The sequence below is a fragment of the Ixodes scapularis genome, unplaced genomic scaffold, assembly GCF_016920785.2.
Source record: "Ixodes scapularis isolate PalLabHiFi unplaced genomic scaffold, ASM1692078v2 PGA_scaffold1__304_contigs__length_218370807, whole genome shotgun sequence".
NCBI lineage: Eukaryota > Metazoa > Arthropoda > Arachnida > Ixodida > Ixodidae > Ixodes > Ixodes scapularis.
The window spans coordinates 76,893,005-77,036,764 of NW_024609846.1; the positions used below are offsets into that span (position 1 = coordinate 76,893,005).

General features: G+C 46.1%; 4 protein-coding genes and 2 non-coding genes across 8 annotated transcripts; 2 read left to right on the top strand and 4 right to left on the bottom strand.

The window, feature by feature from the left end:
* The first annotated feature begins 1,345 nt into the window (after nucleotides 1–1,345).
* On the top strand, nucleotides 1,346–9,378 carry LOC8030836. The gene is made up of 3 exons (XM_029988123.4): nucleotides 1,346–1,640; nucleotides 4,860–5,064; nucleotides 8,127–9,378. The coding sequence occupies exons 1-3, from the start codon at nucleotides 1,488–1,490 to the stop codon at nucleotides 8,348–8,350; spliced, it is 582 nt and encodes a 193-aa protein (XP_029843983.2). The 5' UTR covers nucleotides 1,346–1,487; the 3' UTR covers nucleotides 8,351–9,378.
* Nucleotides 7,091–21,831, bottom strand: LOC8030837 (UPF0488 protein CG14286). Of its 3 annotated transcripts, XM_002403063.4 has the most exons (6): nucleotides 21,627–21,831; nucleotides 21,493–21,564; nucleotides 21,302–21,392; nucleotides 21,037–21,171; nucleotides 14,299–14,451; nucleotides 7,091–8,318 (listed from the first exon to the last, which is right to left on the bottom strand). In XM_002403063.4, exons 1-5 carry the CDS (start codon nucleotides 21,675–21,677, stop codon nucleotides 14,300–14,302), a joined length of 501 nt encoding a protein of 166 aa, XP_002403107.3. In that variant the 5' UTR covers nucleotides 21,678–21,831; the 3' UTR covers nucleotides 7,091–8,318; nucleotide 14,299. The 3 variants fall into 3 exon arrangements, with proteins under 3 accessions (XP_002403107.3, XP_029843984.2, XP_029843985.2); XM_029988124.3 differs by lacking the exon at nucleotides 7,091–8,318 and having other exon boundaries at nucleotides 14,240–14,451; XM_029988125.4 differs by lacking the exon at nucleotides 7,091–8,318 and having other exon boundaries at nucleotides 14,240–14,451; nucleotides 21,648–21,830.
* Nucleotides 21,832–25,124: 3,293 nt separating this feature from the next.
* Trnaq-cug lies at nucleotides 25,125–25,196 on the bottom strand. Its single transcript has one exon. It is a non-coding gene; the product is annotated as a tRNA-Gln (tRNA).
* Nucleotides 25,197–25,200: 4 nt separating this feature from the next.
* Nucleotides 25,201–25,272, bottom strand: Trnae-uuc. Its single transcript has one exon. It is a non-coding gene; the product is annotated as a tRNA-Glu (tRNA).
* Nucleotides 25,273–26,081: 809 nt separating this feature from the next.
* Nucleotides 26,082–120,463, top strand: LOC8033338 (D-glucuronyl C5-epimerase B). Its single transcript, XM_029988122.4, has 6 exons — nucleotides 26,082–26,235; nucleotides 67,793–67,948; nucleotides 101,610–101,822; nucleotides 103,043–103,313; nucleotides 106,701–106,940; nucleotides 118,117–120,463. The coding sequence occupies exons 3-6, from the start codon at nucleotides 101,628–101,630 to the stop codon at nucleotides 119,163–119,165; spliced, it is 1,755 nt and encodes a 584-aa protein (XP_029843982.2). The 5' UTR covers nucleotides 26,082–26,235; nucleotides 67,793–67,948; nucleotides 101,610–101,627; the 3' UTR covers nucleotides 119,166–120,463.
* Nucleotides 120,464–128,486: 8,023 nt separating this feature from the next.
* Nucleotides 128,487–131,856, bottom strand: LOC8033335 (E3 ubiquitin-protein ligase LRSAM1). The gene has a single exon (XM_029988121.3). It carries the CDS (start codon nucleotides 131,734–131,736, stop codon nucleotides 129,598–129,600), a length of 2,139 nt encoding a protein of 712 aa, XP_029843981.2. The 5' UTR covers nucleotides 131,737–131,856; the 3' UTR covers nucleotides 128,487–129,597.
* Between the last annotated feature and the right edge of the window lie 11,904 nt (nucleotides 131,857–143,760).

Sequence of the window (143,760 nt, forward strand, 5' to 3'; positions counted from 1 at the left end):
TCTTTCGCAAAGAATGCGGCACCACATGCAAAAATGCGAGAAAAATAATTATGAATGTACCTCTTTCGAAGTTCGACGAACTTCGAACTTTTACCCTAAAAATCGAAGTTCGTCGAACTTTGGACTTTTCAGGAATCGGAAGTTCGACAATTTTCGAATTCTTTAGATTAATAAGTTCGAAAAATCGAAGATTATCGAATTTCTTAGCGCAGGAAGTTCGAAAGTTCGAAAATCTTCGAACTTTTTAGTGCAAGAAATTTGAAAGGTCGAAAATCATCGATTTTCTTAGTTTATCAAGGTCGAAAGTTCGACAAACATCGAATTTAGCAGCGTAATAAGTTCGAATTTCGAAAAACGTCTAACTTCTTATGGCGAATTCGCGTGGTCAATCGTCGGCAACTTATTTTGCCGGAAAACCGGCAATAGTGTTCGCGTGGTCAGTTTCCGGCCGGCGCGCACCATTCGGGTGGAGGTTCTCCGGCAAGCACCGGCAACTTTCCGGCGCTTTTTCCGCCCGAGCTCCGAACGGCCGGGCGAGTGGGCGCCAGACTGTATCCGGTGTCGTCACTTCCGAAATGAGAGAGAAGGTCAGTGAGAAAAAATATGAACGAAAGAAGGAAACTGATCTTAAGTAACTTTAGCAGCCGCTACGAAAGTCAATCCAAGTCGTTGGGACATGAGTGACGGCGGTGACAGGCTCTCGCTAGCGGTGTCGCGCGGGCAAGAGGTGAAATAAACTGCCACCGTCTGGCGTTTCGTGTTCGGGTGGTGAGGGTCACGTGGTGTGCCGCCGGCGCGTTTCTGGTTGCCGGTTCCGCCGGCTCGTTCTCGCCGGCGACTGACCACCCGAATTCGTCATTATTTTAACAAGTTCGAAAACTCGACTTCCGTCGAATTTGTCGATGTGGAAAGGGTGAAAAGGTCGAAAATCGAAATCTTTCGAACCTTTTGAACCGCTTGAATCGATCATCGAAACTTCGATTCGAAAAAAGTTCGCGGCATCCCTAGTTGGGACATGATCAACAACAGCGCGAACACGTTTGCTCCATTTGAAACACGCGGGAAAAAAGAGGCCTAGAGAGGTTGTTTGACACCTTGCGCCCTCCCTGGGTGCTTGTGATAACTATGCGATTACACTCTCAACGGACTTTCAGTTTTCGGATTCCACGTTTCTGTTTTCCCCACTTACTAGCATAAACTGCCCATTACTCTTGCGAAGGGTTCATATGACTCGATAAATAATCGTTTTCGGGAAATGTATTTTCCTCTTGAAATAACTTTTATTTTTCGAATCAGATCACTTCAAACCGCTACCGCAAGTGGCGCGTGTCAGCGCCGTTGCCGTGATTTTGTTTTTATTTTATTTTTACTCCACCACTCGGTCGGTTAGCCAGCTGCTGGCGGTTGATTCAAGTCCGTGTTCGATTTGAAAACTGCACACTCGTAAAGTGTTTTTTCCTTCGAACTAACCGGAGTTACCGAACAGCATGGGGCAGTTTGTGAGCAAAACTTGGAACGACGTCCACGAAGGCGCCGAACAAAGCACCCCGCTACCGGCTCGCAGGCAGTCCGGTGTGTTGACTCTGTCGTCGTTGGACCCTCGCTCGCCAACCACCGAAATTCAAAGGACACCGATACAGGTAGTAGAAACGTGCTGCCATTTCAGTGCACGGCCTACATCTTAATGACTGTAGCGTATCGTTTGTTGTTCTGCTCGAAACGTTGACTACGCTTTCGAGGAAGGGTGGACGCCCAATCTGTAGATTGTTTGCACGGGTATAGTCTTGTCTGGCGTTTTGAGGGTTTTTCTGCCGCACGTGCTCTTTCTACAGTCTTAACTTTGCACTGTAGGTATGGTACTCTGGATGAAGCGAGAATGAAGTGCAATATAAATAGGAATAACCTGCAGGAGTGCGTGATGACGTCACGCGGAAGCCATGAACATTTTTAGACAGGCGGTTTCCGCTGCGTGTACTATTTGTGTGGTGCCATACCAGCGCTCCCAAGGGAACTCAGAGCAGGGACGCTTTTATATAAAGGCCAAACAGATATATGTGCCCAAATAATAGTGCGTGTTTGTGCGTCGATAAAAAAAAAACGCGACATTTTTTTAACCTGGAAAATTCCACGCGCTGTTAACACCGCAATTTTGTTTTCTTGATTGCTCTAGGCCAGTGTGGGTTTATGGTTTTTTTTTTTTTTCCATTTACAGTGGTAATCTTGTGAAAGCTTAGTTGTCTCAATCAAAGTTAATTTTGAGTTCTCTCTACAGCCAAATATTGATAAGGGTATTCAAACATCAAAAGCACATAACTGCATATTGACCAAATTGCATGACTGACCAAAATTCACTCAAACAAAAGCCGAGATATATTACTTTTTGTAGCGTGCTTTTGTATGTGTGGCTATGTCGCTGGTCATCAATATTGTTTGCAGATGAAAAGGGAGGTGACCACTCTTGGTAGAGCAGACAGCTGTTGAAAAGCCTTGCGAGGAAAACCCTTGTCACTTTAGGGTCACTGCAGCCATGAACATATCATTTTGATCTATAAACAAGACAGGATGCTAAACACACTGGTCGGAGACGCGTCTGAGGTGCCGTACCGTGCATACTTGTCGTGTCCTCGATCGAGGACGGTTCACACGTACGTCACAGCTCTAGAGGAGCACTAAAAACGGTGCTGATGCAGCGCCGACTCGAACGTAACTCGGTACTGAGGCGGTGCTGAGGCACTATAGTTAAGAACTAGGGTCCTCCCCAGAAATTCTTGAGATCTGGACATCTATTTCCAGGGCACCGAGGGAGGAGGAGAGAGCGATTGCTGCAACTTTTGTTGCTGTTTGGACTTTCTCTGCTGCACAGCAATAATTTTGCTTGCAGGGATTATGCAGTTCCATTGCGCAGTGCCGCACGAGCCTGCCGAGCATAACAATCTGGAGTGTCTTGCATTTTTTAAATTGCGCATTGTTTTGTTCAGCGGGGCCAAAGTATAGGGGGGTTGGACATAGTAGGGATGGATATAGAGCCACTAAATAAGCTACGCTTCAAAGCAGAGCACTAAATACAGCACTGAGGTAGCGTTGTGGCATAGGTATGAACGGGCTTTTATTCATTTCACCCATAAAGTGCACTTGTACAGTAGAAATACCAGATCTATCTGCAGGTTAATGTTTCACTCACACTTCTGCAAAAGTTAAGAGCTCGCAATGAAAGCACTTTCACTGCAAGACTGCATATGCACTGGACTTCCTCCCAGAATTACTGGCTGGTGCTCTCGTAACTGCCCTGAACTGTTCACTTTTTTGGGTTTACAGCGAATGCATTGTGCCCGCTTGTAATCACGGCGAAAGATTAGACTGGCAAAATTATTAGGCAGCCCGGGAACCCCTAACGGAACTGAATGATCTGCAGTATTTGCAACACCCAACCTACGCACAATCTATGAAGAATTGTTCGCTTATAACATTGCTAGAATTATCTGAAGCCCACAACAAAAAATGTTACCAAAAAAAAATAATATATATATATATATATATATGCAAATCGGAATAGTTCCAGGGCTACCTAATAATTGAGGATTGATTGATTGATATATGGCGTCAATATGTTCCCTCGTCGTAAGCAGTTACGAGCGAGCGCGATGCACTCGGACGCAAATGGGTAAGCAAGCCTCAACTCTTAGCCGACCACGGGAAAAATGCGTTTTGTGACTTTTTGTTGCATTTTTTTTTTTTCCGTGGAAGCTATTACGTTTACAATGCGATGCCATCCGTAGAAATTAAGCTAAATAAATGGTCTTTTGAATGACGCAAACATTGCAGTAGAGACTGGAATTCTAATGCAATGTTTAAAATTTGCAAAACTTTCCCCATTTTTGCAAAAAACAAAAACTATGCAAAAGCTAGAGCTTTAGTTAAAAACACTTCTACTTTTCACTCTGGTGAAGAAGGAAGGCCAGTGAAGCTGTGCAGTGGTGTGACGACCTCAAGGATGACTTCTTGGATGACCTCAAGGACGATGCCTAGAGAACAACATCTAGGACGATCTCAAGGACAACTTTGAGGACAACCTCGAGGACAATGTTTAAGACGACCTCAAGAACGACATCTAGGACAACACCAAGGTCGTCCTAGACGTGGTCGTCCTAGACGTGGTCGTCCTCCAGGCGTTGTCCTCTAGGACGACGCCTAGAGAAATTATGCCTTTCCACTCTGGTGAAAACCAGAGTAGAAAGGCTGGAAAGGTTGCTGCCGTCGCTCATAGGTGGCGGTAGCTGTCCAGAGTTTTGTGTCGACATTTATATAGTGATGGACACGAACCTGGGCAAACTAGCCCTTAACAGCTCCGCTATAAAAGATTTTCATCTACCAAAAATCTAGTCTACCCTCTTGACTGACATCGTTTCTCAACGTGGTCAAGTGTGGGTCATCGTAACTAAAATATGATAATCTGGCTTTATCGTCAGACCCAAAATGTTGATGAAAGATTCGCAAAAATTGTCACGCTCGCAAGTGCATGCCGGACCCGTGGAAGGGGTCGTTGGCTTCACGCTCTTCTTAAAAATTGCTGCCCCGTGGAAAGAGGAAGAGAAATGCAGAAACCAAAATCGTAATCTTTACACTACCTACGAGACTGTGCGGACGGCACGAGAGCTCTGCGGGAGTTTTTAAATGAGCCTCTGTGCCTGTCGATCACGTGCAAATGATGCTCTATGGGGACGGTCGGGAACAATAATAACATGCTTCTCCCCGATAGCCCTTATCTGTGCTGTGTTAGCGTAAACCCCTTAGTCGCAGTCATCGAGAGCTCCCCCGTTGTGCGCTCTAGTCTAATCCATGGAAAACGGTAACACCCCCAGCTGGAAGGCGACTGGCCCGACGCGGTGACGCCAGAGGCCGAGGCAGGGGACGACCCCAGGTCCCCCACGAGGCTGTTTCAAAGGACGCCGATCCCCATGGGGAAGATGCTCCCGGATGGGGAGTCTGAGGACTCATTCAGCAACATGATCGAAGACTCGGCGTCTCGGGCTTTTCCTTCCGAAGGGAACCGCATTGTTCCCAAAGGTAAGATGGCGACCGCTTATGGTGGCTTATGATACACGGGCCTATTCGGCCCGCGCATCGAAAGTGGTCCCAAAGTGGGGACAGGTGACGTTGCTTTTTTTTTTTTTTTTTCCGAAATAAAGACGCCAGTTGGAAATGCGTTCCAGGCACTGTAGTACTACTGTAGTCTGTTGCAGGTCAAGAAAAGTGGGATAAAAATCTCGCAAAGCACTTTGCTTGCTTTGATTAGTAGTTTCCTTCTCTTCACTTGCCTCCTCTCCAGCATTCATTCTGCTAAAGTGGACAAAGTGGAGGGCTTTGTGAGAAGAGTTTTTCCCGCTTTACTTAGCCCACAACAGACTGTAGGGTTCTGCGTTTCTGGGGTTTATTTTTCTTAAATTAATTTTTTTGTTTCCCGAAATTTTTTTTTTTTAACAGGCTTGTTGTTTTTTGTGTTGGGCAAGCGTTTGGCACTTAAAGGGGCCCTCATGTGGAACAAAAGAGCACACGGGCATACAATTTTTCTAATTCTAGGGATTGTGAGCGCGACTTGAATACACTGGAAAACGTTTCATGCCCAAACAAGTCATTGAGAATGGCAGCTCTCCCCACTCAGCTGGGACCAGCCGGGAGTTAATGCGCATGAATTCACGCCTCTCACTCTGTGCAGCGGGCTGATTGGCTCACCCGGGAGGGAAGCACTAAGGCGGCGAGATCATAAACTGGTCGAACTCTCCCAATATACGGATCTGCATAGAACTTGGGAATTACTATTCTGGCGTTAATTGGTATGTACCGAAAACGCGGAAACCTGGAATTTACTAGTAATCATGCTTTGAGGGCCTGCACAGGCATTACACGAGAGGTAGGGAAACGTGGTTGCATCAAGGCGAAAGTGAACTAACACTTAGCTGCAAAGGGTATCAACTATTCCAATGTTTGCGGGTCCACAGCCTAGCATGTAGGCTCTGTGCTGGTCAAAGTTATGATGGAGGTTAACTGCGCGTGTTGTACTAATTTTCTAAGCAAACAAACGTCGAGACTGGAGTACATTTCGGCACAGATGGCACTTCTCCTCTGGTGATACCAAGTTACCATTGAAAATGGGTGGGAAAACAGGATTTAGTTGTCTCTTAAAATATTGACTAGTATTGAAAGAGATATCGAATTAACTGGAAGCTCTCACTGAACAGCGAGATGAAGAAGCTGCTGATTGCTTTCAGATGTTTTATAGGGAGCATGCAGTGGTGTACAATTGTGCGCTTACTGTGATGTTGCACATCATTTAAAAGGGTTGCATAATAATTTAAAAAGATTTTTTTTCTATCTTAATTTTTCATTGATTGCACAATATATACACGTTTGAAAGTCCAGCTTCAGGGCGCTGCCATCTTGCTTGGCTGGGGTGCGCTTGAACGCGCTATAATCGATTACGAAGCCTTGCTAAGCCGTCTTAATCGGATTATGGCCGCACCCAAGAGCGCACAGCACTGAGGAAGATGGCGGCACCCTGAGACCGGACTTGCAAATGTGTATAAGCAAAATCTAATATTTCATGGATTTCCAATACTCTCAACAAGGACTCTTTTAGTTTGCAAGATGCTTACTTTTTCTACCTTTTTTTGTTGTTTTTTTAAATCAGGATAAATAGTGGGTGATGGGGCTAGTTGGTACATCATTCCTTTCAGTGGCGGATCCAGAGAGGGGGGGGGGGCGGCCGTTACACCTCCCAAACAAAGTGGACCCCCCCTCCCTCCCCCCTTCTTGGAGGGCAATTTGACATGGGTGGACCCCCCTTGCACAAGAAAGAATGAAAAAGTTCCCCCCCCCCCCCCCCCCCCCCCCCCCCCCCCCCCCCCCAAAACGGAGATCTGGATCCGCCCGATTCCTTTTGAATCGGGATGTCACGTCCAGCAGGTCTCGAACTTGTGACCTCTACGTGAGCTGCAGGCACACATGAATTTAAAAGTTAAGCAGAAGATGAATAATAATCTCTATATTCTTATTTGGGACACATTTGAGACGCATATAGGGAACTCTAAACCAATTTAGGATTATATTTTTCTTGTAATTCTTTTATCCATGCTTTTTTATTTATGGAAATTTTCACCCATGACATTACTTATTCTGTATCTGTTAGTGGGATAATTTGACAAGGTGAACAAGAGGCCGAGTTGCGATCGTGGTCTGGTGTTTACATCTGTTTCAGTTACAAACCATTGACAATGTCAAAGCTAGTAAAAGAAATCAAGGCCCCTACAGCTAGTCGTGAAACAACCAGATGTCTAGAACTACCGATGCACTAACCACCGACACCTCAGCCAAACTCTGCTGCCGAGTTGGCTCACCATCCTTAGACAGCCCGTGTAACGCAAGCCAAACAGGTGGATGACATTATATCTGCTTGCAATAAATGCCACCCTGCTCAGTGAGTGGTCAAGTATTAGGTGTTGGTTTAAAAGAAGGTACAAGCCAAACCATGGCATTGTTGGCTTCGGTATTTTGATACATGAATTTGAAAGTTAAGCAGAAGATAAACAATAATCTTTCTTTTCTTTTTTGGGACGTCATAGCCCCTTTAATGTGCATGCCACACGGAGTGTGATGTGAAAGTCACGAAATCATGGTTATATTGTTATTGTAGCTTCATGTCTAGCAAGCCTGCCGCCACGCCACAATGACGCATGGGGTCTGGCGGCTTTACTAATTGTCGTGTAAAAGCAGAAAAAAAAAAAAAAAAAAGTGTGTTTAACACAATTGTTTTTTCTACTTTGCGACTGACTTATTCACACATTCCAAATGTGTAGTTCAGTTTAAAAAGCCGTTTCAAAGACGGACAGAAAAAAAACACAAAAAGACTGATGGTACTTCAGCATTTACCACCCGCTTGTCTAACAGTTCTTGGAGTCCTTAATGGCCCTGCAGCAAACCCTCTCCATGCTACACCCTCATTTGATGCTTTTCTAACATGGCACAGACGCTGGGACCGTCTGTAGATTATCGCGTTTTGCGGGCCAGATATCTGGGTGCCAAATTTAGCCTTACCAAGCCCACAATTTTTTGTTTTTTTGTTTCCATATCAGAGGGAAAAACCAAAGCCAGCCTACAGAAGAAGGTGGCCAAGAAGCGAGCGGACACTCCCGGAAGTGTCGAGCGAACCCCGCTCAAAAACACTAGCAGACCCAACACCCTGCTGCGATCCGTCCAGGAAAGTCAGCACCAGAGGCAGGGAAAGTCAGACCCACGGCCTGGTGTCAGGCGAGGACGGAGCCCGGCTGGGAAGGAGAACGGCATCGTGATTGCTTGATGCATGTTGCACTCTTATATAACATGTCACATTTACTAGTACGCTCTTCTTTGTAAGCTGCGCTAAACGGGATTTTGACCATGCAACTTTGACCAAGTAGAGCAGCAATTGAATGTAGATTTAAAAAAAATATATAGCCAGAGTGTTTGAATAAGTATGACCTATGCGACGTACTGAGGCCATGATTGCACCACTCGATTAAAAACAAGACTGGCGTGTTTTGTTTGCTTAAACCTATTTTTTTTTTGCGAGCCTAGGATAGTGACTAAAAAAAAAATGTATTTAGTGCTGTTGCCTATTCTGGCATTGGTGACAAAGAAGAGCATAGGTAGATGTGCATCATGGCTGGACTTATTGAACTTGGTGGCAGGTCGTGTCATCTAGCCACTGAGTACAATTTATATTTAAAAAATTCAGGTTGTGGTGATTCTTTGGCTCCAGGGTCATTCTGTCCATTTCGAAATCCTTTGTACGGTGAGGCATGACGTAGATTAGTTTTTATTGCATATTCTGCCGAATAGATTCCGCTCAGTTGCTCTATTTAGGCAAGTCAGAATCTTGTTTAGAAGGCATTTAGCCAAGAGGAGGTTTTATATACATGCACTCTTTTACTTGTAGCAACCATGTTGTAAGTTGTGTCGTCGTCACTAGCACGGCAGTTGTGCCCGTGCAGTTGGAACAAAAGGAAAGAAAATCAGCTACACTGATCTCATTTCAATACGCTCTTATGTGTGCTTGTCTTGGCTGTGTTTTAACCTGCCACATGTGCTTCACATGTTTTTAATGAGACCGGCCCCTTGGGGTTGGAATGGAGTGTGTCTGGCAAGGTTTCTAGAAATGTACAGTTGGGAATAGTGATTGACATTTGTCTGTTTTGGGGACGTGGGTGTGCTGGAAATGCAAAGCCTTTTATATGCCACTGCTTGGATTTTTGTGCACTAGTTTGGTTTACGGGGATGTTGAACTTGCACAGTTCCACGGAATTCACTATATTCAAGCTTTTAAAATAAAAGCACTGTTGTAACCTTTCCATTGCCTATTGTTTTGGGTTTAGATGCCTCTTTCTGAGAATTATAGTGAGGGTCACAAAGCTGCAGCACAAACATACGAGATGATTCTCCTACATCCTGCACCAAAGCTTAATTTTTTATTAAAATTGCACTTTAGCTGCGTCACAGACTGTTTGCTGGGCGATCTAGCTACCAAAATGAACTCTAAGCCATCTAAACTCTGTCAAATTATCTTTTGTGTGCGTGATGTAGTGCTGGTCATCTGTGTTGCCAAATTACTAGGCATCAAGGAGAATGCTTGGAATATAGGTATGAATGTTGCACACTCTTCCTTGTCTTACTTGTATGAAAACTTAAAAGTAAATTACTAAGAAAAGGACACTGACAAATGTAAGATGCAATTTGTTCTAGATTTTCGCTTTCGAAAAGTGACTACTGCAGATGCCAGAATGTGCAGCGCGTGCAACTATGCTACGTTCACTCTTAAGTTGAGACTACAGTGAGAGCTACACGCCGGCCGGACCAATCGGCCGCCTCTCTTATCACTTTACCCAGCTCTCCGCGCGTGGGTATGGCGTGATGACATGGCGAATGAGGAGTGTGACTGGTCCAACGAGGACATAGCTTCCACTGTAGTCCCAGCTTGGGGGTGAACGGAGTATATAGAGTGCACCCAGTGGATCTTGCGCTGTAAAATGAGCTGGAAAAATGGGCGCTCACACACAGAGCTCTAACTTTCACTAAATGTGCATTGAGGTGGTGCATTTCACCTTGTGGAATTTGAAGGTGTAGTTCTCTTACCGTAAAAGAAAGAGATCAACAAACTTGCTAAAGTCAACGGGGAACGGTGTTTTACAGACGATCCAGTTGGCAATGAATGTAACTTGTGGCGCCATCTCCTGATAGGTGCAGCTAGCAGAGTGCTTCGTCTGCTCGCTGCGCCAATCAAGAGTTGGCACCACAAGTTTCATTAAAAGGGCACTAAAGTGCATTTTGAGATCCCTGTTTTATGGTCATAACTCAATCTACAAGCTCTAAGCACCCTAAAAAACCAGAAATTACATTCGTGCACAGCCGATTTGCGTATGATTAACGATCTTGACACTTACCGTTGGTGCGAAACAACAGATGGCGCTACCGAACCTTGCTGAATATGGTCGAACGTCGGACGGCGCTTGTCAGCCACTCACGAGCGATGGGTTCCCGCGTGGACAAACGGGACTGGTCAGCCACTCATCCACACGGGGACCCGTTGCTCGCAAATGGCTGTCAAGTGCTGTCCATCGTTTGACCATAGTCAGCAAGGTTCAGTAGCGCCATCTGTCGTCCTGTGCCAATGGTAAGTGTCAAAAACATTTATCACTTTTTTAATACGCAAATCAACAGCGCAAAAATGTAATTTTTTTTTTTTATGTTTAGAGTTTGTAGATTAAGTTATGATCATAAAACGAGGATCTCAAAACATTTTAGTGACCCTTTGATTGCTGGCTCAGTGGCCTGCGAACGTGCCCGCCATGGACTTTGGCAAGTTCATTGGTCTCATTTTTTACAGGAACAGAACTATGGCTTGAAATTTCACGAGGTAAAATGCACCATCTCAACGCACACTTTGTGAAAGTTTGAGCGCTCCACTTGCAGGTTCCGATTTTTCGTGCTCATTTACCTCGCAAGATACACGGGCGTACTCTATATATTCACAGCATGCTTTCCGGTGCTAGGGTAATTTAGTGAAACGTCTATTAGTTTCCTTTACCCGAGCTGATGTTTATGCTCCAGCTATGCCGACAATATTGTTAACAGCTACTAGAGAGACTTTGGTAGTGCTCCAGAATGCCCCTACCTGCTATATGAGGGTTTTTAAAAAGCCTTTCTTATGATGCCAACACTGCTAATACATAAAGCTACAAGTTTTGGAACCTCTGGAGTTTATCAGCAGCCGAGCTAGGAAATAAGAGGGCTATAGAAACAACCCTTCTGGCAACCAAAATACATTGCTTTTAGCGGAGGCTTACAACTAGGTAGAGCCTTGCATAACCACACAGCATTGTCTGGTAAAATTGATGAAATGTTGCAGATTGATTGTGGGTACAGTACACTGTGGGTGGGCAGGTCATATGCAATCTTTAGTGTGTGCAGGGCTGTAGTGGCCTGAACCAAGACTGCTTGGTACTCCATGGCTGTTTCTTGTCTCCTTCTGCAACCACTACAGGTTTCCCTAAGAAAAGTGTGCTTTTTGCTGCAATTAGTTTTCTGGCACTGGACGCTGGTCAGGGCATTGCATGCTGCCTTCCGATGATCTGGGCATCCTTTCATAGACGGGAATTCCTCTGTCGAGTTTTTTGCTAGGGCATTCTTTTGGCCTGCATGATGCTTCCACTAATGTGCATGCCACTATGCCACTGTAAATGCCTCGATAAAATTCTGCAAAACCCGAAACCACAAGATGCTTGGCCTGGCAGAGTTTTAGCTTGCATAGGTGCACAAGAAATGGCACAAACTTGGAAAAGAAGCAAAAGACAAGCAAATTTGGAGAAGACATCAGATAAAATATGCAGTTTGAATTCACATAGTGTTTCCAGGTGTGGATATCGAGATTGCTATCCATATAGGGCTTTACATGACCTGTTTTTGTTTTTCTGAACAGACCTGTTTGTGCAAATCTCTGCTCAGAAAAAAAAAAAAAAAAAAAATGGCACAATACTATGAAATCAACGAAGAGGACACTATTGCCACTACATTGCCCAAGATTCCTTGCTGTTACAAGCTATTCGTCAAGCATGACATACACTTAGGCTGTATACTTTCCAGCGTTTATTTATGTCGAAAATTGGCGGATGTTTTTCCGTGTTTGTTTATTTCCGAAATTTCGGTGAATTGTCACATGCAGATGCTTGAAACGGCTTTTATCGACGGAGAAAATCGCGGATATAAACAAACAATCATCAAGACGAGAAACAGTTCAATTTTCGTTGACATTTCATACGCAATATTCTTCACACTTCATTACTCTAATATATGCATGCAAACACTCCAAGGCTCACATCTGTCATTCCCGCCTGCTCCTTCCTGTTGACAGTGCGCAAATTCGAGAATGCGCGCTCTACATTTGCGCTGGACGTGGGAAGTCCCAAAATGTCCAAAAAGAGCCTTGGGATAGTACTGGCCAATCTGGCGAATGCAACTTCGGGACGCGCTTCGACACACAATATGAAAGACACTTGAAACTCCCCAACTAGGGTCCGCAGAAAAGGAGGGCAACCTTCAACAAGGCTATCTACAAAAGGGACAAACTTTTGGGGAGATAAACTCGTGGTCAAAGTAATGTGCACCGACAGAAAAAACGCATCTCGATTTACAAGAGACCTTAGAAAACCTGAATGACGACTGTAAAGAAAAAAATATGAACCAGTTTGAGAAACGTTTACACAACTTTATCAATAAAAATAAAGAAAAAAAAAACAAAAAAACTGCCGCTTGTACGAAAATATCTAAAAACCGGTGTTTTCCGGTTTTAACCAATTTTTTCTTTTTGACACCGGCGGATGTTTATCTGTCTTTTTCGGTTAAAACCGGAAAGTATACAGCCTACATAGACATCCCACACATGCAATCGAGTTAGAAGTTGACACTCTGCTTTTGAATACAGTAGCTCAGGGGTTCTCCAACTTTTTCGTCCCAGGGAACCCCCAGCAAGTTTCAAGAAATCCCAAGGAACCCCCCCCCCCCCCCCAACCCGTTGCCGACCAATACTGGGCAATAAAGGCATTTAGAAAGTGACCAAGAGCTTATCGCACTGACAGAATAAGACAAACTGGAGGAGTACAGACCGAATAAGGCAGAGGGGTTAACCTGGGGCAGAATGTAAAACATATTGGTGCACAAGGTTGCTTTGCCCACAACACCAACCCAATCCATGGCTCAGTCGGTGGACGGGAGGGGGTGGGGGGGGGGGGGGGGGGGGCGGTGAACTGCAGTGTGGGTGCTCGCAGAACCCATGAGACCAGCTTGAAGAACCCAGTTTGAGAACCCCTGCACTAGCTAATGCTTACAAGAATGGCACATATAAAAGGTAAGCTTTCAATGCTTTTGCAACTGGTAACCTTTCCCAAATATTTGGGCAGGACATAATGTAAGCTATACCCCATTTTAATCTGTTCTATTCAAGCAATTTCAGTTTCTTCTGCACACTGTTCAGAGACTACCGTAATATTCTGAGATAGCCCACCTAAAATCGATAGCAAATCGGATGAAAATAAAAGGTGGGCTAACTTTTAATGTGCCATAAAAAAAAAGTTGATAAATGCTAGTTTTAGATTTTGTGACAATCAAAAGTTGTGATCACAGGAAAGGGTAATGAACCAAAGACGAATGTCCTTTCCCAGTCAGCAATGTTTGCTTATCTTCCGGCGTGGTTAAGTAACGCCATTTGTGCTGAGGTCACCATTGACGAAAAGGCAAACAGCGCACAGTAAACGGGGACTAAAGGAAGTGCACACAGGGCAAGTGCTGACTCTCAACTGAACTTTAATCACATGAAAACAAAACAAAAAAAAAAACAGCAACCCCGCCCACGTCATGATACATTCACCACGTGTCAAAAAAATCCCATCTTTTTACTACTTAAGCCCAGTGACATTTGGCTTACGCTTACGTTTGGCTTCGTTTAGTCCCCGTTTACTGTACGCTGTTTGCCTTTTCATCAGTCAGAACCAACTAACCCACATCGCCACCCTTAGTCACCGTTGACCAGGGCCCTGCAATTACAGGACGTAGACTATCTTTGGATATTTCTGAAAAAGGGAGGGGGTGGGGCACCTCTCAAGATATTACGGTAGCATTTCTTGAGAGACTAGTCCAATGGTGTAAGGAAAGTCATTTGTGCTTGCAATACGTACTGCCAACTTTATTTCCCATACGTAACAACAGCAGCGAGTGTACCTCAGGATGCCTCCTCGTCAATGGCAAACCCGAACTGGAACTGCGAGGGCAATGGAGCCTCGTCCTTGCCATGCTTCGACGCAGTCGTTTTCAGGAAGATGGACTTTGGCACGGCACTGCCACTAGTTTGCAGATTTGTCTTTCGTGCACATTCTGGAATTGAAAGGATGAGTTGCTGAGTTTATGCTTCAAGTGCTGGGAACTTCAAATAAGGGCATTTGCTTTGCAATGTTTTATAAGTAGAGCCCTGCATATCCGCAGATTATCCGCGGATATGCGCAGTAAACTAGTGGATTCGGATAAAAAATTAATCAGATTGCGGATCGGATGCGGATGCCAGGGGCTGCGGATGCGGATCGGATATCCGTTGGTCCGGATCCGTTTTTGCCGAGGCGACCCATGAACGTGTGCGACCGTACAGTGTAGCGAATGAGTGAGTGATACTATGAAGTGCATCATCGAATGTATTGCGGGGGCAAACTACTCTCTTAGATAAAAGGTGCCAATCGGGGAGAAAATTGTTCTTTACGTCAATAAAGATTTCTTTTTCACTAAAGATTGCCTCAGAACGTTCTATCTCGCCAAAAATACTGTCCCTAGAAAAAGCAAAGAATGCAGAAGCATCAGTCGTCCCGGGAAGCGTGTTCTTCTTTGGCAGGGAAAGAGCGGAAAATGTACTTTGGGCAAAGAAAACCAAAACGTACAAGCCACAAGAAAGTAAAAGACGCCTGCAAGTGGCTTCTTCGCCTACAAGTGAATGAATTCGATCCTCTGGAGTGGTGGAACTAGCGCCAGCACGAGTTTCCGCACCTCATTCTTGTAGCGCAGTTTGTGCATACCATCCCAGGATCAAGTGCACCAACGAAGAGATACATCTCACTAGCGAGTATTAATGTAAAAGAGGCGAACCAGTCTGAATCCGCCCGAGTTGATAATATTCTGTTTCTTCTACACAACGACATCGACAAGTGAAATGTTGTGTTTGCGTTTTCTTTTTCTCGACAGTTGGCACTGAGTTGTTTTTAAGTATATGGTTCCGAGCATGCATTTGAGAATTTGTATTCAAAGCTGTGACCGATTGGAGGTGTTGCCATTATTGAATATTGTGATATTTTCCCAGTGGTGTACTCGTGCCTTACCATATATACACGAGTATTTTGCTGCTGCGAATTGAGTGCCTTTCCTCCCACTTTTTTTTTGCTGTTTGGACTAAAAAAAAGATGCCACAATGTTATTAGTTTGTCCTTTGACAATGTTCATGTTTATAAAATATGCGTCTGCTTGAGGTGGGTTCTACAAAGTAAAAGTAAAATAAATATAAATTATCTTCCTTTTGAGCGCATATACTAGACAGAGCGTCAGTGTCACGGACTCCCAAGAAGATCTGATAACTGCGATGATCGTTCGAGCGATGCGAAGTGTCTCCGGGAGGATGATCGTTTATTTTAAATATACGATAAAACAGAACACAATAAAATGACTTTCACCGTATTCTTACACAAAGAGTTCTTTGTGGAAAGGTAAGCAGACGGCTTATAGAAAACCATCCAGATTTTTTTTAAGGTTTATTAATGCTGATATTACTATGCAAATGAATGTGCGAATTGAGAGTCAGATACATTTCTGAATTTTGCGGATGCGGTTCGGATACGGATACAAAGTCTGCGGACGCGGATGCAATTATTTAAGAACATTGCAGATGCGGATCGGATGCGGATACAAAGTTTGCAGGTGCGGACCGAAATGGATGATCAAATTTTTATCCGCACAGGGATTTATTTATAAGGCTAGAGAGTGGCCTGTAGTTGCAGGATTCTTGTAGGTATTTTTATTTTTATGAGCCATACAACAGTTTTGGTGCTAGTGGAGCGATTTCAAGATACAAAGTTTTTTTTCGTTTTCGCTCAAGAAATTGTTTAAACTTGACGGGCATTCTTGAATATTTCTGGTAATATAGGTAGGGCAGCATCCCTATCAATTAGGGAGATGTGCATTTTGTAAAAAAAAAACAAGTATATTTAATACAATTGAGTGAATGGGGTGGCTTATTTCGCCCCAGTCCTTTTGCTACATTAACCACATATGTCAGGGTGTTCATTGACCCCATTTGGAACTTCAAAGCACCGTTTGGTCAATCAAGATCGCTTCATTTTTATGCCTCTTGGCAGAAAGAACTTGCATCCAAATAACACGAAAAGAACAGCAGCCGTGCCATGGTTGTGGGGCCGAAAGATTGCCATGGCGGCTGTAACAAAATCGAAACATCCAGCTTTAGCCTGAATCCCGCTTCCCTATTTGCATAAGTCGAGCCCTGCATGGATAAAAGTTTGTTCATCCACATCCAATCCACATCTGCAGACTTTGTATCCGCACCCGAACCGCACCCGCAATGTTCTTAAAATATTGTATCTGCATCCAATCCGAATTGAATCTGCCATATTCAGAACTGCATCCGACCCACAATCCGCACATTAAATTTACATGATAAAATCAACCATGAAAAAAAAAAAAGTATCTGGATGGTACTTTATAACTAATAAGCTGTTTGCTTATCTTGTACAAAGAACCCTTAGAGTCAGAATATGATGAAAGTAATTTTTTATAGTATTCTGCTTTATCACACTATAATTTTATATTATAAGCCAGTGGTTCTCAAATGGGGTCCGCGAAGGCATTCTAGAGGTCTGCAATGCGCTGCCTCATCAGTCAAGCCCAGCAATAAAACTTTTATTTTTTTTTTCAGATTGAAAAGAAATATTTTTATTTTCGGGCGAGTTTTTTCATGGGTATGTCAATGATAGAAGTCTACTTCACACTATCCCTTGGTTATATTCGCTTATTAAATCATTATCATAATTAATGTATACCCTTCCCTTCCCCTCAACACGAATGGGGCCCTCCACCGATCCACAAGCACATATCCATGGGGGGAGCCCATGACCCCCCCTCCCCCCAAGTCTTCCATTTTGCTGGGGCCTCCTCTCTCTCCCTCCCCCTCATACAGCATTTTGTCATGACCCCCCCCACCCGCCCCATCCACCAGGGATCCGTGAAACATCAATGGTTGAGAACTACTGTTATAAGCAATCATCCTTCCCGAGGCATTTCACACTGCTGGAAAGATGATCGCAAAGATGAGATTGTCCGGGAGACTGCGACAGTCTGCCCAGATGTGCTCAAAAAGAAGAAAACTTCAATATATTTTTTTTTGTAACAGTTATTTTGAGCACAGATATTTTCTAACATGAAAATTAACAAAGGACAGACTAATGACATTGTGTCATTTTATTTAGGTCAGACAAAAAAGTTGAGAAAAAGGCAGTCACTCACCGCAGCGAAGTACTCATATTTATGTGGTAAGACGCGAGTACACCGCTGGGAAGATATCACAGTATTCAATAATGGCAACACCTCTTATCGATTTCAGTTTTAAACACAAACCCAAAACTGCCTTCTCTGAACCACATACCTAACAGAAACTTGCTGTTGAGCAAAAAAAATACAAAAACACGCATGCCATGGTGGGGGGCGAGGGGGGGACTTATTTGCTTGTGTTTGTGTTTTCTTTGCCCGAAAACATTTTCTCTTTCCCTGCGAAACAAGAGCATGTTTTCCAGGGACGATTAATGCCCCTGGCTAGAGACAGCAACTTTGGTGAGATAGAACTCTCTAAACTCGATCTTTGCTGAGAATCAGGTATTTCTTGACGTAAAGAACAAGTCTCTCCCTTATTGGCACAAGTTTTATATAAGAGTAATTTGCTCTGCAAAAACATTCAATGATGCACTCCACAGTGTAACTCACTATACGGTCACACACGTTTGCGGGCTGCCTCGGCAAAAACAGATCTAGACCCGCAGATATCCGCATCCGATCTGCGATCTGCCAAATCTGATTAATTTGTATCCGTATCTGCCAGTTGGCTGCGGATACCTGCAGTGTGCACGGCTCTGTGCATGGGATTTAGTATTGAGGCAACAACATAAGGACTACGTGGAGGCAATTGGATTGACTATGACAGTCCTGTGGGCAAACGGTGCAAACGAAATCTGAAATACCGAGACGAAAATAGCGTCTGGGACGAGCAATGGTCCTGTGAAGATGTCCCGAAAATTGGTTGGAGACTGTAAACAAACTTTCCCGTTCTCACAGCATGCGTGACGAGTTCCGCAAAGAGACTGCAAAGAAATTGACTTGATTGACAACCTGGCTGCAACTCTATTTTAAACTTTATTTGGGCTCGCTTTGAAATTTTGCGCCCCCACCTTTATTTTCCGCATACCGTATTTTCCGATGTATAAGTGGCGGTTTTTTTCAAACATTTTTTCTTGGTGCAACTTATACAACAATGCGACTTATTAAAAAAAAATTTTTAGGTGCGACGCCATTTTTTTATACGCTGCGCGTCATTTTTTGTAGAGCACCATAACAGCGTAGCCACAGGTGGTGTTTCTTCCTCCAGGAGGCACTGCTGTCGCCACACTATTTTGACTAGGAATGCGAGATATTTTAATTTTTATTGTTTCCCCGAAGCGGCTCAATGTGCATAGGCAAGACAGTGAGAATAAAGCTTTTACAGCATGTTATTGATGTTGCTTAATTAAGCCATGGTTCTGTATTCTTTTGCTTCAGTCCAGTAACACTAAGAAGTAAGTGGGCTGGTATACACGCATTGCAGAATATTTTCTCACGTCTTTCTTAGTTTCCATTTGGCGGGCAGTCTTTTTGTGCCACGCTCCAGCCGTGTTGCTACATGTAAATGGAAGGATTGTGGCTAGCCAATCTTTTAGAGGTACCAGAAAAAAATATGTCAAGGTTTATCTTTCCGCCTGCGCATCATTGCTCGCGTCGTCTCCAGGACTTGGCCAGGCCTAGTGCTCCAAAGCTTGGTTTGCGAGTGTCTAGCTCCTTAAACGTTTGTTCAGTCGGCATGCGTTCGCTCGAATAAAGTCGACTACCCTCTCATTTTGCACATTTTACATCCTTTTGCTGCAAAACACTCGATTGCCCCTGCCAGACAGCACCATACTATGGGCATTTCTCACGAGTCGAAATGTAAGTCAAACATTCAGTGCGATCTAGCAATTGTGCGAAACTCCGATTTCGTAATACCGATGCGCCAGAGATGGGCAGTATTTCAAATACAAGAATATGAAATACGTATTTTAAATACTTTCTGTATTTTGCATTTGTATCTAATTACAAATTGGGTAATGTATTTGACATGTATTTAAATACTAAAATGTGGGTATTTCAAATACAATTATAATTAAATACAATTTTGTGGGCGAAAATACATTTCTCAAATTTATTGTCACGACTCATTTTGCTCATCCTAAGACGTGTCCAGAGCAGGAAGAAAACTATGTTCTGCACCGAATGCAGTGTCTCTCAATCAAGCACAAGCGTTTAGTGACTTTGTGATTACAGTGCTAGTCCAGGGCTAGAATAGTGACGAAATCGACGTTCACAGGCAGACTGGCTAAATAAGCGCCTGTGACAACTTGTGATGCTTTCCAGCCTGATTTCCATCCATATTTTCGCCTGGAACATTCTAAATGCGCGGGTCGTCCAGGTTTTCGTAACTGGTGCGAGTTGCAACAATAAAAAATTCTCTAGCTAGTGCTGCGCGTCTCGGTTGTCTCGGTTCTTTGTTGGTCTATACCAAAATGTAATCGACAAAATCTGTACTTTTTTCACCTATTACGTCCAAGCTGACTACATTTTTTTGTGATTATATTTCTATTACGTTACTAGAGCCTCGCACACTAACTCCCGAGTGTGCGATGCAAAATTAAAACGAGATACCCAGAAACCCGTTGCAGGTGCCCTGAAGTCGTTGATGCAAATTTTTAGGAATGTATTTGGAAGAGTATGTGGAGAAGAGCAAATACATTTGCTTGTATTTGTATCTCGTACTTAAATGCTTTTTTGGAAATGTAATTAGATTTGTAATTAAATACATTTTTAACAAAGTATTTTGTATTTCTATACATATTTGCTTGTATTTTGCCCATCCCTGCAATGTGCATAAACTGAAGAAATCATAGCGTGAACCATGCAAACAGGTGCGACTTATACAAAGGTGCGACTTATATACCAACTTTTCCACGAAAATGGCTCAATATACGGATGCGCGACTTATAGTCTGGAAAATACGATATTTGCTCCAATTTAAGGAGCCATCTCTCGGAATATTACGGTACAAACCTGAACGCTCAATATGGGTTCAAATTACGCTTTGACCGACCAGTAACCACACAACATTTCTATTTGCAATGGGCATTGGAGTTGGGGGGTCTAAACTTTCATTTCTAATTGCAACATGCTTCAGAGCTTGGCTTGTGGTACTGTGCACCTTGCCTGTCTGTCTTTCAGTACTTCTACACTGACTGCAGATGTGTAGCAACTTACTTGCAGTCACTGCAAAAATTGACTTCCAAAACACTTGAGAACTGAGCTGACAATATTCAGCTCACTTTATAAACATAACAAAAGTTTTTTTTTGTTTTTTGTTTTTTTTGTTTTGACAGATATGGTTGGGCCAGCTGGCCGATATATTTACTAGCCTGCCAGTCAAATATGACCACGGCGGCACACTTCAAGAAATTTAAAAGTTATCATTTTTTTCTTAGTTAAAAGTTGAGGCAAAGATTTTGGAGCTCGACTATTCCTCGCTGGAGGAGAACACAGTGAAGCTTGCAATCGCAAATGCAAAGTAAAATACTAGTCAATTACCTGCCATAAATTTTGACTTTTGTTGCCTCATTTTGTCCCTGTAGTTTCCGAGTGTGGTGCTCATGACTTGACGCTTTTTGACCATGCAGGTCTTTGGGTTCTGGAGAGTTTGAAGGGCGCGCAGGTACTCAGAGTCTGGGGGAAGGAAAAACAACAAGGGGAGCTTTCATTATCATGGGTAACATGCTACACATGCTAGCATGGCTAACATGGATAGCTTTTCTCTAATGGTAGTAATACAGCTGATCCAAAGAAGAAGACATACATTTCTTTTTGCTGGGGTCGGTTTCTGACAGCGTAATGTTTAGCTGCTCCACGCACCAACACAGCTCGCGTTCGAACCGCTCTTGCAAATCCTGCACAAGCAACACGTGACTTTTTTTTTTTTTTTTCACTTTTTAAATTTGTGTCTGCCTGTTTAGATTGTTATCAAACACATGTAAAAGTAAAACTCACCTCCTCTTCGTCGGGCTCGTCGGTCTTAGGGATAGTCGTTGACGCAGGTTTGACACAAGTTTTCGGTAGTTTCTGTCAATGGATGGCAAAACAATTAATAAGTAAATATGAGTGCAGTGCTACACGCTCTTTACCGTGATAACTGTTGTACTGACTTGACCGAGCCCCTTCTTCGACTTTGACATCTCTGTCCACGTGCGTTATGATTAGGGCCCGAAAACAAGTGAGCGACCCTCTTAAACCACGACTACGACCAAGCCGGTCGTGTCGTAAACACATGCGTAAACAGCGTAAACATGCTCCGTGGGGGGCGCCATGATTGTTGCTAGACTTTCGAAGCAAACGCGTTGAAATCTCGAAATACTACATCTACAGCAAAGCGGACGTAAAGCCCAACGTTAGTAAAGCCCCTAAACATCCTTCAAAATGCCGCATATAAGAGAGGCGGCAAACCTCTGTTGCTTATTTCCACGTTGCAACAAATTACGTCACAAAAGGAGGAATGCTTGTCATGCTACATAGAGATCATTTACTAAATCTAGAGGAAAAGGTCCGCCATTTTCCCATACATTCTGGCTGCCGCAAGCGGCGGACCATGGAGGCAGACCCTCTGGGTCCCAAACACGGTTACATCATCAGAGCAGTTTCGTGAACTTCAACAATCCACGAACTTACCGGTGGAAAAATACTCGCGTTCCTTTCGAAGGTTTCTTTTTGCATAGCGCGCAGATGTACGGCCTCGCGTTAACGCTAAACTAAACCATATACCCGGCTTCGCTGGTGGGGCGCGGCTGGGCGCAGTTGAGGAATACGAAACTGCGCAACCACCAGATTTCCGAGATTTCGACAGAAGGGAAGTTAATGCAGCGTAATGAGTTTATTGCTTTTTATAAGCGTTAGAATAGCTCAGAATTTAGTTTACAACGTTAAATTATCACTGTTTATATTGCTGAGAGTTCACACTCTTCGCGTTTACCGCGTTTACCATGGCAACGTTGCTTTCTTTCTCTCGTGTTCTGTCGCTCTCTTTTGCGATCGTTCACTCGGGACCCAGGATGTCGGCGCACGGGATTTGCCACTCCTCCTCACCCACCTTTACCCCCCTGTCATGCTATGTCATGCTGTTGGATGTAGCGATCCTGGCGGTTGGAAATAGACATGCTGGCGAAAAGCACGAGCCAACTAGAGCACTATATAGCTCCTTCGGAGCAGAGTAGCGCAATCTAGAACGCCGCCTCTCGGCGACTAGCGGCGAACGCCCGGAGGTTCCAACCGCGGTCAGAAATGCATGGAGAACGTGAGAAAATCGTTGTTTCTTCAGTTTTGTGGGGATGTGCGGAATGGAAATCATTTTTGACATAACAATGAAACATTTTAGAATAATATGCGATAAGTTTTGTGCCATACAAGGGCATAACTTTTTTTAAAAAATTGCCTGAGCGGCATCATGCAGCAGACGACACGTCGACGTCACACCATTCACGTGACCAGCTCCGGCCAACCCGAAAAGCCCATCTGCGCTGCGAGCAAAAATCGTCTGCTTCAAACGCCATTGCCTTGGAAATTGCGGTCTCAAAATTTGCACACGCATCCGATATTATTAAAACTTTGATAAAATGTTTAGTGCTTTACTAACTTCACGACAGACTAGTTTTGAAAAGTGTGAACTCGGCGTTCATTTTTTAATCAGCCGTGTTACGTCGATCTCCATGTATTCTCCCATAGGGCGGGCCGCCTCCTGGAACCCTGAGTACCACGTGACTCGCGCCGAGCCGCTCTGTCGGCCATGTTGTCGGCAAAACACGGGGTTCAAAGGATTGCGCTACTCTGCTCCGTAGGAGCTATATAGTGCTCTAGAGCCAACTAGGGGTGTCGCGAACTTTTGTCGAACCAGATTTTTTGATCAAACTTTCGGGGTTCGACTGGGTCGAACCGGTTCGACGAACCTTTGAAGTTTTCACCAGATTCGACCGGTTCGACTTTATGGACAGTGTGGCCAGTCCTTGATACAAGCATGTCTAGGTTTGGAGAATTTTTTTTTATGCAAAGGGTTATTTTATTTTGTGAACAGCTGCAATTAAAAGAAACTAATTCTAATCACTGAAGAAGTTAATAACTTAATTTTTAGTACTGTATTAACTGAAATAGCCAATCAGCGCTGTAATTAATTAATATCTTAGCCATTACCATCCAATCCGAAGCCAACTGGCCAGCCAGTCGCGCATGCGCACACGAGTCGAACCTCAATACAAGGTTCGTCGACCTTTCCACTAAAAGTTCGAAAAAGTCGAACCTGGTCGAACTCGAACCGCGGCCGGTTCGCGACACCCCTAGAGCCAACGCGAGTGTCGCTGTCGTCATGGCGTCCCAACTTCTGGCTTCGTTTGCTTCCGTGGACTGTCACCCTGGAGAGCGACCCGCAGCAGAACAAGCGTCTGCCTCACGTACCACAGCTGTTGGGACACCGCCAGGATCGCGACTGGCGACAAAATGCCTGCAAAATGCCACTTCTATGACGTCACCAGGCGGAAATCGAGGAAGCGCTTTTGTGGAAGCCCAGTGGCCCAGTTGGCCCGCTCGAGTCTCGGTGAACCGTTCCGGGCAAGAGTCGCGCTCGCTGTGAGATCCACCCGTGGTTCGAGTTAAGTATTTTAAAAGAATAATGAGCTATTTTTGGCATGTGCCAAAAACGCATGCATATGGCGGTAAATTATGTCGCATGGAGCGACAAGGTCCGAATATTAGACAAACATAAATGCACATTGCAAAAAAAAAAAAAAAAAAAAACTGAGTTTTTTTACTTTAAAGTTTGTCACATATTTCTCTTATGCAATTTGTTTTCGAGTTAAGCTCAAAATAAATGTTTACACAAGGAATATCACTAACACAAGGTCGGCAGAGAGAGCTTGACAAACGAGTTCTGCATGTAGGTGCAGCATATTGTGTGTGGCGCACGCGTAACCGGTACGTACTGCAGATGACACACTTGTTTTGCTTAAATATGCAAGGAATGTTTCATAAATCACAGCGTAAAAAAAAAAAAAAAAGTACAGCAGGAGCATGGTATGAATGATCGTATCATATCCCTTCTCTGCTACCTGATTACCCTAGCATGTCTTCGCTTTCCGAATGAAAAGAGAAATACCTCCAGCTTCGGTAGTTTCTAACATTTTTACAAATCGGTCCGATCTAATTAACTGCAGCTCCTGCGAGGCCAGTTTATTTCAAGCCACCTGCGTTTTCTTTTTTGCGACTTGCAATGAGAGTTGTTAAATATATGTACCCGTCTCGGCAAAATACGAGGAAAAAAAAGGGGGGGGGGAAGAATTGTGCCGGTGTTGTTTTAGAAAAGAGTTGAGCGGCAGAGCATTTTAAGAAGTTACATCAGTGGAAATTACAGAGAAGATGCAAGCGAGCTGGTGAACTTTAAAAACTGTAAAACACGAGAGGTAGGACAAAAAGGAGAAGAAAAAAAGGGTTGTTGTTGTCCTTTTGTTTCTTCTCCTTTTCGTCCTACGTCTCGGGTTTTACAATGTTGAGCATTTTAACTCGAGTTTTGCCGAACGCGCTGAAAAATCGTGCAGATCTTCTCTAGACGAAAACAACTTGCCGGTCACAAGCAAAAACATAGCAGGTCCCACCGAGATTTGAACTCGGATCGCTGGATTCAGAGTCCAGAGTGCTAACCATTACACCATGGGACCATACCTCCGATGCCGGGAATCGAACCCGAGCCTCCTGGGTGAAAGCCAGGTATCCTAGCCACTAGACCACATCGGACTGGATCTTCGGGAGCTTGATATTTCTTATGAAACTGCGTTAAAGAATCCTGTATTTGCCCCTTTTTTTTTACGCTATTCGGCTACGCAGAATATTTTATTTTTAATCAGACTGTACCCAAGCTCCGAAAGCTGATCGGTTGGCCTAAGCAATTTACGAGTATCCACGAGTATGTGTTCGTTTCTTTTTGCGTGAAGTGTGCGCTTTTCAGGAGAGATGGCAGCACGAGCGCTTCACTCCGCTAGGGAGGCTGTAGTGAGGGTGGGCGCAACTCAAAACCTGGAGAGCGTTTGCAATTTAATGGCGGCGCCTGAGGGAGAGGATTCGAGAAAGGATATGCGCCAGTGTTGCCTGCACGAGAGCAGGCGCCCGCTCTGTTGCAACTCTGTTGCTCCATGCGCCTTTCCTCCTCTCGCCTCCCATTGCAAGCAACGAGCGCCTTGGCGCAGCCTCTCTCGCTTCCTTCTCGCTCCGAGAATTGCAAACGTCGAGCGGAGAAAGCAAAGTTGCCAGACAAGCAGCAACGTCCAAGATGGCGGAATTTACCATTTTTCGCGTTAAAAAAATACTTAACCTATCGCAACAAAACTGGTGGCTATGGAAACGTAATCATTTATACCTTCTGTAAATTATTCAAGCACCTTAATGGGCTTTTACGACCCGAGTTAGGAAAGAAAACGACCCTTTGCCCCATAGACTCCCAGCAAAATTTAGCAATTAAATGGCGTCCATGTCCCGTGATCGCCGATCTAGCAGTTGCACCCACCCTCACTTGAGCCTCCCTACACTCCGCCACTCCGCGACTTCCCGACTTTCCCCTTCACTTTGCGCCCCTAACAAACCCATAGACACTGGCCTTTTTGTTATGAGTGTGTGTGGACGGCGATGCTGCGTTGCCTTCGCAAATTCATCGTTGCTGGACGCGACAACTCCACGATCGAAGTCTTCCAACGTGGGTGAACGGTAAGTGAGGCAATGTCCGTGCGATTTTTGCTTCCTTCTCTCGTCGCTACGACTAGCCGTTCCGCCGCCTTCGTGCCCGGAATCGAGTTGTCGCTCCTTTCAATCATGTCGCGTTGGACGCTCAAAGCCACGACAAATCGTCAATGCGTTCTGCGTCGGCCTTTCAATCTTGACGGTACGAAATGTTTCTTTGTAGGTGAATACGCGGTTGACGTTCCGTAGGGGTGCGATTTGCACCCACCGGACACACCGACCGCGCTTTGGGTGCTTTGGACCTTTGGACACGGGAGCGAGCTTATGTTTGGAAAACCGAGACCCACACAGCTCGTCAGTGAGACGTGCTGCTTTCCTTGTTTTGAAACTGAAAACGGACGCGTTGATCGATTTGCGCGCGACATGGTTTGCATGTTGAACACATTAGAGGACTCAATCTGCGGATGTCCATTGCCGTTGTTTCGCAATCGCGGCCGTCAATTGTTTGCACGTCGATCTTCACAATGCTTTCACGCGATCACCCATTTGCTCGAAAGGATCGCCGTGTGACTGACTGAAAGTTCGCTTGCTCGCGTTCTTATTTGTGTGTTTGTCTCGGTTATGCAGACATGCTCGGTTATAGAGACGTGTGATTGAAAAGCTCGTGCCATGTTTGGTGTCACCAAGCTAGGCCATATGGCCTCGCTCTACTAACGTTGGATGCGTGACTCACTTCCAAGCGTCCCCCTTCCCCATTTCTCGTTTTATTCTTATAAGTTATATCATACGGAGGTTCGTGAAAGCATTCTGTTCTTTTTTTTAATATTATTATAAATGGGCAGTGTGCCGGTTGCTTTCAGTGCCGTAATACGCGAGAGTTGGTTACAAGTACGTTTCCCTGTCGCAATGACTTCAATTATTTAAGTGGTGCCGCTAACAGTCCTCCTCCAGACATATTTATCTACGCCGGTCTGTGATACTAACGAGGAGAGATGGCGAGAACGCATAAAGCTTACTTAGTGGGGATGGAGCGCGTGTGTAACAAGGACTACAGCATCAATCGTCCCATCTCCCTGCGTCATTGTTCAGTTTTGAAGAGCTAAAATTGCGAGCGGTCGCTGCTTGGCTGCTTTGGACCTTTGGATAAGGGAGTGGCGGAAAGAGAGCTGTGAAAAAAACCAACGCGAACACCAAAAATAAAGTTACATTCTCGGACAAACCTCCCCCAGCTGGGACGCTGGTACTGCGATCAGGGGATGTCCAACTTTGGGAGTGTCTGTGTGGAGAGATAGCGGTCCACCTGGGATTGTGCTGCGTGGATGCTCATGTGCTTTGTCCTGCTTCAGGAGGTGTTTTCTTAATTATCTTCTCTCTTGGTCGGAGGGATGAGTGAAGTACACCATGGGCTGTTCCGTCCTCCGGACACATTTCGTCGCGCATTGGTGGCGTGCTCGAAACATTGGGGATGAAATAAGCATCATCACATATCGCCTCCTTTCCAGCCTCATTACGTTGTGAACTTGTCGTACAACGTTCAGTGGCGCGAGGAAAATGTCTGCGTGCATAGCTTCGACAGCGTTATGTCAGATTTCGTATTGTCCCTGTGGCGACCCGGGTATCCCGCCTGCTGTGATGCATTGAGATGCTGTCAACGCCGAAGCTCGCTTCGCGCTAGGGAGCGATGCCATAAGTCAATGACCTGTGGCCAATACATGGGGGAGCCGCACCAAATAGTGACCCGGCATTCACAGGCGCCGTCTGATGTGGCGACAGGTTAGAAGTTCAGGGGAAGCTCCTCCCACCCCTTTCCAGTTTAGCAGAGCGAACGCTGGAGGTCGCCTCTCCAGCCGAGATGTTTCGGTGGCACTTTCTTATGGTTTCCGTTCGTGACGTCATAACAAGAATTTTCTTCGCAGTGACGCCATGAGTTGTAATCTTGACCAATGACTAGTTCTGGTTCGATATTATGTCTGTGAAAATAGCATGTAAACATTGTGCTGATTCCCGTCGTTGAAAAAAAAAAAATTGATTACAATAAAGACGTTTGGCCAATTTATTTTCCTTATTTCACATACTATCATGTAGGACTATAATAGGTGTGGGTTAATAAATGATACATAAAAACAACTGTACAACACATCACCACTCATTGCGACCAAAGCGACGCTTTTGGTCGCGCACGACGCCAATAGAGCAACATGACGATTTATTCTTTCTGCTTTTATTGTGAACGATCAGAGAGTGCAGGCTCTGATTAGCTGCCTCAGATAAGGAATGCTATACTTCGTTTCATCTTAGGATGGACCGCAGCGGACCCTATACGAGCCAATCCAGCGACGTGTGATTGTTACGTGGCCTAGCTGAGGGAAGGGGGCAGTGGGGCGCCTAGTCACGGGAGGCTTTATGGTCGGTCTGCCTTGCGGCACACCCGACCCGGGGGAATAGCACGGAGCCTTGGGTTTCAATAATAACACACTACATTCACAAAAACGTAAAAAAAAAAAAGAAAAAAAAATACGGAGTGTGCAGGCGAGCTGGTGATAATTAATCATAATATAAAACCCGAGGCTGTTGTGCGGAAAGATAAACTTTCAGGTTGAAGGAAAAGACGATAGGGGAACGTCTCAGTCTCGGTTAATTTCATTTATTTTCTCGCTTTCACGGTTAGGAGGTAATTCGGTTGTTGTGTCCACAAAGGGTATCCGTAAAGAAGTCATTTCGAGACGTTCTCCTACTGTTGTCTTTTGCTTCGAGTTAACGTTTCTCAATTTTTTCTGCGCCACGATCTCGGGTCTTACATTACGACGAATAACAAAAGGGGCCTTGCTGCTGGGCCGTCAGCTTCCGAGTGTTCGCGCGCCACCTGTATATGGATGGATAATAACGACTGTACCCTTTATAACGGGTGGTAGCTTGCGCCACCTAGCCTATAAAACCAACAGCAAAAGCCTGATTTCCCTTTTCCGCCTTCCAAGCCAATGCGTTTCTGTTTACTATCACCAGGCCATAAAGGTGATCGCCAAGCAGACCTTTAAAGGATCGAAAAAAAAGAAAACCCATTAAAAACATCACTTTACTTTCGCCTTCTGCCTCTGGTCAAACCTTGACGGCGTCATCTGACATCAGACTCGCTGGGAGACGGGTTTAGGGAAGGAGTTTCAATTTTCCGTTCCCGCCTGTCCCCCGCTGTGCTATAGTTACGTGTACTTGGTTCAATTTTCCCTAGATGATTTTCTCCGACCTGTTCTATGTTGCCTATACTCTACTATAATCCACCCTTCTGCTGTGCCTTATCAAGGTGGCCTGACGCTCTTGGCCACCGTGCTAAACAAATACGGGGGTTCCCGAAAGAAATAAAATAAAGGTTAAGTAGGGTACGTTGTGGGGCTAGCTGGTTAGTTAAACGTATAAAATAGCGCAAAAAAGACAAGGACAAGCAGTATAAGGACAAGCGCTATTTCATATGTTTAACTAACATAAAATAAACTGCAGTGTTTTTTTTATTTTTTTTATTTCCGCAGCAATAAACTACGCATCGCCAGACGCTGTCTCTGCCCGCAGGCAGCGCTTCCGGTCCGGACCAGACCCCAAAGTTTCAGCCTCTAACCGTTATCTTCTTCAAAACTTCAATGCATTTTTTTTTTTTTTTTGACGGTAGAACGGTGGTTGACAGAACCCACGAATGGCGTCAACTACCGGGAACGAACCTCAATATCCCATTGAAGGTTTCGGGAAATCACTTCAAAAATTTTGCATTCCCGCTCGCGTTCATGCTTCCCATGCCAAATACGAGCGCCTGCGGTCTCCGGTCAGCGGGTTTTTGCCAGGACGCCCCCAACACGTCTTATATTCTTTCCTGCAGCCCCGTTTATCGAGGCTTTAATCCAACTTAATCTACAAAAGTAGTTCTCAATTAAATTGTACGAAACTATTGTTTTCTTTAAAAGCAACAACAAACGTTGTAAATTAGTATGTTATCTACAGCCCACTATCAGATGGTATGCTTTGACGCATACCTCACGTAAACCCACACGAATAGGAGAATGCGAAGCCTTTGATTCGAACGGTTTCTCTTGTCCAGCCTTAAAATTTTGTGACGATGGATTTCTTTTATTATCTTGTTTCCAGTGATATACGTACTGGCAAGCACGTTGATAGTACAAGCCACAATCTAAACATAAACGCTGCCGTGGTACGACTAAATGAACAGGTAGGTCACTGTTGATTGCGCGGTATTTGTCAAAAGTATCTTATCGCCAACGCACCAAGTTTTCTGAGAGTGCTCTGAACCCGTAAGGTGGCGCGAAGTTTCCATGAAAAAAAAAAAAAAAGGGCTGTGTGTATGTTTATACAGCCTAGAACTTGGTCTGCCTCACAGGGCCGACGAATCTCCCAGCTGTAGATGAGAAATTTAGCCAGTGCGGTACAACCGCTAGCCTGGGGTCTTTAACGTGCATCACGCAGTAGTGATACACGACCGCACGCCGGTACGATGCTCATCCAGATCGAAAGGGGCAGGGGTGGGGCTCGAACCCAGGATCCCTGGGTTCTGCAAAGTTTTCATGAATATAACACGGAGAGCGTTTCATGGTGTAGGCCAAGGGTCTCAAACACGTGGCTCACGGGCCGCGGGCCAGATATTCGCGGGCCGCATGCGACCCGCGAGCATCACGCGGATGCGAGCCCCGAGCGCTACATCCGTCGTAAATTGTCAATTCATTTCCGTTCGGAAAGAGGCTCTGCCCATATATTAGGGAGTTTTAGAATAACGTACGCAATTTTAGCGCACGCTAGCGCTAAATTTAGCGCTTGTATTCGCGCACACGACGCAAGAGAGTTTTAGAATAGCGTTTCTCCGCCGCGACGCAAAAGCCCAAGCATCTCGCGCTTGTGACGCCACCAAGATACAGTAAAAAAAGTTATTTCACACACGAAATGCTGTAACTTTAGAAAAAAAACGAGTTTTTTGGTCCAGAGTAGCATTTCATTTTGTTTAAACATGAGAACGCGACGCGAGCGGTTGAGCGGTCGTGTCCGCTTGGTTGAGCGGTCGTGTCCGCTTGCGTCGTCTCGGCAAGAGAGGTCTCGTGTACTGACCTTCGCACATCATACCTTCGCCGTGAAATGTTCGCGCGTCGCAAGCATCAAATTGTCGGTAATCGCTGCCAAACCGAGTACAATGTCGTCCCGTATTGAAAATTGCAGTCGCGAGGATACCGCCGACGTCGCACTCACGACGCCGCCAAAGCAGCCGCCGTCATAATCCTGGAAGCCGCCATGTTTTTTTAACTGTGCTCGTCTTGGATTTAGCCAACCTCTCATCACGAATCCTCCTAGGACAAGCGCAAAGACTCTTTGCGTACGCACGCTATTTCCGAGAAATAGCGCACGCTAAAATTGCGCACGCAAAGCGCAAAACCTGGTTTGCGTTCGGAGCATGCGCAGTGGCGACGACGCTATTCTTTGCGTACGCAAAGCTTTAGCGTGCGCTATTCTAAAACTCCCTATTATGTTCATACGTTTTGCGCTATTCTGTTATTATTTAAACTGAGTAATGCTTCGTATAAATATTTGCTTCTCAGTCCTTTCTAACGAATTAACCGGAACGACAACACCGCTACTAGGCGACAAGAGCGAGGTCTCTATTCAAGGAAGCATCTCGAATTTGCGAACTCTCTCGCAACAAGAACCATTGCTAAAAATAAAGCTATGAGCTCGGTCTTCTAGCCGTCAAAAATACATTTATGCATGCTGCTATAAAAATCGACAGGAAAGCAAAAACTGTTTTATGAAGATATTTTTTTTCTGATTCCTGTTGAGCCTATAGTCAGTTATGCCACGGAGCAACGCAGTGTGCTTTCTCTCGTTCTGTTGAAAAAATTCCAGCACATTGGCATTTTAAATCTTGTCATCACATCAGATATGGGGTCAAAGTAGTCGGATAAGCAAATCAAGGGTGAAGATGTCACTTGCGAAACGGCGAGCTCATAAAGATCAGATGGCTCCGAGGCGAGAGCGCTGGCCTACGGATCCCCAGGTGGCGGGTTCGAATCCCGGCCGAGGTGCCCGCAATATGACGGAGGCTTGTTGCGGAGAAGGCGCCGTTTAACCGAGCTTTCAGTTGCATGTCGAAAGATCCCCAGGTGGTCGAAATTAATCCTCAGTCCTCCGCTGGGGCGTGCCAGATGCCCGTCGTTGGTTTGGCACGTAAAACCCCCAAATTTGACTCATAAAGATCAGAGAGCACATTCTCCCTCTTTAGAAAACTTCTGGGGTGTCGCTGGAAGTATCGGCTGCTTTGCAACCTGATGACACAGTTGCTGTCTTTTTTCCAAGAAAATTCTAGCCAGCCTGGCCCTCGATCTTTCAGGGGGTGAGCTATCTGGCCCCCACACTCGAATGAGTTTGAGACCCTTGGTGTAGACTGTTTACGCGACAGCTTCTGTTAAAGGCAAGAGGGAAGCAGCCGTGCCATATTTCTTGCTGTGCGCACGTTTGTACAAAGCTTACAGAGACAGTCTCGAGAATGGCGACGAGACGCTAGCGTCTGTAAGTTGTCATGGCATGATATAGCTTCTCCCAGACATTTCGAAACAACGAAGCCGAATGTCGAGTTTCGAACGCAAATTACGATTTTTTTTTTTTGTTTTTTAGTTGGAGGATTTAATTTGTTTAATATTGCAAATTACAGGCAGGGAGGATGCAGCGGCCGCAGAAATGTATTCCTCAAGTGCACTGTCGTCGGGTGGTAAAATAGGTAATTCGTTGTGAGAAAGATTAAAGACCTCGGCCGAAGGTCGCCTACTGTCTCCGCTGTAGATCAGAAACTTTGCCAGCGCAGTCATTAAGCCCCGTGCCCCCCACCCCTTGTCTTCCTCCCCCCCATCTTTTTTTAATATTTATTTCTGTATACGCACCGTTATTGGATCCTTATGTCGGGTGGTGCTAGTCGACGTAACTTGAACCCTGATAAGCGTTACCTCGTTCTTGGTTTATCTGCCTCCGTCGACCTTGTCCACGCGGAGCACTTTTCGGAAGCTGGGCAGTGTGCATCACGTGACCACCATCATCACCATCTTTATCCTTGTTTTGCTTTGGTGGCGCCATCCTTATGTGGAAAAGAGTACTTTTCTTAGAGACTACTGAAGGTACTGAATTTCATAGAAAAGTTTTCTATGAAATTCAGTACCTTCAGTAGTCTCTGAGTAAATGGCCATCAGCGACACTTTTTTTTTGTTAATTATTCGTATTTAGATTTTTTTTTTATCACCCTAAAGGAATCGAAGCGTTACCTTATATAAAGATTCCGTCAACGATTGGGAAACGTTGCGTTTGGTTTACGCACATGCGGCCGCTTTTATTCTTGACTTGTTTGGTAAAACCTATATTTGTTACTTTTGTTGTGTGTATGTGATTGTTGCGATGTAAATCACTCTGGCTGCGTTTCAAGAATATCTTTCAGAATTGCATGTCAAATTGTGTTCCCAGGAAAAAAAAAAAAAAGAAAACAAAAAGAAAAAAAGAAAACTCTTATTCAGTGGATGTTACGAGATGGGAATACATTTGAAGGGTAAAATCGAAGGGGCAGGGAAAGCTATTCGATTGAGTGGTTCCCTTCAGAAATAAAAGCAATGAGAAGCATGCTTACTTCATATATATGTGTGTTTCGAACGTGTCTAAAGACAACTGTTGTTTAACCTGTGGGAGAGTCACACAAGGGAGAAATCCAGCTCAAACAATGTCTGCACACTTTTTTTTTTTTTTTTTTTGTAAATTGGGTTGTGTGTATGTTTATACAGCCTAGAACTTGGTCTGCCTCAACGGGCGACTTGTCTCCCAGCTGTAGATGAGAAATTTAGCCAGTGCAGTACAACCGCTAGCCTGGGGGCTCCACGCAGTAGTGATACACGACCGCACGCCGGTACGATGCTCATCCAGATCGGAACGGGCAGGGGTGGAGATTGAACCCATGATTCTGGGTTCTGCAGCGCGAGCTTTCGCTAAACGTGCTCCGAGCTGGTGTGCGCTAGCCCACTCAGCCACCGATCCGCTAATATGATGCATCAACAGTGTGACCACGGGTTTAGTTTCGCTATGATGGAGTGTAGATAGCCTAAATTTGGCAGTGAATAGCGCGGAGGGGACGCTGGTTTTCTAATTTCCAATAACTGCTATAACATATTTAAACGATGGACAACAAATGTTCAGTTGAAATAAAACAGCTAAGATCAATATGCAAAAAAAAAAAAAAAGTTAATTACGAGGAATTAATTTTCCTTTATGAAGGGAAAAAAAAAAATGTTGCGGCAGCCTGACGAGGTTTTTTCTTCCTGACACACTTTGGCGGGAAAGCAACATCGTAAGAATAAACAGCAAAATAACAGTGGGTTTTATGTAAATATATGTTTAATTGTCACTTTTCATTAATATTTTGACGTCCGTTGTGGTCGCAACAACGGTATTTCGCAGAAATCATATCTCTATTTATTTTGAGAAAAAACCGTAGTTGTTGGTGAGTGTCTTTGTGTATGTGGGCTTAGGGCGACTTTTTTTTTTTTTCTTCTTTTCTTTGTTTTCCCCACTTTATTTTATGTAGCTTTCGCGGGAAGGACATATAGCAACACTGCTTCAGTTGCTTCAAGAAACGTCAACGCTCAAATTTATAGATGGGGCGAGCCACCGCCCACTTCAGAGTCGCGGTTTCTACCGTCCGTTCTTCTAGAGCGTCCCGTGATACAGACGAACAGAAATGCGTTTTTGCGCCTGCCTTTCATGTTTTTTTTGTTTGTTTTTTTTTCACTTCCCCTTTCTTCTGTTTAGAGGCATACTTTCCGCTTCAGTTTTCAATCGATAGATGGTCGTCCGTCGCCTCTGTCATCGATCGACATTTTAAGTGAGCCGCAAAGGTTTGGCAGGTGTTCAATTGAAGACGGTTCAAAGGGGCGTATCTCTTCTCGAAACCGTTTCGAAAGCACAAGAAAAAGAAAAGTGTTTAGTGTCTAACCTACTTACCGCTAATGAAAACCGTTCGATTCTCCTCTATCACTCCGCGAGTCAGTGTTCCAGTGTAGGGGTGTCGTATCTGCAAAATGTATAGACCTTTTTCGCAAGGGCACTGCCATCTTGAATTGACGTCACTTCCAGTATGGGCAAAAACATTGTTTTGCCGTCGCTACGCCAATAGAAGGCATTTAGGACATAAACGTAACCGTCACACATTCTCGTTTTGCCTCCCCTCTATTTTTTTACTATTTACAGGTTAAAACATTCTGATATTTTGTCGTCGCCCATACCGGATACGCCTACTTGGCGGTCGGGGGCGAGAGTAAGCGGAAAAGGTCTATAGTCAGCAAGCAGCACCATTAAAGAGGACATTAGAAGATAAAAGATGGTGCTGGTGTTTTAATGAGTGAACGGGAAACGGCCCATTGGGACTCTCTTATACGAAAAGGCACGTCTCAATTTGACGGCGTGGGCGACGTCGCTGGTCTTTTTTCTTTTGGCTGTTTTATTTCTGTTGCCGTTTCTATTGTACTCTCTCTCTCTCTCTCTCTTTTTCTCTCTAAAAAAAAAAAGTGGCTACAGAAACCACTATTATTGGTTGCAAGTCTATGAATTGTGATAGCATTCGTTATGTTTACCTCGTTTCGTTACGAGGCCATGGACGGCGTCTAAGGCGAGGTTAAGAACGACATTGGACGACGTCCAGGGCCTACAGCCCTAGAGGTCGTCCTAGACGTCGTTTTCACGTCGTCCTCGTCCATTTTTCGGCTCTATTTAGCGGGGAGACTTAAATGGTTTGTAGTTCCCGTGACGACAGGTCACGTGACATTAAATTTCCAGCTAAATTTAGCGGAGAAATTAGATAGGTGTATAGGTCATGTGCCGTCAATGTTTTGGCTAAATTTAGCGGGGATACTTCTCATTAGGAGACCAGAAGGGTCCTCGAAATTGGGGGTGGGGTTGCTGAAGAATGCTATCGCATTAAAAAACACTAAGGTTTCTGAGGTCACATCGAAGTTTTAAGCCTGGGTCACACTGCTTATACATCATACCAAGGACAGTCTTCAAACACGAGTCACCGCAATATCTGCGGTTCGAATGCCGCCTGCAAAGTTTTCGCCTCGAACTCATTGCCATGCGGCATTCGAAGCACGGATCTCGCGGGGACTCGCGTTCGAATCTGTTTGCAGACCATCTTTTGTATCATGTATAAGCAGTGTGACCTTAACTTTATGAATTGAAACTTTGGATTGGGCTAGTTGGTTCTTTGTGATCTACAGGATTAAAAAGCGCAAAAAAAAAAGAAAACAAACACAGACGAAGAAGAGACATACAACACGGACTGGCGCTAACTTTCAACTGATTTAACAGGGTGTCTAGCGACCGGGAAAACCGGGAATTGTCAAGAGAATTTTAACTACCGCGAAAAATCAGAATTGTCAGGGATATTGTCCAAAAGCGAACCCAGTCAGAGAAAATGAGCCGGAAACGCCTTCGAGTGCCATGAGCAAAGACTTGGGGACAGAAAAATAGGCAAATAAATTCTGCTTAGAGCGGAGCGCGGGCTCTGTTTACCCGATGTAGAGTATGCTACCCAATGCAAAGGGAACAGCCGACAAATCCAGTCTACGTCTTGGATTGGATTGAATTGAGGGCGCGACACTAGGCTGGATCCAGTTAGAGCTACTAGACATATAGTAACAAAAAGAAAAGCCGCAGACTCCAATCCAAGCCTTAAAGGGGCCCTGCAATCATATTTAAACGTCTACTTTTTTTGCGATTTCCACGTCTCTTGGGGTTCGGGCAAGCCAGCGGGCACGGGGAGAGTAACTAAATGTCAGTGCGTCATATTTTAGCCGGACGACGCGGAAACCTCCTCCACCTACGGGGGCGACCCGCGGTGCCGAAAGCGCGCGATATGTGAAGTCTTCGGTCCTGGGCTTACTACTGGTCAGAGTCGCCAAAAGGTTCTTTTTAGTCGAAATACACAATCTAAGTGGCGCGAGCCGTTTCAATTATTTATAAAAGTAGTTTTTGTTCGGTATTTTAGATCAGAAAAGAAACAAATGCAGGTTTAGACAGACAGTCACTTTGGGTGGAATATTACTTGAACAGCATGACTCGCATGTCGCCGCGCATAACACCTGAGTGTGAAATGCTTCCGCGCCTAGTAGAGATTCTTGTACTAATACTCAGTTCCTACCCTGCTACTGTGCCTCCGTTCCCACAAGGCGAGAGCTGCGCTCCATTGCAGACAGTTTCTGCCATGGCCTTGATACGGTGTGACCAACACCAACGCGAGCAAGCAATGTCCGTTCACGGGTCACATAAAGCTGTCGCTTTACAGTATATGACGATGTTCGAGGGAGTTCTTCGCATCAAAGAAGGCCAATCGATTGCATTTCACGATACGTTTGTGGCCTCCTGGACCGCTGCACTGCCTAGTGAAAAATCTTTTATCTGTAAGAAAATATTTGTGCAATAAAACGTATATGATCAAAGAAGATTATATAAGGTACAAGAACCTTATAAAAGCGTATAAGATGATAAAAGAATGTAGAAAAAACTGATAAGAAGTTTCTTATAACTTCTTATAGAATCTTATTTTGTTCTCATATGTTCTTATAGACTTTTCCAAAAAAGGAGCGTGTGGCCGGTTCCAATTTGAGTGATTGTGCGTATAACGCGTGCTTTGCGCGTCTTCCCTAAGCGACGAACACGCACGTGCTGGACTGTGAAGATCGCACGCTGGACTGTGATTTTGTAGACATTGCGAAAGTCTATAAGGGTCTTGGATACTTTTATATGATCTTATTTGATCGTATGCTTTATTGGACAAATGCATTTCTTATACACATAAGATTTTTTACTAGGGTAGCCGTGACTGCCAGTCTGTCGGGCTCTTCGAACGCTTGCCGAGCTGGTCCTGCAGTATGCATCGTCGCTGCATTGCCACCACGATTACTCGCTTGACGTCACCGGGTCTGTCCCTATGTTGTGTATTGTTGCCATTAATCAATCGATGAGGAGGGTTCTCGCGGCAGGGGCGCCCCCGGGGGAGCCTCCGACTGATTGGTGGCTCAGTGGCCTCGCTTCCCTCTGCACACAGTTCGACTTTAAGCGGACAGTGTGGTGGAAGCTACACGCGCTCGCCGGTCCAATCAGCCGCCTCCCTTCCATCGCCTGACCCCGCTGTGCGCGTGGGGCGGGAGTAGAGGAACCGTGGACGGGAGCCTGATCACGCGGAGAAAGACGTGCAACTGGCCCAATGAGCACGTAGCTTGCACCGCACTGCCAGCGTAGGTGTGACCGGGGTGTATAGCCATCGATTCGCCGACGTCGTGGTTAAGGCTCGGCCGACGAAGAAGGAGGCGGGAGGAGTGGGTGTATGCAAATTCGCAGAACCTCGTTTTATGCGAACCTCTATTATCGTTTCTCCCCCTGAAATAACAACAACAGCAGCAAGGACAAGGAAAGCGGCTCACTGGCGACTGCTTTCGTGGCGTTTATTATTGGCATACCGCGGAGGCAGCCGATGATTCGACGGAAGCTCAGGAGGTGCTTCTTGTTTTTCGGGGAATACGTTATTAGGAAGTTTCCGGAAATTCCGACTCTCGCTGGTCTCTCTCTTTCTCATTCGAGCGTGGCACGGCTGGTGCGCACTGGAGAGGCGGTGTACCTGCGCAGTGTGACCGGTGGAACGCAAAACCTCTCTTTCAATCTTTTCTTTTTTCTTCGCTTTCACCGAGTCGCGTAGTTACTTCTTCTTTTTTTTAATCCTATAGTTGCGCCTTTATTAATCAAACGTTCCACCGCTGAAGGTGGTTCATTATGGGTCCCCTTAATATATGAGAGAGAGAGGGAGGAGGGAGGAAGGGAGAGCTGCAGCCTTGGGCGATGCGATACATGATTCTTTCTAACCGCTCGCCTCGTTTGCCCCGACCTTGGCAACGAATGTTGGAGCATCGCGGTGTTGCGCACGTTCCTCCGAAACAGGAACGGAAGCTGGTTCCTCGTTCCTTCTCAACCTTGGAGCGAGTTCCCGTTACAAGTTCCAGGGGTCCCAAAGGAATTCGCGTTTTCGTCACATTTCTAAGATTAGAACGTGTCGTGACATTCACGTCACACTCGCGCATTTGAATGAAATATCGTGCCGGATAATCCGTAGATAAAACAGTGAGTAAGTGAAAGTACCCACATCGAACTCAGTCTCCGTATCGCCCCTATCACATTTGTTCCAGTTCATTGTTTAGACTACTGTAAAACCCTTACTGTTCGCGCGTTTTTCGTGAATTGAAAAATTCGCGAAATTTAAGGGTACGCCAAAATTTCGATCCTTAAGAGTTTCAAAACAGGCGCCTGGAATTCGCGAAATTGAATGGCCGCGAATATGTCCTCTGTGACCGATTCGCGAGAAATAGGAGCCGCGAAAGTAAAGGGTTTTACAATACCTCTCTATCACTTCCCCCCATCTTATGAACAAAGAGTTGAGATATTTGGCGCACACTGAAATGTTGTGTTTGAGACTCGTGCACTAATCATTCCAACCAGGTCTCTGTGCTTCGATGTCTCTGCGCGCACTCGTCAACTGCTCTTTCCATGCTGGTTCACGCGGCCCTCTTGGCGAAGCTGCGGCGGCTTGCATAAGCCTGGCGCTGCCTTTGCGCTGCCGTTATCTTGAGAAAAAAAAAAAAAAAAAAAAAAGGGGGTGGGGGGGGGGGGGGGATGGATGAAGCCGTCGCGATCCCGCTTGAAGATTGAGAACGGGTAGTTATTCCTGAGCAGGACCAGCTTATTCAAGTTGGTCCTGATTCTCAGTGTGCGGGAGCGCTCGATTGAACGCGGTAATCCGCAGAAACGGGCGACCGAGTTGGAAGAAGTGCGTCGTATCTAGGGATTTGTTTGCTTTTTTATCAGTCGTTAGTGGTGGCTGACTTGTGGCGTCTATTTGGGAAGGCTTAGGAATAACTAAAAAGTAAGATTTTTTTTTATTGTGACGTTTGTGTGGTGCTGCTGCGGATATCCAGTGTGTGCGTGTGGTGGAATGCGTAGTTTAGTTTGGTTTCTGCAATTTGCGGTGGTCGTTTTGTTTCACGTTCTGGGTTTGTTTCCGTCGGATTGACGCCGTTGAGGATCAGCTTTCGTCTTTATGAGTGAAAAAGAAGCAACTGGCGTGTGATGTCAAAGACTGCACTTCTAGGCTACAACAACAATAAACAACAACAACAACAATAATCTAAATCCCAAAACAAAAATACAGCAAGAACAAAACGGCATAAAATCTTTGTGTTATGTTGTCCATTGCTTCTCTTTATTTTTTTTTTACTCTCTAGGGTTTGGATTAGTCTCCAAACTTTTTGGCTGAGGGGCCGGATTAGCGATCTGTCGCAGTCCCGAGGGTCAGAAAAAAAAAAGTAAATAAAAAAAAAATTATATAAGCATTTAAACTTAGAAATTAATATTAAAGTATGAGAAAAATCCCAGATCGATTAACACTTGTACTTCAATTTGAAATTTAATATTTAGCTAATTACGACATACACAACACTTGTGGCCAAGAAAACTCGCCAGGCCTAAATGAAAGCGCTTGGGAACTTGGGCAGATTCCTGCAGCGCAAAAAAGCTAACGAGAATGAAAAAAAACTAATGCTGACAATATGCGATAGCCGCAGTGGTTGAAGTGCTGCGCCATTTGCGCCAAATTGCTCCATCAACGACAGTTTACTGCATCTTGCATCAAAGGGCCATTTTTGCTAAGAATTTCTCGACACCTGCGCCGAGATGGGCTGAAAGGCCGACGTACACTTCGCCTTTCCACTTTTGCCCGCCTTTTTACCTTGCCCCAACTGGGCTCCCCCTCGCAATTTAGGAGAGGGAAGCGCTAACCTTCCCTGCAGAAAACCGAGGTTGTATGTCCCGCTCATCCAGCTCCGAGATGCAGCACCAAAAGGAGCCCCCCGCCGTCAAAATAGTAGTCGGAGAGAGAAGGATGGGAAGGGTGGCAAGGAGGATTTTCACTCCGGTTGAAAAATAGCTTGCACGTCACCCTTAATATCCGTCCTTTTCAGAACTAGGCTGAATATGATCCTCAATATCCTTAAATGACAAACGCGCGTTTGTATGTCGAGCCTGATGGCTTTATTTTTCGTTTTAAACGACCGACTCTACCAAGCGCTCGAAGATTAGCCAGCGGAGAGCACGTGACATCCGGTGCAATCGTGACGTAGATTGTCTCAGGACGAGCAAAGCTGCAGCGAAGCTGACGTCGACAGGACGCCGTTCCAGCCACCGAAGCGGCGGAAGCACGGCAGCAATGGAGCCATTACAACTAACCGCAAAACTACTTTTGTACGAATTTTGAGTAAAGGGTGAATCTTCTATAATCTTGTAGAGGGACAATAGCGACGTCTGGGACACACAAAAGAAAGTCCCGGTGAGAGGGGGGTTACTCCTTCCCTCTTCTCCCGTGGTGGCCAGAGAGCTGGCGGGATGACGTCAGGTCACAGCGCATGCCCGGAAAGAGTTTCCGGTCAGCTCTCGGGCAACCGCAAGAGAAGAGGGGAAGAAATTCTCTTATCACGGGGACTCTCCTTTGTAGGTTCCGGGCTTCCACAAACGTCGCTATTCTCCCTCTAGAAGATTATCGAAGATTGCCACTCAAAATTCGTACGAAAGCATCTTTCCCCCCTCTCTCTTAACCGGTGGGTGGCATGGGGACGAGAGTACACGGGTGCCGCCATCTTGAAATATCGTCACTTCCAGTAGACCTTTTTCGTGTACTCTCGTCCCCAGCCACAATTTATACAACACCGTTATCAAGCCCCTCGTTAAATTTGTGGCCGTCTGTTCTACTATAGTGCGCTGTACGTCGATATGAAGTTTTGGGGTGCATTATAATTTATATGAAACAAAAAAAAATGTAAAGTGATCTTTTTTTTTTCTTTCTTTTTTTAGAGTGTGGTTAGCTCTGTTGGTAGAGCACTTGACTGGAATTGGAGAGGTCCCTGGTTCGAAACTGGGGCAAGGCGAAGTTTAGAGTGCAGCTTTCTGGCACCAGTTTCCGGCTTGAGCGGTGGCGGCGTAACCGTAAGGTCCCGTGACCCCGCCCCCTTGAGGGTTACGTGACCTCCATGACGTCGCGGGGGCTCCGTGACCTGGGGGGGGGGGGTCACGTGACCTCAGGGGGCCACGTGACCTCAGGGGGCCACGTGACCTCAGGGGGGTCACATGACCTCACGGGAGCCAACTTGGCTCCCATGGCGGAGTAGCAGGCAGGAAGAGGGAGGCAGGGTATACCCTCCCCTGAGTACCCTTTCCATCCTCCTCCTCAAGAGCTGCGCTCTAATTCGGCGTTGCAGGGAGTTGTAAACGGCTTTCATTTTTTTCGTTCGCTCACCAGTAACCTATAGCTGTGTTTGTCATTTGTCCCCTGGTTCCCCTTCTGCAGGGATGATTATCGCACTTCATGTAGTTGCAGAAACCTTAGTCAATATATAAGGAAGCTATGTGACCTTTCAACACACGCGCGGCGGGCAGCGCGTGTGTTGCGATGAAAGCCTTCTCCACGGCGAAGTGCGCAGCAGTCTGTAGGCGAGTCGTTTTCATCGCAACTCTGTGAAGCCTTCGCTCCCGCCCGTCATACTTCCAGCCACCATGTTTTAACAGACGATGAGTTCTTCATACCTGCCCACTGTTGCTAGAACTGAACTCTTCTGCACATAGTGTAGGATGGCGAAGGCGAACACATGCATGCCGTGACAAGGAATTGTAAACTGGAACGTTTGTCCGTTCGAAATATTTGTTGGTTTCTTTCGTTTTGCCTGTTGATGGCGGCAATGTGTTCTGTAGGGCTTGGAGTGGGCTTCGTCCCAACTTCCTTTGACATATCTGCACAGGAAACGGTTCGACAGAATCGTTTGTGGCTGCGTTAGCTGCTGCGTGAAACTTCGCGAATCGACGGTTTGGCAGTGGCCGTGTTTTCCCTATTCGCAATTTCCTAAACGGGCTAAAAATAGTGTACGAACGGAAATTGGGTGCTGAACGAGGGATGGTCTGTTTTCGTCGAATGGCCTTATTTCTGGTTCGTTTTTTTTTTGCTTTCTCGGCTTATTCACAGACTAGGTGCGAACAGTGCGGTAGCGTTGATAAACACACCTTTTGGTGTCAGGACGTAGGCAGCGTGCAAAAGAATTGATCGACAGTGCAACGCGTCGCAGACGACCGCGAAACATGGCCGCTGCGGCCTCTTCGTGATTGATCGGGTTTTACGAAGGACGCAGGTGGGCAAAGATGGCACTGGAGGAGAGCGGCAAATCATGTGCACTAAAATAAACCCAACGCAAAAAAAAAAAAGAAAAAAAAAGTGGAAGAAAAGCGTATACGGGGAACAGGCGCAAGGGGCGTGTTCGTTTTTCTGCGACGCATTGAATTTAGACATTTCCGTGAAATCCCAGAGAACCATCCTCACTTCCTCCGAAAGAAGCAGCTCTCTCCACCACCACCACCCGTTCACATCTTATCATAGCACCACTCCCTGGACACATGCACCCGATGCTGAATTTAGCACGACGCGCTCAACGTATTGCCTTTTTCACACGTTACACCGCCCGCACTCCTCATCGCACATACCTCTACACAGATGCCAGTACGACTGATACTCGCATGGCAATAGCGGTCACAGATCATCATTTCACTACAATACACACCGCCGTTCTTCCTCCCATGGACCTATGCTTGGCGGAACTACACGCCATTGCAGCGGCTATCACATATATTTCCTCAGGCTCTTTTGCCTCGTCTATTCCCATCATCTTCACCGACTCTATGGCCGCCTACCGGCGACTCATACACAACTCGCTTCCACTTGCCATCGCAGAACAATTAGAACGCGACCTACTATCACCCGGCCGTTGAGGTTGTTTGGATACCAGGTCATGGGGGCATGCCGGGCAACGAGAAAGCACACTTGCTCGCCCGCGAAACGCTTTACCGGGCACCCGATATCCCCAGATCTGCCCAGACGTTTCCCGTGGCCTTACCTTCCCTCGAGTCATATAGACGAGCCCGCCGAGTCTTTCCCCCCCCTTCACACTCACCTCACACGCCACCAAGGCACCATCCTGCGCAACGCCCAAAGTAACACTCTTCCCACCCCAGCCCGCATCCTCCTTCTACGAGGTCTACTTCCTGAGGATCCTCCCCCCTGCATCCACTGTGGCGACCGCCCAAATACACATCACATCTTATGGATCTGCCATCCCCCGCCTCCACCCCTCCCTAACCCCACCTCCCTGTGCGGGAAAATGGTGACTATTTGTATGTTATCTGAAAGCATGCGAGGACTCCTACTGATCCCCGATTGCTGGAGTTAGCGTTTCTTTTTACGTAAATTTTTAATTTGAGGTGTGTTCAATATGCATTAACTTTCACCCCTCCCTCTCTCTCTCTTTGTGCCTACCTCCAGTCAATCATCGCGAACGAGACACATGCGCGTCAAAACTGTCCGATCCGGCGTGCGAACTGTCGGGAAGATGGCTGCTCCAAATCGCCGCACAGGACGGTTCGCGACACATGGTTTCCGACGCGTCGTTGCGTCGCTGCGTTCAGCTCCGCCCAGTTTCGGGTGTCCCTCTACCAAATGGATGGATGGATGCTAATGGCTATATTTATAACGGGCGGTAGCTCGCGCCACCTAACCTAGAAAACTAAAATACTTCCCTCGCCCTTCTTGGTTTTTTTTTTTACTTTAAAACAAACATAATATTTTTATTACATTCTAATAAAGTGTGCGTGTGTGAAGATTTTCCGTGAGGCTTATTTTCTGCTCAACATCACTTAATCGCGAAGGACCGCAGCGGACCTTAAGGCCAGTTCAGACACTTGCGTTTGACTGCGGTGCGTTCGGCTACGGAAGCGCGACTGCGGACCGATGCGGAGTACGCTTGCGGAGAGCTTGTAGACACAGTTGCGTCGAAGCGCCGTCCGCCGCAGTCAAGAACCAATAGGAGCTTGCTATCGGCTCTTGCGGCGCACCAATCGAAACCGCGACTTGCAGAGCGAATGAAGTCAAGCAACTATGATCACAACGAACATGGCGGCGTCCAGCGGTAGCGTCGCGACTTTTCCGTGTCCCCCCGGGTTGTCGAGACTGGAACAAACAGAAAACCTCAGGAATCTCTTCCTAGACTGCGTGCGGGGCTACGTTGCACAGGCCGGCAGTGAGACGAACTGGCCCCTGGTTGTGCGGGCTACCATTGCGATGATCTTGCTCCAGCGACGGCGCCACCCCGGCCGCGAGTCTGACCGGCTCGTGTCGAAGAGCCAGGGGTACGACTACGAACACACGACCGTCACCGGCGCAGCAGACGTCCCGACCGGAAAAACGGGACGAACCGGATGTAGTTGCCAGCGCCGCGCATGCGCTTCGGCGTTCTTTTTTTCGCGAATTGTGATTGGTCCACCGCAACCCACCGCACGCCCCTCCGCACTGGAAAGTTCAGCCTGGCCCAACTCTGCTGCGGTGCGTTGCGGAACGCCAAGCGTCGTCGGTTGCTAGGCGACCCGCTTCTGCAGTCGACCGCAAGCATGCCGTACCGCACTGGAACGCAGTCAAACGCAACTGTCTGAACTGGCCTTTAGAGCTATCCCAGCGAAACGAGCAGTGCGTACAAATCACGTGACTACGTACCGCGCGCGTTGGCATTGCTGCGTCTCTCCCAAAGCTCACATGACATTGGAATGGCTCGTACCGTCCGCTGCTGTCCATCGTAAGCTGAAACCAAGTATATTCGGGTTTCGACGGTCTCGATCGGTCCCAGAAGGCAGGCTTGCTTTGGCGCTCGAAATCAGCAGCTCGTTTTGTGCGCGCGGGAAAACTCGATGGCGTCCGTTTCCTTCACAACCACGACTCGCCTCGCGTGACGCACCGCGCACCGCCACATCCGCTTCCCCGAACCACGTAGCGCCTCCTCGCCCGATCGGTCCGAAAGTCACTTGACAACATGACTTTCGCCATCCGTGCTCATTGGCTGCGGCCACTGCGGCCTTCTGAAAATCAGACCGTGCGTGCGGCGATATATGGCAAGTTGGTCGCATGCCGGCGCCGGACGGAGCTAGCTCTGCTTGCAGTACTCTAGACGGAGCCCCCGTCCGACGCTCCGGTGCGACGAAAACCCTCGCCCTCGGACGTCGTTCCGGCGGTTCGCACGTCGAATCGGATGGCTTTTTCGCGCATGTGTCTCGCGCTTGAGTTCCAAGCAACGAACCGCGTTTTTATTTTATTTTTGTCGTGATAAGATATTAGAGAGCATATTTTAGTGGGACAGCAATCTTTCTGTTTCTGTCTGCACCAAGCGTGCCCGCTGTCTGCTTGCAGCGCCATCGGGGACGTAGCGTTGCGTCCCAGAAGCGATAAGGAACGATTAGAACCTCCGGTAAAGGAATAGATCGAGAGGAGCAGAAGGGCCATCGGCGTCGGCATGCACGCATGCGCGTACTCTCCTATCAGTTCCCACGAGCGCAGCTAGATTGCGCTGCAATGCAGTTGGGCCACCGCTCCCGTGTTCCAATTACTTCTGATTGTGACTGTACGTGTTCTACAATGCAGTCAATATGCGGAAAGTTGAAAAGCACTCGTTAGAAAGGTGTCCTATCAAGTATAAAAATACGAATTTGTACCCACACCGATAAAACAATATGGCAAAAAACACCACGCAATCGCAACCGAAAATGGTAGGGGTTATTTACCTGTTTATTTGCTTTCCTCTTCAAAGTCAGCAGCGCTAAACTGATGACAATCAACTCCGCCATGACGGAAAACGAAGTGAGAAGCGTAATTGATCAGACACAGGTGAAAGTGTAGATCAAACACTATATTGTCTCAAGTTTCCGGCGAAGCATGATAATAGACACTTTTAGTGGACCGTACGCTATAGCTTTGCGTACGCAAGGAAATTGGGGGTCGTGAGTGCGCATGCGCAGAACGCAATAAAAGGGCTAGCGTATTTCGTACGCACGCAACGCTGGGGATTTTGCGTTGCTGGCTAGCGGGCCTTGCGGGACACTCTCGAGAGATCTCGGACCCAACGAGAGCGCCAGTTTCAAGATGGCGGTTGCCTCGACTGGCGCAGCAAGGGCGACGTGGTGTTTTCGAAGTTCTGTGTTGCGTGAAATTGCGTGGTGTTCAGCTCGGCGATTCTTTCTGGGACCTACCGCGGTCGAATCAGATCGCCGTGCAGCTGAAGGCGTGCACAGTGAAAATATTCGCCGCTCGGAATGTGCGTCGACGCTGCGATCTGCTCAACACTAAGCCTATTCCCACAGTTCATCGCCGACGGACGAACGACTCTAAAAGAAATCGCCGAAGTTCTCGCTATGCACTGGACGTCAGGGTCATGAATTTCATTCCGCGATAGCATTGATAAAAGGTGCCGTTTTCACAGGACGACTGACGGAGGCTTCGTGATCGAATTTAGCTACGCACTCGCACTCGTAGCCTCTGTACCAGGGTGTAAGATAGGCAGGTGGGGAAACGGCCCATAGAAGCCTACCGCAGCGCCGTGACCGGATTGTGTACTCGTCTGCTTGCTGGTACCCCCGATTTGCGACAGATGGCGCTGCGGAGTGAATATAGATTTCACATTTAAATATTCTAAGCTTAAATGGTAAAACAAAATGGCTAGGTGGCGTAAGCTACCGCCCGATCCAAAGGGCTCAGCCGTATTCATCCATCCATCCATCCAGAAATCGGAATCAGATTTGCATGGAACTTTATGGGAGAGTGCGCAAAATAAACCGAGAGCACGACAGTCTTCTATTGAAAATCCACGAGAAACCATCTTTGTCAGTTTAGCCGGTCGCCACCGGTCGCCCACCTGGAGTGAGAGTTCGCGTTGCTCCACATAGATGGCGCCACAGAAAAAGAGAAAATCGAGGGGTACGCAATCCGGTCACTCATTTGGCTCTCGTTTCCCCACCCTGCTTTGTACCCCGCAGAAAAGCGCACTTGACGAGGTGGCTGTGGCTTGGTTTAATTTGAAATAAAATGATTGGACACGTTTTCATTTTCAATGTTCCTTTCCAGGAGCATGGTTGCGCTATAAGCACGCGAAATTCTACGGCTCTAGCAAATTTAACCAAGACTATGCGCGGTGTTCACTCGAAAACGTAACGCACAACTAAATTTGGTTGGAGCAGGTCATTTTTAGCGTACTCTATACTATTGCGTATTGCGTACGTAAGGTCCAACAACGCTATACTAAAACTGTCTAATGTTACCAGTGTGCATGATAGCACAAATAAGTTCAGCTTAGTCTCCTCATTCGCTCCTCCAGAAACTCCGGAGAGATGCTGAAACATTGCAAAAGGTGTTGTGTGAGACCCAAGGTAAACCAAAGTTGTGGAGATGTCGTACAGTAGTTTGGAGTTGGAGAAACCATCCACGAAACGCCAAAAGTGCGCTTACGAAACGAACTTTCTGAAGACTCTACTTAGGAGGTCCATTTAATCTTACACGATATTACCGATGAACGCGATTAAAAAGGTAGTTAAAGACACAGGCTTCAAGAACATTCCATTTAGTGCTCTCAGGGCGGCGCCATTTCTTTCGACCGCAGCGCTTGTAGCAGCGCAAAAACAATGACGGTCCTGCGTGCTCAAAGGTCCCAATCTATTCTCGCGGACACATCATTTGACAGACACGTCCGTCGCCGTTGGGACTTCGTTGTTCAACCAACAAAGAGACTGCGGAAAGACACGTTGACCCCCGAATGACTGACAAACATTACGTTGTCCAGATCATCCACACAACCCAAAATGTCCTCCCAGTTGGGCTCATGATACGCGCCTCGTAAACAAGTCACCGACTAACTGGTCGTTGGTTTCTAAATTCAAGAAACAACCTGCGTCCCCGCTACAGTATACAGCGCTCTCAATCAACATTTCGGGAAATTTCTCCGATAGTCAAATATACCGCACGAAGAGATGACGCCGTGACACAACCAGCCATTCACAATCCCAACAAATCCTGTCGTCCCCGAGGCCACTAAATCCTCTTGTCCCATCTCTCCTTTTTTTTTTTTTTTGCGGGATTTTATTTTGTTGCATTGCAGTGACCGTCACGCTAACTCGTCATTCATCCGTGTTTTGCTTTTCTGCGTTTCGTTTTCTCCCTTTGATGTTCCGACTTTCTTCGAAGCCCTTCTCCCCTTTCCGAGTGATCGGACAGGGGAGAAAATTAAAAGGTCCATCGAGTCGCAAGGTCCAATAATGGATCTCTTGACTCGTTGGACCTCCTGACTCGTCACGCACAAGCCAAGAGGTCCGATGAATGGAGGTACCGCGTGCTCCAATGCGTCAAGAGATCCAACGTGTCAAAAGATCCATGGCGAGTCAAGAGGTCCAACGATTCAGTAGGTTCGATGAGTCAGGAGGCCCAGTAATGGATCTTTTGACTCGTCGGACTTCTTGACTTGGGCTGTGTTCCAAATATTACCCAAATGAATCCGAGTTACTCCGGCGGGTCGTGTCACGTGACGACACAGATTGAGAAACGCTGGACGCGGGTAGGCTATAGAACGCCAAGGTACAGAACCCTTACCCTGGAGTAAGATCGAGGAAATTTTAGAACACGGTCTCGAAATCCTGTGTCGCCCTTCGAAGAGACCGCCTCGTCGAATGAGCGTTTAGCGCCGTCATGACGTCAGTAATAGGACGTCGGACGAAGCGCGCTGACATTTTGTGCTGAGTCATAGTGCAGAACGCTCAGGCATCGCGTTATCTCGGCGGTGTTGGCATGACGCGTCCAGTATTGAAGCGAACGTTCTATTTGGGGGCGAATTCCCGCGGCCGGTTCGGAACAACAAAGGTGCGACTGAGAAGAGCAACGCAGAAAGTGCGCGCACGCGTCTGGACGTTCCTGCTGTTGTCGCTCGGAGAATGTCGCCTGAGAACATTCCAGCCGAGAAACTCCGCCGACTGGGTTTGCGGCTTCCAGAACTTTGCAATCTTCCCAAATGGTCCATTTGTACCATAAACGTCCCTCAAACCTTCTCCTAAAAAAAAAAAAAAAAAAAAAGAAAAAAAGGTTAAGGACGAAATTTGAGTTTGCTTGGCGCATTTCGTTGGTCCGTACGGTTGTAAAAAATTTCAAAGAAATGCTAAGTGTTTTTTTTCTTCTTCTCTGGGTGGTGTAATGTGCACACTAAATAACAACAGTGTTTCTACTTTCTCGGGGGGGGGGGGGGGGGGGGGGGGAGGGGGGGGAGGGGGGGGGAGGGGGGGGGGAGGGGGGGAAGAAAACTTGCAGTTTACTGACGAGGCCTGAGAAACACTAAAAATGTTTTTCTTGTTGCTTTTTTTTTTTTTTTTTGTTATTTTCTCTTACAATTATATATCCGGGAATGGAATTTAGCCAGCTTAGTGTCCGCGAGCAACATGACACGACGCACAACCGAACCGCGACCGGAAAAACAAAATGTCGGATTTTTCTCGTGAGCGGCTCTGCTCATGGCACTTAGGTTGGACATTTGCATGTACATTTTAAAAGGTCACCGAAGTGACGTATAGGCGTCTGATTCGGGGACGCAATTGCCTCCACCAATCAGACGCCAGTACGTTACTTCCTTGACCTTTTAAAATGTACATGCAAATGTCAGTGATGGAAGTGCTGCGCCATTTGCGCCAAATTGCGCCTTGAGCGAAAGTCTGCCACATCTTGCGCCAAAGTTCCATTTCGGCTAAGAATTGCGCCATACCTGCGCCGAGATAGGCAGAAAGAAAATTGATATATTTTTTTATTGGTCGACTTTAATATTCAAAGAAGTAGACAGAAAGAAAAACGGTAGAAGTATGTATTTCACAGCGTCCCTACTCATCGTATACGGTGTTTAAGGTCAGAGCACAGTCGAAGGCTCGAACATACACAACACGAACACACAATGACAGCGGAAGTCACGGGAGATTTGCTGTATTCGATTGGTTCAGTCTATGGAAGAACACGTAGGGTGTCTCGATGTCGCGCTTTGACCTTGTTTGGTTAATCGCATTGGCTCGTAGCGTCGGCTGCGCTTTAAATTAAGGTGAAACGAAGTTTTAAGGTTGCTCGACCATCGCGTTGGCCGGTTGATGCGCTAACGGCTTGATCACCGACATCCTCTAATATTTCAGACGATGTCGGCGATGTCAGGAGCCAAAAGTCGCGACCAAACATTGCAAAATAGAAAGTAGGATGGCGGGTACTGCGATGAGACGGAACCAGGCTCTTGTACTCCCGGTGAGGTCAGTTGATTATTCTGTCTGCCTCCATGGCGCCTCTCACCAGCCCACGCGCGTCGAGCTTCACCGCCTTGCCCCGGAGTGTTCGGAGTAGCTGCTGGCATGGGTGAGCGTCTGGTTTAGTACGATCTACATGTAAATTGCGCTCAGTACTATTGCAGGTCCACATTCTTTGATCTCAATTATATGATCTTCTTTTCAAATGCTGCGTCGAGAAAAAAATATACGCTGTGCTTTATTTGACTAAATGTAAGCGCAAGAGTAGGTTTTCATAATATTTGTGGATGACAGTTTTTTTTTTTATAGTTTATAAAGTTACAGTTTTGAGTTTGGTAACGATCAAATTTGGGAGGCGCACTTTTACTGATGGGCGTGTTAGCTATTATGTTGCTTTTAACAATACATACAGGCTAAATAAACTACCGGGTGTAACCGCTCATTCACACTGGAAGCGGATCCGCGTTCGCAAAGCGGTTGCGAACGCGGTTGTATAAGGATCCAGTACAATTGCACGCGCACCTGATGTCATCGAGTGCGCGTGCAATTGCACTGAATCTTTATACAACCGCGTTCGCAACCGTTTTGCGAACGCGGATCCGCTTCCAGTGTGAATGGGTAGGGCTTTATCATAACTGAAGTGTGATGCATTTGTCATCAATTTGATTAGTACCCATTGTAAATGGAGCCTACTCTGAACAGAGCCTTATTTGTAAAAAAGAAAGCTCTATGTACCTTTTGTGCCCTATTGGTTCTTATTACAAAAGGTAATAAGTAATATGCTCCAGTATCAAGGACAAACCTTTAGTCATTAACAAATTTAGCAATGCAATCAATTTTTCTTTCTCAAATGATGTGCTAACAGATGTTGGCATCTGCTCCCAAAGCGTCAGTGGCTGCTCCAAACCACTGATTTACCTGCTACTGAACCTGCCACAAAAGGACAAATGCCCCTTCCATCTCAGAAATGTCCAAACTATCCCTCAATATAGATCGTTTTCGTGTGACGGTTGCCATGTCGAAATATGACGTGACTGGGTAGGGCGACAAAAACAATAGTAAAGAGTTTCAGCATAACTACTTTAACAAAAAAAAAAAAAATGTATAGCAGAGAAAAAAAAAATGTAGAGCTAGTGGCTCGAACCCCTGGAATTTTAGCGCCTTCCAGTCGACAAATAGTTAAACATGACGGCCGCCACGAAAAAGCGGGCTGTAGACCAATTGCGTTATGAACATAATTGACGATCTGAATGAGTGAAGTAGGGCGGGATGGTCTGCGCATAAATATAGTCCGGTGTTTGGCGTCTCATATATCGATCTTTGCAACTACCTCGACGCACCAGGAACCAGCTCTTTTTATCTTCGAGTCTGGTCGGCAGTGTCCATGTCGCTGCATGTTCCCCGTGTGTAAGCATCCCGGTCGTGACTCGGAGGCGCGCCAGTGTCCATGATGTCGATCGAAACGATTTTGTGGGCGGTGCGCTAGGAGTTGGGTGAACGCATGGTCGATGGAATAAATGACACACAATTTTCTGGGCATGTCTGCATGATGTTGACATTCACATGGGGGAACCTGGGTGGATTCATCTATAATACACAAATAGGTGAGCGTTTTTTTTTTGTTTTTTTTTGTGTGTGTGTGGGGAGGTCTGTATTTTATTTCTGCTTAAGTCTAGATGCAGCCGACGCTACGAGCTAATGGGACCAATCAAGCAGTGTGGGAATCGCAAGTAACTGGGTCTTTTCTTGAGGATTGGTTCAGCTATGATAGAACACGTACATAATCATGACGAACACCATGATGGTGCGCTTTTGACGCAATTAGATTGGTCGCATCAACTCATAGCATCGGCTGCGCCTTGACTGAAGGTGAATCGCAGCTTTACTTTTATAAATCGTCGTTCTCCGGGATCTACCTTTGCCGTGTCGTTTTATGTATAGATACGGATTACATTTGATGGATATTCCACTCAGATTGCAGGCGTGTAAACGGTTTTTCGCAGCTACGAAGGCACGCCGCCTTCCCGCAGTTTTATGTGGCGTTTATGTACACGTACCTTTTTAAGGACTCGGTTATGTGACTTGGAACACACACACGTGATGTAACGTCAAACCCTTGCAAACGTTAGCCAAACAAACCCGTCATCTTGTTTTTTTTTTTTTTTAAGCATTTTTGATTGTTTGGCTTTTACTCACAAATAGCGCCGACAAATATTCCCTGACTATTATTCGTGTCATAGACAGCGAAAATTACGTCGGCCATTTCGCGTTTGTTAATATTTTATTCATCGTCCCTTCATGCAAATAAGGTGCCGAGGAATAAATTATGACACGGAAAAGTGGCTTCCCTGGTTTGCCTGTGTCCCTTTTTATTTTAGCTTTAAAGGTCCTAACGGATAAACCGTCTTCTCGAGCAAAACATTAACAACAGTGAACGCGTGTCAGCCTTTCTTCTAACCCTGATCGGCATCACATGACCGCTAGCTATCCACGCGTGTCCTTCTTCCTCTGTTGCTGGTGGCGTGTTCGTCGTTACTTTGGACGATCAATGTTCTGCAGGCTTAACTTTCGCGCAAGAAGGACCTCACCTCGCGTTTTGTTCGTAATCTTTTTTTTTTTTTTTTTTTTTGCACGGGGGGCGAAAAACGATCGACTGGAGTCCCCATCGAGCCATCCCGACATTGATCAGGGGAGAGCAATGGTTCGCCTCGTGTTTGCCGCTGTCGCCTTCCCCTATTGTTTCCCGTCATGGGTTTGTGCCGTAGGACCCTGCCGTAGGGATATACTTCGCCAAACACTTTTGCGCAGCCTTTTGTTTTTTTAGGGGGTAAGGGTCGAAATGGGAAGGGGGGGCGGGGGTAGCTTACGAGAATGGGGCACTACGATGCGTAAGCCATGCTTATACGCATCGCAGACCCCAGGTTAGCGGTTGTACCGCACTTTATAAATTGCTCATCTACAGCTGAGACACCACACGCCCACTGAGGCAGACTAAGTTCCGGCTGTATAAACATACACGCAGCAATTTGCTTGCTTGCCCCCCCCCCCCCCCCAAGCACACACACGCACGCACGCACACACGCACACACGCACACACCTTTACAAATACACAATTAAATAGTCAGATGTTTACACGCACCAAGCGCTAGATTGTGTTGTCCTCATGGCATGTACCCAAAATTAATTTTGCGTTCCTGCAGGATCATGCATTTGCCGAGAAAACCGACGAAGTCTGAAGACCTTGTCACACTGAGGCAACACGACGGCAACAACAACACAACACGTTGTCCGACAGTCGGGCAACTTGTTGCTCTCACCCCGTGTTGTCCGACAAACCTGTCACATCGCGGCAACAGCAGCACAACATGGACGACAACTAAAATGTTGCCTCGGTATGACAGCTTTCGGCAACAAAAACAGCAACAACTTGTGTTGGACAACGTGTGTTGCCCTGATCGCTGGCCGAGCGAATTTCGGGACGACAACACGACAACACAAATAGCTTCGACGGCAGAGCTAGTTCCCTATCAATAAAGTGTTAATCAAACAAAGGCTTGGAAAATGTTATTTAACAATAATTAGGGCTGGCATGCAACTAAAATATTTTTATTCAACTTTTTTTACTGCGTAATTACGGAAAACGATTGTCGAAATGGTCACAGCTAAGGTCGTGAACGTTCAGACTGGTATTAAAATTAAGAGCCGCCGAGAGACCAGCTGACATTACTACTAGCGAAATAACACGGCACGCCTACTCACCCGCTGATAAAGTATAATAAAAATAATCCAGGAAAGCGAAGATTAAAAGTCCTAAGCAATAAAACGACTACTCTGATCATAATTGTGGATGCTTGGAACTTGGAAACAGCCGCTACGAGACACGTGAATTGATTAAAAAATCCCCAGGACGTTTTGGGGAATGAAGTGATCACAAAGCAGGCGGTAGGCAAATAAACAGCGTTGAAAAATTTTATTCCACCGATTGTTATGAAGGCCGATCGGGTCCGGTGTCGCAGTTTTGAAACGCTGTCAGTTCAGCTCAACACCACGTTTCAAAAGGCGCTTTGGGGCACTGCCGTTGCTTACTCAATTTTACAGCAGAAATTGGAATTGCATGAAAGAAAGAACCGGTCAGAAACACTTCATACCGAGTGACGTAAGTCCGGAACATATATCAGCGATCTCACTTTCCTCGGTTAGGGCTATCTGTCTTCTCAGCGAATGAAAAACATTTTGGTAAAAAAAGGGTGGAAAATATTCCCGTGTCAAGTTTTCTAACCACAGTCACTGGTTGGTGTCGTCCCGTGATAATTTCCGGCCTTCAGAACGCACTAGCACTTTGTAGAGTCACATTTCCAGCGACGCCACGCCGCTCACGAACGAAGGTAAACAATAAAGATGGCGGACTCTTCCCCGTGTTGTCCCCGCCGTCAGCGCGGTGTGACAAGGTAGTCGGACAACAAATCAGACAACACTGTTGCCGGGCGGCAGCGACATGTTGCCCGACTGTTGTTGTTGCCGCGATGTGACAGGGTCGCCGGCAACACGGTTTCCTCGTGTTGCCGGATAGAGTTGTCCAACTGTTGCCTCAGTGTGACAGGGCCTCTAAGGCGTGACTGACTTTGTCGGCTTGCTGTGATGTCGGGATACAAGGGCTCAAAACCGACAGCTACGCGTTCAGTGTTTTTGTTATACGCGTTTTCGGTTTCAGTGCTCATAAACGTTGCGTGTGGTGGATTCTATTGTTTTCAATGCGATAACTTTAGCGAGTTTTAGTAGATCGTGTTTCCCCCTCCGCTAAGCCCCTCCGCTACCGGGGACTCTACAGCCAAGGCCATCGGCTCGCAGGCGCAGTGGCGGTTTCTTCGTAGCGGAGGGTAGCGGAGGGGAACGTAACTTAGCGTAACGTAAGAAATGGTCCATAGTGAACCAGCCTTAGAGTAAAGGCTGGTTCACACACACCCCTTTTCTTACTTTATGTTACGTTACGAAAGCTTCTGTCAAAGTCACCGGGAAATCTGTACTTTGTCGTTCTAAAAAGAGTTGGTTTAGTAGTTTGTGATGATGCTCAGCAATTTACTAATTGGAACCACATGTCTATTTTTACTAATTAAAAAGTTAATTAATGATATTTATTTAATTAGCCGACTTATCGCAAATATGAGCCTCCCACATAATGTCCCCCTGGCAGTATAACTCACCTGCACAAAGCGCATAAGTGTAACTTTCACGACTTTTTTTTAAACAAATCTGAAACGCTTAAAGGGGCCCTGCAAGGACTTTTTACTGGTTTTTAATTTTCACGGAACCTGAGCGCACTGAACGTAGCAACTTAATGAAACCTCTTTTTTTTTAATTTCGCTTTAGTTTAAAAGTTATAGGCAAATTAAAATTACAAAAAAAAAGTAAAAAATAACCTGCTTCATGGCGTCCTTGGTTGCTTGAGTGGCCGTGAACTAAAGGAGGGGTAGTGAGCTCAGCGAGCGCTCACGGCTGCCGCACTCCGTGTCGACGGCTTGAGAGGGCGCCACTAACGCATGTTCTGGACAGGCTCTATGAAGCGGGCAGCTAGGGCGGCTCGCATTATTGCTGCGCTATTAAACACTAATTTGGCATGACACTTCATTGGCCACAAACGAGAGCAAACACGGGGCAAAGGCAAACGCGGGGTTCAGAACAGGAGTCACTTCGCGCTGCCATACCGCGAAACGGCCAAACAGCAAGCCAAACCTGCGCCGAAGGCCTTCGGAACGCTCGGATCCTCGAGTCCGTAAACGACAGCAGCTCCGCCGCATACATCCGGGACCTTTCTACGCTCGCCGCTCGTCGGAGCCTGATCCCACTATTCCTTTCTAGTATGCGCCGCCTTTTTTACCCCTTGGTGGCGGATATGTCGACGTGTCAATTCTGGTTTCCTGACTCTATAAACTGCATTCGTTTCTTTTCTGATGTAAAATACTGAACAAAAACTACTTTCATAAATAATTGAAACGGTTCGCGCCACTTATATTTTGTATTTCGACTAAAAAGAAGCTTTTAGCGACTCTGACCATTAGTAAGCCCAGGACCAAATACCTCACATTTTGCGCGCTTTCGGTACCGCGGGTCGCCCCCGTAGGTGGAGGAGGTTTCCGCGTCGTCCGGTTAAAATATGACACACTGGTATTTAGTTACTCTATCCGTGCCTGCTGGCTTGCCTGAACCCCAAGATACGTGGAAACCGCAAACCCTCCCCCCCCCCCCCCCCCCCTTTTTTTTTTCCATTTTTTGCCAGGTGATTTATTATGGTGTCGGAACACTACCCAATTAATATTTTGCTGCAGAGTTACCTATTGTTTAACAAAGCCAGAAACCGCAACTGCTCGAAACTGAAACCGAAACCTACCCACCGCACGGAGATGTGGAGAGGAGAGAGAGCGAGTGGCAGAAGTCACAAAACTACACCCGACCGTGCGATTTTTTTCTTTTTTTTTTCCCCGGTGCAGCAAACGAAATGCGTTCGGAATCCATTCGCCGTGCGATTCCTTTGCAGCTATGTTTGTTCCGCTCGCTGTTCTGTACTTCAAGATGAGTTGTTTTGTACATTTAAAGGGGCACTGACACCCCAAAGGTCGTATTCTTTTTTATTGTCTAAAACGATGCAAGTTGTAGTCATAGACACGCAAAAAAAACCGCATCGCGAACAAAAATTTCCCCGCGCGCGCGCGCGCGCCTTTTTATTTTTGGCGTTTATATTTCCCGCGCTCACCTCCTTGCTTCTTTTGATCGGTAACGTCAAAAATCAGGAAATTTAGAAGCTTTGTAGGCGACATTTCTATAACATTTAATAACGGTAATCGTAAAACATGTTTTTTTAACGCAATGACGAACGCACTACGGCCTTTCTTTTTGAAATACCAAAAATCAGATTTCGGTGTGATGTCGCTTCCTGGTTTTGTGTTCTCCCTCGGAAAACTTGGCGCTCGAGCAGAGGCTTATCGCCGAGTCGGTGATGAAACCGGTTTTTCCCCGGCGCCGGCTCCCTTCTATCCCGCCTGCTCACCTCCTCCTCTCTTCGGGTCGCGGTAGCAACGGCGCTTTGCTTCACAGCGTGGTGCGGAGGTCCGAAAGAAAGTCGAGTCGCAGGAGACCGCAAAATTTGACTCACTGCACTGGCGCGGATCGCGCGGGAACTTCAAATTCGGCATTTGGAAATTGTTTTTTGAATTCACAAATACTGAATTCCCAAGTCTCGAATTTTGAGGGTAATGTCCCGGCATCATTTTCAATCGTTTCGGATAATAAAATAAATTACGATTTTGATGTGTCAGTGCCCCTTTAAGTGTTGGCAATTACTAGTAAGTGCAATTCCCGTGATCGGCTCCGAAAAGAATACTCCCAAGATGTTGCGTGAAGATCTGCCTCACAGCTGAAAGTGGCATTGTGCGGCAGAGGTGTCAAAATGTAATCCCATACCATTTAGTTTAGCGACGTATCGTCCACAACAATTTTTTTTTCAGTGATAATTGAAAAAAAAGAAAAAAAAAGAAATGTAAACATCGCAAAATGTTAAAAAAAAAAAAAAAAAGTGGTGCGCCCACACTAGGGATTGAACCCGTGCCCGCTGCGTGTGAAGCGGACATTTTTCCACTGAGCTATGGAAGGATTTTTTTTTTTTTTGTCTTTATAAGAGTTATTGAAGGAACTCTGTCGTTCGTAGTAATGAAGCAGGTCGACTGTATGTCGGAAGTTTGCCGCCGATTTCCCTCCAGTACATGCACTCCCGGCTTGAAGTCGGGCAGCACCACGCGTTGGCCACATTCGCACCAAGTAAAGAAGCCGTACGCGTGCATATTCAACCCGAAGTAGACCCGTCGTGCTTGACGTTTGCGCGAACGATGTCTTCAGCCACGAGAAGGGACGACGGCTCGGCGACGTCTTGGTTCAATCGGCTTGCTGGTCGGGCGTGTCGTACGGGATGAATATCAATTATTTCGATCGGTCCTAAATTTCTCTTTCGAAGGAAGACAGAATTCGTCGGTACCGTGAACAACAGTTCTGAAGTAGAGGTCCCACTCCCATTGTCCGCTGCCACCCGCGAGTCCCACGAAACGCGAAACGACGCCATGTTGAGAATTATGCAGTGAACGCACAGAATGCTTCCGGTTGCCTGTGAAACCTTTTTTTTTTTTTTTTAATCAACGTATTTGCAGCTTTGTGGAAGCCACAAAAAATGGGTTTCATATTTTTTTTTTATATTTTTAGTATTTACTGCGTGTCTTCAATGACCCACGACTTTGATTCAACTTGGTGGTCGCGTCGAAGCCTTAGAAAACGGCCCGTGACCAAGAAAGTGAGCGCGACTCAAAGCGGCCAGTTCTCGATCAGCGGTTTTCGGGCGGAAAGAAACCGAATTTCGAGCCGCAAATTCTGTTCTGGGTTGTTGGGCTTTCATATGTCACGTACAACTAAAAACCTGGGCGAGCATAAATACCCTGTCAGTGTCCCTTTAAATTTGATTGCCGGGCTTCTTTTAGAAAAAAAAAGAAAAAGAAAAAAAAAAACACTGTTTATATATACAACACTTAGACCTTCCAGTGACGGATACTTCATCATTCTGGCTGCCATTGTTTGTAAAGTTCCCACCCTTGCGTCCTGGTGTTTGCCCCGATTCGAAAAAGAAAAAAAGGGAAAAAAAATATTAGTGTTGTTATAGTTGTTTTATTGTTTTTACAACGTATGACGTTTGCGCTGATTGCTTCAAGTTATAGAGTTCGTGTAGTGTAAGACGATTGGAACTAACCACGTGTCTCTTAAGCTGTCGGTGAATTTGTTTTTATGCGCATGTTTTCTTTTTTCAAAGGCGAAACTGGAAAGAGTGCCACTAAGCTAGTGCGTTCCTAAATCCGTCCGTCGTCACCGTCCAGCGCCTCTCTTGCAGCTTCGGGCTTGCTGCCAAAAACATAGGCGCGGAGCAGCCCTGGAAAGCGAGAGAGATGCTGCTACCGTGTTTACTCGACTGGTAGCCTCTCTGTGTATCAGCGAAGCCTGCCCCTGACGGGGTTTCTGAGATCGTCTATCTATGAAGATAACTCCTTCTGCTGGCTCTAAGCATCCTAGAAATCCCTAAATCCTGACGATACGCGGCCCATTTTCCTATTAAGAAAGCAGTCAAAGAGCGCAACACACCCATTTCATCTCCGGTGATGGGAGGACTATGTTCCGAAACCAGAATCACTGTCAGCCCATAGCGAGCGAAGGATCCTCGCTCCTCCGACCGGTGGAACCGCGGAGTGATATCTCGAATGCGCGCGGCTCGTTGCCCATACAGCCAGGAATACGATTCAACCCAGCGAGCTTGCGCTTGAGCGCTGACGACCGGACGCATGAAAGGGATACTACAACGAAATTTCGGCGCTCATTTTTTGGTCTATATGTGTTCAAAAATGCACCATCAAATCGAACATACCAATATCTTGTTAAAAAAGTTACGAAAAGGAATTTTAAAACGAATTAAATGATTAGCAAAGAGCACCTGGTGGATGTCGCTAACGCCTCGCTTGTAATGCCCGTCTAGCAACCTTGGCAGCTAGTGACGGAGGTTGTCTCGCCTCCGGCCACGACGAGAGAAGAGGGGCAGGAGGAACTCCCCTCTTCCCGAGAATGCCTTTTGTGTGTCACAGAAGTCGCTATTGTCCCCCTACAAGATTATAGAAGATTAACCCGTCGCTCAAAATTTGTACAAAAGCAGCCGCTTCGGTGGCTGGAACGACTAGGCCATATCCTCTCTACGGCAGCCTCGCCGTAGCTTTGCTCGTCTTGAGACGACCTACGTCACGATTGCGTTGGATGTCACGTGGTCTCCGCTGGGCCTTCTCCGAGCGCTTGCCAGAGTGGGCCGTTTATAACGAAAAATACAGCCGTCAGGCTCAAAATACAAACGTGCGATTGTCATTTACGGATATTGTGGATCATATTCAACCTATTTTTGAACACGACGGGAATATTTCAAATTTCGTTGAAGTATCCCTTTAAGGCCCGTTCACACTCTTGGAACCGAGTAAGACCGAGAAAGACCAGACCGGTTTATTAAGCCTCTTGCGGCGTCGTAGGACCAGCCCCGCTGCAGCGCATCCGGTTCTAAGACGTCGCAAGAGGCTTAAAAACCGGTCTGGTCTTTCTCGGTCTTACTCTGTCGCAAGAGTGTGAACGGGCCCTTACTCCCGGAAAGGACAAAAAAGTAGAAAAGAAGATAGTTTGCTGTTTATACCGCGTCCCACTGGAGCAACAGACAGCGACACATGACAACGAGCGACAGACGACACCGACAGACAGCCTGTTTGTCGAAGTCCGCCGTCCCGCTTGGCGGACACGACGCAGAACACAGGGACAAGGAAACTTGTTTCCTAGTGGGACTGGAGTTGTCAACAAAACACTTCAAAATACACAGACAAACTGAGTCTGGCGACGCGGTTTTCGTGTTTTGCTCTTTGGGCATAAAACGCGCCGACAAACACGGTGTAAGAGGAGACGATTACTTTATTTCTTGATTAAAGCATTCACTTGTCTTCATTTGCCGTTTGCGACCTTCCGCAAACAGTCGTGACAATCGACACCGAGCTTTTTCCGAGCTAGAATACCCGAATCGTTCCTTTTTTGAGTCGTTCGAGGAATTCTAGGTGAGCGCCACGGAACTTCACGCAGATTTCGAGGATGTTTATAACCTCGTATCCGAATGATCAAGGGCAGGCGTTTTTTTGGAGGACAATAAGGCATCCCGATGATCACAGAACGTAATGACAAGTCTCTCGTCTGCCGGAATGGCTTGCCGCGGAACGTGGTGTCCTACTTCGTGTTGAAAGGTCTTACTTTGGTTAGTCCTCGAACATGAGTGTATCCATGCTGATGCAGGGCCGTAGACCTCGGCGTCTTGAAGCACCACCTCACGCACCAAGTTTTCGCGAGCAAAACCAACCACAGCAAATTCCCTTTCGCAACCCGACCGCCCGGCGCAAGCAAGCAAGCCGCGCCCGCGACCTCTACGAGCAATCGAGCATCCGGTCCCAAGAAGTCCTTCTCGGTCGTACTCGGTTGCAAGAGTGTGAACGCGCCTTTACTTGCTTTTATCATCTGCAAAAGCGTGCACATTTTGCAATAACAGCGTTTGCAATCTCAACTACATGTCGCATTTTCATTGGTCACGTGCCGTCCTGGCTGCCGGCACGATGCTCCCCCCATCGCCGGAGATAATTTCGATCTTTGATTGCTTTTATAATAGGAAAATCGACCGCGCATCGTTATGATTTATGGATTTCTAGATGCTTAGAGTCCGCGGAGTGAGTTATCGCCATATTTAGGCGTTATCAGAAACCTCCTCAGGGCACCCTGAAATGTTAAACAGCATCGACATAGATCTATCCGCATGGTTGGGAATAGATCGACTAAGATCTTAAAACTCCAAACCAAATAAACAGTACGGCTATATTGATCAGCAAAACCTGAGCTACGGTTTTCCAGCAGAACACGCAGAGAGCGACCAACAAAAGCGTCCTGCAATAATAATTAAAAAAGATTATTATATTTGTGCGTGTTACAGGGCGCATGACGTTTAACGTGCCCAAAGTTCAAAGGAGGTCACATATTCGTAAATAATAGTTTTCTTTGACCCCATTATTCACGTTTTTCCTTCCGTATATAGAACGCGATAATTGGCTGCATATGTGCTCGGTCAGGAAGTTGGCGCACTCCTCGTGAGCTGGCTCTGAACACTTCATCCAACGCTGTTCCATCGAACGCCGTTTCACCGAAACCGTTTAATCGAACTCTGTTTTCTTGAATGTTTTACTTGAAGTGGAGGAGCTGCAGCGTGCACTGAGATTGCCTATCTTTGCTTGATTGCTTGAATTCCGCAACTGAGGAAGTACGTTGCAATGTGCTTTCGTAGGCGACGACAAACACGTACGTGGCAGGTACTACGATAGTGACACAATTTCAAGTACGTAACACTAGGTCGGGGTATTGAATTCAGCAATGTCTGCCTTTTCAGCTCGATCTTTCGTCTCACGTAGCTGGCAAAATGAACGCATAAATTTTAATCTTTTTTTTTTTTTTTACGCGTTGTGTGTCATTTTAGGTTTTTCAAACTTCTTTCTGTTAACTACGAAGTCCTAATAAATTGGTTTGGATTAAACCCCAGCCTATTTTTCGTTTCTTTTTTTTTCCTCTCGTTCCCATTTGCCGTAGGAATACGAAAACCTGCACATATGCTTTCGTATTCTGCTTGGGAGCGTTCGCTGAAAAACTACATTCGAATTTCTAATCTAAACCCCCGTACCTAAGGTTAAAATAGCACACGCAAAAACATACACGCGTACTTTGCCGTTCCAGGACCTGGAACCTCTCGAATCCCTTCATCTTAAAACGTTGAAACCAAAGATCTGCAAACGAGGCTCGGACACGGGGATTGCGCCCAGCTAATGACGTTTCGAGCTCTCTGATTGGTTCCCGTCGGAGGAAGGAGGCATGCAGCGCGGCGAAGTAACGGCGTTCCCTAGCCGGTTATTAAAATGGGGAATATGAACGGGGAATGAGGGAGAATAAGAGTCTCCCACCGCTGTAAAAAAAAAAAAAAGAGTTTTTTTTTTAAAGTAATGTTGTTCCATGTTTTTACTTGTGCCACTTTCCTTCTTTTGCAAGTACACATACATTATTTTTTTTCCTCATTCATGTTTCTTCGGTGTGCTTTGTTCAGAAACCTAGATCCTGACGTTAATGGTACAAGTTTAAGTTTCGTTTATTTTCCGCGATCACACTTTTCACAAGTTTATTTGAAAACGGAGGGTGTACCTTCGCTGTTCCGCTTTTTAGAAGTCCACCGTATAGCCATCCCTTACCGCTGCTCTAAATCTTTCCGGAAACACCTCGTTACAACCGTCTAAGGTTTTTCTTTGTCACTTTTATCGCGGGTTATATTCTCCACTGCAAGGTATTTTTTTTTTCTCCAGAAACACGAACGAGCGAGCAATATTACTATAGTTTAGCGCAGTTATGGAACTGCCCCATAGACGCTGCTTTTTGCACTGTGTACTTAGAATATATATCAAAGCCCGTGAACGGCCTCCTTTACCTCCACTTATCATCATCACGCGAGGATGGCGCCAACTACGCCGAGCCTTTTTCGAAAGATTTGTTGGAAACGAAGCGAACCCCGACGTGGCCCTCGTGTCCTGTCTCTGCCTGTGCTTGATCTCACTGGGGTGATGATGTGAAACGTCAAGCACACGGGCTTTGATCATTTTCTCTAGGTGGTGCTGTGTATGCTCGTTAGCCTCAAGAACGAGTCAGTCGTGTTTGTGGATGATAACTGTATTTTTCTGCGATAACAATTATTTCGTGTCATTTTTCGTTCACGAACCGATGTTTACCTATAGAAGAAAGAAACTCGGCCATGTTCGCCTCGTTCACGAGATGTATTTTATTTCGCTTCTTGAAGGGGGCTAAATCAAGGAGAAAACACGCGAAATATTTCGGGATAGTATTTATTTCTCTTTTTGTTTTTTTCCATGTTACGATTTTTGGCAATTGTCTTTTTCTTGATTCTAGTTCGAAGATGAATCTGCGATCCGGAAGTGAAAAATGTCCCTTGGACATTTTATTTTTTTTTAGGGGGGAGGGGGGAGGGGAGGGGAGGGAGTGTTCGTTTCGGGAAGAGAAAGCGGACTCGGACACTTGGGCCGTTCCGCGTCGTTGTACGCACGCGGGCGGACAAACTTGGAACTGGATGTCCGTGGTGCGTGGCCGCGGATGCGCCTGACTTCCTCGTGGATTTATGTGCATAACCCCGATTCCATTCACGCTCCATAGAACGTCCGCAGAACGCACAAGACTCCGATTCCTTGTGTGCGTGTGCGTGCGTGCGTGCGTGCGTCTGTGTGTGTGGGGGGGTTTAAACAATTCCAAGCAGACGACACAGACCGTGTTTCAAAATTTATTTGATCTTACTCCAAGGTAAGGGTTTCGTACCTTTGCGTTCGAAAACCTACCCGCGTCCAACGTCACTCTATCTGTGTTATCGCGTAACCCGACCCGCCAGAGTAACTCGGCGTGTGGGGTTACCCCGGCCCGCCGAGTAAGATATCGGGAAACTTGGTTTTCCCTTGTTCGGGCGCGCGGCGACGCGGCGTCGACGGTGGACGAGGCCGAAATATCTACAGAATGTCACCCGTAAAACTATCGCTTTAAAATATGTTTAATGCCAAAGCGTTAAGTTTCCCAGGGAGTGAACCGGCATTAGCTTTTGAAGCCGCGCAAAACGGCACCTGAATTCCCCTGTCCCACATGTAGCGAAGCTAGTCTGTATAGCAGCCACCCCATTGGCTGGCGCGCGGCGTAGTTCCAACTATTTTACATTAGTTCCAAGGAACGCCAACCCACACAGAAGCCTTCTCTCCACGGCGCAGCGGCCTGGCCGGGCAGACTCCGGAGAGGCTGCACGACCGAGCTCAGCGCGGCGCGCAGCTTGTAGGAATACGCTACATGTACGAATGATTTCGCATTCCGGCACGTTAGCAGTCTTAAGTGTCTTTGTAGTTTTTTTTTTCTTTTTTCAAATTAATTAACGTAATATTTACACTTTGAGGTTTACATTAATTTTGCCTCCTCAGCGATTAAGAACTTCAGTTTCGTTACAATCGTCATTTACGGGTCGCCTGTAATCTACATGACTGTAGCGATGGTTAACGCGAGAAAGCGTGATTAAAGCATCCAAAAACGCCGGGGATGCCTCTTCGACATGTGTCTGTCTCGCATCAATCGTCTTTGCAGCCGACGAGTCGTCATTCAGATTGTCATCATTCTCGAGAATTATGATTTCCGCGAATATTCTCGAGTGGTGGGGAATATGAAGCTTTACTTGGCTCTCACAGCGAAAATATTGGGTTGTTCGAAAACTTTTGTCGTGTTTTCTTGTCCTTTTAATTAACATGTCAGTTAGCCATTACATATGTAAAAAAAAAATCCCTGTCAATAACGTTTGGAATCTTTTTTTTTTTTTTTTTTTTCTTTTTTTTTAATAACGTTTTTTGAGAGGCAACGCCCCTCGAGGCCGTCTTAAGCGACATGAGGCCCCTTAGGGCCGAAGCTGCAGGCAGCAAATAAAGTAATTCTCTCTCTCTCTCTTAACAACGCTGATTTCAAAGAAATATTTAATGCTGAATTGGACCAATTCGGCATTAACTGATTCTTCGGAATCTGCGTTACTGAAAAGAATGGATTCGAAACGCCCCTGACAGGCAAAACTTTATATATACTGTAAACGGCTTCATTTTCGCGGGCTCAAATTTTCGCGAATCGGGGCAAGGCTGAAAATTTGAAATTATTCGCGTGTTCTAATTTTCGCGAATCGAGTGTAGCTTCCGTAGCGTTCACATATTGCCCGAATAGTTCGCGAGACCTATTTTTTGCGAATCGTGGGCGATTCGCGAAATTCGCGAAAATTAGGTCCCCGCGAAAATTTAGTCGTTACGATATGATGCTAATTAAAATGTCATTTAAAAGAGGGGAAAAAAAGGCTTACAAGTAAGCTCCAAGTGAAAAAGATAAAAAAAAAAGTAAGGAAAGGTAAGACACGTCGCTGGTCTCTTTCTAGAACGTTTCGATATTACTAAGTAACCACCAGTTAAAAAAAAAAAAGCCGTTCAGCATACGTTTTTTGCACGTTTTTTTCTTTGTCGACCTTTTTTTGCAATTTCAGTTTGAAAGCATGGTCCAATTTTCTGTTGTGCTTTTTATTTTCCCCCTTGTATGCCAAGGCAAAAACTCTTGGGGTTTGAACCTTGAGATGGACCGATAATGTTGGCCAGATTTCCGCGTCCCATACTTAGATGGCACTATACTCGAATTCCGGATTGCAGGATGTATCCCGACCAAAGAGTGTGACCATCAGCCCCTTGCATAACTTTAACGAAGTGAATCCTCAGCGTGAAAAAGCCTGCGTTGAAACCGCCCTCGCTGTTCGCTCAGCTAACACACCACCCACGTTCGGGTAACTTCACAAAGAAGACTCACTCTAACTTATCGCGGAGCGCGTTAAATTCATGAACGAGCTGTTTTACTTATAAGGTTAACAACGGCTCCGACGCCGCAGCGGTGGTGCTGTTGTCGGCCCAGCACAGACGCAGACGTTTCACCTCACGCGAATCTGGTTTCTGCGCATGCGCGGTGCTGACACCTGGTGTGGTCCAAGACGCGGACTTGTTTCCTAAACAGCCTAGTCGTGCGATAATTCCTCTCTTCGTCTCGCGCTGTATTTCAACTCCATTCTTTGCTCTCCCAGATGACTTGACCCTCGGAGGCGGTGTGACTCGGCTGACGTGGACCAAAACCGGCGACGCTTCGTGGACCGTGAGCGGTGTCGCGGCGTAAGGATGTCCTGATTCTAGTTTCCAGCGTTCCTTTCTTTTGCCTGGATCACGCCGTGACCGTGCACAGGGTAAGCCTCTCGACTTTTGGTAGTATATGGTAACGCTCTTCCTGACAGAATGTACGGCACGCAAGTTCGTTCGCTTCGTGCGCAGTGGGTGCGGTGACCTCTGATGCCGAGCTCTGATTGGATGTATAGTGGGTAGACGGAAAGGCTACCTTTTCGTCTCTATCCACCGTTTCCCTCCAGTCAAAGCGAGCAAAATCCTTGTTTGCTTCCTCGCGCAGGGGGTGCGGTGGCGTCAATGCCAGGCGTTCGGACGCCGAATGCCAGCGTCGTCTGCTAGCCCTAGCAACGGTTTTCTTGCCTTTTCTACGCCTCTCAAACATCCACCGTTTTTTTTTCTTTTGTTTTCTTGAACGATGATTTAGCTTTTTTGAAATTTGAGAGAAAATAACTCGAAGGTTGCGTTCTTTTTTTTTTCGACGAGCAGACGCGCGCTCTAACGGCAAACGAGAAAATGACGACCGAGATACGTAGTCTGCTCCTGAGCGGAACTATTCGAGGAAATTTATCAACACACACCTCGAAATGTGACTCTGCTAACGCATTTAATATCCTGTATTGTCCGAAAGCATAGTATACAGGTGCAAATCGTATTGCGGCAACTAAGCTCAAGTAATTTTCACTCCCAGTGTTATATCTTACATTTCAATGCCACATATATTAATAAATGTGTCTAAGTTGAGAACATAGAAATCGACTACAGTAGAACTCAGTGCATCAAAAGAAAAGAAGCAGCAGCAAATTGTTTTACGGCTTCTTGTTTCCTGTCGATTCGATTTTTACCAAAATGCTCCTACGCAAATTTCGAACCTTATGTTTTTGTTTTTGACCGTTGCAGTATTTCTCCCTTGTGTAGTTTGTGAATAGTTTTACCTTTGTGCAGTAGTTTGACCGTTGTGAGTCAGTCTTTCTGCCTTGTGCAATCGTCTTTGTTGTGCACATAATGATGACATGCAGTGAGGTAGTAAAAATAAGTATCGGACGACACTTCACAAAGCCTATACAAAAAATCGGAATAAAACGTGTCGAAAAAAAAAGTCGGAACACTCCTAATCACTTCTTATGAGTTGTGAATGTAAAAGCATGAATGTCTGACGATGTAGATGCTAGAGGCGGCGCCATGTTCGTCGGCGTCGAGACGAGCAGAAGCCTCCGAACGCGCGCCAACGTGTCCGTTTTAACCGGCGCGGGGCTCGTAGTGGCATGGAGTTGCGGCGGTTAGTTTTATCGGCGCGCTGGCGGCACGGACACGCAGCGCCATCTGGCGGCGGTCGTTGAAACTGACGCGCGCAGAGGCCAATGGGAGCATTGTCGTAGTGCGCCAACCAATGGGGGACCTTTTGGATCAGAGAAACTATGTGCTGTTTTCGCGCTTCAAACTGATGACGTCGGCTCGCTCCATGGGGCAGTTAATGTTTTCGCATTAAAAAGCACGAATACAAAGTTTTTGCCAAGGCGCGGCGGGGAAAGAGGAGCGAAGATTTGAAGCCACCTTATGGCGGCCGCGTCACGTGATTCTAAGATGGCTGCGCCTATGCGACGGAGGGTGAAAATGTCTATATATCTGTATCCGGACATGTACGTAACGCGTTACAAGTAATGCGTTACTTCTACTTAGTTACTTTTGTCGGTAACGAGTAATGTATTTAGTTACTTTTTTAGAAAAAGGAACGAGTAACGTATTTAGTTACTTTTAAGGCCGAGTAACGAGTAACGGTATCTCGTTACTTTTGAGGAGTAACGCGTACAACACCACTTAAACGGCCTTGTTTTTATTCTAACCTGAGGATGCGTCTATTGCGACAATGGTAGGTTAACAACTCGAAAAATAACTAATTAGTATGACAGTAAAGCAACGTATATCGCTGAGCACTTCAGTCGAACAGTTCTACTATGGTGCCTGGAACGCGTCTCCGACTCGTGTGTTTACCGCGGCCAAAAAAGTGGTCCCTCGATTTCCCCTGATGACGTCATAAAAGTGTCATGCTGTCGCCGGTCGCGACCCTGGCGGCGTCTCAACGGTTGTGGTATAAATGGCAGACGCCTGTTCTGCTGCAGGTCGCTCTCCACCGTGACAGTTCACAGAAGCTACAGCAGCCGGAAGTTGGGACGCCTGGGACGCCCTGACGACAGCGACACTCGCGTTCGCTCGTGCTTTTCGCCAGCATTTCTTCGGCCAGCCGTCAGGATCGCGACAGGCAACAGCATGACACTCCGGTTTCTGTGACGTCATTTGTTGCCACTTGGGGACCACTTTTGATGTATGGGCGGGATAGGACGCTAAACACACCTGTCAAAGACGCGATCCAGGCACCATAGTTCTATTAACTTGTCCAGCGATAAAGGTTGTTGTACTGAACTCTACAGCTAAGAATGTGCTTCACCCAGGGAACACAATAAAGTTTGTTGGCTGCACCTTCTAGAACCGGGTACCGACCGAATGTAAACCCAGAGGCTGCGAACACGGGAAGTCACATAACCTATTACCGGCTGTCCTCAATGAAGGCGCAGTTCCCGAAGATTCATCAGGTCTTCCTGAAGCACATCACTGCCGTTCCTTCGAGCGCGTCGGTAGAACGACTCTTCAGCGTCGCCGGAGATGTATTTTCAAAGGAAGCGGGGAAACTTAACTGATGAAAAATTCGAGAGGCAGCTACTGCTTAAGTGCAACCACTACTAAAAAGAAAACAATGAACCACGAAACAAAAACAGTTCTGTATTCGGTTCTCGAAATAACGTGAAAAGTAATTAATTACTTCCGAGATAACTCACGCGTTCCTTTCGAGAATCGGTAACGAGTAATGTATTTAGTTACTTTCTGAGCGAGTAACGAGTAACGGTATTTAGTTACTTTTTCTGGGTAACGTGTACATGTGTGTCTGTATCTTTTGATCTGGGTTTAAAGGCAATTGGACGATCACGCTGAAACTGTGTGGGACCTGGTCCGGGTAGAGTGCAGGCATGGACATTCTGTTTTTGGGACATTTCATTTTTCTGGAACCATTTCTTCCATTTCCCAGCAAAAATGGCCCTCCTTTTGATGTAGCCCTGTGCGGTCACGCAGGTCACCAACCCGGCCGGTCTTGGTAGTGACGGTCTGCCTCCTGAGTAAAGAGGGAGAAGCGAGTAAGAAAGGGGGACAAAAGATGGGCGCTGTGTCTCTGTCGGTAAGATGACGAGCATAAAGATTTAACTCTAGACCAGCTAGGTGGGTCTTGTACGGAAAACGCAATATCGTTGTCGGACAAGCTGAGAGACGGGGATCCAACGTCTCCCGGGTATATTTCGCAGCCGTTCCTCGCGTAGCACAGAAGTCTCCAAGTAAGTGACAACTTTTCCAATGGGAGGCCGCGAGTCTGATGAGCCAACGAGAAACTCAAGATCTATGACCAAAAATACTCTGTCAAGTGGGAAGCGAACCCAAAGTACAAAAGAAAAAAAAAAAGAAACCTTTTTGCGGGTAGAAAAAAAAGAGAGAGAGAACAGCATTTTATTGCAAAGCCTGCGACGCCGATTGCAAAGGAGGCAAGTCAGAAACAGAGCGTCGTCTCAAACGCTAAACACACACACACACACACACACACACACACACACACACACACACACACACACACACACACACACACACACACACACACACACGCACGCACGCACGCACGCACGCACGCACGCACGCACGCACGCACGCACGCACGCACGCACGCACGCACGCACGCACGCACGCACGCACGCACGCACGCACGCACGCACGCACGCACGCACGCACGCACGCACGCACGCACGCACGCACGCACGCACGCACGCACGCACGCACGCACGCACGCACGCACGCACGCACGCACGCACGCACGCACGCACGCACGCACGCACGCACGCACGCACGCACGCACGCACGCACGCACGCACGCACGCACGCACGCACGCACGCACGCACGCACGCACGCACGCACGCACGCACGCACGCACGCACGCACGCACGCACGCACGCACGCACGCACGCACGCACGCACGCACGCACGCACGCACGCACGCACGCACGCACGCACGCACGCACGCACGCACGCACGCACGCACGCACGCACACGCATACACACACGCATACACACACGCACACGCACACGCACAAGCGCACACACACACACACAAAAGTTTGTAGCGCGAAAAGCATTTGTACGTTAACTGAATGCCATTTGTTGGCGGCCAACAGCTTTTTTAGCTGAACATAACGTGCCATTTAAAGGGGCGGTGCAATGATTTTAACACTGAACGAATGTGCAGCTTGTATTTTTTATATTGTTTACTTCGGCATAAGTAAGAGAAAAAGTACCGCCATACCCCAAAATACCTCTATTTCGCTGCGTAATCGTAAAATAAAAAACGCTTTTTTTCCCAACCTGCGGCCACATGGTGGCCGCAAATGGAACCTGTGGTGTGACGTCATTCGGAGTGGTTTTTGTAAGTGATAGTGTTAGGCAATTGTAAGCTTGATTTAAGGTTAAGTTTAAAAAATCGTGTTGTTTAGGCATGCAGAAACGCTTCAAAAGCCAAATATTGCCGCTAAAAGGGTATGAATTATTTGTGGCGCCATCTACCGCAAGTCAACAAAACCTGCCGTCGCCGTCATCCGTCGACGCCCGAGGCGCCTACGGCGGCTACACGAGCAACCCGGACGTTTTGTCTTTCCCTCGCTCGACGGAGTGCGTTGGTCGTGGTTCGTAGTATCGTGGTATCGTTATTGTTCCTGGTGTCTCGACCTCGACTTCGACTGCCCGCCCCGTCGCAAGCATCTTGCGCTCGACGTCGCTCAGGCCGTCCGCCCATGCCGCCATGTTGGTCGGGAATCGGCTGGAGAGCGGTAGAGCGGCGAGCCTGGCGAGCCGGCGAGCGCTGGGGAAACGGAAGCTAGAAGCACCCAACCGGAAACCAACGCCACTCCGAATGACGTCACAGGCGAAGCTGGTGCCGCTTCAATGTTGAGTTGAGGGGTGCCAGAGATACCAATTTCTTTTATTTCTTTTAATGAAAACTAGGGCAAGCAGGAAAGAATAGTTTTCGGTCCTTCGTTTTATATGTGGCCGGGATCGATTCCCGCAATTAATTAGCCAAAGTCCGTAAATTGTTGCACCGCCCCTTTAATGTCATGAGACATTTAGTGGATGTAGTCAAGGCAACATGCCATGACTCGAAAGTTGCCAAGAGCGCCACGTGCGGTAGAACGAAGTTCGCTACTGTCGTAAATAACGTTCTTGGCGAGGAGAGCCGCGCGTAACTTTGCGAGCTACTTCGTAAGGAAAGCTTCCCGCTTCTCGTGGACGAGTGACCAGAGTTATGGACGAGAACGGCGACGTCGTAGACGTACGCGTTTCTTGCTCTGGTTCCTGTAAGCGACGCTTCTGCCTTTACCATGTACGGATATATGAAAGAGGTGGTCAGTGCTTCAGAAATATCGTACAGAAAGAAGATAATTGGCTTAGCGGTCGATGTAGCAAATGTGATAATGGGGGCGCACTATTCAGTTGCGTCCCTGCTGCAGGAAGACATTCCAGGAATTTTTATAATGAAATGTGCCTACCACTCATTTCATCTGTGGACATCGTATGCATGCAAGATTCTCCCGAGGGGAGTTAAGGATTTAACGCGTGACATGTGCAACTATTTCTTCTCGCCGAAGCAAACGGCAGGCTACAAAAATTTCAAGCGCTTGCAGATGTGAAACCACATAAGTTGCTGCACCCCAGTCAAACGCGCTGGCTGTCGCTGCAAGTCGTCGTGACGCGTCTCCTCGAGCAGATGCCAGCGTTCATCTTGTTCTTCGAGAAAGCGGCCACCGCGAGAGCAGTCTTCTCGCTGCCGAGACGATCTTGGAGGAGCTGAAGGACCCATGAACAAGGCTCTACCTTGAGTTTTTGGTGTATGTGCTGCCTCTTTTCACGAGCCTCAACAAAGAGATGCAGCTAAAGGACACGAGGATTCACCTGCTTCATGCGGAGGTTTCTGGCGTGCTGAAGTCCATACTGGAGTTCTACATCGAGCCAGAGTACTTGGAGACCACGCCATTGCCCGACGTCCGATTTGAAGACTCCAGCAAGTTCTTGGCACAGGATAAAATGTACATCCGAGCTAAACCGACAGCAACTCTGGCAGGCAACGTGCCCGTGGCTTGGATAAGAGTCAGGGGCATAATTTTAGACTACGGTGCCTAGACTTTTTGATTAAGGCAGCCCATCAAATCCATCAGCGATTTCTAGTGAAGAGTAACCAGATGAAAGATCTGCGAGTTTGTCGTTAGCAAGGATGTTTCATCCATCACTCCTCTTGCGATGTCTTTTCCGTTGCTTTAACCGGCAAGGGATATCAATGATTTCGGTAGGGAGTGGAGGCTCCTCCGGAGCGCTGATGTGACTGAGAACGCAAACTTGAGTGCTATCGAGTTCTGGAACAGCGTGTCCCGAACGAGAAAGGGCGATGGTGCACCAGAATATCTAGTGTTGGCGGGTCTCATAAAAAACCTTTTGTGTCTTCCACACTCCGGTGCTGCCGTGAAGCAAGTGTTTTCGCAGGTAAATCTGCTGAAGACCAAGCAGAGGAACAGGCTGTAGGCGGACGCTTTGTGCGGCTTGCTTCACGCGAAGAGGGCTCTGGCTATGAATGCAAGTAGTTCCAAATTTCTGATTACTTCCGGGCATTTGAACCAGACGAAAAAGATATGTACACCGATGTGCAAAACAGGCATGTTTTAAGTGAACGTCGGATGTCAGAAAAAAGCAACTGTTGAAGATGTAAATTTCTAATAATTTCTCAATATGTAATTTTCTTGCCTGCGCTTTTTCAGTCGCTGGAACTTTGAATGTGCTGCCGAACCAAGGAAGGCGAGCAATTTTGTCCACAATGAGAGCGCTCCGGGCACCATCTTATATTTTTATGCCGCTTTTATTTTCGCCATGTCATGTAGTATTACTGAGTGACGGAGTCCCGTTCGCTTGGCTCATCAGACAAGAACACGTGTGCTTTTATTTGTTTCCTCATACTGACCTCGTTTCTTATCTCTTTTTCTTATTTTTGGTGCATTGTGAAAACATGTTTGGTAGTTAGTGTAATATGGTCTACATCTGATTTTTACGATTGGTAGTTTTGTCATTTTATGTATAACCTTTTCAGAGTTTTTTTTTGTCTATCGTTGCGCTTCATTTGAAATATATGTTGTAATATCCTATGACTATAATTATGTTGTAATTACCGCCCTCGTGTAATGCCCTTGAATGGGCATTTAAGGTATTATGGATGAATAAATAAATATGCATGTATGCAATATTTTCTTAACCGGTTTCCGAAGCCACGATTCACGAACCCATGTAGCTTGTATCGCCTTATCAGCAGAGTCGTTTGTGACATGTGACCGGCTGCTGGTTCATACCCAAAACCGGCAGGCATTTGGCGGTTTTCTCGGCTGGGCGTTCGCTTAAAAATCCCGACATCGCTAAAATATCGTTCAATCTTCGAAAACGCTGTCAGAGAGAATGGCACGCGTAACAAAAAAAGAAAAGGTGGTGACAGTCGAAATTAAAAAGGGCGCAAAACATCGGCGAAGGGAAGCGTCTGCAGCATACTGTCACGAATGACGAAACCAAGTATAAATGAGGAAACTGAAACGTTTAATGGGGCAAAGTTACGCCCCCCCCCCCCCCAAAAAAAAAAAAAAAAAAAAAAAGGAAACAGAAGATAACAAACAACAGTGTGTCGCGGGCGTTGAAGTCGGCGTAACAGCAGGGTCGGACCCATGAGGCGAGACTGACTGCGGCTCGCCACGCGGAGCCCCTTATATGTATGTACCCGCGTTGGGTTCTGGAAGAATCGGCGTAGAAGGTCCGGCGACTAGAACACTTGGATCTCGAACAAGCAAGAGGGTTCTCGAATTTATCAGAACATTAAACTGAAAGAATAAATAAAAGACGCGCAACTCGCAAGGATCGAACCCTGAGCCTCCGCGCGGTAGTCAAGCGCAGTAACCGCTCGGCCACGCACGCGCTCGCACGCTGGCCGACGCGCGTGGCAATACTGTGGTTGAACTGGCCCGCGTCTGTTAAAGGGGCCCTGCAATCATATTTAAGCGCCTACCTTCTTTGCGGTTTCCACGTCTCTTGGGGTTCGGACAAGCCAGCGGGCACGGAGAGAGTAACTAAATATTAGTGCGCCATTATTTCACCGGACGACGCGGAAACCTCTTCCACCTACGGGGGCGACCCGCGGTGCCGAAAGCGCGCAAAATGTGAAGTCTTTGGTTTTGGGCTTACTACTGGCCAGAGCCGCTAAAAGCTTCTTTTTAGTCGGAATACAAAATATAGGCGGCGCGAACCGTTTCAATTATTTGTTAAAGTAGTTTTTGTTCAGTATTTTAGATTAGAAAAGAAACAAATGCAGTGAACTAAAGTACGGAAACAAGAAATGATCTATACTTGTTAGTGAGCGCGCTGGTAGTGATGTAAACTATAGAAAGTGTAGTGGGATTAGGCACCGACGAGCGGCGAGCGTAGAAAGGTCCCGGATGTACGCGGCGGCGCTGCGGTCGTACGGACTGGAGGATCCTACCGGTTGCGAGCGTTTACGAGGCCTTCGGCGAGCAGCTTTGGCTTGCGGTTTGGCCTTTTGGAGGTATTGCAGCGCGAAGTGTCTCCCGTTCTGAACCGATCTTTACCCTGCGTTTGTTGTCGTTTGTGGTCACTGAAGTGTTATGCCGGATTTGTGTTTAATCGCGCAGCAAATGCAATGCGAGCCGCCCTGGCTGCCCGCTTCATACAGCCTGTCCAGAACATGTTTTAGTGGCGCCCTTTCAAGCCGTCGACACGGAGTGCGGCAGCCGTGAGCGCTCGCTGAGCTCACTACCCCTTCTCTAGTTCCCGGTCACCCAAGCAACCAAGGACTTCATGAAGGAGGTTATTTTTGCTTGTTTTTGTAATTTTAATTTGCCCATAACTTTTAAAATAAAGCGAAATTTAAGAAAAGAAACGTTTCGTTAAATTACTATGTTCAGTGCACTCAGGTTCGGTTCACATTATAATCCAGTAAAAAAGTCCTTGCAAGGCCCTTTTAAATTCTCTTGATCAGCTCTAAGCTGACAGTGCGGTGGAAGCTACGCACCCGCCGTATTGATCAACCGCTTCCCTTTTATCACCTCCCCTCCCTCCTGAGGACGTGGCTGGTTTAACGAGCATGCAGCTTTTACTAGGCTGTCAGTTTAAAGGCACTCTACACTCGTTCGCAAGGCAGCAAGTGTCCGTCGGGCCCTCTCTTCTTTCTTGTTTACAAAATGAAGGGGGGATCCTTTTGTCCCATCGCCGGCGCCTAAGGCATGCGACAAGCCTTTGGTTGAAAACCCTGAGAAAAGGGGAAAACAAAAAACGGACAAGACAACACAATTTCTCAACTTGTGTTGTCTGGTCTGTTTTTCTCTTTGAAGTCACTTGGGTAACCTGATTTTTTTTTTGTTTTTTTGTTTGGGGGGGGGGGGGGTGATTTAACGCAAGAAAAACTCGCAAATCAAACCACGGAAGCAATTGTACAAGAAAGACGAGTTCTTGAACCATGCACTATTTCCTAAGATAAGATTTCCGTTACAAATGTAGAAATTACCTCGTGACATTCACTCCCAATCAGACAAAAAGTCCAGAGAAACTCATGGTGTGTTTGGCACCGTCTCGCTCAGTGTACAAAAGGATTGATCGCATGAACCAAGAAATGTGGTTACACATTGTTAATTCGAATTTTCCTTAGGCCTGCAGGTTTTGCCTCATGCCCATGATCACTAGATGACACTAATAATCGATGATACCGAAGAAAAAAAATCTCCTTTGCCGATTTTTTAATATTCCATTTCCGAAATTCGGTCTGGCCACTTCGATAGCTATCATCACCTATGTGTGTATCATCTGTACGTACGAATGTCGATCTTTCGATCGCTAGTGAAGAAGAATACGAAGACAGAGACCGATGCTGAGCCTAAGCATCCAGGCGTTAGTTCTCTGAATTGTTGTGCGATGTCACCGTGACGAGACTTATAAACATCTATGCGCTACGCATTTGAGGCTATCATTTAAGTCCTTAGAATGCTTGGCTCGACACGTTCCAGACAGCTCGTGACAATGAAATGTTATTTTCATCAACAGGCTTAGTCAATTATAAGCACGTTGTACAGAGTGGTAGTTTCTTGACATCATCGGAGGGGAAACTGAAGCAAATAGAGAAAATTACTCTTCATCTAAAAACACTTACTTCCGTACCTCTACCGTTGAATGAATAGGTACCAGACTTTATCCGCTATGAGTATAGCCTTCCCCATAATCCCTGGGGGGATCAGTGGCCGAGTGGGCTACCGCACACCAGCTCGGAGCACCTGGAGCGAAAGCACTGTTAGCGAAAGCTCGCGCTGCCGAACCCAGGATCCTGGATTTAATCCTTACCTTTGCCCGTTTCTTTTTGAATGAGCATCGTACCGGCGTGCGGTCGTATATCCCTACTGAGTGATGAACTTTCAAGACCCTAGGCTAGCGGTTGTACTGCACCGGCTAAATTTATCATCTACAGCTGGGAGACTCGTCGTCCGTTGAGGCAGACTAAGTTCTAGACTGTATAAACATACATACAACCCAATGTTTTCCCCATAATCCCCTTTTGCCGTCATGGTTGAATGACTTTATCGAAAGATCGTGATGCATGCCTTCGTTTAATAAGTACGTTTTTTTAATTCACTCCGCCATGAGCATACAACAATTTCGACTGATATTTCAACCACTAGATGGCACTGAATCTGTGGAAGGGTGTTGTGTCTCGTTACGTTATGTTTTGAGCTTGTTCTAAGGTTATTTCTCATTTTGCCTTTTCTGTGAGCGGTTTTCTTTTCTGCTATCATTAACGTAGTAACAAACACTGGTTCGAAAGTGCACCGTGTTTGGTGTGTTCGTTTGTGTGTGCGTGTCTGCCTTTGTGCGGCTGTATATTGGTTGCTGGGCGCTCTGGTTGCGCAAGATTTATCGGTGATTTCTCGGGAGCGCGCCGGTGGCCCGCGGTGGTAGTACGTAATGCGATTGCGGCATTGCAGCGTGATTAAATAACGAACGAACGTCCGCAACGTGCAGGCAGATGGGCTTGAAGACAAATTATTAACGAGAGGGCGGCAGGCCAACGATGTACAGTGCGCCTTTTTTCTCTCTTTTTTTTTTTTTGTAGTACTGGGCGCGTAAGGCTGTTTTTGTTTTCATCAGTTCGTTTCGCAATGGCTCATTATGAAGAAGGGGGTAGAGGGGCTTGATTTCGATATAAAGCATCGAAATCGAGCCAACATGCTGCGAACAAGCGACGAATTTCGCCCGGTGGCGCTTACTCCGTGTCAAAACAGCAGCTGTTGCGCTGCGCCTGCCATCAGGGGAAGTTCGATCCTCCGCTGTTCGTCGCAGATTTGCTTCATGGAGTCCAGGTGTGTTGAACTGAAACCTCATTTCACAGTAGTAGCATTCCGGTACTCGGTTATTTAATGCTGTTTTAAGGCTGCACCGGCTCTGGAAGTGGGATCGGCTACTCGGTCCAGGACGTCAAATAGTCAAATAAACATAAAGCCTCCCCCCCCCCCCCCCCCCCCCCCCACACACACACACAGACGCACACACAAACGCTTAGAACACCAATTGTTAGAACTAGATCCGCTGTCGAAGCCACGCTTCCGAATAACATCACTTCAGCCCTCTTGGCGCTAAAAATCATTGTTGCCAGCTATGCGAAGCTTCGTCTGAATTGGCGGGAAAGGCTTTTCCGTCCTCCTGAAATGGAAAGCTGCGGTCAAGCTGCAAATGCATCGTACAAGAGACAGTCTGCACGCACTGCCTGAGGCTTGTTTCTTCTTGGTGCGACGCTCAATGGTCATACAAGAACCGTCGGCAGACATGCTCGAAAGACAGTAATTCTGTCGTAATTTCTGCAGCAAACCCCGCGTCTTTTATATACACACACACACACACACACACGCACGCACGCACGCACGCACGCACGCACGCACGCACGCACGCACGCACGCACGCACGCGCGCGCGCGCGCGCGCGCACGCGCGCGCGCACGCACGCACGCACGCACGCACGCACGCACGCACGCACGCACGCACGCACGCACGCACGCACGCACGCACGCACGCACGCACGCACGCACGCACGCACGCACGCACGCACGCACGCACGCACGCACGCACGCACGCACGCACGCACGCACGCACGCACGCACGCACGCACGCACGCACGCACGCACGCACGCACGCACGCACGCACGCACGCACGCACGCACGCACGCACGCACGCACGCACGCACGCACGCACGCACGCACGCACGCACGCACGCACGCACGCACGCACGCACGCACGCACGCACGCACGCACGCACGCACGCACGCACGCACGCACGCACGCACGCACGCACGCACGCACGCACGCACGCACGCACGCACGCACGCACGCACGCACGCACGCACGCACGCACGCACGCACGCACGCACGCACGCACGCACGCACGCACGCACGCACGCACGCACGCACGCACGCACGCACGCACGCACGCACGCACGCACGCACGCACGCACGCACGCACGCACGCACGCACGCACGCACGCACGCACGCACGCACGCACGCACGCACGCACGCACGCACGCACGCACGCACGCACGCACGCACGCACGCACGCACGCACGCACGCACGCACGCACGCACGCACGCACGCACGCACGCACGCACGCACGCACGCACGCACGCACGCACGCACGCACGCACGCACGCACGCACGCACGCACGCACGCACGCACGCACGCACGCACGCACGCACGCACGCACGCACGCACGCACGCACGCACGCACGCACGCACGCACGCACGCACGCACGCACGCACGCACGCACGCACGCACGCACGCACGCACGCACGCACGCACGCACGCACGCACGCACGCACGCACGCACGCACGCACGCACGCACGCACGCACGCACGCACGCACGCACGCACGCACGCACGCACGCACGCACGCACGCACGCACGCACGCACGCACGCACGCACGCACGCACGCACGCACGCACGCACGCACGCACGCACGCACGCACGCACGCACGCACGCACGCACGCACGCACGCACGCACGCACGCACGCACGCACGCACGCACGCACGCACGCACGCACGCACGCACGCACGCACGCACGCACGCACGCACGCACGCACGCACGCACGCACGCACGCACGCACGCACGCACGCACGCACGCACGCACGCACGCACGCACGCACGCACGCACGCACGCACGCACGCACGCACGCACGCACGCACGCACGCACGCACGCACGCACGCACGCACGCACGCACGCACGCACGCACGCACGCACGCACGCACGCACGCACGCACGCACGCACGCACGCACGCCGTGAAATCCCGAGAGATGCCCCACCCCCGAAACGTAACCGCCTTCTATTTTTGGCTTGATTTGTTATTTTCTTTTAAACACCGAAAAATAGCCCACCCCCAGTAATCGTAGTGTTGGGATCAACGATGACCTTGGCGTAAATGCGTCTAGTTAGCTATGGCTGGATATAAGCGAACATTGCTGACTGTGAAGCAGTCATCTTTGCTTTATTGCCCCTCGCCGGGATAACAAGTTTGGCAGATACCCTCCCCCCCCCCCCCCCCCACATTACGCAAAAATATATTAGTTTTAACTTTTCTGGATTGCACACCGAAAGTTAGCCTGCTCCTTATTTTCCCCAAATTTCCTCTTAGTTTTACGTAGACTATCTCTCGGAATATGTATATATATAGGGTGTTTCAAGAAAAGTGGACACATTCGATATTGCAAAAACTACGCGTCGCAAAAAAAGCAAAAAAAAGCTTCTATTGTTTTGGTCCTGGGCCAAGGGCCTATTTAGGAAAATTATTGAAGTCCGGGATATGGAGATTGTTAATTATTTTTGCGTAATTACCTTTTTTAAATATTCTGTTTGAGGGCATGGTTTTAATTAGAAAATTGCTCAGAATCATCGAAAAACACTAAATCAACAAATTGCAGGATAGAAGGCACGCGCAGCATTTTACGGCTTTCTGAAAAACCGCACCAGTTCGACGGGTTTTTAAGTTTCGGTTTGCAATCGGAGCGCATCTCGGCCCCGACGGCACCGTGCCCCGTGGAGAACTAGTGCAACCAAGCTCCGCTGCTCTGTCCTCGCGCTACGCTGCAGAGGCTGGTTACATTTGGGAGTTTTAGTAGGCTGCATTTCCCCCTCCGCTAAACCTCCGCAACGAAGAAACCGCCACTGCGCCTGCGTGCCGATGGCCTGAGCTGTAGAGTTCCGGGTAGCGGAGGGGCTTAGCGGAGGGGGAAACACGGTCTACTAAAACTCCCTACTATTTGTCCACGGGGCGCGGTGCCGTCGGGGCCAACAAAAAAAAAAAATATATATATATTTTTTTTAACAGCGTGTTGAATTTGAACGAAAAGTGAAAACCTGTTTCATAATTTATTTCCCAGTACTCGTACGAGATTGAGACGCAAACTTAACGTAATGTGGAAGGCAATGAATAATTCTACACGTGGTATTATTTTAAAAACAAAACAAAACAAAACATAGTCGACTAAAAAACTCCGCAGTTTAGGTCACAGTTGTTTGCAGAGGCATGTTTGGGGATTTTTACAAAGATTGGATCGACGAATATTAAATAGTAGTTGGAATGTCGTTTTGCCGACTTGCATATAAATCACAATAAAAAATATCGAAGTTCTTTTTTGAATACTTTGAGATTGAGAGTGGTTCAAAAACGCCACACACGAAAATCGTCAAAGGCCACCATCGGCATTTGATCTTTTTTTAACATATTTAGTGGCTTAAAATTCAAAACTAAGGCAAATACCTCCAGCGGAATGTATACTGGCTAAAAAAAAGGCTGTAAAAAAAAAAAAAAAAAAAAAACGCGACGCAAGAAAAAGAAAAAAAAAATTTTTTTTTTTTATTTTTTGTGCAACGTGTTGAAATTGAACGAGAGTGAAAACCCTCTCTGTTTCATAATTTATTTCTCAGTACTCGTACAAGATAAAAACACAAACTTCGCTAAATTTAGAAGGCAATGAAAGGTTCTACACGTAGTATTATTTTAAAAGCGACACTAAACATAGTCGACTAAAAAAGAAAAAAAAAATTCCGCAACTTAGGTCGCAGTTGTTCGCGGAGGCATGTTTGGGGATTTTTTACAAAGATTGGAGCGACGAATAATAAATAGTAGTTATAATGTCGTATTACCTACTTGCATATATATATATATATATATATATATATATATATATATATCACTAAAAAAATAAAGACGCTCTCTTTTGAATGCTTTGAAATTGAGAGTGTTTAAAAAACGCCACACGCGACAATCGCCAAACCTCGTCGTTCTTTCCCGCTCCTTTGAGATTTTTTTTTTCTCAGAAACTAAACGTGTCAGGACACTGAAATAAAAAGCATGGTACTTCTTGGAACATGCGTCAGGAAATATAAACAATTGAAAAAAAAAAAAAAAAAAAAACGACTGCCCCTCGTTGCCTGAATCCAAATGAAACCGCCCATATATATATATAATTATGTTTTAATGGTGCATGAACGCAGTGTGACCGCGGCTTTAAATTAGTCGGCGACGGAACAGAACGCTATCACCCGAGCTTTAAGTCATTCCATCTAAAAGCTCTGGAAGTCGCATCGCCAGTTTCGCCCGCTCTGCGCTAAGCACGAACATGGCGGCGCCTAGCAGACATTCGGGACCCCTGAGCGTACCTTACTGAGTAACTCAAACTAAAACGAGGCCAGAAAAAAAAAAAAGAAAGAAAGAAGTTTTTTTTTATTGTTACCGTGAGCTCATCATAGACATTCAGTGAGCTTTGAAAAGGAAGTGTGATCGTCTTTAACAAATAAAATAAACACCAAACTTTTTTTTTTCTTTTCGAAACAGCGTTTGCGTATGCGGAGAGCAAGTTCGTCTGCTTTTTGCGCAGGGGTTCCGGTGACGTCAGAACGACGCCGAGCTCTGATTGGCTCCTATTGAAAGGATAGTGGGTAGACCTCAATGCTAGATGCCTTGAGGTCTACCCACTATTTTTTTTTCGATCAGCCAATAGGAGCTTGGCGTTCTGACCTCATAACAACCCCTGCGAAAGAAGCAGACGATCTTGCGCTCCGCCTAGCATTCTCTTTAACTTTGCGAGGACGCGAACCTCTGGAAGCTCGTGAGTCGTGACAAGGAAAGCAAAACGCGATTAACGGCACGAATCCCTCTTTAAACTGCTATTAGGTGGTGCCCCCTTCCGTAGCCCGCCCGACCTTTCGGTAATTTGTCGGGCGCGTAGTACGCTGCCCGGCCAGTAGTCCGGGCGCCCGGGGAAAACGCGTCTGAAAGCACGTTGGCTTCACCGCAACGCGCGCCCCGGGTTGGCGGGGCGCATCATGGGAGCTCGGAAGGTCGGGCGCGCTACCGCGGAAATCGTCAATTAAACGAGTGGAGCGCGGAGGTGCGCGGGTATTGGACAGTTCGCGAGGTTTAATGTAATTAGTTACCGGGCCGCGCGTGTAATTTATGCCGAGCCGCACGTTGCATGGTTAAACGAGCTCTTCGGTGGTTGCCGAATGACGATCTGCACATCGGATTCTCGGCAAGCTACAGCCAGGCGGAAACGTTCCCTGCGCCGCGTCGCTTGAGAGAGCAACCGGTGCAAACTTGGGATCTGCACTGCGCAGGCTCAGAAGGGTCAGTTACCCGCGTTGCGGGAACTGTGGGGCTCGTGAAGAGATCACACACGTCCTCTGTCTGTGTGTGCGTAAGAGCGAGGTGGGGATAGTTTCGGCCTGAGCTCTAGCCCCTTAAGATAATTACCTGAACTGGTTTTAGGTGTACTCCTTGGGAAGTCGATCAGTCTGCGTCAGAGTTGTGGAGTATATCTGCTGGAAGCTCCGTCTCCTGCTTTTTGCGTTATGCAAGGGGGCAAAAAAAAAAGGGGGGGGGGGGGGGGGGTGCTTGCTAGGTGAGTGTTGCAAAGACTTTAGGTCACGATTACGACCTCGATATGTTATCGCCCTCTAACGAGCGGAGATTACGACGATGCGGGTTGTATGGCTTTATTTCCGGTTCCGTCCTCCGGCGTCACTTCCGTTCCCTGGGCACACGGTTCTCCTTTGCGTTCAGCGACGGTCTGTTTCTACTAAGGGAGTCGCGAACTTTTGTCGAACCGGATTTTCGGGTCGAATTTTCAGGGGTTCGTCTGGTTCGAACCGGTTCGAGGAACCTTTGACCTTTTAACCAGGCTCGACCGGTTCGACTTTGTGGACAGTGTGGCCAGACCTTGATACAAGCATTTGGAGAATTTTGTTTTAATGCAAAGGGTTATTTTAGTTTTTTGAACAGTTGCAATTAAAAAAGAAAACTAATTCTAATCACTGAAGAAGTTAATAACATAATTTTTTGTACTATATTAATTGAATGACCAATCACTGCTGTCCTTAAAGGGGTTATGACACGCCAAAAATAAAATATTACATAACTATACTGCTAGGACCCATTGTATGTTCCTATAATCCTGCTAAATTTGTTTTGAAAAAGGCGCGATAATTTCGTGGATAAATCGATTTATATGCGGGCCCCTCGGAGGGGCAGATCCGGGCGGACCTGGAGGCTGATGACGTAGCCAGCCTCCAGCGTGGTGTCTACTTGCACGCACTCACAGACTCGGCTCTCTTGGCATATCAACTCTCAGCTTCCTCGTTTACCTTCCACGTTTCCAGCATCCGGTCTGTGACGATTACGTCTATGGCATCGATCGCCTTGTCGAAGTGTTCGGCATTGATCGCAGCAGCGATGAGAGTGATTGCTATCAAAAGATGTTGGAAGCTGTTCATTTTGACTGCGACCCGCTGGCGACGAGCTCCAGCGACGACGAGTTCGCCGTGGTCACCGTCGTCCGGGAATATCTCGCAGGCGCATGCAGGGTGGAAGGTCAACCGGCCGGGGGGCGAGAGCGAGAAGAGCTTTCAGTTTACCGAACTGTTTGAGCGGTTTTGTTCGTACCGCGACGAGAAGAGCTTGGGCGATCATGGGGGCGCCTAGAATGAGAGAGTGATCATGGTCACGTGGTTTATGGACACCATGCTGTGACTAACTGGAGCAGTGTTGCCTGGTCGCCAGATGAAAATTATAAAAATTCGTAAATTGAATATTGCAATTATCAGAGCTCTAAAAATTGCGTAACTTGGTGTATATACTATGTAGCCTATGAGCATTCCATTTCAAGAATAATCTATCCGTTTAATTTTCGTGTCATAACCCCTTTAATTCATCCCTTAGCCATTACCATCCTATCCGAAGCCAACTGGCCAGCCTGTCGCGCATGCGCATAGCAGTCGAACCTGAGTCGAACCTTTGTCGAACATTTCACAAGAAAGTTCGAAAAAGTCGAACCTGGTCGAACTCGAACCTTGACCGGTTCGCGACGCCCCTAGTTTCTACTTGCGCAATCACTCTGACACGGTTCGTTGTCTCGCGGCTCGCTGTCGATGTCGTTGGGCTTCTGCGGGTGCCGGCTTCTGACGAGGGTCGACGGCTTGTTTTCCTTTTTCTCCCCTTATTACCGCGGGTTTCCTCCCACTTTTTTTTTTTTCCCTTATACTTTTCCTTTTGCTGCTACACAACGATCGCTTCCCTCCCCGGTTGCCTCGGAGACCCAACTCCGGCATCTGGGTGGATAAAAAAGGGTAGAGAACGAAGAGGGATTAGTGAAAGCTTTTTCTCGCCCTCCCTTTTTTTTTTTTCTCTTTCATTTTCTGCTTCTACGGGAATGCTCGGAGCTTGAGGGAAAACGACTGAGGATCAAGCAAAAGTACGCGTGCGTATGTGTGTGTCTGGAGAGGGGAAAGGGGTGGATAAAAGCAATAGAGCTCGAATGACGCGCGTCCGATGGGAACGAACAAAACACACATACAGGCCAGCAAGTGCGCGCACGGAGGCGAAGCCCGATGGTGTTTGCACAACACACACGCGAGCGGTCGGTCGAGAAGGGATGGCGGCGACCCTAGAGTTGTCCGCGGCAGCGCCGAAGTGGCCCGCCTGCCTCGCGAGCTGCCTGTGTGTGCGTGCACGCGCGCGCGCTTGTTTCTGGCCGCGAGACGTCAACACACAACAGCGCAAACGGAGCCATAGTAATATGATTAAGTTCACGTAGTTTTTATACGAGACTGTACTATGTATTCTCTCCGACAACTTAAATGGCCAATAGAAAAAAAGGAAAAGAAACGTTTTTACAGTTTGGGAGGGACACGCGTGTCAAGAAATAAATTTTACGCGAAAAAAAGAAAAAGAAAGGGCAATATTGACGGCGCGAGATTAATTTGAAATTCTGCGCGCAAAGTCCATGACGTCACGGAATGGTCATTCGCTCTTTCAACCTCAACGAGATGGTCATTCTCTTTCCACTTCAAAGGAAAGCCGAAGCCGATCCAGCTCTTCTCCACGCGCCCGAAATGCCGAGAGAGAAACTAGTGGAAACGATGTGGCTACCGACTAAATCGCGTCTCGCGCCGTCAACATTGCTGTATTCTTTTTTTTTTTTTTCGCGTAAAATTAATTTGCTGACACGCCTGTCCCCACCAGACTGTTAAAAAAAATTGTTTTTTTTTTTTTTTGTTTTTTTAGGGTTTTGTTAAGAAACGCAGGGCGCGTCGTATACTGCGCATCTCATTGCGGCGGTTCCGCATCCAGTCAGTTGGCGGAATCGGAGCGAATTCGAACGCCGAGGCACCGATTACGATCTTGATTTATTGCGGAGAAGGCGCGCTGGGGGGGGGGGGGGGGGGGGGGGGGGGGGGGGGGGGCTGCACGTCAAGGGGATTTTCTGGTAGTCCAAATGAATCCCTCAGCCCTCTCCCGCTGGGTGCGTGCGAGATGCGTTTTCGTCGGTTTGGCATCGTAAAATTAGTCAAATTTGATTTGGGCTTTCGTTTTCTACGAGTTAATGCCCCGAGATTCCCTTTTTCGACTTCGACAAGTCGCGGAGAGCCGAACTAATCGCCGCGATCTACGAAACTGCGTTGACGATTGACCACGCTGAGGAAAAAACAAGGTTTCAGCGAGGAACGAAGAGCGCGACGACACAGTGCAACGGTACGTACGTAACTACGTGCTTCCCTCTCTCGCTTCATGCTCGACGCCACATCGCAAATTTTGTTTTTATGTCAGAACGTTTTCTTTTCTTCTTTTTTTTTTATTGCGCTGCGGGGAAAAAAGTATGAGAAATATGCACATATATATTTTTATTTTATTTTCTATGTAATGAATGTTTGACAGGTCTCACTCGTCTCCTTGACTTTCCGTGAGTCGTCTTTCTGATTCTGCTATTCTTTTTTGACTCACTGGTGACTGATTGGTCGGCGGTTCCTAAAACGGCACGGATGAGTAACATTCCCGCGTCCCAGCTCTCCGGTCCAGAATAGAAGATGCGCTCTCCCAACGGTGTCGCGCTTTCTGCGGGGCGGTGCGTCGTATAGAAGGTTGCTTGGTTGCGTTTTGTGCTTAAACGTATAGACCTTTTCTGCAAGTGCGCCGCCATCTTGAATTGACGTCACTTCCAGTATGGGCGAAAACATTGTTTTGCCTTTGCCACGCCAATAGAAGGAATTTAGTATATAAGTGTAACCGTCACACATTCTCGTTTTGGCTCCCCTCTATTTTTTTACTGGTTACAGGTTGAAACGTTTTACTATTTTGTCGTCGCCCATACTGGAAGTGACGACAATGCAAGATGGCGGCGCCCCTGTGGAAAATGTCTATCGAGCGACCTGTAGAGGCCATCTCTCGATGCGCTGTAGGGCATCTCCGCCCCCGAATCATGTTAGGAAGGTGAGGATGAAGCCGGTCGCGGAGAGCGTGTGGGCAGCTCGAGCCTCGAGCGCGGGGCAGTTGACTCACGGCGAGGAATTTAGAAGTACAAAAAGAGGGCATGACGTCAGCCCCGTGGCTTCTCCGAGCCGTTGTCTCATCTTTTGCGTCGCGGATAGCGAGTTTGGATAGCCACCTGCTCGTCCAACCATAGCCTCCTCCGCATAGAGGAGGCTATGGTCCAACACATGCTTTGTACACCAAGTATTCTATAATTCTCGGAGTATTGAGCATGAAATGCATTGTTGCATTATCTTTAATTGTTTCACTAACGCGGCAGGCAGCGCTGTTTGTTCGCCAAACAGAATCAGCTTTCATCCGGTCCGATCAATCGGCCGGAGTACCGCATGCTCACCAACATGTTGGTCTTGTGCGGCCAGGTCTTGTGGAACGATACAAGCATTCCCGATATGTCGGCGTACCTATCATGATTTTTCTTCTCGCGTACGTAGCCCCTACATATATACACTCCAGTCTTTGCCTTCTCTGCCAGTCGTGTCCGAACTGCCTATAGTTATAACGTCTTCCTGAATTGCGAGGGATCCTTCCGGTGGCTGAGATGAGGCCACGAGCTCGCTTCCATTTTACCAGTAGCAAAAGTACAACGCCAGTAGCAAAAGTGCAGCGCATCAGGTTAGCTATAAAGTCGAGACGCAATCGTGTGTGGCAACGAGACAAGGTATACACATTGCGAGTGTCTGCCATCTGAGTATTGGGCTGAGCAAAAAGTTATAAGGCGGCCTGGAAAGCTTCATCCTGACTTCGTTGAACTGCTGTCCAAGATATCAGCCTGGAGTTCGGACGTTGCACTACACCTTTATGCCGAGCTAAGTAGCGGTCTGTTTCTTTAGTCTCGAGGCTGGATCACACAATTGTCTTTGCCTATACGAGCGAGTTCTTGTGATCGACGAGAGAACAGATTGGCACGCTGGCGCTATGAGAAGGCCCTGGAACTTCATTTCACTAGAGGTTTTGCAGTATTTCTGAGATCCTACTAGCCAAGCTCAGCCCAGCAAGTCGACCCAAGACGCTCGAGGCTTGGGCGGCACCACCAGGCCCCAATGAAGTAAGGAAGCTTGTCTTCGACTCGCTGTTGGGTCCAGGAAGGGGACAGCAATCCCCTTCCTGGATCTATCCCTTTCGGGATAGATCCGGCACTTCACTTCGTCGATTGTTTGTATTTTTTACATTACACTGTGCCCGCGCTCTATTGTAGAAAATGGCATCGACATGCCCATAAAGCCTGTGGGCATGTGCACAGGCCTTCTGTTGAGTAAATACCGAGGTGTGGGGAAACAAACGGGTCAGAGCGCCCTCTATAGTTCGATCTCCTGCCCAATAGCCAAGAGAAAAGTCGAACTACCGGCACGAACCTCTTGAATTCTAGCGCCTTCCAATCGGCACACGCCATTTTGACCAAACTCGGCTGCGTCAAAAGTCAACAATTTTTTTTTCTTCTTTTTTTTAGGAATACCTGAATTGGGACGAGGAGTATGTTTGCTTGCGCAAGGGCCGCCGTTCTTTTCCGCTTCCCAGGAGCGCACCTTCTTTCTGCCTCTCCTCTCTCATCCCCGGAGGGGGTTTCGGCTTGACCTTTCCAGGGAAGGGTCGTCCTCGTTCCGTCCGCCGAGCTTTTCCTCGCCATCTTCAGTGACCGCCGGTTATTGTCACTTCCAGTGCGGTCACACCTTCCGAGTTCGTTTTTGCGACACTTCATTGCGCGACCGATTCGCGGCAAAGAGAACAAAAACAAGTCAGCCGGCCATATGCTGATTTTTGACATCTTGAAAGCCAGAGACCGAGGAACAAAAAGATGGTGACGACACCCTTTTTGTTCCCAAGTCTCGGGTTTTGTAAGATGTGTAAAGTAACCAGCTCGCCTGCACGCTCTGTTTTTTTTTTATTTTCCTTATATTATTTTTTAGCGTCTAATTCCCAGTACCAACTAGCCCAACAATATGCATTGATTATTTTTAGTTTGCGAGAAGAGAAGGTAAGGTAAGGGGACTAGATATAATAAAAGGGAGGAGAGGTAAGAGCGACTGTAGACTTAAGTCCCTTTATAGGAAACTCATGATTGGATATATCCACCGAGTGCCGTCGAAGTCGTTGGCCACTCAATTCGGTTTGCTAGGAACGCTGACCTTAGGCGAGCGTGATGTCGAGCGGGAAGACGAGGAGCTGGTGTGGCGGTGACGTCCCACCTCGCTCGGGGTCGCCCCCTGGCGGGACGTTTGAGTTCGAGGTTCTGCTCTCAGGTCGACTTGGTCTTTTGCTTGTCCTGTCGGTGTTGATGTATCGATTCATTGGAGAAACCCGAGGCGCAGGAATACCTGTACGCTTTCGAAAGGCCTGAATTGGCCCGGGAAATGAGGATACTAATTGAAAAACCCAAAATACTTTTACTTTTTTTTTTTTTTCGCTTTTGACATAGCTCGTTTTCCAATCGCAACCAGCGAGGTTTTGTAAACCTCTGCCCATAAATTGCAGGAAACCGGAGTCGGAGAGTGCCGCGCAGCCACGTGCCGGCGTCGGGGCCGCGCGTTGGGGAGCGCACGGAACGGATCACGTTTCCCTTTTCCAGAAAGAACCTTCGCTCATTTCTTCGTCTAATATTTCTTATTTTCTCGTACTTTCTCTAGAAAAAGACCCGACGGAGCTGATTGGGCGGCGACTTGATTCGCGCGACGTGCTTGCGGACATCGTCGTCAAGAAAAGCAAACAAACAAACAAACAAAAAACGCATTAAATTTATTTTGATTTGCCCCCTCTCTCTTTTTCTCAGTTCTTTCGTTGTCTCCCTCCTTCTCTGAGTCTTCCTTCTTTAGTCTCCCTAGCCTCCTAGCTCCCCTTCTCTCTCTGTTTCCCGTTATGTCTCAGATCCAGGCCGTTCGGGCTCTTGTGTTTCCCTCTCATCTTTATTTCCTTGTTTCACACTCACTCGCTCGGTCACTCACTCACAAAAACGCTCCCTCTCACACCGTTTCGTTTCCTGCCGTATACCGAATTCACCTACGCACGTCTAGCGCGGGATTACATATTAAAAACAAGTGCAGCGTTCTGTGGGGACTTGCGTTCCCACTCATTGAACGAACGCGAGTTCCAGCCGGAGTGACTCGTGTGCCAATATGTGCCCTGCGTTGGTCCTCGGTAAGGGGAAGAGAAATTTCGAGACAGTGGCCTCCTATCAGATGGGTGGTGTTGACTCAGTCCCCATCCTCTTTTTAATGCGTTAAGACCCTGACACACTAAGGCAACAGTTGGACAACTCTATCCGGCAACTCGAGGACATCGTATTGCCGGCAACCCTGTCACATCGCGACAACAATAGTCGGGCAACATGTTGCTGCCGCCCGGCAACTGTGTTAGCCGACTTGTTGTCCTACCATCCTATCAAACCGCGATGACGGCGAGGACGACAAGGGGAACACTCCACCCTCTTGATTGTTTACCTTCGTTCGTGTGCGGTGCGGCGTCGCTGGAAATGTGACTCTACAAAGTGCGAATGCGTTCGAAGGGCCGGAAATTACCATGGACGACATCAACCAGTGACTGTGGTTAGAAAACTTGACAAGGGGAGTATTTCTCAGCCTTTATTTTATCAAAATGTTCTTAATTCGCTGACAAAGCATATAGCCCTAACCGAGGAAAGTGAGATCGCTGATGTATGTTTGGGATTAACGCCACCGTATGAGGTGTTTCTGTCCGGTTCTTTCTTTCATGCAATTCCTATTTCTACTGTAAAATTTAATTGGTACCGGCAGTACCCCAAAGCGTCTTTTTGTGGCGTGGTGTTGAGCTGAACTGGCAGTGCTTAAAAACTGCGACACCGACACGGTCGGTCTTCATAACAATCGATGGAATATATATTTTTCAACGCTGTCTGTTTGTCTACCGCCTGCTATGTGATCGTTTCATTCCCCCAAAACGTCCAGGGTATTTTTTAAACAAATCAAATGGCTGGTAGCGGCTGTTTCCAAGTTCCAGGCATCAACGATCATAATCAGAGTGGTCGTTTTAATGCTTCGATTTTTCAGTCTTTCCTGAAATATTTTTATTATACTTCATCACCGGCCAGTAGGCATGCCATTTCATTTCACCAGCAGTAATGTGAGCTGGTCTCTCGGCAGTTCTAATTTCAACACCAGTCTGAACATTAACGATCGTAGCTGTGACCATTTCGACAATCGACGTCAGCCTTAACTATTGTTAAATAAGGTTTTCCAAACCTTTATTTGAGTAAGACGTTATTGATATGGAACTAGCTCTGCCATCGAAGCTATGTGCGTTGTCGTGTTGCCGGCCCGAAATTCGCTCGGCCAGCGATCAGGACCACACACGCTATCCAACACAAGTTGTTGCTGTTTTTGTTGCCGAAAGCTGTCGTACCGAGACAACATTGTCGTTGTCGTCCATATTGTGCTGCTGTTGTTGCAATTTGACAGGTTTGTCGGACAGCACGTGGGGAGGGAGCAACAAGTTGCCCGACTGTTGGACAACATGTTGTGTTGCTGTTGCCACCGTGTTGCCTCAGTGTGACAAAACCTTTACACGTTTAAACATTCCGCGATGCCACGGCTTGCATTCGCGACACACACACGTTTCTCAGGCGATGCGAATAACCGAGAAAACCCTACACGAGAGGGAAAAGCTGACGGCGTCCGTCTGCGGACAAAACAGTGCAAGCGGAAGCGCGCCGCATAGAGAGGAGGCGAGTAGTGAACGGCAATGACGAGAGGAAGGCTACGTCACGGGGCTGTAGCCAATGCGCGTCCGGGAAACCGTTGAACACGCTACCGTCGCTAGCAGCTCACGAATAGCCAGGGAAATTCGCTGCAACATGGCGGGGCACGGCGACAGCGTCAAGGTGGTCGATCGCTGGCTTCCCCGACATTCTGTCCGGTTTGAACCATCGTCGTCTTTGAAAAACTCGCTGGCGCAATCCCCACCGCTCCCCAAAACGAAGAAAAGTAGGCTCCACGGTACGCATCGTTGAGTCGCGCGAGCGAAGACGTGACCCTCCTCTTTTTCTTGGCTTCTGATTGGTCGAAAGCACCGCAACGCTTTGGAAAGTTGAGTCTCTACTGTCTTGCGCAACCGAGGGTTGCGGGACGGCGCGCGTCCTACCGCCAGCGACCACTCCTGGCCGCAAGGACGCCCCAACGCATTTCGGCCAGCCTAGATCGGCTGGCCGAAATGGGGTACAAGAAGCGGCAAGCCGACGCGGGTCTGCGTGCGACAGAGACCGGAAGAAATGAGAAGATTAGAAAAAATAGAATTGCTGAATCCCTAGGGGATGCGTTAGCTTTACCCTTGGGAAATACCACAGACTTTTCCTCTGGGAAACGCTAACACCGACCCCGTAGCAAAGCCAAAAGAGGAAGCAAAGGAGTAAGCCAGAACAGAAAAGTGAAGGGGTCAGCGTTAGAGCTTACCAAAGGAGAAAGTGGGGCGTTTCCCTAGGGTAGTGCTAACGCATCCCCTAGGGATCCACCAATGGATCTTCCTTTAATCTTTTTTTTTTTTTTTTGTCTTTCCCTTTTTGTGTCCGTGCGAGTGGCAACTTTCTGGCTTTCTCCACCGCAAACAACGAGGAAGACGTCGCAAACTTTTGTCGAAGCTCGCGATTCGACTGGTTCGGCGAACCTTCGACTTTTAGCAAACTTCGACCAAGTTTCACTTATTGACGATACACCTGAATATACTATCTCAAAATATTGCACTTCTCCTCCTGCAGATGGCATCGCTTTCTTTTCAATTTCTTGCGCACACGCGCAAATGTCAAGCGGTCGAGCTTCAGGCGAATTTTTGTAAAACTTGGCGTTACAAGTTCGAAAAAAAAAAAAAAAAGGAATAACTTCGGAAGGTTTGCGACGTCCCTAGAAGATATGGAGGGCTTCCGCGAAAGCCTTCACTCTCGCGTTGGCGGTGCGAGTCGGAAGAGTGACGCCGACCGTCGTCCGCGATGTGGCCCAGCCTGGCACGCTCCGGAAATCGAAATTTTCGTGTCTTCATCTAGTTTATGGCTCATCCTTCATGCACGCGAGCACTCACGCACAGAGCGGACACGTCTTTGCTTCCTTCCTTTATTTTGCTCAACTTTCATGCGCGCATTGTCGTTCTTCTTTCACTTGGTTCCTGCTTTCCTTTGTCTGGAAGTATAAGCACGTAGGCATCCGTCTGCCCGTCGTCCTGTCTGTGCTCGCCAGGCTAGGCGCGTTCCGTGTCGCCCACTATTTTGCTTCTTCAGTTCTTCCCCCCCCCCCCCCCCCCCCTTCTTTTTTTTTTAATTCTCTACGCTACATAATATATTAGCTTCATTCGTTTCCCCTTTGAAGCGCCCTTGTAACCTTTTCTTCTTTGCTCTACTTGTCTTTTCTCTCTTTCCTTCTCGCGTGCTTATCTCTTATTTTCTCGTTCCCGTTATCATTTCGAAGTTTTATTGACGTGGCTTTTGTAAAGCAATGTTGCCGTTGGGACCCGTTCGCTTTTCTTTTAAAATTCTACCCTCAAAACCTTTTGTTTGTGTGTGCGCGTGCGTCTGTGTGTGTGTTTTCGTACGAGTTGCGGCGCTTCGAACCGAGCGTCCGTGCCGCGCAATCAATATGGCTATCGTTGAACGAATTGTATTGCTACACTTTGTGTCTCGACAAACGCACACACGCGGAGAAAGAGCGAATGCATGTTTCTGACCGTTCTGCGTGGATCGACCAGCGAGGAGGATGATTAAAAATGACAATCTTAACGCGCACATATAGAAATGAACCGACGACGACGAAACTCGGAAGTGGTTTTCGTTCATTTTTGTTTTTCGCGTAACGCCTCCTTCAGACTTTTTTTTTTTTTTTTTTTTAGCCTTTCTGAGTTTTTTAGCAAGCGTATGCATGCACCTGCCTTTGGTACTATCTTGAAGCGGCGGATATTGCGGCTACTGTTTATATACTGTATATACCTCCTTTGATCAATCTTCACGTCCTGCGTGTTTTGTTTTTAATGTTGGTTTTGTTGTTCTATGACCAGCATGTCCCCTCTGTACAAAGATACGAATCCAATTACCAAGTATCGAGCCAGCAACAGTATCGCCGAAATGCTGAAAAAAAGGTGGAAAAAAAAAGAAGAAGAAAAGGAAACTACGCGACTTTATCTTTAAGTAGGGTCCGTGCCCAAGCTTTGAGGTGTAATTATGCTCTCGTTTCTTTCCGTTTACTTGCCGTATTGTGCGGAGGGTTGCTTTCCTTCGTCTTGATCGATTCGCGGGCTCTTGATGCACTTCTTTTATTGATCGATTTTATTTCCGGCTACTTTTGACCTCTACTCTGCTTTTGTAGATGTTTACTTTTAGTGAACTTGTTATAGCGGTGTTTACGTTGAGTGTGGAAACGGACCCTTTGTAGCGGTGCGGTGCCCGGAGCTGTCGGCGCAACATTCGGCGTCGTTTTTTGACGCATTTCTTTAAATTGTTTTGTTTGCCGCCTTGGCCCTTCTTGCGCTATCGCGTTGAAGACGTATTACTTGTACAAGCGTTTTTTCTTTAGCTTCATTTTTTTTTTCTGTTTGTTTGGTGCGTTGTCACGGGTGCTAGCATTTGTTCTTATTGAGTTCATTTCGGAGCTTTCTTTCTGAATATCCACGGAAATACGCCATAATTTTTTTAACATAAATCCTAAAACAGCATGTTAAAGAATTAAAGACGCTTACAATTCTCTGTAATGCCAAATTACAGCGAAGCTCTTCAGGAGGAGGAGGAGAAGGGGAGGTTATGCCCCTCCGTACACTCCCCTCCTCTTCTCCTGCTCCCCCCTCCCTTTTAGCGGGAAATTGTCCATTTCCCGCTAAATTTAGCGAAGATTTCTCTGCCAAATTTAGCGGGGAAATATTTCCGCTAAAGTTAGCGGGGAAATTGAGCGAAAATTTTTCTGCTAAATTTAACGGGGAGACTGAATTGGTTTTGAGGTCACGTGACGTCAATTTCCCTGCTAAATTTAGCGGCCGACCCTCCTCCTCCTTCCCTTCTCCTCCTCTCCTCTCGCAGCTGAATTTGTTCGTGGGTGACCTGACACGAAGTCGTGACGTCATTTTCCCCGCTAAATTTTGCGGGGAAACTGGATTGGTGTTGAGGTCACGTGACATTAATTTCCCCGATAAATTTTACATGGAAATTTAATCCGCTAAAATGAGCGAGGAAACGTCCCCTGAGGCAACATGCGCGATTACGGCGACGCCGACGCCGCTTAACCCGGAAACAAACGCTTTAAAGCTGCGTTCAAAAAAAAAAAAAAAAAAAATTATAATAAACGCGCGCGTGTTGGTTGACGAGTTTGGCTTCACCGCAGTGCGCCGAAGCGGCGCAGCGAAGATTCTACTACGGGCTGCAGTGAAGCAGAACGCGTGCTGCATTGAATCCGAGCGCGGGTAGAGGCGAGAAAGGAAATATATATATATATGCAAATTTATTCGCTCGCGTTGTACTAAAAGTTTTATCCTGTACACCCTCCCACTGAGGTATATCAACTATTCTTAACTGGCGGTTGACTTGATCTTTGGGAACTTGCTATTTAAAGCACTTTGGCGATTATCTCTTTACGTCATTGATTTGCACTGTTGCTCTGCACATGATGACTCTCTGCACTATATTTAGATTGCTCTAGCTCTCGGTGAATGCGAGGTGAAATGTTGGCTTGTAAACGGTTGTGCACACTGTAAATGCACGTTTTGTGTGTTTTTAGGTTGTAGAAACATGAGGGTTGCTTTTTGTCGAGTTAGGTGGCTGACTGGGGTACACTATTTATTAAAGAAATCAGCAAGGGTACCCCCTTCTTTTTAAAATTCGTAACAGAGTCAGTAATGTATAATTGTATAATTTTATTAATTTATTCTTCACAAAATGTACAGTACAGTTTAGCGGCAGTTTTAGAGAAATGAAGATTGGTATGAGTATGCAATTATAAATTATCCCCCTCGGTCACACACACAAAAAAGGTATTTTTGTTTCATTTGTTTATTTAGTTTCCCTCAGGGTCACAGGTATTAAAGAGGTCACTGGGTTACCTACAGATTAAAGCACAACAATAACAGCAGAACAAATAATACACAATTCTTGGGAAAAAAAACCCACTATAAGACGCAGTTTTTTTGAAAACTTACATTATCGGAGATTTCAGCTATAGACACTTTGCAGCAGCTGTGCATGGGCGCCGCCATAACTGACCTTCAGTTTTTGTTTCTTCTTATTACATTTACTTCACTTCATCATAACCACAGCAGGGCAGGTTATTGATATTTTAGATTGTACTGCGTCCTTCTCCACAGCCTTGGCCTCTGTGGAGGCTTGTCAACGTTCGCTTCAGTGGCTCGGCATATGGAAAAGACAAGAGAAGGTCAGCAATGGCGGCTGTAATTTTGCGCGTGTGCAAAGCGTCTTTACCATGGCATCCCGAGAGGTAGCTTGAGAGCAAATCGGGTAAAAATGAGAAGTGGGCTAACTTTCCATGTGGAACCAAGCAAAGAAATGTTGACATTTTTTTTGTGTTTTGTGATCTGCCAAGCTCGTTTTCACATTGAGGTGCAATGGTGCATAGGCTGCTGGCCTTCCCACTCAGCAATATTTGCTTATCTGCCGTAGCTAACTCCATTTTGGCCGACGTCACTATTGGCCAGGGCACTGCAGTCACTGAAAATGGGATCTTTCTGTGTTTTTGAGAAAAAAAAATAGTAAATCATGTAGAAAATAGGGTTGAATTATTTTTTGGGGGTGGGTAATCTTTTGGTATATTAGGGCAGTTTAGAGAAGGTGATCTCGCAGTGTAGAATCAACAAGAATAAAAAATATGAAACAATTGAGTGTGACAGTACAGAATGCATTGTTGGGAAATATGTTAAGTACATTGTACATAAAGTACTACTTCAAGTAGGTTTAGAAAACTAGTACTTCACTTGAAGTACACATCGCGACACTGTTAGCGCGAACACAACATCGGCGCAATTTCGCATTTTACTTCTAAATAGTATTAGCGAGCACGAAATTTTATCGTTTACATTATAGAACTAAATGAGCCCTTTCCGTAGCAATAATAACTTGGATGACATCCCTTGGTTTCAAAGAGAAAAACTGGAGAAACCGGCGATCGCTTGTTCGCGCTAACAGTGTCGCGCTCTGTACATTCTTTGAGTAGGTACTTGTACTTTACTTAAGGTATTTTTTCTGGTACTTTCCGAGGAGAGTACAACCCCAACTTCGCAGTGCATTTCCTAAATTTAGTTTTGTTAAATTTATATTGTAAGCTTATGCTTTGTCAACAAATAAGTGCCTTATAGGCAGTCTTGTACATGTTACTAAAGAAAAGTAATTGATTACAATTACTATTACTGTTGGCTAAAAAGTATTCGATTAGATTACTTGATTACTCGACGGCAAAAGTAATTGGACATTACTTAAAGAAGTAATCGTTACTTTTCCAATTACTTTATTGTGTGAAGACACGTCTTTAACGCTCCTAACAATGAACTACTTCCAACCTATATTTCACATTTGCACAAGTATTGAAGAAGAAAAACTGGCTCCCTCTTCGTGGTCGTTGCACCTTCACAATGCGGACACAAGCATAGAATTCGTTTGAAGACGTTTAATGGTGTGGGTGTTCGCCAGTGTGTGTGTGTGTGTGTGTGTTGGGGGGGGGGGGGGGGGGGGGGGGAGTGGAGCGGAGCGGAGCGGAGCGGAGGGGGTTCTAGATCTTGTTAAGCTTGAGCAAGGGTTGTCGCTCAAAGTTTGCGTCGCTCATTTGGTTATTCACATGTGGATCAGCTCGCATGTTATACAAAAGAGCAGCAGCTCCAGGATTTGAAACGGATCATGTGTAGTATCCATTAGCGGAAGAGATCGCCCCGACCACTTCTCAACTCGAAGCATTGCTTGTCACAAAGACCACGTAGGGGAAATGGGGAAATATTTCAACTCCCTTTGTTATATTTTGCATCCGCTTTAGGCATTCTTCGGTTCTTGTTCTCCTACGGACTGCGAGTAGGTACCCTAAGCAGGATTTTTTTTATTTTTTTTTATTCCTGTGTGTGTGTGCTTGAGGGGGCTAGTTTGAACGAAGGACTCACAAAGCTACATTCTGCTTCCTCAGACTTCGCCCTGAATGGCCTTTGTCACGCACTGTGGCTTTCCTGGGGCTTCCCACTCCCAATCCCAGCTGGGAAAAGAAAAGAAAAAAAAAGGACATTCCACAGAAACTGTACATAGAAAGAGATTGACCCAATTTCCTACAGCTCCGCAAAAATCTTTCTTTTTTCTGTTGGAAAAAGAAAAGCAAATTTTATTTTTGTCATTTCATAAAAAAAAGGCGTGTGCCCAAGAGGGGGGTCCGTGGACAAATTGTAACGGTTACAAGTAATTTTATTACTTTAAAAAGTAATCAGATTACTCTTGTGATTACTGCCTAATAAAAGTAATCAACTGATTACAAAATTACTCCAAAAAGTAATCGATTACAAGTAGTTTGATTACTTGTAATGCTTACGGTACAAGTCTGCTTGTAGGTTGATTGTGTTAAATAGCTTATCAGTGAGAGTAAAACTACTTACTCTGTGGCCACAACATTATCCAATATTCTCCGCCATTTTTTAAAATAAGTGATGCACCCCTGATTACCCCTGAAGCACTGCATGCCAGTTAAAAAAGAAACAAAAAAACCATAGGGGTATGAAAGGGCATCATGAGAAATTGCATTAAAAAGTACTTGTACTTTGAAAGTACATTGTATTTATAGTATTTTACTTCAAATACATTGCACCCAGTGTGCTTACTACTTTACTCGAAGTACATAACCTCTCATTTACTTTGTACTTTACTTCAAGTAATTTTTAGATGTTCTTTACCCAACACTGACAGAATGCCGACTCTGTGATGGTGATTGATGTGAACTAGTGCTTCAAGTGGTATTCACACAATGGAGAAATCCCTCCTCAGCTTCGTTGTTCACTCTGACGAGGTACCAGTAGCAGTGATGTTGGCGTTAGCAGTCGAATTTAGTAGTTTCTACACTTGGCATCTAGGCGTCAAGCGACGAAATATTGTTAAAAGCACACTAATTCATTGCAAAACAGCGATCATTTGTATGGCACGAGCACAGCCTTTACCCCCCACTGGGGAGTTCACATCACCGTGCTGCATTGCAGAAGTGTGATGTTTTCGTTACAAGATGCATGCTCCTGGGAGAGATCCTCGGGATTTCTCCCTCGTGCGAGGACAGCTTTGAGAATGTCTCGTTAGTAACCTGTTCTTGAGAAATGGTTTGTTATGACAAATTTTACTGAGGGTGGCATCGGTCGCCGAGTGCATCAGACACTGCTGCTCGGAGCATGTGGAGCAAAAGCTGGCGCTGCGGGATTCAGAGATCCTGGGTTGAATCCTTGCCTGTGTTGTTTTGATCTGGATGAGCATCTACTGGCGTGCGGGCGTGTATCGCTACTACAAGGTGCACAGTGAAAAGCCCTAGGCTAGCAGTGGTACTGCACCGGTAAAATGTCTCGTCTACGGCAGTGACACCAGATGCCCATTGGGGCTGACTAACTTCCCACTGTCTAGACATATGCACACTACAATATTTATATTTTATGAAGTGAACACCAGCAAGGAGCTTTCGTATGTTACAAAAGGTTAATGACAGGCTCTTACATCCGTTGCTGCTCCCCTCTTCCAGGTGCACCCCAGTGGCGGCATGAGGATGCGTCCCACCAAGAAGTTTCTGCTGGCCCTCGTGCTGTCTGGTGCCACACTGACGGCTCTCTCCTACTGGGCGCGCTGCAGCACGGCCAGTCCCCTGAGCGCGGTGGATGTTGGGGCGCTGCTTGGACAGGCCGAATCACGAGGCAACACCAACCTGGCTGCAAAGGGTCGTGCCCACGTGTCTCAGGTAAGTGCTGTGAGACATAGTTCCACTGGAATGGACGAACGAAGGCCCAAAGTACTTTCAGAAGCGAATGAAACGCGAGCAGCGGTGTGCGTGGACTACCTGGAGCCTGATAAAATTGTGGGGTGGATTTGGGTTCTGTAAGGGTGTGCACATCAGAATAAGTGCTCTCTCTCACAGACCCCCCCTCCACTCCACATTTTTATCAGCCTCCAGGTAGCGTGACATGTATCGAAGGCCATGTGCTCTGCCGTTTGCGTTTCATTCATTCCTGGTAGTGCATGAGGGGCTTTACTGTGCTGTGCAGTTGGTGCAAACGTGACATTGACACTTTTTTTTTTTTTGATTCTGCTTTGAAAGGGTGTTGACCAGAACCAAACCTTACTGCTAAGGTTAGTGCCCGGAATAAGTGCTTTCTACCACACTGTTGTTGTTTTTATGTCATTGAAAGAGGAAAAACTGGTAGTTGCATGCTTGTTGTCACCGACGGTATTGTGCTTTTTACATTGGTGCGCCGGTGTTTATCAAACAGAGGAGGTCATTTTAACTCAAAGCATTTTACTGTTAAAATGCAACATAAACAAAAACAACCTCTTTGGCAAGGCCATGCTGTAACAACACCAACAATGAGCAAGTTGCATGTACACAATAACCAATTGCTTTTACATTGGTCTGATGACAATACTGCCGAGTTTATACTTTGGAGCGTTTAGTGTAGATGCATCTCGAAACTGTAGCCTCAGTTCTTTCGAGCTGTCTCTGTGCACAATAGAATTAGGGTTTCTCTGCAAAATGAATGGGTTCTTTCAACAAACCTCTACCCTGACCCGTTATTTCTGCTGGGACAGTATCAATTTTGTTCTCCAAAGACAGCTAAATCCAGAGGTATAGAGTTTTTGCCTGCGCAGGGAGGCAAAAGCTAGGCAAGTGTGTCGAGGGAGGGAGCATGAAAAAGTTAAAAAATTTTAATTGTGCACTAATTAAATGAAGCATATATTTCACACCTCTTAGACAGTGAACACCGCAGAAGGCCACAAGAGTTCCTTCTTCCACATCTTGCCCCAAACAGTGTGTCAATAAATCTACGTCGTTTACTGTCATACATGGACTGGATTTGAAGTAACCGGGCTCAAAATGTTCTGAGGCTTTGCGATAGAACTATGAATGAACCATCCCGAGAGCTAGTATGCGGGCTTGAAAACTAATTTGCGCCACCCCCGCAGGACATCCCGTGCATCATCAACGACGAGTACTCTGTCTCGTGCCGGCGGGAAGCCTCGGAGGTGTATGTGCCCTTCAGCTTCCTGCGCAAGTACTTTGAGGTATACGGCAAGCTGGCCTATCGAGAGGGCAAGGAGGTGCTGGACTGGCAGCACAGCTACTCCAAGGTCATGGTGCCCCAGGCCAGGTACCAGCACACGGGGCCCTTCCTCTGGTTCGAGAACTACAACGTGGCTGTCAGGGACCGCGTCAAGTGCATCAGTGGCCTCGAAGGTGAGCACTGCCGCAGCGGTTGCAGGAAACAAGGTTACCTGCTCAACTTGTGGCCACGTTAAGTGGCCGCGTGATCTGCTGCCGATTATGTGCCACTAGTGTTCGCCGCAGCCACACGCTGGGTTTGGCAAAGCACTTGGCGCATGCTGCATTCGAGGCATTGGTAGGCTTAATTCTATTACTTTCATTGCAGCAATACTACACGAGCCGCCGCCCAAATGCTTATCGAGGCAATGATTGTCACAAACTTAGGTCGAGTGCTCGTGCAGTGCTCAATCATGTCAAAACTATGAGCACCATTTGACTATTGTCGTCACCACGGGGTAACTCCCGTGGCAACATCAACAGTGCAAACCTCGTGGATATTATGTCGTAGAGTTTTGCTAAAGAGAGACTGAAAGATAAAATCTGCGTAATCTCTATGTCGGCTCCCTAGGTAAACTTTGTTTGTTTTTTGCAACTTTCTTTCTGAGCAAAATTTTAAAAAATATTTTTGCAATATACAGTTGCCGATAGATTTTTCGGACGCCGATAATTCGGCCTCGTTCGATATTTCAGACCTAAAGGAGGAACCGTGACCTGCCCAATAGAAATAGTGCATATTCACGACCAATGTTTCAGACAGCTTGAAGTACGAAAGTTAAATTTTTTGGACAAAATCGTCACGAGCAATCAGCGGGAAACACTACCGAGAAGCAACCATTTTAGATTTTATGTTGGCTGCACATGGATTGGCTTGGTTTGGCAGTGCTATTTAAATACTGCTAAGCCCTTCTGCTAGGTGACGCTATACAACTTCTTTTTTTTTTCTCGAGCTGCGCATCATTCTTTTTATTATTATTATTGTTTCCATTTTGCCTTGTTCATTTGCCATTGCAGTCATGGACATGTGCCTTTATTCTCGACTCGGTGAATCGTGTTTTCGGGCTACACTGGCTTGGATGTCATTGCCCCATCTGTTCTTCTGCCACCGCGATCTGTTGCTAAGAAGCGCAGAAAGTGCTCGACCATAATGTTAGAAAAGAAGGCAGTGACTCTCAAGCTAACAGAAAGTTGTTGAATGCAAACGGAGGTGTAACCTAAAACAAGGCGCGCAGGCATAACCTGAAGCAAGGCACTATTTACGGCTTTTTAAAGCCCGCTTAGACGTAATAAAGGCATGTTTTTAAATCTACCGATTTTTCGGACTGCTCTATTATTCGGACATTCTTTTGGACCGTGCGAAGTCTGAAAAATCGGTCGGCAACTGTATATATCCTGTATTTCATTTACCGCTAAGCCGACAGGGCAGTAAGCTGTCGATCTCGCACCGCTAAGTCATGCTCTTTTGGTGAGCTCATGTGCAGGAAATAGGGTCAGGCAATAGAAGTCTGGCAATTAATTGGTCCAGCCAGCATGTAGTTTGCAACACTCCGTCTGCTACACACTCACAGTGAATGAAGTATAGTCATACCTTCATGGTAAACTCTGAAAAACTCACTTTTGTAATTTATTTAAAGTTAGATGCATTTAGCCCAAGCCGTAAGTCTTGTTTTCGGCCTTAACGAAGAGATACTTGTAAACGTATATAAAATATATTATTTTGAGTGGTTGGTGGCAAAATAGTGGGGCAGAAAATTTGGTTGGCTGTTTGGCACCTGCCATTATTTTGTGCCTTCTGTCTGTTGTGTGAGTGCTGCAGAGTTGGTGTTTTAATATAAACTTCGTTTGGGGTAGCATTGCCTCTCCGACCATATGTATGATCATAACTTCTCAAGCAGTCAAAGGAAACAGAGTACATTTCTCCTTTGCATTTTTTTCTAGCTTTTTGCTTACTGTTTCCTTCTTTGTGGGAGTCAATTTTCTGTGCTTGTGTTTCCCCATACGTGATAGATGCCAATAAATGTCAATGTTTTCCTACTTCACTGAATGTTAATTTATTATGCTTTCAATCGTGTCAAACTAACTTGACAAAAAAAAGAAACTGGAAACATTTAGGAATACTGTGCATAGATGTATTCCCTCGGGAGTGCATGATTTTATTTTTGAAAAAGAAACATGTAGTTAAGGTAAGCACTTTATTAGTGCTACCTGGGAGTGACTGATTAAGGGAGCATCGAAAGCGAAAATCAATGGCACCGGGGTCTCTAGAGTGTTTTTCTGCAAAGTTATCCACGAAAATATTGTGCCATTTACGAAACAAATTTATCAAGAATACAGGAACATACAATGGGTCCTAGCAGTATAGTTAACTCCTATTTTATTTTTTGCATGTCCCAACCCATTCAACCCTTTGAGTGTTGACTCCCAAGTATACTCACGCGCTTTTCCTGGCACCACCCCTGCCACGCCCGAGTCTACTCGTTTCAAATTTTCAATTTATTCCCTGCCACTCCTAACTTAGCTGAGGCTGACAAAATATTTTTTTTTCGTGGAAGCGTTGTCTATGGACAGCCCATTGAACAATATTTTTTAGTTGTGGTTTCGCTGTGGTCTCGCCTTGTGACGCCAGGTGGAGAGTTTTGTGGAGGAAATTTCCTCCGTATCCGTTTCCGAGTCAACATTGTTTTTGAGTGGAAAACCCATGTGCTTCAACTTCATGCTCCTTGATGAATGCTGAAATCCAGGAACTGCTAATGAATTCAGAATCTGTGGACAGTGAAACTGAGTGTACTTGGTATACTGATCAACATGATGACGAGTTGTCATCACCTGAAAGGCTACTCAAAAAGAAAAAACTCTACGAGACTTGCCCCAACTGGACTCACAATGACCTTGTTCCCAGTGTTTACAGTTTTGGCTCGTCGTCTTTCGGAGTCTGTAATGCGGGCATCATGGTAACATCAAAGGAAATGGAGCACTTTGAGTTCCTGTTCACTCAAAATTCCTATTATGGATGCAATTGTTGAGCAGACAAACTTATATACTGGCAAGTACTTGCGTCGCGTATGCCGTTCTGACCAGTCGCGCGTGCAAGAAAGGAAGCGCGTAAACGCAAATGAAGTGTACATGTTCTTGACAGTGACACTGCTAATGGCACATGCCAAAGGAAGTGCCAAAATCACTCTACATGTGCTCAGCACGCGAGGTGCGATTTTGCGTGGTACCGTGTTTAGAGGAATACCACACAAAGAAAATTTGCTTTAAATTGAAGACATTCAGAAGTTAAAGAACTCTTAGAATGTAAAGCAATGATATCTGGTAAATAAATGTACATATTGAAACAAGCAACCGCATTTCTGCACTGCGTCCAAAAATTATTTTTTGTGTAGCGAAAAAATCTTGGCACAGGGCATGCGTGCATGCTGCTGGGACGAAAAAAACCCGGCACTTAAGGGGTTAAGGAACCTTTCAGTCTTTTAGTGCTTCCTGGCCGCTTCGTCAACAGACTCTCCCGGTGTTGCGCAGGGGTGCCCATCTCGACGCAGTGGGACCCCCGGGGCCACCTGTACCCGGTGCAGATTGCCCAGTTCGGCCTAAGCCACTTCAGCAAGAACTTGAGCGAGCCTCGCCCCCTGGTGATCGTGCTGGACGACGGCATCCGGGCCCAGTACGGCTCCTGGGTGGCCTCCTCCAAGGGCAAGGCCGGCTACACCCGCTTCGTGGACGACACCGCCCAGAGCCACGTGGTGGAGTTCACTACCAGTGGTGCGCATCCTTGCAACCTTTCCTAGGCGGTGGGGAAGAGAGGGCACTTGGTAACCGAGGGTGTCGGAGGCACGCCACGCGGCACCTCGACCCTGTTCAAATGCAGCGCTGGCTGGATGTTGATCGTCGATGAAGTAGGGCATGCACAAGTTAGAAATAATGAGAGGAGTCAGGCGGGTCAGTGAACGTTTGACGTTGTGAAATCCTGTCTCGGGATTCTTACCATGCTGACAGGAAGTTATCTGTGTGCATACTCTGGTTAGTGTGGGTAATAGGGAACATGGTGAAAGTGGGCATGCACTCTCCCCCTTACGTCATCCTTCCTTGCGGCTGAGAGGTGAAAAGAAAGTGCTTTGTCGTGTCTCGGTGCCTCAACACTATCCTTGGCTTTCCCCTGTGCACTGTGGTGTCTACTGTCGTCAAACTCGAGGGAGGCCATGCTCAACCTGTACTGCTTTTCTTTTTTTGATCAGTGGAGGAGGGTTTTGCAGCACACTATGTAATAATGATTTTCACTTTGTTTTTAAGGTCTAAATGTCTACAATACTTCATTTTAAAAACATTAAGGGGATATGCAAGTAAAAGAATGGCATTATTTTGCAAAAAATTGTTGAGGGGTTTTTATGGTGTTTTATTATTTTTGAATCTTTATGTTTTATGTATAAAAATAATTAGTGCCGGATATGATTGCAAAATTAGTTAAATACACATTTAAAGTCCTCTAAGCTACCCAGAACGGCATGAATTTGAGCCATTTTTTTCTGCGTGGTTCTTCAAGTTGCGACGTCGCCTACTTAGTGGTGTCGGAACAGGGGGGAGGCAAGGCAAGGCCACTCCCCCGGACACTTCTTAAGGCCCTGTCACACTAAGGCAACACGATGGCAACAGCAACACAACACATTGTCCGACAGTCGGGCAACTTGTTGCTACTCGCTCCCCTTGTTGTCTGACTAACCTGTCACATCGCAGCAACAGCAGGACAACATGGACGACAACTAAAACGTTGCCTCGGTATGGCAGCTTTCGGCAACAAAAACAGCAACAACTTGTGTTGGACAACGTGTGTTGCCCTGATCGCTGGCTGAGCGAATTTTGGACTGGCAACACGACAACAGAGATAGCTTTGATGGCAGAGCTAGTTGCCCCATCAATACTGTCTTACTCAAATAAAGGCTTGGAAAACCTTATTTAACAATAATTAAGGCTGACGTCGATTGTCGAAATGGTCACAGCTATGGTCGTTAACGTTCAGACTGATTTTGAAATTGGAACTGCTGAGAGACCAGCTCACATTACTGCTGGTGAAACAAAATGGCATGCCTACTCACCTGATAAAGTATAATGAAAATAATCCAGGAAAGCAAAGAATCTAAGCATTAAAACAACCATTCTGATCATGATCATTGATGCCTGGAACTTGAAAAAAGCCACTACCAGCCATCTGATTTGTTTAAAAAATACCCAGGACGTTTTGGGGAATGAAGCGATCTCATAGCAGGCGGTAGACAGACAGCATTAAAAAATATTTATTTCACCAATTGTTATGAAGGCCGATAGTTTTTAACAGTTTAGCTAACACCACGCTACAAAAGACGCTTTGGGGTATTGCCAGTGCTAACTCAAGTCTACAGTAGAAATAAGATTTGCATGAAGGAAAGAACCGGACAGAAACTCTTCATACGGTTTTCCTCGGCTAAGGCTATCTGCTTTGTGAGCGAATGAAGAACGTTTTGATAAAATAAAGGGTGAAAAATACTCTGTGTCAAGTTTTCTAATCACAGTGACTGGGTGATGTTGTCTAGCAGATTACCTAGCAGAGCGCGTTGAAAAACTACAGTAAACACCGAAAAAGAAGACAATTTATTCAATCCCATTGAGTTGTGGAGGCCACTATATCGGCCAGACTGGAAGATGCCTAAATGTTCGCCTTAGGGAGAACCACTTAGAAGTTACCAAGGCATCATCGGAATCATTCCGCCCAATAGTTGTGCATGCCCATACCTGCCACGATTGCACCCCAAACTTTGAAAACAGCACTGCGCTTGATTAACACAGATAACTGTGGGCCCAAAATAATTGAAGTGTTTAAGATCAGATACGCTGCGAATAATGTCTCTGAGCCTTCTTTGGTGTTATTGTCAAAAGAGCTCGAGTTCCTCGTGCCAGAATTATCGTAAAAAAGCGTATTTGGGCCAATTATTAATTTTGCCTTCTTTTCCATTTTTTTCTTCTTCCTGTTCCCCTTTCTCAGGGGTTAATTTTCTTCCTTTCTTTTCTTCTTCCCTTTCCCCACTTTTTAGAAGTTAATTTCCGTAATTTTTCCTATCATTTTAATTTGGTATTTAAAAAAAAAAAAATGTGGGTAATTTGGTTTTATATTAAATTTTGAGTATTTTCGCTTTCTTTCAATTCTTTGGAGTTCAAGGTCGTAGCGTCATGGGCATCTCATAAATGTTTGTTGCTCATTAAAAGAACTGTGTGTGTCTGTGTTCGTCTTTTACGTGATATTTCTGTGTTTTCTGATGTCTCGTAATTTCCGGCTCTTCCAACACACTAGCATTTTGTAGTCACATTTCCAGCGATTCCGTGCCGCACACAAACAAAAGCAAACAGTCAAGAAGGTGAATTGTTTCCGTGTTGTCCCCGCCGACAGCTTGGTGTGACAGGGCTGTCGGACTACAAATCGGACAACGCGGTGGCCGGGCGGCAGCAACATGTTGCCTGACTGTTGTTTTGGCTGCAATGTGACAGGGTCGCCGGCAACATGATGTCCTCGTGTTACCGGATAGAGTTGTCCATCTGTTGCCTCAGTGTGACAGGGCTTTAGTAATGGCGGCTCGCAAGCTCGACAGTTTGAAAATTTCTTGAAGTACCGGTTTTTAAGATATATCGCAGGCAAGAATTTTCCAGATTCTGAGTGACATGCTAAATATTCATCACCATGGAACTAATTATTCGAGGCCTCAGTTATTTGCAGTTATCTCAAAGTCACAAGCAAAAATTGGGTGCTCGCAGAAATAATACTTTTCCGAATTTCAGGCTTGAGAACACATGGCTAGAAAGCGAGCGCTTTTTGGCCGCAAGTAACATGTCAGTTGCATCCTGTTGACTCATTGAGTTGCAGTGATTTCAATAGTGGCATCCCAAAAGTCCATTTTTCCCATTTTGGATTATCTTTTGCTTCAAGGTCACCTCAGAAAAGCGCTCTATTCTCTCTTTTCGACTAGCACAAAGAGAGATAGGGAAACAGATCCATTTACTGTCCAAACCATATTTCAAAAAAGGTGAATTAAGTTGTTTCATGGGAAAGTTAGTCAATCAACTAAGTAATCTCGGACATATGCCTGCCTCCCCTCCCCCCTCTCTCCTCCACCCCTCATGCCAAAGGGAATGAGATCATGTGATGAACCGTCTTGGTAAAAAAGCCAAGGCTGTAGCTGCTGCAGTCTTTCCTCCTTGCCTCTTTTCATTATTTTGGAGGAGCACAAGAGTTCTTTTCTTACTAGGCTGTTTTTTTTGTTTCTTTTTGTTTGCATGGAATGAACGAGTAGAGAACATATTTACGGACTCAACTGCATACAATGCCGTCGTGTTGGCCAGATTTTCTGAACCACTTAGCTCGTCTTCAAGGCACTGCCTTCGCGCAGCAGAATGATGTATTTCGTTTTCCCGCAGATAATCTCTCACTCTGCCTGGGGGGAAACGATGCTGTCCCTCTCGTTTGTGCGTCAAGTTTTGCTGCTGAAAAGGGAGCTCTTCCGAAAACCTTCCTCACCCCATCCGGCTCGATTCTGTTTGACAAAAGGTCTCAATACCTTTTGTCAAGCAGAAAGCCTTGGAGATGTGGATGAAAAGGCGAGACAATTGGCTGAGCACCGACGTTAAAAACAAAGTCGTCGAAATCATGGCCCACGAGCTGCTGCAGGGCATCATACAGGAGCTAAAGCATTCAGCCTTCTTTAGCATCGTTACCTACCTACGGCACGACGTATGTGTCATCCTCTGAGCAGTTCTTGCTGTTTATCAAGTGTGTGGATCTAGACACTTTGCATGTAAAGGAGATTTTTGTTGGCTTGTACAACCTGAGTGATACCGAAGCCACAACTCTTTTTGCTGTGATCAAAGACATGGTCGTGCAGTTGGGTCTAGACTTCCAGAACCTTCGTGGGCAGTGCGTGCTGCCAACATGTCGGGAAGGTTAAACAGGGTGCAAAAAAAAGTGACTGTAGTGCAGCAAAGAGCTGTGTACATTCATTGCAGCAGCCACACCTTAGATCCTCTGCTTCAGGCGGTTGGACAAGGCTGCGAGCTGATTCGCAACGCGTTTGCCATCATTAAGTGTGTTTCAGGAATCACCTTGGAGTCAGCAAATCAAATGAAAACATATCAGAATGTTGCAATACCTCCTGGCCGCAAGAGCAAAGAATGTGCTATCACCAGTGGAAAAGCATTCAAGGTTCTTCCCCCGTGCCCCACCCCATGAACTGTATGAGTAAAAGCGATGACTCACTTCATTGAACTACGAAAGAGTACAACTAACCCTGCAAGACATTTTATATGACAAGGGGTATTCGCGAGACGACAATAAGGCAGCAATACACGGCTTTCTGAAGAAAATGCAAAAGTTCGAGACCGTGTTCTGTCTCAACTACACCATCACAATATTTGGACCATGCGCAGAACTTGCCACACTGCTGCAGAAATCAGATACTTTTGTGGGACGGAGGTACTGGGCGACGGGCAACGGTGGTCCGGGTAGCACACTTGACAAGGCAAAAAAAAGGAGAGTGGTTTCAGAGAAGTGTACGAATGTACGGAGGGAGTAGCAAAAAAGCACAAGCTAAAGGCCCCTTCAAGCAAAACCGCGTGATGTGGTCCTCCAAGAAGGTTCGAGCACAGCAGCAAGCCCTGTTAATCAGCGTTCCTCGATGCGGAGGCAAGCGTTCGGAAGTATTTCTACAAAACATTAGATTGTGTTCGCGCCGAGCTTGAACGATGATTCAAACAATTAGAATGCAAGGTCTCACACATTTGGAGCAAATCATGTTGTGTGCTATTCAAGAGAAGCCACGAATTGCAGAAGTTGAAAAAAAGTTAGGGTCGCGTGCACATCTGATTTTCACCTGGAAAGCCTTTCAAGGTAGGAAGCGGTCAGATCTGCTCTGTGCCTGAGTTGTGCCTTGCTCTTGGCAGACAAGTCCCGGAGGTCAAGAGGATGATCACAGAAGTGATGCGCCTTGTTGCAGTGCCAGCGTCGGCACTGCCGAATGACAGTACCAGTGTCAGCAGCATTGGCTGAATGAAGTTTCAGTGCACTCCAACGTATCGGGAATTACCTCACAGCTACCATGGCACAAAAGGCACTGACTCGGGTGATACTGCTGCACGTAAATAGTGACTGAGCAGCAAAACTTGATCTCAACTTTATCGCGAGAGAGTTTGTGTCAAGGACGGCCGAACGACAAACCGTTTTTGGGCACCATTAATCTCTTCCTTATTTCACGCTGTTTGAAGACATCAGCAAGGGAGAAAAATAATTTTACCACAGTTCAAAAGCGAAAGGACATATATATTTGTTCTAAATGAATGTTTGTGAGTGTTTTGTTTTTATAATTCTATACTGTCCAAACTGTTTCATTCCCCGCTCATCCCATTCCCATTGCTCCCCGACCTCCGAAATACTTCCGACGCCACTGCGCCTGCCATCACATTTACGTTGACAAATAGGCCTAGCCGTCCCTTCTTTAGCTTTAATTTCTCACGGAAATTTATTAACAATATACTATTTTCTGCACCGTAAAAGAGTATAGCTAGACATCTATGCTGACATTCAAACACCTTTTTCCTTTTATGTAATTTTGAGGCTTCTTCACAGTTTGTGCACAAGAATTTTTGTTCTTAATATTGTCCTATCACAACCGAATTTGGCGTGAATACACTTTAGAATATGTAGAATGCAACTGCCTAGGTAAGGTTAGAATGTATATATATATTATATTTATGAAAAATTTCAGAAATGTTTGTTAGCCTCTTGAAATTGCATTTTTGCTATTTTTAATTATTTTGAAATGAAAGAAGCATAGCCCACATTATTTTTGTTGTTCATTGCACTCAATAGATTAAAAGGAGAGAATTAGTTCATTTTAATAGGCTTTTTTAAGTGTGTTGCCATGTCTCACGTGTGCACAAAATCACATTTTTTTCTGCATGTACATTGCATCGAGAACCTAAGAAAATCTGCTATATCTAATCTAACGCCAGATTTATAAAAAGAAGATTAAGCACCAGAAACTGTAAGATGCTTAATCTTTTTTTTCTCATCCTAAATATTAGTAAAAAATTTCCCTTGGCACATGTCCCCTAAAACTGTGTTTAGTGCAGCATTTTTTAATGTGGAAGCCGACTCATGCCAGGGGTCACCAAGAGCAGCCCACTGTTGTACCACATGGTTTATTTGGATTGAGGTGGCGATGCAGGCGTGTTGGTTCATGACTTAAGAAATTGGGAACAGCGCGCAAAAGAGACGAGCACAATGAGAGTAGAACACAGGACAAGTGCTGACTATCAACTGAAGTTTTATTAAAAACGGCTCAAACAAGCAAACATCACAAACCCAACCAACGCCAAAACAACCAATCGCATGTCGCTCAGCATGCATCTATAAAATCTATCTCCTTTTTGTGAAGATGAACTGAAGGCTGGCTGACGCAGTGCCCCGAGCCAGCTTTTTCGATTGCATGCACCTCCAGCACCTCTTTGTGCACTTTTGTGCGCCCCCTGCCATTGGTTACGGTATCTTTGAAGACAGCCGGTGAAACAAGCAGTCTCTGCAGTGTATGTATAATTGACTTCCTGTCATTGACCGCAGGGAAAGGGCATGTTCACGCATTCTCTCATTGACGCAGTGTCCCGACGTCCTATATGAACCCGGCTACATGACAATGGGATTTTGTAGATGACACCCACCACGCAATCCACAAACTTGTTGACATGTTTAACCGTACATGACCTCTTGTTACTGTTTGCCTGGTTTACGCACGGGCAAAGTTGTGCTAATTTACGAGGCGCTGAAAAAAACCATTGGCACATTGAACCGGTTAGCCACTTTTTTCAAATTATGTGAAACCTTATGTATACGCCAACTCATCTCTGTTACGCCACGGCGCGGTGGTGGTGCGTTGGTCGCACTTCCGGTCTGGGGCTGTGGGCGGATGTTCCAATGTGAGACGAGCATTCCTGCGTTGTTTTGAAAGGAACCAGAAAAAACCTACCTTCTCGTCAAAACGCCACGACTGGGGCTGTACCAAAAGAGTCGAGAAAGGTTTGAAGGTCAGTTTTCATGTGCTCGGTTCGTCCGAGATTGTGGATATGTGCCGTGAAAAGGAAAAGTCAGACACCGTTGCACCACGATTGCTTGGGCGGGAGGCAATTTGGGTTGAATTCATGGATAGTTTGGCCGTCATATTTATTTATTTTGTTCCAACATGAAAGCGGGAAAACTGTCATGTTGTACGGACCACCTGCAGGCTACGTTCAGTGTGTCTTCAAGTTCACTCGGCCGCCTGATTGTTCAAACTGTCGTCTGCTCTTTCAAACTTTTCTGCTTGTCGTCTGCTTTTTCAGACGACACCGGCCTGTAGACCAAACCATGGTCGGTAATTGTGATAAGAAGTGAGTGCAGGCCTCAAAAGACAAGTTTGAAGGTTCGTTGAGTTAAGCAGGCTCGGTGTGAGCAGTAGATACAAAGAGATGTTGATCATTCTTACCAGTGGCCATCACCGACTTCTTATATCTGATTCACTTGGTGCGATTCTGCTTGCAATTTTCAGTATCAACGTCGACCATCTCAGCTACGGTTGACGCTTTTGCAGCCCGAACGACGTTGTGACTGAAAATTGCGAGTGGACTCTCATCATGCGAATCGGGCTATAGCGTCCATTCTGCGGCGTCCATGCGGAATGAATCATCTCATCTCACATTATTCATGCGAAGTATTGCGGTGTAACGAGCCTAGGTAATTTCGCCGAGGCCGCTCAAGTAGTCGGACATTGCCTGGAAGACATAAAATCGAGAAGTCCAACACGAAAAAAAGCACGGGGACTCACACCGATGATGACAACATCGCAATTCCACTGTTTGTTTATGGGCGACGGCGAACCTCTTGCCCACACTCCATCGCGCATGCGCGCTGCCGGTGGCGACTGCTATAATCTGTTTCATACTTAGCGTGCAACGCTGCCAAAGCTACTGGCGCGAGCGCGTGGCTTCATGTATAGTTTTGTTTGCGCGAGAACTCGTGCAAATGATCAACGAGATCAAGCCCCACGCTCGAGCCAGTAGCTTTGACAGCGTTGCACGCTAAGTATGAAACAGAGTATAGGGCCTCTCCGGTTTATTTGTAAACATGAGTTGGTGTGAGTTTCTTGTATTAGGACCAGCTTTAGTTATGCAAACACCCATGCAGCTGCAGCCCTTACAAAAGCTACTCACTTGCTCTAAGAGACTTTGCTGTGGTATACATTAAGACAAAATATGGTGTTGGCTTTGGCTAAATGTTGTCAAATATCTGTTCATGACATCCCACTCAAACACTGGTCAATAACTGGCCCATGAAAGGGGCTGTACACTGTATGTCAGCAGTTGGATGTGTCTTATTGGATATTCCTTCATGCAGACCTCAGGGGACCTTCCAGTGGCATAGCCAGGGCGAAGACATATGGGGCTTCAGTCCCCCCCGTGAAATCCAGCCGATCCTATGTTATGTATATACATGAACTCTGACACTCCCCCTCCCCTCCCCCCCCTCCGCACACTAAGTCATGGACATCTCAATCGCCTAAGCCCCTTTCCCCCACCTTCAAAAAAAATTCCTGGCTACAGTCGAACCCTGATATATTGAATTCCAAGGAATCTCAAAATAGTAGTTTGATATATCGATAATTCAATATAGTATAAAAAAATGTTAATTTAAACTCTCTTTCGAAATTTTGTGCATCTACAATCATTATTGAAGAATGTGACAAACGAAAACTTGCCAATTAATTCAGCCAAGAACTCCTAAATACTGTAAAACTTTGTTAAAGCGTAGTTTGCAAGAAGCACAAGCATTGCGGCTAGTGTGGTGCACTTCACTGCGGATACGCGCCATCTCAGCAGCACGAGCGAGCGAAGGAATGCGAAAATAAAGGAGAAAGCCAAAATTTAAGGAAAGGTTGGGATGCATAAAAAAAAGCACCACTCTTCTCATCTCTTAATCCATAGAAAAAAGAAATTCAAACAACCAAGAAAACTGGCATAAAGTCAAAGGAAGCGAGAAAAGGCAAGAAACAAAGTGGCAGAAGAAAAATGTGAACAAGGATAAAAAATGCCATTGAAGTATGATTGCAAAAACGTTGTTGACACTCTTAACCAGTTCAAATTTTTTTTTTCTCAATGGAATTAAAAAGACATTGATGCCCCCAAAATTTATGTTATTTTTTGCCAGGCAATATGGTGTCGGAAGACTGCCCAATCAGTATTTTGCTACAGTGTCACATATATTTTTAATAAAGTAAAAAAATACAACTGCTTGAAACCGAAACAGAAACTGGACTGGGGAGGAAGAAAAAACTTAGAGGAGGAGACAGAAGGTGGAAGTCCCATGGCTGGGATACTTTTTTGCCCCCAAACAACGCATTCACAGGTTTTAGAAGCCAGAAAAAATGGGTATCATATTTCTTTTCTATTTTTATTATTGTGTGTATGCCTTCAATGATTCACGGCTTTGATTATATATTTGGTGGTTATGTCTAAACCATAGAAAACAGCACGTGGCCACGGAGAAGAGAGTGAGTGCGACTCAAACCAGCCAGTTCTCAATCGGCTTTTTTCGGTCAAAAAGAAAACGAATTTCGAGCCGCAAATTGTTTTCTGGGCAGCTGGATTCTTATATGGTATGTACAAATAAGAACCTTGGCGAGCATAAATACCCTGTCAGTGTCCCTTTAAGGAGTGAAGGCAATGTGTTAGTTTCCCTTCTGCTTCCTGGCTTTTTTCGCTGCAAACTCCAACAACAGGCAAACAAGCTTCCTGCGTCCCCTTTGCGCGGCCCTCACCTCGGGACACACATTACATAGACGAGGATCCTCTTTTTTGTCCAAAATGCATGTTTTGAATCAAGCAATCAATATCTTGTACTGCCTTGGCACATGCAAATTGATTGCAGGACCAGCTATGGCAGTGTTCGGGGAAAGCCTCCCTACCAGGGGGAGTTTGGCACCCTGGGGTGCTATGTTGCACTTTTTGGACTCTTAGGAGACTAGGGAGAAGGAAGTGACATCAACGATACAGCAAACGCAGATTGGATGTTGACAGAAGAAAACAAAATCAACATCCAATCTGCATTTGCTGCATTGTTGATGTCACTTCTTTCTCCCTAGTCTCCTGGGAGTCCAAAAAGCTCAACATAGCACCCCTGTTCAATGTATCGAATGTCCCAGGTGGTCGGAGTTCGATACAGACGCACAAGGCTCCTATACTTTTACATTGGATTTTCATGAGGATGTTTTGACTGTTTGAAATAGACAACAATTAGAAATACCTAGGTTCAATATACTCGGGTTCGACTGTACTTCTCGGCACGATGCAGATGGCTCATAATATGTCCCAAGGAAGCTAGCCTTTGCACCTGCTGTAAACCCGACCTTACAGAGAAGAGTTCCCATAATGTGCCACACTTCATTGAAAAAGTCAGTACAGTGCAATCCACCCATAATGATAATGAGAAAACCCGAAAATTGAAGCGCTATAACCAGATTATCATTGTATCTGGACTAGAAGCTGAGCGTTTCCAGTCTTGGAAATAAAAACTGATCAGTATAGGCAGTACATGATTATATCTGGTATCAATATAAGTGGATTGAACTGTACAAAAATGGCAGATGCTCGTGGGGAAAACGCACGAAGACAAAATATCTCGAAATGTTAACCTACACTTTGTTCGGAGTCTTAGCCTTTTTGGGACGAAGTCTCTCGGCGAAATATTGACTGCTTGTACGAGGCTCTGCAAAAGGTTCCTCCTTAACGAAATTCATTATCAAGGCGGTCGTGTCGGCTACCAATTACGATTGCAGAAAGAGTGAGCGCTTTGATAACCTCGACTGTCTCTTGCCCCTCTTCCCTGACCCAACTCTCGCAGGCACAGCGGAAGACCAGGGAGTGGCCTTTGCCCTGAGGAAGGAGCTATACAACCTCACCCTCTCGGTCGACCTCCGCGTCATCTTCAACGGCAGCCTCAGCGTTGTCCTCACAGCAGGCGGCGGCGGCGGCAAGCCGTCACTTTACGGAGTTCACTACATCATGACGGACACACACCTGGCGGTAGACGACCGCGACATCTACTACGGCATTGGCACGAGCCGCTCTTGGATGCATCTCACGCGCGACCTCGGCGTCGACCTGGTCAAGGGCCTGAGCTTCGGCCAGCACCGGACCGCCGCCCGGCCCCGCAACCTCCGCGTACACAGCATCGTCCTCCGCGGGCACGGGCTCCTCGACAACCTGACCCTCTCGTCGAGCGCCCACGAGGCCCACTTCTTCGACGCGGCAGACTGGTTCGTCCGCCGCCAGGACGACGCGGGTGGCTGGCCGATCAAAGTAACTCGCCGCCTCTCCAACGGGATGCTGGAACTTGAGCCCGGCTGGTATTCAGCCATGGCCCAGGGTCAGGCCATGTCGGTGCTGACGCGGGCGTTTGCGGCGACGGGAAAGAGGGACTACCTGGACGCCGCGCTGCGTGCGGTCGGTCCGTTTCGGATACGCTCAGAGAGCCGCGGCGTCATGACGACCTTCCTCGGGAAATTTGTGTGGTACGAGGAGTACCCGACGGTGCCCAGTTCCTTCGTGCTCAATGGCTTCATCTACTCGCTGTTTGGGCTCTACGACCTCAAGTCGACATGCGGGGAGGGGTCTTCGGAGGAGCTGTGTAGGGACGCGGCAAAGCTCTTTGCGGACGGAATGGTGTCGCTCAAGAGAATGCTGCCACTGTTCGACACCGGGTCGGGCACGGTGTACGACCTGAGGCACTTTTCGCTGGGGGTGGCTCCCAACCTAGCTCGCTGGGACTACCACACCACGCACATCAACCAGCTGCTTTACCTGGGGACGATCGACGATGATCCCGTGTTTGGGGCAACGGCCGAGCGCTGGGTGCAGTACATGAAGGGCAAGAGGGCCCCTCACAACTAGGAGGGGCGAGGGAGAAAACTGTAGGAGGACCAAGCTTCCTTGTGGCCGAGATTGTGCGGGTGTCTGGTTTTCCCCTTCTCGTTTGCACACAAGGAAGGCAAACTGCAAAGTCGTTTCTTACGAAGGAACGTCGGTAAAGTTAAGACGAACGACGCTTCGGTAAAGGTGCCAAAGTAAACGTTTACGTTTTCTTCGTGCGGAAGGTCTGCATTTAGCCAGTTTTTTGTATTTGAATGCTCGTGTCTCTCCGAAATCTGAGGTGACTTTGTAGGCGATCTTGCGAGCTCTTTGAGCACTAACGTCTGTGTCTTGACTGTATAATATTCAACGTTGGTAGCGTTATGATTTATATTCCCAAATTGCTCGACAACCTGTTGTCCCGCCGAGCTTTTCTATCTTGGTACAAAGTAGGGAGCGACAGAAACTGCCCTCTTGCTTTGAAGCGTCTTGTGTGCCGACCTTCCTTTGGTCTGGAACCTTACCGTGTATGCGTGCCTCCAATGACGAGATATCCGGGGAGTGTATATTTTGATGGGCGAGCTCGTTCCAAAGGGCAGATCTACACTTTCAGCGGATGACGTGTTCCTTTGGAGTTATATTTACGAGGCCTCCCGCCCTGCCGGTTGGCTTGGTCGTACCAGGCGCAACTGGATACCATTGTCTTTCACTTCAATAGCAGCCACAAAAGACTGTCACAGACATTGTTTCTCCAGCTTGCCCAAGCCCAGGCAAGGGCTTGTGTGCCCACCTTGTGGGCGTTCAGTTATAGAAGACTGGGAAACTTTAATTGTCAGTTGCTGTTAAGAAAGGTGTGCTCGTCTCGTCGCATGTTTCGCACTCGTTCACCGACAATTTGAGTTTGTGAAATTGTTTCCTGACATCGATGCTCTTAGTCCTGGTTTTGCAGAGGAATGTAATGAAATGGTGGACTTTATATATATATAGTCAAAAGCCGTAAATGAGATTGTGTTGTTCAGAAAAATATTCTAGAACACTTTCTGGTTGTTGATGCATCATGGACGATTTGCATCCTTAATATGGTGATAGACTCCTTCGTAAAATTCTTGAAATCAAATGCAGCACATACACTCTTGGACATTGTGAGCTAAAATCACCAAGCAGTGAGTGTGCCTGGAGAGCAGACAAAAGACATAAATGTCAAAAAAGCTATAGAACAGTGCCCAAAGAACTTGTGGCTAAACGCCTTCGTTGCGGCTACTTCAGCTTATGTTATGCATGCAGGACCTCCATATTGGCACTCTGCAACTTCAGCTTACATCGTCCAAGGCTGTACCTTCTGCAATACTTACAAGAAGACTTTGACGAGCGTGTTGGGACAGATGTAACAGTAAGAAAGCACAAAACAAACAGAGGGACAAAAACAGACATGTACAAGCTTGTACATGTCTGTTTTTGTCCCTCTGTTTGTTTTGTGCTTTCTTACTGTTACAAATACTTACAAGTTTGCACATTCTCAGTTACATTTAAGGTTCATACTTCTCCCTTCCCACTCTTAGTCAGATTATACATTTGTTGTCTGGGAAGGATGGTTAATGTGGACATGAGAGGAGTCGTTTTTAACTTTACATAAATGTAAGTCTGAATGCTTAAATCGGCCACATCAGGACCACCTTAGAATAAATTTCCAGAGATAGAATCATAATTCATTATGAGTTCACGTGGTACAGTTAAAAGTGTTGCAGCTCATCACATTAGTGCACATTGAAACTCCAAAGGGCTAACATATCTTGATAATGAAAAATGCTGAGACCCATCTGGACATCTTGTCAATTTAATCTTGTTCTATTTCATTGATATCTAAAGGTCTCTCTGACTCAGCTATATATCGTCTAAACAAGCTGTTTCATAAAACAAAAAGAAAAAAAAAAGAAGCTTGTGAAGCATTTTGAGGTTACACCAAACCAATCTGTGATTGGTTGGTGAAACTTTCAATGACAGACAGTTGCTCAGTTTTGATTAAAGCTAAATACCCATCTGAATCTCTTCACAACTAACTGTGTTCCGATCAAGGTTTCTAGTAACTGGACAACGGGTAGCGGCTAATACGTCGATCATAACATTCCACTTTATGTTCTGTTGTAGCCAGCTTTGTGAATGTGCTGAATTTATTAATTGTTTAATAATTACTTAGCGATCAATCCCTGAGCGCCTTTGACCTGGGGGTTCAAGGGGGCCTCTGAAATGCTAAGAATTGATGACGAAAAAAGAACTCACAATATTTATTTGTTTGTTTGTATTATTGATATAGGATGTGTCAGTTGGAAAGAATGAAAATCTTAAAAAAGCTTTTTTTTTTAATTGAAAGTGTTTGTTAGTTGAGATCGCTTTTGGAAACACTGACAGGAACCGTTATGTATAGCCAGCTTCTATTTTGTATTTCTAACTGTAGTGTGTTTTTTGCCACAGTTGTTTTAAAAGGCAAAACAAGTGGCAGAAATAAAGTTTCTTCAATGTTAAAATAGGATATAAGTACTACAAAATGTTCCTTACTACTTATTTCAAATGAACTTGACATAATGTTGGCTCTTGAGAGCTAACAACTAAAACAACCCCTTTGTAGAAAAAGAAAAAGTGTGTTTTAGAAAGTGCTGAAGGTGTTATTTCATATCATACAGTGCTTTTAAAATCAGAAGCTATCATTCCTTTATGACCCTGTATTGTGACTGCCTCTTTTTTTTTTTTTTAATCGAATAGCTACAAACTGTGTGGGCTGTTGAATTCAATGGGATCAAGTTCGAACAATGCAGACCTCAAATTCGAAGCGTCCATAAAGTAAGTGTTTTGTTTTGTAATCCTACAAAGCAATCAGGCTGCAGCTTTCTTTTGTGCTGTAATATTTAACATACAATTTCTGGAAGAAAGCTCATTGGAGAACTTATTGGCCATTACTGACTTTTATTTATTATTTTTTTTACAAGTGCAAAAAAGGTTTTATTAATTTTTTTTTTTTTTGGGGGGGGGGGAATGGGGGAGGGGGGGGGGGAGTTTCACATTTCACTAGAGATAATGAGGAGGCTTCCTGAGCAAAGGAAAGATTTATTGTTTTCTTTGGAATGATGGGGAAGGCTTGATGATCACTTTGGTTCGTTTATTCTTATTAACTTTCTCCCTCTTCCTGCCTGGGGTTTGCACAACCACAAAAAGAAAGTGTGATCTGCATGTTGGTGACCAGTGATGATATGTTGGTGTTAATGTGTTGTGGAGGGCACAGAGGAATACTATGAACCTAAATTTTCTTTTTGTGAATTGCTAATGTTGGTTAAGAATATTTCAGTCTCTGTGCCTGTGCTTTCATGAAATCTTGAACTCACAAATTGTTCCTAAATGCGAGCAAAGATCAAATCGAGAAAGTATTGAACTCTGGGAAACAAGATCATCTATGACATGCAAGCATCAGCTTTTCCCACAGTGACGGTGAGCTTTTCTCTGATGAACATTTATCTGGTCAACTTTTTTTCAGCAGTTTTTCTCGGGCATGCTTTACCTCGAACTGAGATTTTAGATATGTTTTAACATGCTCTCCATAACCTGAGTTCCAACCCGTCATCTGACAAGATGTTTGTTTGCATGTACTTATGTGTGTGTTCTTTTTTTTTGCACATGCTAGATTTTAGCAGTTGCGCGAAAGAATGTTTTTTTTTCTTTTCTTGTAGGCTTTTATGACTTGGAAACTGTTTGCATATATTTATTTCATTGTCTTCTAGCTCTGTAGGTCTGACTGCTAGGATGGTTATTTGTGTACTTTTTATGCACCGATTGGTTGGTGATGGCCTTACCTATTTATATCTCAAACCAGGAATGTGTTGATGAAGGCAAAATTGGTTGCTATGATGATTGAGGTGATAACAGATAGTTATGCTTAAAGCTTTGAATGTTTTTGTTTGCATTTTATTATACTTGAGACCCTAGTCTTTGCTTTCTCCTTGTTTTCTTTTTCTAATGCCGAATTCATGTATGACAACGACGGTGTGGATTTTTACGATGGACACAATTGTATGTATGCACTTTGCCCGAGACTCAACGAGTTTTTAAGGTTGTGAATCCATATATGTTGATAATTATGGACATCTTTATTGGATTTAGTAGAGCTTTTCCTAAAATCTGTTTGCAGAGTGCCATATTATATTATGTTGGCAACCAATTACCTCCAATTGCCCCTGAATTTTTACATTAACAGGGTCTTGTGCTTTTTGGTTATGTGTCTGCTGCAAATACTGTACCATTCAAGGTACTACCCTATATTTATTTTCTATCGTTATGCTGATTTCTTTTGATAAAGTGGTTCTAAAAGAGCAGCTATGATAAAAGTTAGGCTGGGCAAATAGGTTGAAATGTAACTGTTATGTTGACTGGACAAAAGAAGAAGAAAAAAAAAGGAAGAAAAAGGAATTACAAAATTTATTAACTTGGGAAATTCATTGTGCTTGATGCGAGACAAGTTTGGTTTTGACAGAGCCTATCTGTCTTTTCTGAATGTGACAGACATTCAGAGATGGACCGCAGGAACCTGAATGTGTGAATGCAGTTTTTGCTCAGATGAACCGAGTCTTCCTCCTATCACCAACAGCTGCGTCAAATGCTCTGGAAAAGCTACTTTTCCAAGGATAGTCTGCATTGCATAAAAATTATCTGAAAATTGAGGTTCCTGTCGATACCTCTTGGTATTCTCTTGACATGTTAGTCATTGACTCTGCATGAATGGCACCGTGCTATGCATATGAAGTGAAATGATATAGTATTTCCTTGTTAATGCTAAACGTTGCTTCATGTTGACACTGAATTTAGGTTGAAGAATGTTTACGAGCTCTGTGTGCCTGTCTGTTTGCAGGTTTAGTTTTCGCAGTACCTCACATTTATTTATGCGTTTATTGAGATCACCGTGCTATTACGAATGGCTTGAGAGAGTATATATTTTGCTTTTATCATTTCTTTCGTGATATACCTGCTGTGTTGTGATTGCAAAAGGAAGACTGTGAAGGATTGTTTTTGTCGCGTACTTATCTGAAGAAAGTACCTAACAGCTCTCGAGCTTGCCTTTATCCTTTCTTCTCAGTTGGGTTGTTTCCTAATGCAAACACATTCAGGCGTTGTTGAAGCTTTTGCCCACTAGGCAATGTTTTGATTTGCAAACGATACAGCGAAGCATGCAGTTCGATGACTGGGGATTTCCAAGCTCCACTGTAAGGAGGTTTTGTATCAATATTTTGAAAAATAAATGGTTGTGGAAAAACCAAAGCTGGATGTCTCTCTGTCATATAAAGTAGGGGGCTTGTCACTAGGGGTCAGACGGTGAAGCATCATTAAATGTTTTTGTTATAGGAAGTCAAATTATGTGCCAAATTTTAAAGCAATAGTTTTTTATAGTGTTAGCTTTACGGGTGACACTTTGCAGACCCATTTAGACCTTTCTTCTCTCCGCTTTTGGTGCGAGGCCAGGGAAGCGGGTTTTCCAGCCGACCGCCCGGCTTCTGAACAGTAATGGCATTATGAAAGGAGAGTCTTCCGTGTCATCTGCTTAAAAGCTTGAAAACTTGAAAACTTGTTTTCAAACGTTACTTGTGTTACGCTAAATCCCACTTCGGCAGTATCCAGTCGCTACGCGTAATGTTCGATGGTTCTAGAAACTTCCATTGCGCTTACCCACTTACTTCACGGATCACTGGTGACAGTCGTCCGTGGCATCCACCACGCCAACCACGATGGCTACGAGAATTAACCACGTCGCACCTCCGTCCTCAGGTATGTAACGGCACCATTCCACCTGCATTGCACGACCATGCTACAGCTATCGCTTTTGTTTCTTCGCACATTGTGGGTGAAAAATACAACTTTTTTGGATAAGTGGGCAGATAATCAGCGGTCATTTTTGAAGCACTGTGGTCTGTAGCTTGTAGTGTGTGTTGCAGCAACAATTATCCTAGGGCTGAGGCCACCATATTTTGGGCAAGAACTCCGAGCACTTATGTCTCACCTGCATTCACTGTGAACCCGAGTTCAAACGTACAGGGCACGAACGCCACGTCAGTATTGGGCGAGCACTTCGGTCTAATCGCATGCTTTACGCTGCCAACAACACTATGCCAGCCGCCAACGTTGCTCAGTGAAGTCCTGTAAAGGGTATCGTCCAAAATACTGAAAGCAAGTGTTCACCGAATACCACGTAGAAGACAAGTGATAAACACGTGCAGCTAGATGGGTAACTTCTGGCAAAGCAGCAGACAGGTTTATCTTCTCATCGCTGTGCACGAACAGTGCACGTGCGAGACGCTGTCAATGCGTTGGGGATGTGCTCGGGGCAGTCTGGTTGTTACGTAGGCATGAGTCTGATAGTGAGGACTCCAGAGGGAAAGTTGCAGCGGGCCTTGTCTTCCAGGAGGCAATGGCTCGCCACCAAGGATGACATAAAACTACAATGCGTGGGTTCAAGAATATGACTCGCATGGCCTCCGAAAATTGATGCAGGGATGTAAGTGCTGCACCAAACTGCACTATGAACAAAAGTATGATATGTTGCGCCAAAATGACAATTTCGGCTAAGAAATGCGCTATGACGGGCTTAAGCGAAACGTAAATATGTTTTATTGGTCGATCCTTCTGTTCAGATAAAATGAGGAAAGGAGTACATATATGTATTTTACTGTCTCCCTGCAGTATAGTTTGTTTAGTCTTGGGGTAGAGCACAGTCGAAGGCTCGAGCACATAGAGTCACGAACACTCAAACTAGAAGCGCAAGTCACTGGACATTTAGCTGTTCTTGATTGGGAGAAATGGCGGCATTCCGATCGCCATTAACTCGGTTCTCGAGTACGGTAATCGGAGTCACTCTTTTAAAACAGGCTCTATGGCAGTTTTCCAACTCGGGGGTTCTAGTAACGTTGCCGTCGGTTTAACCTGCACGCCCCACGGTGACCGGCCCGCTAAATTTAGTGGGAAATTGAATTGGTGTTAAGGTTACGTGACGTCAATTTTTCCGCATTTTCATTGATAGACGTGTCAGCAGATACGCTGGTATTTGTAGGCATTTCACAGAAATTATATTTATTGGCTGAATAAACTACCAGGTACTAGAGCACTATATAGCTCCTTCGGAGCAGAGTAGCGCAATCTAGAACGCCGCCTCTCGGCGACTAGCGGCGAACGCCCGGAGGTTCCAACTGCGGTCAGAAATGCATGGAGAACGTGAGAAAATCATTGTTTTTCCAGTATTGTGGGAATGTACGGAATCGCAATCATTTTGACATAATAATGGAACACTTTAGAATACTTTGCGCTAAGTTTTGTGCCCCGCAAGGACCTGACTTTTTTTTTAAAATTTGCCTGAGCGGCATCTTGCAGCAGACGACACGGCGACGTCGCACCATTCACGTGACCCGCTCCGGCCAACCCGAAAAGCCCATCTCCGCTGCGAGCAAAAATCATCTGCTTCAAACGCCATTGCCTTGGAAATTGCATTCTCAAAATTTGCACACGCATCCGATATTATTAAAACTTTGATAAAGTGTTTAGTGCTTTACTAACTTCACGACGGACTAGTTTTAAAAAGTGTGAACTCGCTGTTCATTTTTTAATCAGCCATGTTGTGTTGATCTCCATGTATTCTCCCATAGGGCGGGCCGCCTCCTGGAACCCTGAGTGCCACGTGACTCGCGCCGAGCCGCTCTGTCGGCCATGTTGTCGGCAAAACACGGGGTTCAAAGGATTGCACTACTCTGCTCCGTAGGAGCTATATAGTACTCTACCAGGTACAAGAGTGGGAGGGGAGAGAGGCTTTATCCTAACTGAAGCGTTGCACTATGATTAATTTCAGAGTAGGGGTGTCGCGAACCGGCCGAGGTTCGAGTTCGACCAGGTTCGACTTTTTTAAACTTTTTGGTGGAAATTTCGACGAGCCTTGTATTGAGGTTCGACTCGTGTGCGCATGCGCGACAGGCTGGCCAGTTGGCTTCAGATTGGATGGTGATGGCTAAGGGATGAATCAATGGCAGCGCAAGTTATTAACTTCTTCAGTGATTGGAACTGGTTTCTTTTAATTACAACTGTTAATAAAATAAAATAACCCTTTGCATAAAAAAAAAAATTCTCAAAACCTAGACATGCTTGTATCAAGGTCTGGCCACACAGTCCACAAAGTCGAACGGGTCGAATCTGGTGAAAAGTTTGAAGGTTCGAGTTCAACCCAAAAATCCGGTTCGACAAAAGTTTGCGACAGCCTTATTTTAGAGAGCAGCTCTTGGGCGCCTGTTTCTGGGTTTCGCGGTGTCGGCTTAATCGACCCGCTAAATTTAGCGGAACATTAAAATGGTGTTGAGGTCACATGACGTCAATTTTCCCGCTAAATTTAGCGGGAAAAATGACGTTACATGACCTTGTGTGACGTCACCCATGAACGAATTGTTTCTTTGCTAGATTTAGCATGAAAACTGACGTCATGTGACCTCAACACCAATTCAGTTTTAGAGTGCAGCTCTTAGGTGCCCTCTATGGGTTGAGCGGCATCAGCGTAACTGTGCTCAACTTAACGGGAAAGTTGACGTCACGTGACCTCCATCACCAATCCAATTCCCCGCTAAATTTAGCAGGCAAAAAGATGTCGCACGACTTGGTGTCATGTCACCCAGGAACAAATTCAGGTTCTCCGCTAGGTTTAGCAGGAAAATTGACGTCATGTGACCTTAGCAGCAATTCAATTCCCCGCTAAATTTAGCGGGAAAATTTACGTCACTTTATTTCAACGCCAATTCAGTTTCCTCGCTATATTTAGTGGGGACACTGACATCACATGACTTGGTGTCATGTCAGCTATCAACAAATTCAGTTTCTCCTCTAGATATAGTGAGAAAATTGATGTCACGTGACCTCAACAACAATTCAATTCCCCGCTAAATTAAGCGGGGAAAATGACGTCATGACTTGGTGTCACAACACCCTTGAACAAATTCAGTTTCTATGCTAGATTTAGCAGGAAAATTGACGTCACGTGCGGTGGAGGAGTAGCGCAGGAAAGGAGGGGATGACAAGGAGCAGAGGAGGGAGGAGAGGGTGGAGGGGCGTACCCTCCCCTCCTCCTTATCGAGCTGCACTCTAATTTCGCGTTACAGAAACTTGTAAACGTCTACCTTTTTTAAAAAAATTTTTTAGTACCCATTGTAAATGGAACTTACTCCGACCAGAGCATTATTTTAAAAACAAGAAGGTTCTGTGTTCTATTTGTACCCTACCTACTCTTATTGCAAAACGTAATAAGCGATATACTCCAGTATCAGGGAGGAACCCTCAATCATTAACAAAGATAAACTCAAATAGTAATACAATAACTTTTTAATTTTCAAGCGATGTGCTAACAGATGTTGCCTTCTGCTCCAAAGCGTCAGTGACTGCTCCAACCCAAAGTTTTGCCTGCTACGGAACCTGCTACAAAAATTCAAATGGCAGTTTGATCACTGTTGATGTCAGCACAAGAGGACTACTGCAGGCTTAAAATGTTTTATTCGTATATAGCAGGTAAATGAGCAATCTGAATGAAGCATCCTGTAGTTGAAGCTCAATCGAGCAGGTCAATCGGGTTCATTCATTGTGTATTTAAGAGGGTAAACATGCTGTTGTGCAACATTCCAGAAACTGTATAGATTCAGCAAAAGCTCCAAGAACACGGTAAAAAGCTTAGGCATACATTTGCCCCGACCGCGACATGAATATGCATAGTTTTCTGCCAACGCCGTAAAATGCTTATTGCCACTGAAGCTTTTACGTTAAATAAAACGCCCCTCAACTTCAGACAGTTTGTACATATTGCTATTCATGTCCGAAGTCATTTGTTCCTGTGGCCTTCAATGCACAGTAGAATGAGTATCAAGTATCTGAAATGCAAATGGCATACTGCAAGCCTTCTTATCAGGCTTGCTTTCAGGCTTGCTTAAATGTAATGTGAGCATGCATTTTCATACCAAGAAAATATGTGCGTAATCGTGACTAGATAATTTGTCAAAGGGATATGACCGAAAGGTGTGCAAAAAAGCAAGGCCGTCAAGCAAGGCCACCACTCTGCTGCAGTTCCTTATACTGAACTGCACACACAAATCTGAGGGCCAAGTAACAGGTAGTATCACAACCAAGAGAGCACCATTTGCCTGCATTAAACTAACAACTTTTTCAACTGATTCTCAGTCCTATTACAAAAGCAAGCAGATGCACTAAAACCTGCTTGCTGTGTCCTCACTGAAGAGAGTAAAGTGTTGGAAAGTTAGGCACTTAGCAATGCAATTCCAGCCTGTCACAAAAAAACATGATAGATCTCTAAAATGAAAACAATAAAAGTATAAAATCCTCAATTCTGAAGCTGAATTGTTCACACAACAGATATCTACATCATGATGGGCCAGGAGCAGAGAAAAGGTCAAATGGGTACAACGAATCACAGAATGGACAATTTGCTCTCGATATTTGATCTGCAAAGCGGACATAGTGAGACGTCTAGGCTGCACTCGAAGCAACAGCAGACATGACCACAAGGTGCAAAAACCAGCAGTGTCTTGACATCAAAGCACACAACACACTCTGAACTGCACCATAATCGGAGATCGTGAGTTGGCGGCAACGCAGCAGGGCTTGCAACTGCTGACTTAGAGGACTCCTCTTCGGGTGAGGGTGCGCTGGGTTGCATTTCTTTGGAACGAAATGCACTCACAGAATGTTCTACTGCCATCAGCAATGTCTGGATAACTACTTCGGAGGCAATTCCCAACCGTCTAAAGTCATCCTGGTTCATAGACGTGAAATCCTCCCAGCTAACTTTCTTAGATGCAAACAACGTGGAATAGTGCTCGGCATTGGCCGTTTCTAAGATGTCTGAAATGCGTGGGTCTAACTGGTTCTCCATGGCACATACTCCTTCAGGTTTCCTGTCCAAAAGTCTCTGGTATTGCAGGAGCCAGAAATCAATCATTTCCTCCTGCCTTCGATCCTCCATGTCTTTTATCTGGCTCTGCAGTTCTTTCTCACGTATGGCCTTGTCATCCAGTAGCTGGGCCAGAAGGTATGCAAGTTCTACGCGGTGCCTCGACAAAGCTTCCATTTCAGACATTACTTTGAGATCTCTTCTCTTGAGCTCAGCTTCGGTCAGTCGCTTCAGTTCTTTCTCAACCAGCCTGATCTGCTGCATGATGTGGCAGTGAGTGTAATCATGCTTAATCTGCAAGGCTGTGAATGCTTGCCTTTGGTATTGCTCCTCATCTAAGATACGGCCAATAAGTTTGTCTTGTTCTTTTCCTTTTGTGCTCATTGCGTCTTGAAGCAGTCGGTCAGTCACCGCTTCCTCTTCATGGATGTCTTTTGCCATACTTTCCCTTTCCTGCCTGTAGAGTCTCTGTCGTTCCTCTTGCTGCAGCACCTCTGCCATAGAGCTGAGGACCTCTCTGCGGCGGATGAAATCCGTTTCCGTCTGCTGGCAATTGAAGAGTTCCTCCATCTCAAGCCGCTCCTGCTCCAGTGCCCGCGCACGGGCTTCCGAGTTTTTAGACCGGGCTTCGTTCGATATCTGCTGGATCAGTGCCGCAGAGTGGTCCTCCAAATGTGCCAGGAGGGACAACAGCTTTTGTTTCTCCGTGTCTTTCTTGCTCTGAATGTTCAATATGGCGTCCTCGAGGACATCCTGCTCGCGAGCAATTTCGAGAAGAAGCTGTCGCTTTCGTTTATGCGTGTCTTCCGTTATCGTCGCCTGGCTGGCCATGGTATCTCTGAGCCTTGCCTCCATATCTAAAAGCTCTAAACGCCGCTTGTCTTTTCTTTCTTCGAATTGCTTGTACTGGTCTTCTGCCTCCAGCTCGGGATAGGTTGCTGGTTTCACCGCATCCATGACGTCAGAAGACTGGTCTAGAAAATCGCTAGACGGACTGAACGAGACACCCGCTGAATCGCACAGAAATTGCATGATGGTGTCCAGCGACTGCTCGCAGACATTTGCTGGAGGGAACGTGTATTTTTCCGCGTCCAAAGTTAGCGCCTGCAAACATTTCAGTTCGTGAAAATCCACCGGCAGTTTGCTGATGGCATTCCGACTGACGTTCAACTTCTGTAGCCTCCTAAGTTTCACGACGGGAGACGGGAAGTCCTTGAACTTGTTCTCGCTCAGGTTGAGTGACTCCAGCAGCAACAGCATCGCGAAGCTTCCGGGAAGCTTTTTGAGAGCGTTGCCGCCGAGATCGAGCACGCTTAGGCATTTCAACAAGCCGAAGTCGTCGGGCAAAGAGGACAGTTTGTTCGCGTGCAAGTCGAGGACGATGATTTCGCCGAGGTCCTTCAACAGACCACCACCGTTGATCGACGAAAGCCTGTTGTCGTGCAGCAGCAGCGTCGTTTTTCGAAATACGCGACACTTCGAGAAAACACCTGACGGAACGTCAGACAGAGAGCACTCCGACAAGTCGAAAACGGGCTCCGGGTTTTCCTGGGCGAGGTAGAGCTTGCGTTCTAACTTCGTCCGAATATCACCAGATACCTTCGACCACTTGAACAACGGCATGCCCGCGTCTGCTGGCTCTTCGATACCGGACATGCAGGTGCGAGCGATACACAACAAAAATATAATTCAGACCTTGGTAACGTCAATAAAGTTTCCTGTTCACCCAGCATAAAACATACGTCGCCATCGCTTCCCAAGTTGCAGAAATCGCTGGGGAATGAAATGCCACACAGTAGTGTGATTTGTAGTCGCTAGATGCCGACACTGCTGAAATGGGGTGAGCCTTTTCTACGGGGCGCTAGATGGCGCAAGGGATTCCACGCCAACACGAAAATACGCAGCGACATGAGGCGTTGGTTACAGCAAGAAAAACCACGCTTTCATAATGCCCGCGTTTTTTTTTTGTTTTTGGAGGGGGGGGGGGGGGGGGGGGGGGGAAGGGGGAAGGGGAGGGGAGCGGAGCGGAGAGGAGAGGACAAGAGGAAACTTGTTGCTTCATGATTCGTTCTTCGGCATCTACCAATGCCTCTGTCAAATTGCTTTTGATGTGTTTCTGCTTGCTGCTTATGCCCGAGTCCCACTGGAGCGACAAACATGAACAGCCGACACCGGCAAGCCTCAACTTGCAGTTCCTCGGTGCTCGTGAAGTAAGCACGAGAGATTGCAAGCCTGCCAACCTTCGCGTGCATTTTTTTATTTTTTTATTTATAACATACTGCAGACCAAGATGGTCCAACCAGGAGGGAATAAGAAAGAGTAAACCACACACCGTGCATGACAATATATAAGCAATACCTTCGACAGGAAGTACAAATAAAGAACTTTTACACAGAGCATAAAAAGCCACCAGCAGCAGAAGGAAATGTAGCAGTGAGGGCCTATGAAGTCATGAACTGGGAGGAAGCGGCTAACTGAGTGGGAAGAGGATTCCAGTCACTAATTGTCCCGTGGAAAAAAGAAAATTTAAAAAGATTGGTGCGAGCAAAGTAAGGTGCCAGTAAGTGTGGCTGATAATGTCTGGTCTGTCTCGTAGTAACGGGTTGTGGGTAGGGGTGCCGATTAATAGAAAGCCTATCATTTGCAAGAAGATACAAGAATTTCAGCCTAGACTTTTTTCTTCTTTCCTCTAAAAACAAATCAATTTGGTTTATTTTCATTAGTGAGGAGCAAGAGTCGGTTTGTTTGAATTTATCGTAAATAAGTCTGACTGCCCGCCTTTGAACTGTTTCTAGTTTATTTATATCTTTTTTGGTAAAGGGGTCCCATACAATGCTGGCGTATTCAAGCTTAGGTCTTACGAGTGAGTTGTACGCTAGTAATTTTACATTAGAGGGCGTATTCTTTAGTTTGTGCTTAATCAATCCAAGCTTTCTAAAAGCAGCAGATGTTATGTTTAGACCAGCTGAAATGTTTTTCTAATGTCAGTCCAAGATACTTATAAGTATCTACCTCAGAAACGTCATAGTCCCTTATTTTGTACTGAAAGGAAAAAAAAAATTTTTTTTGTTCGTGATTCTAAGAAAATTAGTTTTCTCAAGATTCAGGCTCATATTCCACTGGTGGCACCAATCCTGTATAAAATTAAAACTCAAATTCAGTGCAACTTGATCACTCGGACACGTTACTTCTTTAAACAACGCACAGTCATCCTTGAATAAACGGATGCTGACACCTGGGGCAACAATAGAAACAATACCATTAATATATATCAAAAACAATAATGGTTCCAGGACACTTCCTTGGGGTACTCCGGAAGTCACATCAAGCATCTCTGAGCAGGCAGCACCAACCTCTACATACTGTTTACGGCCACGCAGATAGGAGCTAATCCATTTTACTATAGCTGGATCGAGACCAATGCAGTTTTCCGTGTGGTACTCTGTCAAAAGCCTTGCTGAAGTCGGCGAATAAAACATCTATCTGTCCAGATTTGTCCAACGTGGAGGCGAATTCGTGTGCTGTGGTAACAAGCTGAGTTACTGTTGAATACCCCTTCCGGAATCCGTGCTGAAACTCGGTCCTTAAGTTATTTCTATCGAGGAAGTCAGTTACCATATTTGAAATCACGTGTTCTAGTAGCTTACATGATCTACACGTCGAAGAAATTGGTCTGTAGCTGCTCATAGATAGGTGGTCCCCTTTTTTAAAAACCGGCACAACTCGTGCCAAGAGCCACTCATTTGGCAGAACGCCCGACAAGAAAGAAACTCGAAAAATCACTGTTAGAAAGCGTGCCAAGGGATCCGCAAAAGGACGCAAAAGGGTATGGGGTATCTAGAAAAAAAGTATGCACATGAGTCTATATGTTTTCTGTGAAAAACACTCAATTATGACCCCTTGTCAATTCGGTTTCCGAAAGGGGTACTCGACAGAGTTGGCGCTACTAAAACAGAAAGAAATTATACTTACAAACATCGAAAACAAACTGCTAACATTAGGCCTATTTATCGATTTTTCGAAGGCATTCGATCGCCTTAATCATAAAACTTTACTGCAGAAACTGGACCTTTGTGGCATCAGGGGTGTTGCCCTGAACCTAATCGAAAGATATTTGCAAGACCGTTATCAGTACGTTGAAATTGACGGGGAGCGTTCAAACATGCGCCAAATAAAGGCAGGTGTACCGCAAGGGAGTATTCTCGGGCCCCTTCTCTTCAATATTTTTATAAATGACATAGTGAACTTAGATAATAGCGTCAACTACATAATATACGCAGATGATACAAGTTTGTTTTTCTTTGGAACTAGCATTGACGTCATTATAAGAAAAGCAAATCAATTCTTGCAGAGTCTAAACGTTTGGACCACCGCAAATTTATTAACAATAAATGTTGCAAAAACTAAGACAATTATTTTCCGCGCAAAAAATACAAGCTGCACCAGCAGCCTGCCGGGAGGGCTCTCTTTTGCCTCACGAGATGTGGAAATTGTAAAAAATGCTAAGGTGCTTGGCGTAACTTTTAATGAACATATGCTGTGGGATTAGATGGTGCAAGACACAACCATAAAGCTCCCAAAGGTTGTAGGCGTTTTATATAAATACCGTAATATCTTAACCCCCTCGATAATGCTGCTTATATATCACGCCCTGTTCTACTCATATTCCCTGGTTTGGGGTACCACTACGAAAACGAACGTTCTGAGACTTTTCATAATGCAAAAGAGGGCAATACGAATAATATGTAATGTAGCGTTTGATCACTCCACGAAATCTTTGTTTAAAAAGCTTGACACGTTAAAAATCACCAATTACTATAGCTCAAGCTTTTGATGTCATATAAAAGATCATTAAGCAACCGTGTTAGCGTTTTTAATTTATTCTCAGGTTTGGAGTCGCGGGACGCAACATACATCACTCGTCATTCTCGAAACTGGGCCGCACCGCACTCCAGAACCACTTAGGGTGACCAGAGACTGGCTTTTACTCTCCCAAGAATTGTAAACAACCTTGAAGCAAAGGGAATTTCCGTGGCCAACACAAGCAAAAAGGAAATTCGTGACCTATTTGAGTAATCTATTAAATAGGTGTTGTCATGTTTTGAAGGTGCAGAGGCAGTTGCGTATATATTTTTCAAAGTCAATGTGCATTGTAGTGCATGTGCTCATTACTAAACTCTTAGAGCAAGCGTGTGCTACTTTGAATTATGTTTACCTTGTTTAACCCTTCGCACTGTATATAATTGACACCACTGTCCTGTGTAAGCGCTCGATTATCTGTTTTTATATATGTTACATAATACATTGTTCTTTCACTCATATGTTGTGTTTCTTCTGCGGATGTAAAGGGGAGGCGGGGGCTTCGTCAAGTAGCGACGTGTTGTTTTTTCCCTGCCTTCCCCTCTCAAATGGAGAGGAAATAAATTGATTGATTGATTCATTGATTATCGGGCCCAACAGACTTTTTGGTTTCTAAATTCACTAACATAGAAAAAATTCCTGCATGAGATATGAAGTCTGCGATCAGATGTGAACGATTCACGATTTTCACGCTCGTACATTTCAGCCTCGGAAAATACTGATTGAAAGTAGGCATTAAAGGGGTCATGAAACGATTTTCCTACTTCTTCCTCCTTAGCTGAGTCCTCAACTCAAACGCGAATTGTGAAATCACGTCGTCGTGACATTGTTCGGCACCGGTGCGATGACTCCTAGCTTCCACCATGCTTTTTATGCACACCATGGAACTTGTCATTCGCTAGTGACGATAAGTTCCGTCAGGGCACTCATTGGTCACGAACGCGAATCCAAATATTCGTCGACGGATCGATTGTTGACGAGCGCGCACGTCGGAGTGACGCAGTTCTCGTGTCTAATGCGTGAGCTGGGCTCGGCTGACGTCAGGTTGGCACCGCCTGCCGCGCTTTGGGAACCGCGGATGTATCATAGTGAAAAGGCGGAGGGCTTTCGAAGGAAAGAAGGAACAAAATAGTCCGCTATGTTTTCAAATGGTCGTATCGAAAAGCTGGCTTTTGACTTTCTACCCTCTTCCTTTTGGCCAAATAAACGATATGCGATTAGTAAAGTCCCAGTTTAAAATCATTCATTCCAGCCCGAAATTCGTCTCATGGCCCCTTTAAAATGACGAGCGATTGTTGTGTCATCAGCAACCACCGTACCGTCAACAGATATTTGACTGTGGTTTTCTTTGGTTGCTCAAATAGCTCCAAAACTTCTGAGGATCATTTGTAAGAAAATTCGTCAGTGTGTTGGAAAAGTAATAATCACGGGCTTGTTGAATGCATCGTCCCAGCTCACTCTGCATGCTCTCTATAGCCGACCGTTGTTAGCACGCTTTGTTTTTCTAAGGCGTTTAATCCTTCGCTTTAAGTGAATTATTTGTCGATTGATCCAGAGGTTAGCCTTATTTACGCGTTTTTTCTTACTAGGGACAAAATGATCCAAACAATAATGGCACATGCACGCCAGAGCCAGGCACGTAGCCAGGGGGGAGGCCCATGAGGCAAGGACCCCCCCCCCCAAATTTCTTCCATTTTGCATGGGTCCTCCTCTCCCCCCTCCCCTTCATACAGAATTTTGTCATGGGCTCCGCTACCCAGATAAAATAGGGGGTTTTCGTAGATCGTTCTCGCCGTCCCGCAAGGCCCTCCGCAACCCGCTACGATAGCGGGAACTCCACAGTGACGGCTATCGGCGCGCAGGCGCAGTAGCAACTTCTTCGTTGTGGAACGCTTAGCGGAGGGGGCAGCGCGGTCTAATATCTGCCTGTCATTGGCTTCGCCGATACCGAGGCGCTGCCGCGGTTGCAGAAGGCAGCAAAACACCTATGCACCGCTGTGCTCGGCGAAAATATCGTAGTGTCACTCTGCGCTTGCGTGTGTGGTTTGTGTTGGCATTTTGGAAGCTGCCAGAAATGTAAATGCGCGTTCTAGTTCTGAGTGCCAGACGGCGATTAAATGTGCCAACTCCACTCGTGAAACAGGAAATTCTGCAGTTGATGAAGTACAATAAAGTCTCTTCCGAACTTGAGTTCGCACCGCTGACTTACATGGCTTGCTACTTGGCCTTCGTTTGCGAACAAAAGGTGACCATTTTTATTTGTAGAAATTGTCGTAATTTCAAAGTAATTAGCTGAAACGTTCAACCTAGCAAAGCAATAAGAATTTCTCAGTGGAAGCAAGGAAGGCTAATGTGCAGAACCCGCTAAACTTTGCAGGTGACGTGTCCTGAATGGAAGCGCAACTTAAGGGAAATGCATCACATGACGGAGCATATCAGTCCATGTTTAGCCTTGACCAAGGAGGACTCAGCTATCCACGACCTGAAGCTGCCTGGCTGTGCAAGCTTGTCTGCACCTTTGTCGAGAGGGCTCTACAGTCGGCAGAGATTCGTGGTTGTGGAAGGATTTGCAAGGTCCTCTCGAGGGCTGTGCTTCCACACCTTATGAACTCCCCGCTGATGTGGTGTGTTAACTGCCGAGACCCCTACCACAGCGAAGAGCTCTGCGAGCTCTTTCTCAGAAAACTCCTCAGACATTTTTGGCAAACTGGGCTGGTGACCTAAATAGCCCACCAGAGAATATATTGAGGCTTTCGCGAAAGCCTTTTTCCCGAAAGGTACTCCGCTTGTGAACTAAATGACTCCCTTGGTCTGTTTTTTGTGAACAATGAAGTTTATAATGCTGAAGTTATGCACGCGGAATCCGATTTTATATTGTCCTTCACAGATGAATAAATGGCACAGCTCGCGCGTGCTCGAGCGTCGGTTAAAAGCGGAAATCACACGGCCTAGCTATATCCAACTATAACTCCTATATTAAAGTGGTAATGGAAACGGGGCAACAGTTACGTGAACAAGAAAACGACAATTCTCTCATACTGCCAGCAGAATGCAGCTTTAACGCGCAGCCTGCAGCTGAGTGAGCTTTTCGCAGAAAGAATCATGTGCTTTTATTCTACACAGATTTGTCACATCATTCATGCAATCTGGCACTCGTTTCAAATGAGACTTGCGGCTTCACGAAAAAAAAAAATGTAAATAGCCACACTGGGCCAGGCCGGGCGTCCTGCTCCTCTCTCACTATATTTCGTCTTACCTTAGCATGAACTAACCGCGAACGCTGTGCTAGCGCGAGCGGCTAGCCTTTACTGCCTTGACTGGAGCACTCGCTGCACGAGCACTCATGCAGCCGCCGAGGCTTCCTTCGAAGCAACTATCTCGCGCTTTTAGCACGCGCGGCTAACAAGTACATACTAACGTTAACGAAGTATAGACCTTTGCAAAAACAGCTCGCTGGCCGCCGCCATTTTGCGACTCGAGCGACCCCTATCAGCCAAAAATTTCTGCCACCCGCCTGAGCTGTGGAAACCCGGTCAGCGCGACTCCCCACCTGCATTGTGTGTTCGAAGTTCGCCGGCTTTCCTTGAAAGTGTTTACTCTATTTGCCTGTTCAGGATGCTTGCGTGTTTTTGTAATCTTCCACTGTGAGAACCAGGAAATACCAGGGCTCGTAGCCTGCTCGACCTTCGCAGGAAACGAACGAAGAGAGCGAACGTCAAGCAGCCCGCGACGCGGGCCGTTCGACGTTCCTCGAGGATTATTTCCGTTGAGATAATCTCCGAAAAGCCTTCCCGGCTATGTTCCCGGTCTTGGCGAGAAGTAGCTGATAGGGTCCGGGGTATGGGAACTGAATAGACACGTTCGTTCATTTGCTTTAGTGCTGTGTAAAAAAACATCACTCTTCAAAACTTATCCCAAGACAAGCCGGATTCCGTCCGATCGTCGTGAAGTGACTATCGTCACCACTGCATATTGGATATGCTGTGTTATTTGGGACTTTTCTCAAATCCTGTTCGGATAACGCGGCACCGTGGGGTACGTACAATTTATGTTGTTCGATTGATGAGACTCGTTGAATTTCATATAGTGAGCGGGCTATACCCATGCAGTTCGGCTATCCTCTGGTGTAATGAAATATGTTAGGCAGTTATGATCTTTGTAGTTTGACACGGCTGAGTGTATGGTACCGTTAAAAAGATCCGCATAAAATGAAACAAACAACCCAGTTGCATTTGTTCTGTCGCAGACGGACTCGCCGAAAATAGCTTTCATTTGTTTGTTTTTGTTCCCAAAAATAGTTCAACGCTTTCTTAAAAACTTCGAGAAATTCTCTTCGCCATAGAACACACAACAAAAATTAAAGTGAGGCGATTTTGCTGCCACAAACGTACAAAATTGCTCCTAAGCAGGCTTCCACAGCCTACTGACGAGAACACCCACAGCTCAGCGCAGTCGGGCAACGCTGACGTACACTCTCAAAACCAGGGACGCGCGCTGGAAATCGCTTCGTTCGAGACTGCCGCTGGAAAGGTCTATAGAGTTCCTCGATATGCTCCCCCGAAAGGAACTCTATCTTTCACCGATAACGAGCGCCACGGCTGGCGCTGCGGGGTAAAGTAGAACTATCGCTCTCACCGGCGGAGTGAAGCATACGGCAGGCCGCTCCCAAGGGGAGTCCTAATCGAGTGGCCGTGCTACTGGATTGGCTGGGCTGCTCGGTTGAACACGCCAAGTCGAGTGTAAAAAATTGTCAATGTGCAGGGTAGCCGGTGTATGTCTATCACGATGTTAAAATCCTGAGACTGGGAAGGAAGATTGAAAGAAAAAGTGTGAGAAGACACAGAAATAAGGGGACAGACAAACGTCTCAAACTCAGCTAAGAAATTGTATTCCGTCCACAGCCTAAAGCTGTGGACGAAATGAAATTTGTTAGCCGAGTTTGAGACGTTTGTCTGTCCCCTTATTTGTGTGTTTTCTTACATGCTTTTGATGGAACAGCGCGGATGAACAGTCACACTCACATGCACACAAAAGGAGACAGACTCGCAGCGCTGACTTACAACTCAGTCCTATATTTCTTCTTCCTCAAATCTTCAACTTCTTCACCTTTGCCGTTGATGAGAACTAGAGCCACTAAATGAGCTGCGCTTAGAGTATCGGCACTCCGTTCCCCGGCATTGTTGTGGGCGCCGCCATTTTGGCTCGTATGCAGAGCAGACGCAGCTGCCGATCGTCATGATTCAAAAGTGAAACTTCTTCAGCATTAGATTCGGCTGTGGAAAGGTCAGGCAATATTGCTTTGCTCTGTCACGAACTATTTAAACATTTGTGGAGGGCGGAAAGGCGTTTCCTGTCCTTTCAGATAAAGCCTCAGATAACTGGCAACCATGATTTTACGACACAAAATGGCCAAGTGTCGTTACTCTGAAGCGTATACCTTATTTAGTGGCACTAATGAGAACAATTTAAATTGTTTACACACCAGAGACCAAATAGCCAATAAACATTAATAAATAAGTAATAATTAAATAAATAAAAGACAACTAAACATACTATTAAAAATACTATTAAAATTAAATTAAAAATTAAGCGAAAAATTTTCTCATCACCTTTGGTGTTTTGATGACATCTTTAGATAATCCAATTTTTCCTTTGACAAAGCTAAGGATGATACACTAACACATTGGTGGTCCAACCTGGCTATTTTTTCAGCTTCGATGATCTCTCTTGTCAGCTGATTACCGCTTCTGGCAATGACAGTGCAGTTACTCAGGTCCGCTGAACACCCGCAATCCCGGCAATGTATTCCTAGATTCCCTGATATTACTCTGTTTATGTTGTATTGATGCTCTCGTAATCGGTCATTGAGAGACCTCCCGGTCTGGCCGACATACTGTTTTCCGCATGAGAGGGGAATGGCATAAACCACCCCTTCAGGGCATGGAACAAACTGGGAGTGGTGCTTTTTGGTACAACCTAATGTCCTATCGGAGGAAGAATTGACTTTTTTACATAAACTAGAGAGCTTGCATGGGGCAGAAAATACTACGTTAATGTTTACGCGGTTGCCTATCTTTTTGAGACCATGAGAAATGTGGTGAATATAAGGCACAACCGTTGGCCTTTGGTTTCTGTCCCTCCTGTTACGTTGGATTAAATTAAGTGTCCAGGCGGGCGCCAGAAGCAGAAAGTGAGCGTTGTATATCTGAAGGCATTGACCTACTCACTAAATACAGACAGCCAGGCTCAACTGTGCCAATTAAGAGAGTTGAGACCTACTTGAAAGAAAAGTCGATGTCCATCCTACCGGCAGACAAAGAAGGAGGTTTCGTGATTATGCATACGGCTACATTTGGAGAAAGTGCCTTGGCTGCCATCGACTCTGTATTCACCCGCCACTTTGACGTTTCGTTAGTTAGAGTAAAAAGTGAGGGTCAAGAAAATATGTCAGAAGCTCGACTTAAAGAAGCTTTGCTCCACCATCGACCGAAGCAAAAATTTGAGTCTGCAAATTATGTTCAGTGCGAAAACCCACAAAACTGACTGTCCCTTAAGAGTAATAGTGTCGGAAAGGGGCAGAAGACTGTTGCCCTATTTTTACGAGAGAAGCTCAACTGGCTGACAGATGACGACCCTTTCTTGTTAAACAACTCAGATGAAGTCATTAGGTTCCTAAATGAACACAACAACAATTACTTAAAGGCCTTCTCCATTAACATCAAGGGCTTGTATTATGCTATACCCCAAGAAAGACTTTTAATGTGCATTGCAGCCTGCATTGACTCTTTCGGCATTATAGCCTTCCAAAATGCTTCAGGAATATCCCAAAGCGGTTTTCTTGAATTGCTTACAGTCTACTTGAAGTCTACTTTCACCAAGTGGGATGGAAACATCTACCGACAAACGAAAGGTGTTTGCATTGGATCCTGCATTGCGCCTCGTCTTAGTGACCTATACCTAGCGCTTCAGGACAACATCCTACAAAGGCGTTTGGACACTTCAAAATTTGTGGAAGTGTTCCGCTACGTAGATGACTTTTTGATTTTCTTGGCCCCTGATGACAATAACATTTCAAGTACTGTGTCCAATGTCCTCTCGATATTTAAGAATTCTTTGGATCCTTTGGACATAACCCATGAACTTCCGGTTGAAGGGTCCCTAAGGTTCTTAGACCTCAGGCTGTGTTTTCTTTCTTATCATACTTGTTGGACATACGCTCCGAGGGGGAAAAAGCCACTCCTCCTTTATCAATCGGCCCACTCGAAATTAGTTAAGAGGGTTGGAATCAACTTGTGCCTTAAAAATGCCATCACAAGGTCATGCCCGCACACTGTAAAAAACAGCTTTGATGCTCAGATAGCTAGGCTACTATCAGGAGGGTACCCTAATCACGTATTAATATCTGTCGCAGAAAAAGTTTATCGTTTGAAACCGAAGCGGAAAGGCAATATCGGGATATTTTTGAAGACAATAATGACTCCTAGACTATTCGCGTCTCAAACATAAAAATAGTGTCAATTAAAATACCATTATGACACCGGAGAGACAATTTTTTTCCAACACACACTTCACGCGTCAATAACCTCACCAGCCAGTGTGAGATGTAAGCACTTCGTAATCGCGGGGCAGGGCTTAGCGGGCTGCGACCTTCCCATTCTGCAGCTAAAATGCGCCTAACGGCGTAAATATTGAAAAAAAAAAAAAACACTTTTTAGTGAAAACAATTACAAAAAAAAAAGTTTGAACCCATTAAAAAACTTTTTTGTTTTTTTTTATTTCAGTGTCGCTTTAAAGAAAAAGCTTAAGCGTCCTCCAAGTTTTTAAACACCTACATCAAATCAAGTTGTTTAGCGACTCATTCGCATTCTGTGTGCGTCCATGAAACGTCCACGCGTTCATGAAACATTCATGAAAATCAAAAATTATCCAGATAATATGTTTTATCAATCTTACACACACACACACAAAAAGTTTTTTTTTGTGTGTGTGTTTTGAGAGCGAAAAGGGGGGATGCAAAAAAATGTCTTCGTAAAGTCACACTCCTTTTAAAGGGCAGATATGTGTAGTAGGCACAATTTTTAAATGTCTGCTAGCGCTCCCTCGAAATATGCTATTTGGAGGACATGGTCCGCAAGAACTCTGCTATTTTTCTAAATAGAATTTTAAAGAAAAGAAATCACTTTTTTGTCGATTTTACCTACCATCTTTAAATGGTTAATGACACAAAAAAAAAGTGAGTCATTGTGAAAATATTTGGCAGGATACTGTGGGAAACAATGCATGTCAGAACATTCGATAACATTTTATTGCCATCAGGGCCTCAGTCTGGGGCATTAAATAAGATAGAAATTTTAAAATTGACATTTTGTTGCCGAATAAAACGAAGGAAAACAGAAACAAGAAGAGCAAGAAATAAAAACAAGCAAGGAATGCGTGTTTGGGTGGGAATGGTTCTTGTGCACTGTACGTTACAACTAAGAAATAATAACAAAATTACGCTTCTAAGCACCAAATGGAGCCGCCATGGCCGACTTTCTCTTGTCTTACCGAGATGCCGAGCCACTGAAGCTGGCGTTGACGAGCCTATACAAAGGCCTATTCTGGGGAGAGGGACACAAGAGCACCTGAAGTGGAAATAAATTGTTTTTCTGTGGCAATGATGAAGTGAAGCAAACAGAATAACAGGAAATAAAAACTGAAAGCTGGTTATGGCGGGGCCTGTGCACAGCTGCCTGAAAGCGTATATGCCGAGACTCACGATAAACCATCACTCGAATCTAATATCTTTCTCTACATGAAGCAACTATTTTGACTCTCACA

Excerpts from the sequence above, each read along its gene's own strand:
- LOC8033335 (XM_029988121.3), bottom strand. The coding sequence starts at position 131,736 with ATGTCCGGTATCGAAGAGCCAGCAGACGCGGGCATGCCGTTGTTCAAG.
- LOC8030837 (XM_002403063.4), bottom strand. The coding sequence starts at position 21,677 with ATGTCAAAGTCGAAGAAGGGGCTCGGTCAAGTCAGTACAACAGTTATC. Across the intron at positions 21,393-21,492 it reads ACGAGCCCGACGAAGAGGAG|GATTTGCAAGAGCGGTTCGA; the intron begins GTGAGTTTTACT and ends TTGCTTGTGCAG. Across the intron at positions 21,172-21,301 it reads CGACCCCAGCAAAAAGAAAT|ACTCTGAGTACCTGCGCGCC; the intron begins GTATGTCTTCTT and ends TCCTTCCCCCAG.
- LOC8033338 (XM_029988122.4), top strand. The coding sequence starts at position 101,628 with ATGAGGATGCGTCCCACCAAGAAGTTTCTGCTGGCCCTCGTGCTGTCT. Across the intron at positions 101,823-103,042 it reads GTCGTGCCCACGTGTCTCAG|GACATCCCGTGCATCATCAA; the intron begins GTAAGTGCTGTG and ends CCACCCCCGCAG. Across the intron at positions 103,314-106,700 it reads GTGCATCAGTGGCCTCGAAG|GGGTGCCCATCTCGACGCAG; the intron begins GTGAGCACTGCC and ends GGTGTTGCGCAG.
- LOC8030836 (XM_029988123.4), top strand. The coding sequence starts at position 1,488 with ATGGGGCAGTTTGTGAGCAAAACTTGGAACGACGTCCACGAAGGCGCC. Across the intron at positions 1,641-4,859 it reads TTCAAAGGACACCGATACAG|CTGGAAGGCGACTGGCCCGA; the intron begins GTAGTAGAAACG and ends TAACACCCCCAG. Across the intron at positions 5,065-8,126 it reads GAACCGCATTGTTCCCAAAG|AGGGAAAAACCAAAGCCAGC; the intron begins GTAAGATGGCGA and ends TTTCCATATCAG.